We start from the raw sequence: 121896 nt of genomic DNA on the forward strand, positions 1-121896 counted from the left end.
AAAGTTGAAATCTACTAATCCAACCTAAATAGTAGAAATTATTCAATGTGTACAGGAGGCAATAGGAAATTACCTACTCTCCTAAAAATGGTTAAATATGTCAACTACACGTTAAACCCTTTTACAAGTACAAAAGCATAGTAGTATTATCTAGAACAGCTGTCCTTAGAAACATCCTGGGAGCCACAAATAGAAGCCATATATGTACTTTGATATTTTCTAGGGGCCATGTTAAAAAAGTAAAAACAGGTAAAATTAACTCATTTCAGTGGGTTTTAAGTATAAAACAAATTATTAATGAGATAGTGGTTTTTTGTACTGTACTTGGTCTTTGAAATCATACATGTATTTTACACTTATAATACATCTCAATTTGGACTAGCCATAATTCAAGTACAGGTTTAGCATTTCATGATAAAAGTACTTTGTATTTAAATAGCTAAATGTCCTTGGATTTGGTGGGCGGGGAGAGAAAAAGAGCAATCAGATGAGCCAGAATTATTCATTATGAACCAAATGCTCTGTAGTGAATATTGCCATGAGGAAGCTCCAGTAAATAGAATGATGTGTAGTACTATTGCTTGGTACATATCATTACCCTGAAACTCACTGCTGCTGCTGCTGCTGCTAAGTCACGTCCGTCGTGTCCAACTCTGTGCGACCCCATAGACGGCAGCCCATCAGGCTCCGCCATCCCTGGGATTCTCCAGGCAAGAACACTGGAGTGGGTCATACAATTTTCATACAGCTAATGCTTTTATTTCCTTGAAACCCTAGTTCATAAAATTAAATGCATAATTGTGTGGTACAGTGCAAATATAAGAGAGAATATAAGAGCTCAGGCATCATGGCTATGCTAGAGATTTTATATACAATGCTTAGGGTGCAACAAAATAGTCTTAAACATAGCAAACAAGGTTGATTTGGTGAGGAGAAAACAGAGAAAATGTGCTATCATTCCTTCTTATTTTGAAATATTAGACTTTAAAATTAGATTTTAAAATTTAAAGCAGTATTATAAAAATTATTTTTCAAAGCAGCAATATAATTGACATTTCAAAATCCAGTAAAAGGATTTTGACTTATCAAGTTAGATCTCATTTTAATCATGTTTTGGTTCAGATGTTTCTAATTCCTATTTGTGCTTAGTTACTTTTTACCCTAGTTTGAAGACAGATCAGTATTGTTTAGGTTATCAATAAGCACTTCAAAGTTAACAGGTTATCATTTGTTATTTACTTAATTTGTTCAGCTTAAGGGACTTAATTCTGTATTTTCCCTCCTGACTGTATTTAAATTTGTAATGTTTTGTTCATGTGTGTCCTTGTGTATCTTGGTCTATTGGCAGAAGAACTAAAGAGCTATGGTATACAAGACATATTTGTTTTCTGCACCAGAGGGGAACTGTCAAAATATAGAGTTCCAAACCTTTTGGATCTCTACCATCAGTATGGAATTATCACTCATCACCATCCAATTCCAGATGGAGGGACTCCTGACATCACCAGCTGCTGTGAAATTATGGAGGAGCTTGAAATTTGCCTTAAAAATAACCGAAAAACCTTAATACAGTATGTTCTCCTTTTCTCCATATAATACGTGAGAAATGTCCCAGTCAAAAATGATTTCTCAAATTATTGCATCCGTATGCACTTATTACCTACCTTATATTTCATTGCAAAGATTTAAAGGAGGTAACACATGAAAAGTCCTGCACAATGCCTGGCACAGAGCAAGCACTCAGATATTTGCCATGATGATTTTTGAAGAGTAAGGACAATGAATGAGTAGATTGGGAAATTTTTAGAATAGGGTAACAGGCTTTTTTTTTTCCTTTTCCCTTTTGCTAGACCTTTACTCATAATTTGGGGATACTATCCTTCCCAAAAAGGTCAGTGTGCCATTCTTGTTATATAACAACACCTTAACTATCAGTCAACCTTTCAGTTACTTTCTTCCAACAGCAAGAAAGTCAATTTTTTAAAACATTAGCAGCAAAGGAATCATCCCTAACCCATGAGCAATCCTAAAAACAGGATTTGAAAATTTTATTTGATGATATGAATTTGCTACCTGAAAGAAAGAGAAAAGAGACTTGCATTTTTTTGTCAGTGGTTGTACATAAGCTACTGGTATCAAAGTTTAAAACAAAATGAATTAAGGGAGAAAAAAGGGAGAGAAGAAACAAGCTTGGAGAAAGGAAGAGAGTGACAATCAGCAGTAGACAGCAGCACTGCAAAGACTCGAAGTGGTGTCATGGAAAGTAACGTAGTTATGCCGGAGGTAAGCCCCACAAAGCAGAGGGGAACCAGCCACAGAGAGAAAACTAGTCCTTCTTTGTGATTGCAATTTTTTTTTTGGTATCTTAGTCTGTGTAATCCTTTCTGGAGCAACATAGAACATTAAGTAGTATGATACCTCAAAAGCTCTTAAGGTCACTACTATGCGCTAGAAAGTATACAAACTATACCAAACAACATAGTCTCAGGGCACCTATTAAAAGAGCAAGCCCAGCCAGCTTCTCTCACCTTAGATCAAGAGTTCTGGGGCTTCATACCAATAGTTTATGTTTTTAAAAACAAATCAACCTAGTACAGAGGTCTTTGGGAACACACATCTGTTTATGACCAAACTAAACCCTGATGTAGCGAACTGTAAAGCAGGGGAGAAAGAACAAGAAGTCATTTTATATCCTACAGTTTCCAAACTTACTCTATAGAAAAACATCATCTCTCATCTAGTAGTAATTGTAGAAACAAAATTTTAAAATAAATAGTTATCTATATAAATTTGCTGATAAGTCTAAGTAAAATAGCATTAGATACATGGAGCTGGTGGAAAGATAATTTACAATTTTGGGACCCATTTTTCAAATTCTGAGATTTCTTTTTTTCCCAAATCTTTGAAAGCTTCTGCCGAAAGATTACTAGAAATCAAACTAGCTCAGTTTAGAGAAGCTTAACAAATTCTACTCTAGCAGGTTCCAGCAAACCAAATGCTCTGATGTTTGAACACAAACAGGATGGAAAGGTGAATGGGCAGTCTTGCTTATGTCGAATGCTTCGGGCTCCCATAAAATAAAGCATCTGATGACTGGAAATTTTCATCATCCTAGACTTTTCAAAGGTGTCCCTACAGAGACTAATGTTTGTTCAGACAAAGAGTTTCTATTCATTCTCCCATCCTTGAATGCCGACATCGCTAGACAGCTCTAGAGTTTATTCCTCAGAAACAGCATCTGGTAAATTTTTTTTTCCTGTTGTTTTCTATCTGTGCTGCCCTCACTGGCTTTCCTGGGACTTTTTTGTTCCTTTATAAAATCAGTGCCTATTGTATTATACCATTTCCTAGGGCTGTTATAACAGAGTACCACACACCGGGTAGCTTAAAAAACAGAAATTTATTCCCGCCCAGGTCTAAAGGCTTGAAGTCCAAAATCAAGGTGCCAGCAGGGCTATGCTCCCTCCGAGACCCTGGGTAGATTCCTTCCTCCCTTGTTCCTATCTTCTGGTGCTGGCCGGCCATCCTTGGCATACTTTGGCTTGTAACTGCATCACTCCACTCCCTGCCTCTGTCATCACATGATTCTCCCTCTCTGTCTGTGTTTTCATATGGAGTTTCCTCTTAGAAGGACACCACTCATACTGGATTGGGCTTCCTTGGTGACTCAGACAGTAAAGAATCCGCCTGCAATACAGGACACCCAGGTTCAATCGTTGGGTCAGGAAGATCCCCTGGAGAAGGGAACGGCAACCCACTCCAGTATTCTTGCCTGGAGAATTCTATAGACAGAGGAGCCTGCCAGGCTACAGACCATGGGGTCACAAAGAGTCAGACACGACTGAGCAACTAACAAAATTTTCAAATAAGGTCACATTCATCGTACCAGGGATTAGGTACATATCTTTTCAGGGACACAGTTCAACCCAATGTATGAAGCATCGTATATGAAATATTGTGAATACAAAGCACACACTCTGAGATGCAGTTCCCACCCTCAAAGAAACCACAGCTGACGAGGCTATCACACAAGTGTAATAACACTCAAACAGATGTATGCGCGGCAGTACACAGGATGGCAGTGGTTTCTGTGGGGGAACAGAGACACTTCAGAAGTTGAAATTTGAGCTAGATTTTGAAGGATAAGTAGGAATCAACCAAACAAAGGAGGAAAGATAAAGGCAGCAAGAGATGTAAGTGGTACGTTTTAATCTTACAGAAAGCCACTGAAATATTCTGTCTTTATACAGTAGAGCCTCATCTCTGAAACAGGCTATAGCCAGGACATTGTGGAAAGCAAGTTCATCAGTTACTCAGGGGTTAGTACCTGTTTGATCCCCTCACATCCTGTCACAAGACACGTATCTACAGCTCTGTCTACGCATACACCACTGTAACTGATGTACTTGATGAGTTGTCAGCACCTAAATGGCATTAGTACACTCTTTTAGAAAAGTCAGAAGTGTCTAATAAACTTTTTTAGGATCTTTGAAACTGATTCAAGCGAATGTTTTCATTGCTTTAAGAATTGATCCTCATTTTCCTAGAAAATCCAGTTATATAGAACTGCTCATTTCTTCACAATGCTACATAATAGCAGCTAATGCTCATTTATTTCTTACTCTGTGCCAAGCTCTGTTGTAAGCTTTACAAATGTTACCCCATTCAATCCTCACTATGACATAGATACTGTTGATGTCCCCATCTTATAGGTGAAAAGCCTGAGGCCCAGAGAGGTTAAATAACTTAGGCTGACACATCTAGTAAGTGACAAAGTCAGGATTCTCAACCCCAGGCAGTGGGGCTCCAGAGCCCAAGCTCTAAACCTACGGGATACACTACCTCTGTACTCTTATTACGTGACTGAAGAGTTATTTATATGGACCTGTCTCACAACGACTAAGGTTTTGTTTAGAGAAAAATAAAGAGGCAGTTGGTAAAACTAGTCTATTTTCTATCAATTTAGTAACATGTTACACTCCTCAGATGTTCAAAGTGAAGGTGGCTTATGACTCTTCGACACCATGGACTGTAGTCCATGCAATTCTCCAGGCCAGAACACTGGAGTGGATAGCCGTTCCCTTCTCCAGGTGATCTTCTCAACCCAGGGATCGAACCCAGGACTTCCACATTGCAGGCAGATTCTTTACCAGCTGAACTACCAGATGTTGAAAAAGGTCAATAAAAAGGTTTTGCTTTCCTTGGCCCTTTGAGGTATACGGAATACCTCCCAGCAAATAAATAAGCATACTTTGCTCTTGACTGGTTCATTCAAATATACTTATTAAACTCTGTGGGCACAAGGCACTGTGCTAGGCATTAGACTAGAAACAGAAGGCAAAAAGAGCAAGTCTCTGGTTATAATTGTTGGGATGGAATAAAAATGTACAAACTTCAAAACTGTATTTCCCTTTCAGCTGTTATGGAGGACTTGGGAGATCTTGTCTTGGTAAGAAATATATTTCCATTATTCAGTTTTTGTTTTTTACCTCATAGTAGGAAAACTCATTTTTCTGGGCCATATGCTCACTTTGTATGAAAATCAGACAAAACATAATATATGTCTACTAAGACCCAAAGGATTATTTAAGGCCCTACATTTAGTGTTCCTTAGAAATCTTGGGTGAGAGTGGAGTGGGAGGTGTTTTCAGCATTGTTTTAGAGGATTCTGGAAAACAATTTTTATGTCTTAGCACCTGCCTTCTTGTGTTTTATTTTCTAATGTCTTCCCCATGCAGGTATTATGATACAGTAACTTCTAAATATCCATGGGTAACATAAGCTTAAAAACCTGAGTTACATATGTTAACTTTAAACTTTTCAAAAATATGTTGGAAAAATAGCTAATGAAATAACACAGTGGGAGTAACAATTATTCCTTTTACCGTTGGACAGTATCAAAATTACAAACTTTTGTGTAAAGATACTATCAGGATGAAAAGACAACCCACAGAATGGGAAAAAATATTTGCAAACCATGTATCTGATAAGGGACTTACCTAGACTACATAAAGAACTCTTACAACTCAATAAAAAGACAGACAACCCAATTAAAAACCGGGCAAAGGATATGAGCAGACATTTCTCCAAACAAAATACACAAATCACTAATAAGCATATGGAAAAATGCTCAACATCTTAGTCATCAGAGAAATGCAAATCAAAATCACAATGAGATACCACCTAACACCCATTAGGATGGCTATTATCCAAAAAATGGAAAGCAAGAGTTGGCAAGGGTGTAGAGAAACTGGAAACTTACTCTGCTGCTTGGAATGAAAAATGATGCAGCTGCTTTGGAAAATAGCCATGCAGTCCTTCCTCCTGCTTACCCCATTGAGTTACCATATGACCCAGCAATTTCACTCCTAGGTATATATCCAAAAGAAATGAAAACATGTTCATACAAAACTTATGAACATTTATAGCCATATTATTTATAACAGCCAAAAAAATGGAAAAGCCTAAATGTCCACATCAACTGACAAATGGATAAACAAAATGTATAGCCATACAGTGGAATATTATTCAGCTATAAAAGGGAATGAAGTACATGCCACCATATGTAAATATCTTGAACACATAATGCTAAGTGAAAGAAGCCAGTCACAAAAGACAACATATGATTCCATTTATTTGATATGTCTAGAATAGGCAAATCCATAAAGACAGAAAGTAGATTAAATGTTGCTTAGGGGAGGGGTGACAGGATGATGAGTGATACGGGGATGATGACAAAAGGGTACAGGGTTTCTTCCTGAGATGATGAAAATATTCTAAAACTGTGGCGACGGCTTCACTAAAATCCACTAAATTGTACACTTTTGATGAATGAATTGTGGGATATGAATTTTAATCACTCAATAAAGCAGTTTTAATAAAAAAGAATGAAGCCAAGTTTTAATTCAACTGCAGTCGTTTAAAATAATTTAACTGTCGAAAACACACACTAAAAAGTCTTAGTCATCTAATTCATTTCAAATAATTACAGCAAACTCAGTCTTCTGCACAACAGAAGTCTAAACTAAATATGAATTGTTGTATCCCATTGTCAATTTATAATATACATAATATATGCTTCTTCTCTCATGTTCTGTTAGTAGCTGCTTGTCTCCTCCTATACCTGTCTGACACAGTATCACCGCAGCAAGCCATCGACAGTCTGAGGGACCTGAGAGGATCTGGAGCAATACAGACCATAAAGGTAAGAAGGGTGACTGTTCTCATGAGGCTGTGGTTAGGGGCGGACTCTCACAGTGCAACATGTCCTCATAGGGGCCATGAAAATCCAAAGCATCCTATTATCCATGTATCACCTGTTTATATTTTGACTTTTTAAATTTACATTTAAATAAGTTCAGCTTTTCCAAACAAAATAATGAAAAATTATGAACTTTCCAGTTTATTCTTCCAGGATCCATTCCTTTACAGCTTTTGCCCATTCAGTTCTGGGAATAAATTCTGTCACCTTGGAAAATGAGGCAATTTTTACTATAAAATTGGTAGTTTCTAGGTAGACTTCTGACCAAAAAGTAGCTCGTGAAGATCCTCTTATGGTATCATTAAACATTTAACAAACACAGATGAATGACTCTAATAGAAAAAAAAAATGTAAAGTCATTCTAGTTATCCTTTGCTGTGACTAACCAAAGTGACATCTTTCCATTTACTTTCTCTTTAAAACCAAAAACACTGAGTAGCAATGCCCCAAGGATATTACCGATTTGTAGATCTGTAATGCCAACAGAAAAATATACCCAACTGAATGCAGAGTTCCAGAAAATAGCAAGGAGATGTAAGAAAGCCTTCTTAAGTGACCAATGAAAAGAAATAGTGGAGAACAACACAATTGGAAGACTAGAGATCTCTTTAAGAAAAACTGGAGTTACCAAGGAAACATTTCATTCAACTGCTAAGCTAAGTCGCTCAGTCGTGTCCGACTCTGTGGGACCCCATAGACGGCAGCCCACCAGACTCCCCGTCCCTGGGATTCTCCAGGCAAGAACACTGGAGTGGGTTGCCATTTCCTTCTCCAATGCATGAAAGTGAAAAGTGAAAGTGAAGTCGCTCAGTCGTGTCTGACTCTTCTCGACCCCATGGACTGCAGCCTACCAGGCTCCTCCATCCATGGGATTTTCCAGGCAACAGTACTGGAGTGGATGGGCACAATAAAGGACAGAAATGGTATGGACCTAACAGAAGCAGAAGATATTAAGAAGAAGTGGCAAGGATACACAGAAGAACTATACAAAAAAGATTAATGACCCTGATAACCAAGATGGTGTTCTCTACCTAGAGCCAGACATCCTGGAGTGTGAAGTCTAGTAGATCTTAGGAAGCATTACTACAAACAAAACTAGTGGAGGTAATGGAGTCCCAGCTGAGCTTTAAAAGATGATGCTGTTAAACTGCTGCACTCATTATGCCAGCAAATTTGGAAAACTCAGCAGTGGCCACAGGACTGGAAAAGGTCAGTTTTCATTTCAATCCCAAAGGAAAGCAATGCCAAAGAATGTTCAAATTACCATACAATTGCACTCATCTCACATGCCAGCAAGATTTTGCTCAAAACCCTTCAAGCTAAGCTTCAGCAGTATGTGAACCAAAAACCTCCAGATGTACAAACTGGATTTAGAAAAGGCACAGGAACCAGAGATCAAATCTCCAACATAAACTGGATCATAGAAAAAGCAAGGGAATTCCAAAAAAACATCTACTTCTGCTTCACTGACTATGCTAAAGCCTTTGACTGTGGATCACAACAAGCTGTGGAAAATTCTTAAAGAGATGGGAATACCAGGCCACTTTACCTTCCTCCTGAGAAACCTTTATGCTGAAAAGAAGCAAGTTAGAACTGGACATGGAACAATAGACTGGTTCCAAATTGGGAAAGGAGTACATCAAGGCTGTATATTGTCACCCTGCTTATTTAACTTATATGCAGAGTACATCATGCAAAATGCTGAGCTAGATGAATCACAAGCTGGAATCAAGATTGCCAGGAGAAATATCAGCAACCTCAGATATGCAGATTATACCACTTTAATGGCAGAAAGTGAAGAGAAACTAAAGAGCCTCTTGATGAAGGCGTAAGAGTCTATCACTTGGCAAATAGATGGGGAAAATGTGGAAACAGTGTCAGATTTCATTTTCTTGGGCTCTAAAATCAATGCAGACGGTGACTGCAGTCACGAAATTAAAAGATGCTTGCTCTTTGGAAGAATAGCTATGTCAAACCTAGACACAGCTTTTTAAAACTTTGGAAAACTCAGCAGTGGCAGTTTTAAAAAGCAGAGACATCACTTTGTCGACAAAGGTCCGTATAGTCAGAGCTATGGTTTTTCCAATAGTCAGGAATGGATGTGAGAGTTGGACCATAAAGAAGGCTGAGCGCCAAAGAATTAACACTTTCAAACTGTGGTGCTGAAGACTCTTGAGAGTCCCTTGGACCAGTCAATCCTAAAGGAAATCAATCCTGAATATTCATTGGAAGGGGTGATACTGAAGCCAAAGCTCCAATACTTCAGCCACCTGATGTGAAGAGCTGGCTCACTGGAAAAGACTCTGATGCTGGGAAAAACTGAGAGCAAGAGAAGGAGGTCACAGAGGATGAGATGGTTGGATGGCATCACTGATACAATGGACATGAGTTTGAGGAAACTCAAGGAGATAGTTATGGACAGAGAAGCCTGGCATGCAGCAGTTAATGGGGTTGCAAAAAGTTAGACGCAACTTAGCGACAGGACAACAACAATGCTAACTTGCCTTCCTTTCCCAGTTACCTGGTCTCAGCTTTAGGACTAAGTCAGAGGAGCAGGTTCTGAAAACAGAAGCTCCCCCTTGTTACCTGTTAAAATCAAATGATGCTTCAAATTTAAGATGTTCCCAAGTGTCTCTTTGACAAGAACAAGTTACATGGACAAATGTATGTATATGTGTGTATATATGCGTGTTTTGCATCTTTAATCTTAAGCCCACATTAATATAGGCTGTCAATTTATCACCTCAGCATTCTGGGGCAAACATGGTTTTTCCATCTCTATGCTGGTATAAGTTAAGTTAGCAGTATGCAAGCCCAACTTCTCAATAGTAATACAAAATGAGATTTGGGGCAGGGTAAGAATATCCTCTGGGCAGCTGTTAAAACTCCAAATGAATTAATTAAAGAATCTATTTTGCTTATCTGTTAAGATCAGTAATTTTACTTCAGTATTTTCTATTATGGAAATTGTTCCAAAATGATTTTATCATCACAAAAAGCAGACAACTAAGGATTTTGTAAATCAAGAAATAGATTTTTCTTGAATATACTGTTACTTGCTGCAGACAGTGCCCTTCCCTGTGGACTTACTCCCCAGGAGAAAATGCATTAGAAACAGAATACCAGACCTGGTTTCGATCCCTGGGTTGGGAAGATCTCCTGGAGAAGGGAACAGCTACCCACTCCAGTATTCTGGCTTAAAGAATTCCATGGGGTCGCAAAGAGTCAGACACAACTGAGCAACTTTCACTTTCATGTGTTATTTTTAAACTTATTTGCTCCTGCCAATAAAGGGAGAAATGATTTTACAGACATAAAATGCTCATCTGTATTTCATAATACCTGCTAATTTTTAGAGATTTTTAAAGCAAGTTTTTCACACTATATATAGCTTTTGTTGTTGTTTAGTCACTAAGTCGTGCCCAACTCTTTGCGACCCCATGGACTGTAGCCCTCCAGGCTGCTCTGGCCATGGGATTTCCCAGGCAAGAATACTGGAGTGGGTTGCCATGCCCTCCTCCAGGGGATCTTCCTGACCTAGAGATCAACTTAGGGGTCTTCTGCATTGTAGGTAGATTCTTTACCACTGAGCCACGACGGAAGCCCTGTATGTAGCTTCACTGAAAGATAAAACTTCCCCAAGATGTAAATACCTCCTTACCGAAAAGGATGTAGAATCGTTTTTACCAAGTATTATTTTGATTCCTGATTCCAACTAGTTTCATGACTACTCTGGCAATTAGCTTTCTACAATGTATTTCAGTGTATCTTTACTTTTTTCAGCAATATAATTATCTTCATGAGTTCCGGGACAAGCTAGCTGCACACCTTTCATCAAGAGATTCACTATCAAGATCTGTATCTAGATAAAAGAATTTCAAATAGCATATATATATGACCATGTCTGAAATTTGAGTTCTCTAATAGCATTTGTATTGAAACTACTAGTGTTATCAAATTGAATGTAATGAATAGTAAATGTACATGTGCAGATATTCCTAAAGCTTTTACTGACAAATTTCATTGTGTCTCTTTCATATCTTATAGGAGATAGAAAAACTGTTAACACAATTTTCCTTTAAAAATACACCAGCTATTCTGCTGTATTTTACCTAGAGGTAATGTTGAAAAATAGCATATGGGAAAATATATTTTAATTTTTTTACCACATTCTTACCTCATATTACTGGTAACTGCTGGGTGGCATATGACATAGTAACACATATGAAAATTGCTACAAGCACCCAGGCTAAAATTATTTAAATAACTCTTACCCTCTATTCCTCTGAAAATTTCTCCCATTGTTTTCTCTACTTGATAGAGAATTTGTCACCTCCTCCCACCCAATGCCAGATCATCCCCAACAAGTGTTTATCCAGCATTTGCTGGAATTTTCCAAGATGAGGAATTCATTACTTCAGACAGCTGCTATTTTTCACAGCATTGTTTTTTTAACCCTAAGAACTACAATGGAATGAATTTAATACCTCTTTCACGTTTATTTTATAAAGCACTTACCTAAAGTTTAAGTCTCCAGTTTTCTCACTCCTTCACTTCACTCTCTGTTACCTGTGTCTTTGTCTTTAAATTTCACGCTGAGGTACCAAAAGCAAGCATTTGCAGACAAGGATCATACCGTGAGTCAAAGTTACCTGTTTTAAGAGACGTCAGCAGTCTCAGTGCTACAGAATCCCACAGCTCTCTTGGCTACTGGTAGTCACGAAGGTGACCAACGGAGGAGGAACTTCCACACAAGCAAAGCAGATTTCACCACATCAACCCTTAATTTGTAAATAGTCGTATAATTAACCAAAAGTCTTACTGTCTCTCACCCTTCTTGCCCTGATGAGCTATTTTAATTTCATTAGAGAATACTTTAAAACATTTACTAGCACTGTTTGGGAACTTCAGACCAGAGACTCAGAATGTATCATAATATAAAAATCAATGTTTTAATACTTTAGAACTTAAGGTTTTCTCTCTAAGACTCAAGGAAGACGGGAGAATCACATATCCTTAAGGATTTCTGACCGAAGATAATCAATGCCAAAAATTACAACAAGGAAGTTATTTTAAGTACAGGCTGCAGTAATAGATTGACCTTTCTCATGATTTTGTTGTTATAACCAAGTACAATTTAAAATCACTCCATTAAGCTTTAAACAATCACTGAAATTGACATTACCAAATCTTATTATCAGCTTTCTCCCAATAAATAGCTTACTCATGAATATCTAAGAATAGCAGAAAAAATATTAGCATGGACTAATCAAATCCTTTAATCAACTGAATTTTCAAAGTACATGCATCTCAATTTCCACTGCCAAGTGCCAGTTAAGCCTTCCACAATAAAATGGTTAACTATTTTACTAAGTATAAGGAAAAACATCAATTATTCCATAACAATCATGGGATGTCACTACTCAAATATAATTATCCAATAAAGTTTAATAACATGTAATTCCAACATTCTTGGAAAAGAATTTTCTCTGGTTAATCTGCAGGACAGCCATCAAAACAATGAGGGAAGGGAGGCAGAGAGACCTGCTGGAATCCTAGTCATACACAAGCCAGTTAGTTGCTGAAATAGAATCAACACACAAAACTCAACCGTTATCCACAAACTACACAAGGAAACATTTGAGACAGTTTTTATTAAATATACAAAAGCAAAATAAAGCAAGCAAGCTTAAAGAAGGCAGGACAACATAAGGACATTGTCTTTGGATGGTGTACAGCACCATTAAGGTTAACTTAGATTTTAACAAATCATGAACACAGATAGCTAACTACATTCTGTGTTTCCCTTAGTAGTTTTAAGATCTACCTAGTCATCAATTTATTATTTAAGAAATTGTTCTTCTCCATAATACAAGAACACTGTAAACAAAGAAATGTAAATGTTTAGGGAAAGCACTGTACGATGTTAATTTATTCATTCTTTTCTATGTCAAGATGTTCTCTACATCTTCCACAATATACATTAATAAAACTAATGTATGGTAAAACCTTCACTCCAATCCCACAGATCACCTTAATGGTTAATTCTATTTTCCAAAACCAAGCAGAAAAAGCAGCAGAGTCGTTTACTCTTTTTAAGACATTTAGGTTTAAAACCATTAATTTTAATCAAAGCAAAATTGTTGCAAGAAAGCTACTCAACATATCCCCAAAGAGAACCCCATTTTCTCTCTTGGCATCGCCCTGCAGTATTAGTTCAGAACTATCTGCCAAGCTGCAATACTAGTGCCAGAGACTAATTAGCTACTGGTCTGACCACAGATCAAAGCCTGGTTTGAGCAAAAGAGCTTAAATTATGAGATTAACATTATTAATAGTTTCCTAGAACAATGACTACGAGGTTTCATGAACAATGCTAGACAAGGTATCAGCATTTCTATCTGTCCCCTTTGAGAAGTGTCGTTTCAAATATTTTGGCTGTCAAAACTTCTGATTTACAATTATACAAGTGATTATTGACAAATGCACATTTGTGAGTGGTGAAAGTGAAAGTTAGTTGCACAGTCGTGTCCAACTCTTTGTGATCCCATGGACTGTAGCCCACCAGGCTCCTCTGTCCTTGGAATTCTCCAGGCAAGAGTACTGGAGTGGGTTGCCATTTCCTTCTCCAGGGGATCTTCCTGACCACGGGATCAAACCCGGGTCCCCTGCATTGCAGGCAGATTCTTTACCAACTGAGCTTTAAGTAAGTAAATTAGATATGTACTTTTAAATATAGATCATTTTAATGGACTTGATATTATCACACTGCTATGTGAGATAGCCACACCCAAAATGAAAGCTGGCCCTCCTGCAGAGTATAAGAAAAAATCCACAAGTCATTCTTTGTACTATGGCAGTAATATTCCATGAACGCTGTCTATAAATATATATTGGAGGAAAAGAGAAGTGTTGTAGCAAGGAAAATAATTTGCTAGTTTCAAACTATATCTACATCTCTATTTCCTTTCTATGCAATTATCTTACATATTTTCAAAATATGTTATCTGCAGAGAGCTCTATGAACGCTATTAGCATAAGTGGTCCTCGAGCCAAAAATACTGAAGAGGCTTTAAAAGACACATACTGCAAACTGCCATGCATTCTGTTGTTCTGTGTGAGACTATTACCTGGGTATCTGAACTTGACTATAGGTCTGACTATTCATGGTATGAGGCTTCTCAAATGCTTTAGTACTATCTGATACAGGTCAAAAGTGGATTATCTGGTCATTTCCTGTCACTACCCTCTTCCCGTGAAAAGTAATTCAAACTTCAAACAAATTAGTAGTTTATGTGCAGCTTGTTACCCAACTCTCCTCTACCCTGGGATGGGGAGTGGGGAGTATCAGTTAAATATTGTGAAAATTATCAAATAATATTAATAAAATTCAGATTCAGGCATTTGAGAATCTACCCCTATACCTCCTTAGCACTAATAGGACATATTGCCATGATACAGTATTATTACTCAATAGAATAACTGCTAAATAGACTACATTTGTTACATAATATTTTTAATGCAGGGGAATCTGTAGTACCAACACCAAGTTGCTGATATAGATAATAACTACAGTAAGTTACAGGAATGATTTCAGAGAGTTGGAAAGCTCTTAAAACACAACAGCAAAAGTAATTGCAACAAGGGAAAAAAGAATTCCTAAATAAACAGCTGTGGCTGCAGAGGGTACAGTCTTGACTAAAGCTGGAAAGGATTATGAACCCAGACTAACTATGTTTCAGCTGGACATGCACGAATAATAGAAATATGGCTAGGACCACCCAAACCAGATTAACAGGGGAACAAATTAAATTTACAGCAAAGAAAAGAACCACTGGCATACTGTCAATGCAAATAGTTTCTGCTTTTTCTTGGTAAGTGACTTAATTTCTTAAAACACTGGTGACGGTAAAGAGCAGATATTATAAGAGCATCCAGGTACCCGATATTCCAATTATCTACACGCCTAGGACCTAACAACCTACCACTGACTGTCAATCATCCTTGAGGTATCAGCTAAGGACTACATATCTAACTTTTGAAACATGTGAAAGTGGCTTCCACAAATTGCAACCAATAAACCTGGCATTAATCCTGGAGAATACTGTGAAATAATTATTAGGATATTTGTTAAAATTCATAAAGGAACGTGGAGTTTGCTAAGAGATAGGAAGGGCTCATGAAAATACTTTGACGGGAATACAAAAGTAACTACCCCAGAAAACTTATCTGAAGTACAGAAGACTTGGCCAAGTCTCTCATGATAAAAAGTTCTCGTGAACAAGAAAGAAAAATGAGTGCATGCTAGTACAATTGGGTGGATTAGATGCTGAATGGTTGCTTATACTCAGATCACGAGTCTACAGTGCCTAACTAGGGCTCAATAAACAATTTACTGCATGAACTAATGAACAATCAGATCCCTTGAGGTGTGCTCCAGACTACAAGTCTTTAAGCATCTCTCATTCTGAAATGGTTTGACTCTCCTCACTCTCTGGTTCTATATCCTCTTCTTCAATGTATTTACCCCTATTACCCAATCTCAAAATAGTAACCTTCTCCTAAAGGTGGGGAAGCATTTCTTTACTAGTAGAGCATAAAACAGCATCTAATTCAAGGGCTACTTAGAATAAGACTTGCACAAACACATCCATAAATATCCTTGGTCATTACATAAAATTTCTACATATGATTTTCTTCCTTGATCCTTTAAGAAACTTTGAACCACTTACACTATTTTCAATTGCCTTAACTGACTCCTCTCAAATAAACCACAAGAATGCTTATGAAAACATGCAAGCCATAAATCACCTGCCTTTCAAGCAGCAGCAAAAAAAAAAACCAAACACAAATGTATAACTCACTTCACCTTAAAAACCTGCTGTTTCAAAAAGGAAAAAAATACTTTAAACCTTTTAAGTTTCACAATAATTTTTAATTAGTAAGAAAAACGATGATGCTATGCCATCAGTGTTTACGAATCTTGTCAAATGACAACAGACAGTAATATACTTAACCATTTAAAAATTGTCCTTTTTAGATCCAAGCATGGTATTAAAAAACAAGAAAGTAATACTCTACTATCTTCTTAAAAAACTGACAGTGATATGTCTTTATTTGGAATAAGCAAGTTTAAGAAATAGCTATTTATAATCTTTAAAACAATGCACTGAAAATAAGTCTTAACTTCAGAGTTTTATTGTATTGCACTAAAGGAACAGCAGGATGGTTATACAATGTTCTCTCTCATTCGGTTTTGAAAATCTAAAGTACTTGCAAATTCTTAAGAATACCTTTACCACCAGATTAGAACATTTAGTAACAAATTTCTTAATAAGTAAAGTCTCACAAATTAAAACACATTTAAAATAGCTTTAAATGCATTCTTCACAAGTCAGCATATATTTTATCATGTTCACTTATGCTTAAGAATTAAAGCAAGTATATTACTCTGGTGGAAATATGGGGAAATCTCTCATTCATGCAATATACAGGGATAGTATTTCAAGTCCAAGGGGGAAAAAATCCCACTCTTATTTTTTTAATGCATCCATATATAATCACCTACATGATAGATAAGGAAACCTATCAAGTTTCCCGCAGGTCAGATACATATTTTCAGTTCATCAGAAGCACCTGATATCTACAGCTAATTTATAATTAAATGGCATTTCAATAAAACCAAAATGAGCCCTACAAGTTCCTATAAACGAAAGCTTCCAATGGACTAAGGACAGTCAATAATTAATGCAATCATTCAAGGGATTATGGCTGTTCCTTAAGGAGTGCAAGTTCAAACCTGTCAACACCAGAGGTATCATTTTATATTAATTTATACGTAATTCCATTTAAATTCTTTATCCGAGTATAACATATGAAAACAGTCTTTCCACAAGCAAAAAATGTGGAAACATTTAAAAAATAAGGAGTCATTTTTAAAGTAACTGATCAGATTCCATAGGCTACTCTTGGAAACAGGATCTTGCTGGATAGAATCCCTTCATTGGTGGCTTTGTGCATGCACTTAACTGGACCAATTCTTCTAAGCGTTGTTCTAAGAACTCACCAAAACATAGATCATGCTGAAAAGAAGAAAAAGGCTACTGTTAATTCAAACATTTCTAACTATAAAAACTAACAGCACCAAAAAGTTGACTCTGCTTTATATAGTAAACTAGTTTGTGATATCACAACATCACAGAAAATGGTAAGACCAATGACAAGTTCACGATATGATTTTAATCTGCATTTGTGGACTTTTGCCTAAGGTACGACTGGCTCAGTACATGGGCTGAGCTGTCCCCTATTTCCTTTCCAATTTTAGCAAGTAGAACAGCACAGCTGAAAACTTAATGGGCGATCAGAGCTTAGAGAAGCAATCCAAAACAGCACACTGCTCCAGAGCTGTATCTAAGAATAGGAGTGAGCATCTCCAAGGGCTCACTTCATGCCAGGCCTTCTGCTAGGTGCTAGGAGGTAGGGTATGTACCATTATTATCCCCATTTTACAGACAGGAATAATCAAGGAACTTTCCCATTAGAGAAAGGCTCTAGGCAACAGCAGCAAGTTTAAAAAAGAAAAGGAGACCAACAAGCAAAATAAAAAGCAATAACCATTTGATCCTACATGCAGGGCGAGGTGAGAGAGCATGGTTCAAGAGCATGTGTGTCTAAATGGAAATACAAAGCAAGGAAGTGAGCAAGCTTGATAGACAATTTAAAACAAATGAATGGGACTTCCCTGGTGGCACAGTGGATAGGAATCCGCCTGCCAGTGCAGAGGACAAGGCTTTGATGCCTAGTCCGGAAAGATTCCACATGCCACACAGCAGCTAAGCCCATATGCCACAACTACTGAACCCATGCTCTAGAGCCCATGAGCCACAACTACTGAAGCCTGCATGCCGCAACAAAGAGTAGGCCCTGCTTGCCAGAACTAGAGAAAGCCCTCACAAAGCAACTAAAACCTAGCACAGCCAAAAAACATAAAATTTTAAAAATAAATAAAACGAACAACATAGTGCCACCATCTCCTGGTGAACATTTTCCCACAACTCTATCATTTATTCATTCATTTGCCTTCTTTCAGCAAGTATGTTTTAAGCGTCTACTAAATATCAGCACTGTTTCAGACACTTATTATAGAAGCTAAAATATGAAAATTAACAGAAATTAAAAGGACACATGGAATTTCACTTTTCAGAACTTTTTCACTCTGTTTCATGTATGAACATCTGCAGACATTAATTTTTCACAAATATCACCTCTGAAGGCATAAAAATGCATTTTCCGTAAATTTAAGTCTAGCACTTCACCCTCTTCCATAACAGAAAATAATATGAACAAGAACTATGACTACATGCCTACCATTTAATACTAAGCAAGTTTTCAAGTAACAAAAAGGAGAGGGAAGAGAATCTTAATTACTGCAATAATTTCATCTAATACAATTTTCTTCATATTTTGAAAATCCAGTGGAAATTTCTCTCCAAGTTGAATATGTCAATAAAAAATGGGAGAGATGTATTTATATAAAGAAAAGTTATAACTGTATTCTAGCCCTAGTTTAATTCTAGTTTTAATAAGCAGCTATTTTCCTCCACCTACAGTACACCTAGAATGGTGGCTCTCAACCAAGGCGATTTTGCCCCACAGGGAGCATCTGGTAGCGTCTAGAGACATTTCTGGTTATTATCACTGGGGCAGGGGGATGCTACTGGCATCTAGTGGGTAAAGGCCAGGAATGCTGCTGAACATTCTACAATGCACAGGACAGCTTCTCACAACAAATTTTATCTTGCCCAGAATATGAACAGTGCCAAGGTCAAGAAACCCTGATCGAGAGGAATGATATATGAGTCCATCTCAGTATAAAAGGATGAAAATCAGTAACTGCACCACCCTGTATGATAGAACTTTTCTTTCCTTCATGCCATACAGAGCATGCAAATCAGAAAATAAAGTGTAGAACATATAGTTTAACGAGAATGATTAAAAAAAAAATTAAACATAATCTTGAGACAGACACTGAGGCAAGCAAAAACTTTTTTGCAAATGCACACAGCCACACGCTCTTGCTCTGCCATGGAAAACGAGGACTGTCCTTCACTGACTGTCTGAGACTCTGGAAGCAGCATCCCCACCCCAGGTTTCTGCCTCTGACTGCACATCAGCTGGCTGCCTTGACAAGTACCAGTTTATTTAATGTGTGTGAATTTGTCAGTGTGCACTGTGCCATTACCAGTACCACCATTCAGGACATGAGTTATTCTTCAAGTGGGTTTTAAGGTGTTCAGACCTAATGCCTGCAAATGTTTCAGGCAGCAAAGTAAAATGGTATTTTCATTTTTTAAACTTACCCATATAGGTAGTAAAAAAATGCTAGAAGATAAAAAGCTAATTTGCACCATCCTTCTTTCTGACAATATGCTAGAATATCTGCATTCATGATGGTTGTAGGATCATAGAGTCCTGGTCCACTCATCACTGGTCTACTCATATACCTGTAATAAGCACAATTGATTAGCCACTCAGAATGGAAGCTAACCTTCAAGATGGACAGCAGCATTTTTCTCAAATAATATTGGTTACAATGAGAGGTGGCCCACATAGAGAAGCATACTTTTAGTTCTATGTGGACTTCTTTCCTTTTATCATCTTGATTTTAAAACTAGAGCCCCTAAAGGGGAAAACAGAGCAGTTAAAGAAGGCATATCTGGTCTCCTCTACACTTTCAGAAATCCAAGAGAATTACAAATAACTGTAAAAAGGAAATACGATTTTTTTCCTTTTAACTTTCTATTTTAACATAAAGAAGCCTTCATCAAGATGTTCCAAATGTTCACATTAACCATGCAGCTTTGTCCTTCTCTTTTCTATTCTCTAAATACATGTACACTTTTTCCTGAGCCATATCACAGCCCATTGCAGATGCGAAACCACTTTACTTCTAAGTACTTCTTCCCAAAGTACTTCCTAAAGTCAAGGGCAATGAGACTTTGCCTATCTGAAACAAAACATGTAGAAGTTATGAAATATGAATCTTTTATAAATAACCAAATTTAGAGTCATAAAGTAAAAAAGGAGAAATAAATAAAGACAAACACTGTACAATCTGATTTACATGAAGTTCAGAAATGGAAAAAACTAATCTAAGTGACAAAAGACCACTGGTTCTCCTGAGGAAGTTAGAGGGTAACTGGGATGGGACACGAGGGACTCTTCTGGGGGCCGGAAATAATGTATATCTTGATCTGGGTGGTGGTTTCACTAGTGTACACAGACATAAAAATCCACTGAGCTATACACTTCAGATTGTCCACACATTACTGTATGTAAGATATAGCTCAACTTTTAAAAAACCGTTTGACAAATAGTAACATAAGCTCCATAAGAGGTATTAAAGCAGTTACTTGTTCATCCATGTGGTTTAAAAAACAAATGCCAACTTCTTTCATTTAGGGGGCTTCCCTGGTAGCTCAGTCGGTAAAGAAACTGCCTGCAGTACAGGAGACCCGGGTTTAATCCCTGGCTCAGCAAGATCCCCTGAAGAAGGAAATAGCAACCCACTCCAGTATTCTTGCCTGGAGAATCCCATGTACAGAGGAGCCTGGTGGGCTACAGTCCATGGGGTTGCAAGAGTCAGACACAACTTATCGACTAAACCACCACCACTTTCATTTAGGTGACTAGTAAGTTAAGATAATCGTATCAACCATAGTATAATTAAAATTTAATTAGGAAAAGTATTAGAAGTGTATCTCAATATTACCTCCAAATATGATATGCCAAGAGGGGCATATTGAGACCCAGTGTAAGCCACTCTGCTGCACAGAGAAACATGACACAGAAGAAAGCATGGATGAGGTACTCTGGGAGGACAAGCTGGAAGAAAAAACACAAGCCGGTTATCCGTTATCAAAACACCTTGGCATTAAGTCAACTGCTAATTTGGAAAGCAGGTGGCAACTAAGTTTCCACAGTGAAAAGTCACTTGTTCTCTTAGAATCAGAAATGAAAAGTGCTACCGAGTTTTATTTTCATATTTAACTTCTGACCGAAAGCAGAATTATATGCAAAATGACCAGAGGTTATAGCTTGCACTAGAACAATAATATGTGACTCAAAATTTAAAACCCAAATTCTTAGAACAACAGGTTAAATTACACAAAGTTACCACCCAGACTGTTCAAACAAAGCTATTTGCTAATCACTTAGAATAACTTAGAATATTTTTTCTTTCCACTATTTAAAAATGATAAAAATATAAAAATGAAGTATCTGATGACATGCAACATGATATAAAAAAATTCACAAGAACAAAGCTCCCTTTAGAAGGTTACACATTAGTGTTTTTAAGCCTTTAATAGAAACCAGGGTGCTACAAATACAATATTTAGCAAAACACACATTACCACAACAGTAATTTTTCAATGGAAAGCCAACAGCCAATAATCTCAGCACAGTCGGAGTGGAAGAACACTAAAATGCACAGATGCAAACGATGTGCTTTCTGCAATGCAGGAGGGAAAAGACTGGGATCTAAACCATGAAACCAGAATTCTCCCTGTTCCTGAGCTCCCATTCCTACACAGCCTTTCTGTTTCTTTCAGCCTTTCTCCAGTGAAGTGCTACAAACACAGCAGACCAGTAGCAGCTCAGAACTCAAAAACAAAATACATCTTTTGATAGCAAGCAGTATTAAGTGAAGAAAAATTAGTCCAAGGAAAATGCTTTTTATAAATGACCAAGAGTTCATGCTTTAAATTATCTTTCTCATCCTAAAGATTTCAGTCTAACGACTCTGTTAAATATAAATACTAAAACTTTCATTGAAAGTTTCAGCCAAAGAGTTTCCTACAGTAAGTCACAGCTGCAAAGCCAGTTTCTCAAATGTGCCTGGACTGTACCATCAGATCTTTTCTGAGGGAAAACTACAGCTGTAGAAATAATATAATTATATTACTTATTCAAGCCCATCTTCTACTACTCCCAAATTACCCTTCCCATTCAAAGCTGTAAAGCAAAATTTTTAATTAATACTATTTTAAATAAAATTCCAGTAAAACCTATTAATCTGTACCACTAACCAGATATTTTCCACAAATTTAAGCAATATAATAAGATTAAACTCTGCACATATATATAAACATATAAATAATATGAACTGTTAAATCAGCATTTAGTTAAGATCAAAGTTAAACATCTGTAAGAAAACAAGAAAACGTCTACAGGGAAATCTTTGAAACACAAATAGTACAACCAGGACAAACCAAGAAAAATATACATTTTATTAGGAGTTCCACTAGAGCTGCTGTTTATAATACTAGTTTAAATTACAAGATTTTTCTTTACAGTATAATAAGCCTATTTCAGTTCTCTAAAAACCAACCGATCTAACAATACAAATCATCATTCAAATTTTCATTCTGCACTTCCAGACTAATGTATGGGGAGAAAATGACTTTAAAAGCATGCTCCCTACTGCTTTTAAACAGTCTTCTTTAATAAGACTGATAATAAAGGTCATATGTAATTCTACCAGTTCTAGTATGAAAAAAATGCCACACTCCCTCCATTCTCCTCAAAGCAGTCCAGAAACTTGTACTATACATCTCTCATAAAGACCAGCACTCTTCATTCCTTAATAATGAAATTTCCCCATAAGTGGCAGAAAATTATTCCATTTAGGAACCAACATTTACACAAAAACTAGTATTCATAAAAAACACCTCATGCAAATATGGCTGAAATGACAGTACTTAAACATGCAAATCATAATGTTCTCTAGATAAGGTTCACATTCTAAAAAAATAATTGTATTTGTCTTCCCCCATACTTTGGCAGAATTGTCAAAACAAATTTTCAATAGGGAAAACTGTCAGATGCACTGCTATTGAGCCAATTATCGGCACCCTATCCAAAACACAACTTAGGCTGATGTAGAAACTTCCCTCTGACCCACTGCAGCATTTGGAGGTCCCAAGCACAAAGTGAGAATTTCTTTCCATTAAAAAAAAGCTAGAAATCACAAACTATATGTTAAAATGAAATGAGTCCATCTTAGGTTTATACTAAATTAGGAAACCAGAAGAATTTGAACCTAAAAACCAGGCTGTCTGAGTTCCAATTCTGACTCTATGTTAGCAGTGTGACCCTGAGCAAAGTGCTGAACCTCATTAAGCCCCAGTTCACTCTCCTTTAGAGTATGATATACCCACCTCTTAGGATCGTCATGAAAACTGAATGAAAAAACTCAGGTAAAGATGTTTAGCACAGAGCCTGGCACCCAGGACAGCCCTCATCTGATTTCAGCTATTATTATCCTCATCATCATTTGGTTATTTGAAGTAATGAAAAGCCAATGAAATAGGAAACTACTAATCAACAACCATCAAAAGGAGAAATTTCAGTTCAACTTCTTGGTAACAATTAAAGAGTAAGTTAAGATGTTTTACAATGAACATTACTACTTTCCAATGAGAAAGCAGATTTATCTTCTTTTTTGTTTAGTAAGAGTAGAGAAACAGTTAATACTTTTAACTGTACCTACATCAAGTCTTACTGTATCAGTTCTTTAAAGACAAACTAGGAATGTAGTTTGCCTATTTATCTAGGAAACAATGATAAAGAAGCAAATTAACTTTACAGACCCTTTCCAAATAAAATCCCTCTGGCATGCCAGCATTTCAGTTTTACACAGCTCAAGTCTATATATGTTTTTATCTTCATTAAGTAATTTTTAAAGATGAATTAACAGTCTATTTCTTGAAGACATACTGCTTTCTTACAAACAACCTTTCGGTTTCTGACCAGTTCAACAAAATCAAACCTACAGTCTAAAGGAGAATCTTCCTGAATGAGCAAACTAAATGAAGTAACAATCAACACAGGGCCCCAGGCACAATGGGGCCACATTATAACTAAATCCAGAAGAGCTCAGAACTTAGTATAAGACAGTTCTGTTTTAGAAACTTAGACTGGATATACTAGAGATAACTATGTATACATTTGCATATAAATTGTTAATTACAAATTCTGATAGCGTGAGTCTGAGGGTAAGCATTACTCCAAGATCTCAGAGCCTAAGAACAGAGCTACCCACCTAAAAGGTTCTGAATAAACAGCAGCTGAAAGAGTAAATAAATTCCAGAACCAACGATGAAAGTAGATATGGTATTAAAGGCTCCACCTACAGACTATCTCAGAGTAAGTCACAAAAGAAGAATAATCTCACCTATTAAAGTCATTTCAGGTTAACCAACTTTCAAACACTGCACCTAATAATCTAATATCGAAGTGCCTATGGTTATAACATTTTTTAAAATGCATGAGCATTTAACAGCTTTCCCTACTTGACTGGGCCAGCAAGCAAACATTTGCATAAAATATGAAATTTCATGAAATCAGAAACCTCAACAGGCATATGAACAAGCACACTGAACAGAACAGTTTACAAATACAAATGCCTCGCCCTCCCCATGAAATGAATGCAGCATTAAAACATTACACTAAAAAGCAGTACACACCTTTAATGCAATTTTGACTCTTTTAATCTTTTTGACCTTTTCAACTGTCTTTGGCCGACAATGTAAAAAGCAGATTGGAAGAATGTTAGTATGACAGCTGACAAGATCACCAGCAGATTAATAATAGTCAGAATAGTCAAGCAGGACAGGAAAAAGATTATTTTTTAAAATTCTGCCTACTTAAAAAAAGTACAAATTTATCATGCTACTGAGAATACTGGCCACTTTAAAATTATATCAAGTTAAAAGCAAAAACAGTTTAAAAATCTAGAGAAATATCCTATATTATAACTTACAGGATTCAGGGTATTACACTGGTCTATAGGATTCTTGTAATCAGTTTTCAGCTCATCGAATGCTATAATCTAAAATAAAAATAACATAGTTAGGATCTCTCACATTAAAAAAGTGGCAACAAACCCGCCCCATCAAGCAATAATTGAATAAAGGTAATGAGGAAGTGCACTAACTTTACCTGTACCAGTTTTCAGTAAACAAAGGATGTGCTCATTAACAAATAACTAGAATCACATTTAAAGAACTGAAAACATGTCTATCATTATCACTAAAATGATAAATATCTTCAATTTTCAATTTTTTCAATGCTTCCACTCAAGTTATTTTCTCTGCTTGAAATGGTCTTTCCCTCAGCCATAATTATTTAGGGAAACTCCTCTTTATCATCCTAAAAAACACTCTTCCTATGTCAACCCCTCTCAGTAGATTTCCCTGACTTCCTTGGGCAGAAATAACTGCATGTCTGTCTATAATCTCCACAGAGCGCAGAGCTTTATAACGCTACCAGGCTGGCATTTCTCATACTAGAGGAGAGGATTTAAGTTCAGGTTTATGCCCTCCCCCAGACTCTGTGCCCCTCAGGCTGAAGTGTTTTTAATCATCTGTGCATGTCCACCTCTGTCACAGTGTTCAGTGGGACACCAGAAATGGACTCGCATGCTTCAATTTGTTCCCATTTGTGTCCAAACACACATATTTCAAGGTCCTGCTTTGATCTGCAAATTTCAAGAAATGGCCTCAGAATAGAGGAACACTAAGATTATCAAACTTCACAGCCAGGATCACCACATACAGTAGTGAAGCTTCTGCACAGGACCAAAGGCCAGGTGGGGGCACAATGCCATCGCAGGCTCCTGCTGCCAAACACCTTGGCATGGGCTTTGCACCCAGGGGTTGTTCAGGAGGGAGGACTTTTGCAGTCCTTCTGCCTCAAGGGGCATCTTATTCTAATTCACCTTAAGGCACCACACAGGAAAGAGCAGACCTGTTTAAGGCCACTACAAAAGTGATCAATCTGACCTTGTTTCATGTCCTCAGTATATTCCTACCACGTGCAGATCCTTTCATGTAGTCACCAAACGAAAGACTAAAGAAAGGTAAAGCCCAGGTTAAGGCCAGCTTCTCATGGTGTGATAAGTGAAACAGTTATATATGTGGTAAGGGGGGGAAAGAGCTCACTCAAAATACATGGCAAGAGTAAATCAACTAAAATCAACTTTAATATAAATAAATAAATGAACAAATACATTTCTTGAAATCATACCATTAAAAAAAAAAAAAAAACATGGCAAGAATCACAAATTATTCTGTCTAAGAAATAGACTTACAGACTCAAGAGAATGATCTTATGGTTGCCAGGGGGGGAAGGATGGAGGGGAAAAGATAGGGAGTCTGGGATGGACAGGTACACACTGCTATATTTAAAATGGATAACCAACAAAGACCTACTGTATAGCTCAGGGGACACTGCTCAATGTTATGTGTCAGCCTGGATGGGGGAGAGTTTGAGGGAGAATGGATACATGTATATGTATGGCTGAGTCCCTTTGCTGTCCACCTGAAATGACCATAACATTGTTAACTTGCTATACTCCAATACAAAATAAAAAGTTTAATTAAAAAAATTTGTCAATGAGGGCTAAAAATGTTTCTGTTCAAACTCTGAAAAGAAATGTGGCATTAACATTTAGGGTCAATGAACACAGAATTTCAAAGCCAAAAGGCACAAAAAATCAAATTGGGGTGACACACCACTTTGTGGTGTTCAGTGTCAAAAGAAGAAGCCAAAGGCCCCAAATTTATGGGGAAGCTATTTTAATTGCTGCCACTAACCACCCAGGGGACAAAGAATTTAATCTGCCCTTCCTCTGGTGGGCTAGGACTAGTATCTTTATATGTGAGACAGTGCTACTCAATAGTACCAAAAATCACTTAAGTCATATATTTCTACCTTTTAATATGCTGGTTTAAATCCTTAAACTTTAATCCTTAAATCCTGTTAAAACCCTTAGCTTCACAAAAAGATGAGTTTAATTTCTGGAATTTTATAAAATTCACCAATCTGGCCTAATAAAAATTCTAATGCAAGCAGAAATGGAAGGAAATTAATTAAACATTAAAATGTAAGCTCCATGAAAGCAAAGGTTTTTGCTGGGTTCACTGCTCTGTTCCAGGGCCTAAAATAGTGCCTGGCACATACTTAAGTGTTCAATCAATATTTACTGAATAAAAAGGGGAAAAGGAAAAAAAAAATAGCCCTATGCTTAACATAAAGAACAGAACTCACCAAAAGGCATTTTCCTTTGGGCTTCCAATGCAAGAGACCCTAGTTCAATTCTTGGGTCGGGAAGATCCGCTGGAGAAGGGATAGGCAACCCACTCCAGTATTCCTGGGCTTCCCTCGTGGCTCAGCTGGTAAAGAATCTCCTGCAATGCAGGAGACCTGGGTTTGATCCCTGGGTTGGGAAGATCCCTGGAGAAGGGAAAGGCTACCCACTCCAGTATTCTGGCCTAGAGAATTCCATGGACTGTATAGTCCATGGGGTCGCAAAGACACGACTGAGTGACTTTCACTTTCAATGACCCATAACACACATACATGTTAAAAATACAAGTGTACAATTAAAGATATTAATTTATGATGTTTTATAGATATTATTAGTCAGTTATCTGACATCAGATGTGATATACTCCCAGTGAAATGGCAACCCATTCCAGAATTCTTGCCTGGAAAATTCCATAGACAGAGGAGCTTGGTGGGCTACAGTCCGTGGAGCTGAAAAGACTCGGACCTGACTTAGCAACTAAACCACCACCACAATAAGCTTTAAGACAAGGACCACGATCACAAATACAATTACTTCCCTTTAAGAAGATCCAATTTAATAGCAAAATACAAAACTTGTGCATAAACTTTTTTCCCACTGGACATTTTCTTCAGGTGATTTCAAAGGATCTTTTAATGAGTTTGTTGCTGAATGGGTTTCTGTTTGAGTGCTATAAGCTAGAGTTGTCAACACTCTTCTGAAGAGACTCTTAAACTAGTGGTTTTCAAATCTTTTGTGACTGTGGGTCTGAACAAGGATTTCACAAAATTTTCCACAAAAGTTCAAAAACAAAAATAAATAATTTGATGCACATCTTTGGGGAATGACTTCTGCATTTTTAGCTTTCAAACAAGCCTGTGCTCCCCAACTCTGTTCTCCAAAAAGTATCAAGCACATGAATTAGGACTACTACACTGACAGATGTAACCATCAGCATTAAAAAATCTTCCATAGAACAGTTAACATACAGGAGATTTTTTTAATTTACACTTGAAATTTCCAGATGAGTCTTCTCACAGATACTTAAACTATCTAAGAAAACAAACTGAAGGTTACATAGTTAACAGAAAAATTAAAACTATGTCTTTATTTAGAATTTTCAATTTGTTCCCAAAGGATGCATATTCCTCTGAACTACTAAGAAATCCCTAAGGACATAAGCTCTCCACTAATCTGAGTACAAACAAATTTTTAATTCTATAACAAGACTTAAAACTATCTGTGTGAGATGCGGTGCTAAGTCACTTCAGTCGTGTCAGACTCTTTGCGACCCTATGGATCAAAGCTCACCAGGCTCCTCTGTCCTTGGGTTTCTCCAGGCAAGAATACTGCAATGGGTTGCTGTGCCCTCCTCCAGGGGATCTTCCCAATCCAGGGATCAAGCCTGTGTCTCTTATGTCTCCTCCGCGGGTTCTTTACCACTAGCACCACCTGGGAAAGCCACACCCCCCCAAAAAAATACCGATTTCACTCAGACACATATTCATTTAAATTGCCCATTTTTTAAAAGTGCAGTTCCAGGTTTTCTTTAAGCCAAGCACAATTTAGTTCAAAATGTAAGCATCCACAGCTCTAAGAATCTTCATCAGCTCGTCAGAAAACAAGTGCCCATGAAGCAGGAAGTGATTAAATCCTCATCTACAGACGGCAGGGAACCACACATTTCAGTTTCATCAGAGGCTTACAAAGGCAGAGCTAGTTTGCATCCCGAATTATCTTTATTTATTAAGGAAGAGTCAAAGAAGAGTCCAAAATGCTCTTCAAGTTATGGGTTCCTACTGAAAAGCATTTAGAGGGAACAGTTACTTAATAGCCTACATAAGAATTCCCCACTACACAAGCAGTTGGGTTTCAAATACTTATAAATATAATCTTTAGCAAAAGGGAATGGATTTAGATTTTTTTTTTTTTTTTTGCACACAACACCGCTGCCACTTAAATCACTCTGCTCCTCCATGTTCCATAACAAATCCTTGCTATGGTGAAACCTGACTTAAGATTTACATAAGAGTGAACTTGCCCCATCATCCAAATTAAGACCAATATTCCAGAGGTATGGAGGGCAGAGCAAACATAAGATAAATTTTAAATGAACGCTGATTTCCAAAAGGCTGTTTCTAATCTTAAAGAAACAGGAATCCTTAAAAAATCTCTTGAAGAGCGCTTCCCTGGTGGTCCAAGTGTTAATAATTTGCCTTGCAATGCAGGAGACACCAGCTGGATCCCTGGTCCAGAGAGACCCCACATGTGGCAGGGCAACTAAGCCTGCATGCCGCAACTACTGAAACCTGTAAGCCCTAGAGCCCAGGCCCCAAAACAAGAGAAGACACTGCAATGGGAAGCCTACGACCACAACAAAGACCCAGGGCAGCCAAAAATCAAATTTTTTAAAAAAAAATCTCTTGCAGAACTATTTCAGAGAAACAAGAATCCTTAAAAATCTCTTGTAGAACTATTTCACAGAGAACTTAACTTGTTCCTTACAGGAACCAGTAAGGATGTGCTTTTGTACTGCAACATGATATGAGTAAAAGAAGGGGGAAAAATCGTCGTACAGAAGCCTAAGTTTTCTGAGCATTTTCAAAATCAAATTGAAACTATCTCTACTACGTCAAGCTACTCCGAATACAAAGGTGGCTAAGAAGACTTGTCTCTGGAGAAACTCTGTCGGTCAAAGTATGATTTGGGGGAAAAGTTCGGATTTAAGATCAACAAAGTAATCAATTCAACCTGCATCAAAGTTCACTGGGCAACAAGAATCCAGGGAGGAAAAAGTGATTTTACTTGAAGTGCTGAAAAGCAGAGTTGGAAATTTATCTAAAGTAGGTTACAACTATCTCATTTGGGCCACAGTCCTGTGAATACCCGAAAACAAAGGCACTCTGTATTAAATATTAGCAATAATTAGGCAAACTTCATTACGGCTAAGCACGTAGCACGCCTCTCTGCGCCCTTAACATCCTGCGGAGTGATGCGAGACCTCGGGGATGCGCAGCCGGTCAGCTAAGCGCTATCCCGCAGGGCCCGTCAGCACCGCGGCCGCCCCACCCGGGGCGGGAAGAGAGGCGGCGCGCGGGGCCTGCGCCGGGACACCGCAGGCGCAGCCAGCCAACCGCCCGACGCCTCGACTCCTCCTGGACCTGCAGCTCCCGACCCGCGGACGGAGGGGCCCCTAGACCCCTGGCCGCGCGGCCTGCACCGCCCCGGCCTGGCCCCATCCCTGGCGTGCCGACCTCCGAAGACCGTGGCCGCCCAGACCACGGGCCCGGGGCAAGAAGAGGCTGCGCCGCCACCTCGCCCTCCTTCCCCCGGACCCGGCTACTCACGTGCCAAATAGCGAAGAAGATGAGCGCGGCGGTGAGCAGCAGCGCCAGCATATAGCAGAAGGCCGCAAACGTGAACGCCATGGCCGGGAAGAAGAGGGCAGCGCCGGTGCCAGCGGAGAAAGGCCGCGCAGGGCCCTCTGGGTAAAACCATTCACTTCCCGCGGCCACAGCCCACACAGCCGCTTGCCGCCGCCTCCGCCGCCGCGGCGCCTGCCCTCCCAACGCGCCTGCGCACCGGTTCTCCCAAAGCGCCCTCCGGTGGCCAGAGTTCGCCGTGCATTTATATTGTTTGCATAGCGGATTGATTTATTTTGTTTACTTCGCTTGTTTATTCTTTGAACAAAAATGTTCATTGAAAGAGTGCCCAGGATCTTCCAAATACTGTGCTTCTCCTTTGAGATACAAAGATGAGTAAAATAATACTTGCACCGAAAGAAGTTAGTATAATGCCGGAAATTAATATGTAAATAAATCATTACAGTATTATAACCCTGTAGCACGTTGTGAGAGGTCAGAGCACGGCATCCAGCCCGCCCTGGAGCGTTCAGGAAAGGATTCCTGGAGTAGGTGTTTCCTAAGCTAAGGCTAACATGATGGGTAGAAGTTGTCCAGGCATATTTGTCTGGACTATAGAATCAGCCTTCCAAGGAGAGGGTTCAGCATAAGCAAAGGCAGACATGAATATAAGAAAAAAAGCTCAATGTCTTAGGTGAAACCACCTTAGCAGTTCTAAATTAGTGGTTAAGACAGCGTTGAGAGTTTGAAAGGGGTCCCCTAGGGTTTAGATCATATCATACAAGGATATGCCAGTTAAAGAGCTCAGACTTCATATCTCATAAGCCCATGTTTTTCAGTCAGCTCCCCACACACAATTTGACTTTTTCACTGCAACACAACAGAACATCACACACGTTGAATTATAGAGAGATGGACATCTGGATATAGAGACAAAGAAATACAGATAACAACAAAAATTTCACCAAACAAGACTACATATCCACGAGTACCTGTCCTGTTATTCTTTTTTGCTGTTTTGTTTTTAATATTGGTTGAGACCCACAAAATTGCCTCACCCGTCTGCTAAATGATTGCTGCTGATGGAGTGGAAATCACTGAAAGCTTTTAAACAAGAAAGGGACATGTTTAGCTTTGCGTTAAAAGATCGCTCTCACCAGCAATATGTATAGAGAATGGTTTAGAAGCAGTCTATCCAGTGCTGTCCCCAGAACTTTCTACAATGGTGGACGTTTTCTTTATCAGTGCTGTTCAATACAGTGGCTATTGAGCAGTTGCAATGTAGCTAGTATAACTGAAGAAGTGAACTTTACATTTTACTTATTTTAATTAATTAAAATTTAAAGAACCACATGTGGCTAGTGGCTGCCGTCTTGGATAGCTGTCAGGATTATGTGGCACCTTGGTGCAAATTACAAAGGTACTCTCTCCAGATAAACAGAGCTTCATACCTGGGCACAAGAATGCAGGTTATATATACTTCAGCCCCACTAACTTCCTTGGCCAGTCGCCTCTAGCAGTATACAAATTGCCCAGCTGACATGATGGCCCTAATTAGCGAAGCGAGAGATTGGAAGCAAGAAGCCCATAAGAATGATCCAGGCAAAAGTTGCTGTGGCTCTGACTAAAGCTGTGGAAACTGGGAGAGAAAGGAGTGAGTAGATTTAATAATATTTAGGAGAAATGCTCAGTAGGACTTGATCGACTGGATACAGTGGTGAGAGAGAGGAAGGTGTCAAAAAAGGTGTATATAGTACTACAGGCCATGGAAGCATGGCAAAATGCAGCACTATGCAATGTTTGTGCCAGGAGAACTCATGATCTAATGAGAGCAGACAGTTTCCTGTTGTCAGGGGAAACAAGAGTTGGTTAGGAAAGTTGTCCACACCAAACCATGAGATCCAGACACCTTCTTATAAATGAGTCCAATCTACATTTTGGAAAATGATGTTTCATCACCATTTACCTTGAGGATCTACCTTTTGGCAACAAGCTCCCCTGTCCCCTTAGTGAAAAATCAATAAATGGAAACCTGAATTAAACAGGGTCTGGAGACCAGAAGGGGGAGCTCTCATGCCCTGTGATGATAGCAGAGCCCAACAGGAAGAAAACAGCTTCCTCTTCTTGCCTGGTAAGGACTCAGCCAACAAAAAGCCCTGGGCTCTATGCTTGCCACAGTCCTCCCAACTTCCTTTTCCCCCTTTATAAAAGTGTTCTTCCCTTGCCAGCTGGAGGACTTGCACATGCATACAGATCCCGAATTGCAATTCCCTACTAATCCGGAATAAATCCATCTTTGCTAAAGAAATATCTGGTGGTCTATTTCAGATCATGACGTGAAATGTATCTTTCCCTTGCCTGGTAACTATGTCGAACACCTTATCACACAAAGTGCAACAGCCTTCCAAGGACCCACTCTCAGTTCTAGAAGGGATGAATCACCCGAGAAGGTAGAAGTCAGATAGAATGCTGACTGATTCACTCAGAGGCTGGGGCAGTGTGAGGCTCCCTTTACATTTTAGCAGAGCACACAGGTAAACTTTAGGCCTGTGTTGGCTAATACAGGAGCCATTAGTCATATGTGGCTGTTTAAATTGATTAAAATTGAATAAAACTAAAAACTCAGTTCCTCAGCTCCACTAGCCGTATTTCAAGTGATCAGTAGCCTGCTGTAGCTTCTGGATACACTATTGGACAACGTAGATACAGACTATTTCCATCATCACGTAAAGTCCTATTGGAGAGTATTGCCTCAGACAATAGTACAAAACTGTAATTGCTCAGAAAATATTGAGTTGGCCAAAAAGTTTGTTTGGTTTTCCATAAGAAGTTGTGGCAAAACCTGAATAAACTTTTTGACCAACCCAATACACCCATTTTAATGAGGGCAAATGGTTAATTAGATCATCCAACCATAGACAAGGCAGCTTGTGAGGAAAAGATTGGGTTTATTTGACATTTTGGAGGACGATTATCAGCAGTAAGTGCAAACAAATCTCAGTATTTTTTTAGAAGTTGCGTTAACCCTTTTTAGCCTATGGGAACAATTTTGTAGGACATGGTCAGTTAAGTTCTTGCTTCTACTTACATACATACATGGGACTAGATGATACTGCAGATTAATCTTCTGCTTGCTCACTCACTCTCTCTTCCTCCTCTCTCTTTCCCTGACTCACCTTTGTTCAAGTCATCTTCCTATGAGTTTGTGTGCACTCCACCCACTGCCTAGGCCCTCAGCCCAGACAGCTAGGTGCAAGTCAGCCACCAGAGAGCTAGAAAATAAAGCCCACAATCACAAAGCATGCAGTGTAAGAAAGTGAAAGTGAAAGTCGCTCAGTCATGTCCAACTCTTTGCGACCCCATGGACTATATAATCCATGGAATTCTCCAGGCCAGAATACTGGGGTGGGTAGCCTTTCCCTTCTCCAGGGGATCTTCCTAACCCAGGGATCGAAATGGATCTCAAAAGTTCAGACACAATCTGAGAGGACTTGCCAGCCCCTTAGACTAAATAAAGAAAGCCAGTGCTGAGGAAGAGGGAAGAGGAGGTGCTGAGCAGTCAGGAGAACCTGAGCTCCAGGAAGCTGCAAGTGTCCATGGGAACCAGCACTACCTTGCCAAGCTCTGAAGAGCACTTGGCAGCTGAGCTCAGTTTCCCTTTCCGCTGGTGTCTGTAGAGAACTCTGCCATTCGACAGCAGGTCGTCTTCACACATCCACCACCAAGTGGGAGCGATTCCACTCCGCTCAGCACCACACTCAGTCCTACCAAGGAGACATTCCTCTTGCCTTAGCCCAGTAGGCTCGCAGACCACGCACCCTCTCCGTAAAAAGGGGGTGGGTAGACTCCGCCCAGACATGGCAGTAACATAAAGAGAAAGCCCAAACTTATGGTAAGTTTGTCCTCAACCAACTCGAGGTCTCCCACAGGTGGGGAACAAGCCATCCAGATGACATATACCATAAGGAACCCACGATGCTGCGGGAGGACCTGGGCCCTTACATTGAGTAAGGAGCATAGAAAATTGTGGGCCTGTAGTTCCAAGCCTTCCAGAAGAGGTTTGCATATTTGGGGGAAAGCACTTCACCCGGTGATTGTGGGTGGAACCTGGATCCGGACATGTGACTGAGACATAAGCCTTGGAAAGAATAGCTCCAGAGCTGGGCAGAACAGGAGGTGGAGCAGAAAGTATTGGTTGTCCCTCAAGCCACTCCCATTTCCTTCTTGTTGGCAGAGCTCAGAGTTTGTTCAAGGATTCTTCCTTGCTTCAGGGAGGATCCCTTCCCCCAGCCCCAGTTTTGGGGAAATGCAGCTGCTGCCCCTCCAGAATGATGTCTGACTCCCAACTGCTATGTATGAGGCAGAGCTGATGACTGTTCTATTCTTTTCTGTTTACCACATACATTTCTAAATCATTGGATTAAGGCTACATACAAATAGACTGCTGGTGGCTCAGCGGTAAAGAATCTGCCTGCAATGTAGGGGGGTGTCGGTTCAATCCCTGGGTTGGCAAATTCCCCTGGAGGAGGAAATGGCAACCCACTCCAGTATTCTTGCCTGGTAAATCCTATGGACAGAGGAGCCTGGTGGGCTACATTCCATGGGGTCGCAGAATTGGACACAACTGAGTGACTAAACCACCACACACAAACAGACTGCATTAGGCTGTCCAGCAAGATGTGGTTTCTCATCCACCTTGCCCTTTGCCCTAGGAGTGCCTATTATACAACCACTATGAGAAGAATCAATGTGCAAAAATGACTCAATCTCATGTATGCAAAATATGTCTATTGTTATTCTTTATTATGTGTGCCTTTTTAAATAAAACCACATGAAGGTAAAATATTAAAACAGTGAAAAACACATATTTTAAGAGTATAAGGGGTTTTAATACATGCACACATGCTTGTAATGACCACTCCCAAACAAGATAGAGAACGTGCCCATCACACCTCAAAGTTCCCACATGGCCCATCCCCACCCCTGTCCTACTTTCTAGCACTGTAGATTACCTTCATCTGTCCTTGAATTTCATTAAATCGAGTCGTATTATATATATTCTTTGCATCTGGATGCTTGGACTCAGCATAATATTGGGGGGTTTTCTTTGAGATTCTTCCACAGGAGCTCATTCATTTTTATTTCATTTTTTTATTTTTATTTTTTTTAGCTCATTCATTTTTAAAATCAACTTTATTAAAGTTTGCTTTGCATAAAATAAAATATCCCCATTTTAAGTGCACAGTCAATGAGTTTAGGCAAAATTACGCACTCAAGTAACCACCTATAATCAGTGTGTTCAACATTTACAATATACCCAAAATTTTCCACTGTGCCTCTTCCCAATGCCTAGCCCAAGGCTACTGCTGATCTGTCATTACAGATTAGATTTGTCTTTTCTAGAGTACTTTACCATTAAAATTATATGGTATGTATTCTTATGTCTGGATTCTTTCAGCATGTTTCTGAGATTCATCAATGTTATTGCTGTACTACTAGTTCATTCCTTTTTGTTGCCCTGTAATATTCCATTAAAAGAATATATCACAAGGACATTATTTCCAGTCTGGGGTTATTATGGATAAATATGCTATATACATTCTTGTACAAGTCTTTCTTTGCAGACATATATTTTCATTTCTCTTAGGTAAATACTTAGGAGTGAAATTGCTGAGTCATAGAGAAGGTGCTGTGTTCTTTATTGTTTTTAAACCACTTAATTCCAACTCCAATTCTGCTTCCACTAAATTAGTGGAAGGTTCTGTACCAGGTGTTATTGGGGATCTTCCTTCCCATTGTCACACCAGTGTCCTGGAAATGTATGTGGCCACAGCAGCAAAACTGGCAGGTATTAGAATTCTATTTGCCAATATGAGAAACTCTTGTCCCTCCGGCACCCTGGGGTCCCCTTTTCTATTATATCACCACCTCCCCAGGGCCCACAGAGCAGGGCACAGGTCTCCACTCTGACATTCTATTGAATATTTTCTCTCTAGTGTCTCTCCATTTATGGCCTTGGTGACTCATATGGTAAAGAACCTGCCTGTAATGAGGGAGACCTGGGTTCGATCCCTAGTCAGGAAGATCCCATAGAGAAGGGAATGGCAACCCACTCCAGTATTCTTGCCTGGAGAATTCCATTGACAGAAGAGCCTGGCGGGCTGCAGTCCATGGGGTCGCAAAGAGACACAACTGCGCGACTAACCCTTTCACCTCTGTTGCTGACTGTCCTTATATATCTCACATTCAAACTCCTAAGAGACAGGGTCAGCTTGGGGATATTGCCCTAGTTGGGCAGAGCAGTGCCTAGATGCTAAGTACCCACAACTGTGCAAAACCACAGACCTCTGATTGCTTTCCAGTTTAGGAGACTGGCTAACTATTCTCTCTTCTTTTTCTTCTCAACCCCCAAAATCTTCACACCCTCTCCATCAGGAACACCTGGCAGTTTCTTCAGTGCAATTAGAGCTTCCACAAAGGGCGAGGAAGTTATTAACTCAATGGCTTTTTCTTTCTGCCCAGTCTGCAAATATTCCCTAGGCATGGAAGCCTAAATAGCCTAGCCACCTTCACAGTATAGGGGGGAGAAGGAAATACAAGAGAAAAACACCATAATTATTTCAAGAAATTATTTAGCCACCTTTTAGTACCAGGGAGCACTTGATCTTCTGTATGACGGCTTTGCACATGTGATTTCCTGAGGCTGTAATCAGAACACCCTCTGTATTTCGTTTTCCCTATGGGACACATTGCTCTCATATTTCCTTTACTAGATGTTCTACCAATTGGATCTGTGAATGGTTTTTCAGGCCCATTGGAGTTGCAAGGAACAGGGTCATGCCCAGGATGCGTGGGTTTAGGGAAGTTAATCATAGTTAGTTTATCATAATTTGCATTTCATGCAAAGATGGGCTCAATAAAGGACAAAAATGGTAGGGACCTAACAGAAGCAGGAGATATTAAGAAGAGGTGGCAAGACTACACAGAAGAACTATACAAAAAAGATCTTCACGACCCAGATAATCATGATGTTGTGATCACTCACCTGGAGCCAGACATCCTGGAATGTGAAGTCAAGTGGGCCTTAGGAAGCATCACTATGAACAAAGCTGGTGGAGGTGATGAAATTCCAGTTTAGCTATTTCAAATCCTAAAAGATGATGCTGTGAAAGTGCTGCACTCAATATGCCAGCAAATTTGGAAAACTCAGCAGTGGTCACAAGACTGGAAAAGGTCAGTTTTCATTCCAATCCCAAAGAAAGGCAATGCCAAAGAATACTCAACCTACCGCACAATTGCACTCATCTCACACGCTAGTAAAGGAATGCTCAAAATACTCCAAGCCAGGCTTCAGCAATACGTGAACCGTGAACTTCCAGATGTTCAAGCTGGTTTTAGAAAAGGCACAGGAGCCAGAGATCAAATTGCCAACATCTGCTGGATCATCAAACAAGCAAGAGAGTTCCAGAAAAACATCTATTTCTGCTTTATTGGCTGAGCCAAAGCCTTTGACTGTGGGGATCACAATAAACTGTGGAAAATTCTGAAAGAGATGGGAATACCAGACCACCTGACTTGCCTCTTGAGAAACCTGTATGCAGGTCAGGAAGCAACAGTTAGAACTGGACATGGAACAACAGACTGGTTCCAAATAGGAAAAGGAGTACGTCAAGGCTATATATTGTCACCCTGTTTATTTAACTTATATGCAGAATACATCATGAGAAACGCTGGGCTGGAGGAAGCACAAGCTGGAATCAAGGTTGCTGAGAGAAATATCAATAACCTCAGATATGCGGATGACACCACCCTTATGGCAGAAAGAGAAGAACTAAAGGGCCTCCTGATGAAAGTGAAAGAGGACAGTGAAAAAATTGGCTTAAAGCTCAACATTCAGAAAACTAAGATCATGGCATCTGGTCCCATCACTTCATGGGAAATAGATGGGGAAACAGTGGAAACAGTGGCTGACTTTATTTTTCTGGGCTCCAAAATCACTGCAGATGGTGATTGCAGCCATGAAAGTAAAAGACGCTTACTCCGTGGAAGGAAAGTTATGACCAACCTAGACAGAATATTAAAAAGCAGAGACATCACTTTGTCAACAAAGGTACATCTAGTCAAGGCTATGGTTTTTCCAGTGGTCATGTATGGATGTGAGAGTTGGACTATAAAGAAAGCTGAGTGCCGAAGGATTGATGCTTTTGAGCTGTGGTGTTGGAGAAGACTCTTGAGAGTCCCTTGGACTGCAAGGAGATCCAACCAGTCCATCCTAAAGGAGATCAGTCCTGGGTATTCATTGGAAGGACTGATGTTGAAGCTGAAACTCCAATACTTTGGCCACCTGATGAGAAGAGCTGACTCATTTGAAAAGACCCTGATGCTGGGAAAGATTGAGGGTGGGAGGAGAAGGGGACAGAGGATGAGATGGTTGGATGGCATCACCAACTCAATGGACATGGGTTTGGGTGGACTCTGGGAGTTGGTGATGGACAGAGAGGCCTGGCGTGCTACGGTTCACGGGGTCGCAAAGAGTCAGACATGACTGAGTGACTGAACTGATCATAGTTAGACTAGCAAGTATAGGAACCTGGAACTGCTGCCTGGGTGCTGTTCCACCCAACCAACACCCAATCTCCAAGTATACCACACACATACCCTGTGTCCCTGGGAGTGTGACTGTGAGATATACAAGGGCACCAGGCAACAGAGGGCCAGGCCACAAGTGAAGAGTTGCTAAAGAGAAAGCAGTCAACAGAAACCAGGAGTAAGTGGAATCCAAGGGTAAGTTGAAACCATAAATAACACAAGTATGAGTAGAGCAAAACCATATCTAAGCAGAAGTAAAGTAGCCACTTTCCCCACTGGAGCCTGCTTCTCTTCCTAAACAGGAATGGCAACTTATTCAAACTCAATAACAGTCAAAAGTTCAGCATGTTCACTGCTTGGCTGCTTGGGTATATATTGTCCATGTCATCCTAAGCCAGCCTCTAAAAGACCCTGAAACATCATAGAACCTAATGTGGGGAGTCTGGTAACTCCACGGGCTCAGAAAAAAAAAAAAGAGGAAAAATAAAGAGAGCAAATCTGCAGATATAACACAGCAAGTCGTGGTACATGGAGGTACTTTTCAGCTAGTGTGTAGCACCTTCTCAGGGCTTCTACATGTGGTAATTAGGCTGGCTAATGAGTGCATTGTTGTTGTTGTTCAGTTGCCAAGTTGTGTCTGACTCTTTAGCATCCTCATGGACCATAGACCGCCAGGCTCCTGTGTGGATGGGATTTTCCAGGCAAGAATACTGGAGTGGGTTGCCATTTCCTCCTCCAGGGGATCCCCCTGACCCAAGGATCAAACCCTGGGTTTCCTGGATTGGCAGGCAGATTCTTTACCACCGAGCCACCAGGGAAGCCCAACAAGTGCATGGGTACCCGCTTTATCTGTTAACCTCTGGATTCTACACTCTTGTGGTTAATCTTTAAACTGTACCCTCTCATGATCTTTATACACTTTTGTTAATAGAAATCTTTTGTAATTTTTTAAAGTAACAAGTTTACAACTTTAAAAGAATTCATTTTCCTCCAGTTCTGTTGAACCAACTCCATTTGTTTCTCAAAGAGAACCCCAAGCTGAAAGTGAAAGTGCAAATCGTTTGGTCACGTCAGACTCTTTGCGAACCCATGAATAGTCCATGGAATTCTCCAGGCCAGAATACTGGAGTGGGTAGCCTTTCCCTTCTCCAGGGGATCTTCCCAACCCAGAGATTGAACCCAGCCCCAGGCTAGTAAAACAATAATGAGATTCCACCTCTCACCTCCAGGGTTATAAGGACTCTCACCTTTGGAAGTTGGGCTGCAACCTGGTCAGGCCAGGGCAGGTGCTGACCTAGACAGTCACCACGTTGCAATGCACTGGACTGTTTGCAGTGGTGTGGGCAGGGCTGAAGGAGACAAACAAGAGGATGTGCAGTACACTGTGGCCAGAAATAGCCAGGAGCCACTACCACTCCCAGGCTGAAAGATTGTAATGGGAACTGAATCTGAATTTATAATGAGAGTGGCTATGAGGCAAGAAGGGCCAATATGATCCAAGAGTAAGGGGATGTGTAGTTGGTTTTGAGAACACCAAAGTGGTGAGATTGAGAAAAGACAAACAAAATCAATGGCTAGGCAGTTCAACTGCGGTAACAGTGGAATAGACAGAGAGATGTTTTATTACCCTCATGGCAGATGATCAACAAACTTCTGCATTTGATGTGAAAACCAGAAAATTCAGTCTTGCGGGTCAAGCTAGGTGCTTCCAGTTCCTGGGCCATATTCCAGTCCAATGATACTCACTTGTTCAGCCATCCCTGGGTCAGGCGCTTCTGATAGCAAGCAGTTGGGAGAGATCTCACAATTAATCCCATGACTAGAGATGGATTAAAACAAATACCCAGAAACTTCAACAAGGAATGTGTGCCACCAATATGGAAAACAAAAAAGAAAAAAAAACCAAAACGATACCACTTCAGTAAGAAAAGTGGAAGACCTAACTAAAAGATTTTCCTTGATTGAAGTTTAAAGAGATGTCATTTTCTCTCGAATGAATTTATGTTACCACAGTTGTAATGAAATGAGATTTGGAACATTTTAAAATTCACCTTAAAGAATACATGAAAATATCAAACTAATATTTGAAAACAAAAGAAGATGAAAAGAAATTAGCCTTATGAGATTTGAAAACATTTGACAAAGCTGTAATAATTAGAAGTATGATTGAGGCACAAAAATCAACAAACATATCAATATCTTAGAACTCCAGAAAAATACCCAGTTCCACATTATAGTTGAATACTTTTTAAAGGAGGCATCCTAACTTATTGGAAAAAAAACATTTTTAGTGATATTAAAATCATTGTTGAGGTACATTAATAATTTAAAATCTCTCTTGATACCATATGATTAGATAAATTCAAGGCTAACCATTTAAAATAATGAGAGAACAAATAGGCTGTTAAATCTCTGGGCATTGGTGTATCTTTTAAACTAAAACCAGTCAGTTGTATCTCATCCACACACACAAATAACTGCACCCAATCAACAAAGTCAATTATAAAATAAATAAAAATTTCAAAATACAAAAACACCAAAATAAGGAAACTGAAACACTCCCAGTTAAAAAAAAAAGACAAAAGATAAATAAGTACATTGAAAACTCTCTAAAATCATTAATAAACCCCAAACTGATAAATGGAAAAATGGTAGTATCACACTGTTTACAGCTGCAGTTGATTAACAAACATGAGAAAATAGTCAGCTTTCTCTAGTAATCAAAGAAAAAGCCAATTTAAAAATAAAGATAGCCATTTTATTAAATCAAATTAGGTAGTACTTTAAATAAAGGAAAACATTCTGTATTGGCAAGGCTCCCTTGTCCATAGCCATTGGGATCCCAGCTCAGGATAATAACCCTCTTGAAAATCACCCAAAGCATGGAAAAGCCTTTTGCACAAAAAATATCCCTGGCAATGGTATTGGAAACCACCAAAATATCCTAACGATAAAAGAATTGTTAACTAAACCATGACATATGCACTCAGAAAAATATTATAAATTTATCTAATTATGTTTATAAATGGTACCTTTTTTAATGGAAAATGTATATATTACATTACTCATAAAACTGGATACATACTATACACAATTATCTTTCTAAAACACATGGGAAATGATTGAAAGGAAACTAATATATATTAAAATGCTTTTTTCCAGCTTTATTGAGATGTTATTGATTTATACATAAGTTTAAGATATACAACATGAATATTTGATGCAAATATATTGCAATATTAACACAGTAAGGTTAGTTAACACCTTCATCACCTCCACATAACTACCATTTTCTCTTAACAGTACATCAATACATTCAAGTACATAACACAGTACTATTAACTACAGCCACCATGCTGTACATTAAATCTTAATTATCTTATAGCTGGAAGTTTATATCCTCTGATCAAAATCTGCCCATTTCCCACCACCACCCCACCCCCAGCCCCTGGCAACTTCCATTCTACTCTCTGTGAATTCAGCTGTTTCAGATTCTACACACAAGTGAAATCATACACTCTTTGTCTTTCTCTGTCTGATTTCACTAAGCATAATGCCCTCAAGGTCCATTACTATTGTTGCAAAAGATCAAATTTTCTTCTTTTTTTATGGATGACTAATATTCTGCTGTGTGTGTGCTTTATTTTTTTATCCGTTCATTCATCAGTGGATACTTAGGTGGTTTCCATGCCTTGGCTATTATAAATAATGCTGCAATCAACATGGGGGTGCACATATCTCTTTAGGAAAGTGATTTCTTTACCTTTGCATAACTGAAGTGGAATTGCTAAATCACACGGTAATTCTATTTTTATTTTTTTGAAGAATATCCACAGTTTCCTATAGTAGCTATATCAGTATACATTTCCACCAACAATACGCAAGTGTTCCCTTTTCTCCACATCCTTGCTAATGGTTGTTACCTCTGTCTTTTTGATGATAGCTATTCTAACAGGCACCTTCCCAGGTGGCACAGTGGTAGAGAATCTGCCTGCCAATGCAGGAGACCCTGATTCAATCCCTGGGTCAGCAAGATCCCCTGGAGAAGGAAATAGCAACCCGCTTCAGTATTCTTACCTGGAAAATCCCATGGACAGAGGAGCCTGGTAGGCTAGGTTGGACATGACTGAGCACACACATATTCTAACTGGCACAAGGTGATATCTCATTGTGATTTTTATTTACACTTCCCAGATGACTAGTAATATTGAGCATCTTTTCTTGTACCTGTTGGCCCTTTGTGTGTCATCTTTGGCGAAAAGTCTTTCAAGTCCTTTGCCCATTTTTTAATAGAATTGTTTGAGGTTTTTTTGCTATTGGGTTGTGTTATGCATTGAGTTCCTTATGCATTGGTTGTTGTTCAGTTGCTCAGTTGTGCCCAACTGTTTGCGACCCCATGGACTGCAGCACACCAGGCTTCCCTGTCCTTCATTATCTCCTGGAGCCTGCTCAAACTCACGTCCATGGACTCAGTGATGCCATCCAACCATCTCATCCTCTGTTGTTCCCTTCTCCTGCCTTCAATTTTCCCCAGCATCAGGGTCTTTTCTAATCAGGTCTTCACATCAGGTGGCCAAAGTATTGGAGCTTCAGCTTCAGCATCAGCCCTTCCAATGAATATTCGGGATTGATTTCTTTTAGGATTGACTGGTTTGATCTCCTTGCAGTCCAAGGGACTCTCAAGAGTCTTCTCCAACACCACAGTTCAGTTCAAAAGCATCAGTTCTTTGGCGTTCAGCCTTCCTTATGCATACTAGCTATTAATCCCTTGTCAGATAGTTGGTTTGAAAATATTTTTTCTCATTCTGTAGGCTGCCATTCCCTTTTGCTAATTGTTTCTTTTGCTGTGCAGAAGCTTTTAGCCTGGTGTTGTCCCTTTTGTTTACTTTTGATTTTGTTGCTTGCACTTTTTGGTGTCATATCCAAAAACTGTTGCCAAGACCAAAGTCAAGGAGCTTTTTTCTCTGTGTTTTCTTCTAGTTTTATAGTTTCAGGTCTTACATTTAAGTCTTTAACTCATATCAAGTTAATTTTTGTAAGTGCTGTTAGATAGGGGTCCAATGTCATTCCTTTACACGTGAATATCCAGTTTTTCCAACATTATTTATTGAAGAGACTATCCTTTCCTTGTTAATTAATATTTTTGTCAAATATTAGAGTTCAACAGGCAACAGACTCTTAACAGCACATTGAAGGTAGAAGGTGGAGGAGCAATGACTTTAAAATTCTGAGGGAAAGTGATTTCTACCCTACAATTTAATACCCAGAAAAGAGATGGCACTCTAAATTCAAATGATTTGCGGAAGATTTGAAGAAGGACCATTAATTACTAAAGAGTGGGAAGCGATGCTGCAGTCCTAAAAGCTTTGCTGTCCCCATCACCAAGCCCAAGGATGGAGAGGAGGTGGTGGTTATCAGGATTCAGAAAAAAGCATATCATGAGGCAAGAACTACCATGGAGTGTAGGAATGATTTTCTTTCTCTCTTAACTTCTTATTTTATTTTTTGGCCACACAACATATGGAATCTTAGTTCCCTGATCAGGGACAAACCTGTGCACCCTGCCTTGGAAGCATGGAGTCATAACCACTGGACAGCCAGGGAAGTCCTAGAAATGATTTTCAATGGAGGTCCATACCCTGGAGAGGAAACCCTAATGGAGTGACTGAGGGAATAAATATCCTTCCTTCACTCTCTATCCTCCTTAAAGACTGCTGAACTCAAGAATAAGCCAGAAGGCAAGGGAACCAGTTGATATAGTTCCTAAAGATCAGCCTCCTGAGGGCAGAGACCAGGGTGGGGAAAGGAAGAAAGTGGTTCAGGAGAATCAAACAAAAAACATCTAGCACATCAGCCAAACCACAAATCAACTGTGAGTATGGAGGAAAAACACTTTCAGAAATATGAAAGCTCTCCTCCCACATGCCATGAGCCTCAGCGTAATGAGTTAATAAGATAAGGAATATGTGGGTTCTAACCAAGGGGCTTCAACTAACGAACAAGAGCAGGAAACTTCAGGACAACAGCTGGCCTCATGCCTCTAGAGCATCCATTGTGTGTGCAGATTTAGAGAGAGAATGGGAGGCGGGGAAGTAGGGCTCCAAGGAGAAAAGGAGAACTCACAGATTTTCTTACCTGCTGAAGCATTTGGAAGCATTGCTCTAGGCATTTTATTAATCTGTTGGCGTATTTGGGGGAGGGAATAGCAATGGATACATTAAAAAAAAAAACAAGAAAAATGGGGGAAATGATCATTATTAATCCAGTAAAAGCAAAAGTTGTAGAAAAAGTAATCACGAAGAAACTCCCAAAAGTCATATTAAAATCCAAAGGATGACCCCTAGGAAAGAATCATCATTTGAATACTTACCCCACTCTTGGAACCACAGCTAGCTGGTGTTAAACAAAGAAGCAATGACATCCAGAAGCAACCTACCCACCAGCAGCACGAGATGCTCAAAGAAAGAAACCCAACCAGGAAAATAGAGTCAGCTTGATCTGGGCAGGCACATAAGCTAACATCTTGCCTATCTCCTCCCTCCCCCATCTGCACACAAGGGGGATAATTGAAAGCAGCAGTGCAAGGGGACTGAGGCCAGGTGCTTCCCCTACCCCCTGCCAACCCCGTCACAAGTTTAGCCTGTGCTGGTGCAGAGGTTTAAATTAAATCTGAGATGGAATTTTTAAAAGGAACCGACCTACATCTTAGTATCAGAACAAGCACTTTTAACAACTAAGGGACTGACATATTATGGAAACGTTATTATCATTAAGGAAGCTTTCTAACGAGGGCGGGGAGGAAGAGAGGCTTGACAGGGAACAGAGATAGCAGTTTTTTAAAAACAACCAAAAATTTGTTATACCATTCTATCTGAGAAGCCTTCATCAGACCAGTTACATAAATTAGAAAAATATCAGATGGTGGTTAAGTGCTGTATGGAGAAATGGGAACAGATGGAATGTGAGTGTGAATGTGTTACCACCTTAGGAAGGATGATAGGAAAGCCTCTGTGAGTGGCACCATTTAAATTCAGTTCAGAAAAAAAGGGTTCAGCTACAGGAATGTTGCAGGGGATGTGGTGAGGAGTAGACACGGGGAGTAGGCAATATTCCCAAGAAGCTACAGCAAGTGAGAAAGGCTGAGCTTGCTATTATAGGAGAACAAAAATAAGGCAGCTTGGCTCAGATGTAGCAGGCTAGAACAGGAGAGAATGAGATCAGAGAGGTATGCAGAGCTAGATCTGAGAGCTGACCCTGAGGTCAGAAGAAGCAAATTCTAACCCCCTCCCCGCTTCACCGACGGCAGCAAGGCAAAGACACATGTTTGTTATAGGCTAGATATGGGTCCTGAGGAAAGGAACTGAACCAGGGACCCTGCTCAAGATGCCAGACTGGAAAAACAAAGTGAGGGTAACATGTTGACTCCTAGAAGCCAAGAGCTGGGAGGGACAGTTGTAAAGTCACCAGCTCTAGGAGGATGACCTGAGTCAAGAATCTTGCAGCAAAGCCCCCACTGGGGGAATTGGTAAGGAACCGACAAAATCATTTCAAGAGGGAAAAGAGTTAGTGTTTGACACTGACCACCCCAGAGGGCACCAACTCTGGATTACATCTCTACCAGAATAATAAGTCATTTTCTGCTCCCTAATGTTGCCCCTTTCTTCTAATCCCAAGGGCACAGAGAGACTAGTGAATGGAGGAGAAAAGCAAGGCAGTAATGAGGGACAGGCCACACCCCGAGCCCCATGGCTGCAGGTTTCCCAGCCTAAAGGAGGTAGAGTGGAGGAAAAGGAGAGGGAAGACAGGGAGCTTTAAAGAAAGTAAGATGTTGAAGTTTTGACATTAGATTGGAATTTTTATTACCTGAAAAACTGGGTATAATTCTATAATTCTTTTTTTTAAATACTTATTTTACTGCTCTGTGTCTTAGTTGCGGCATGTGGGATTTTTAGTTGCAGCATGTGGGATCTATTCCCTTGACCAGGGATTGAACCCAAGCCTTCTGCATACGTTGGGAACGTGGAATTTTAGCCTCTGGACCACCAGGGAAGTCCCAGTTCCATAATCCTTAAGAGTGACCCAAAACACTATGGAGTCAGAGAATTCCTCCAGAGACAAAGGAAGAGATATACAAAAATGTCATTGGGTTTCTCCAAGTGGTAGACCTTTTCTACCTTTTGCTTATTTGTACTTTCTTCAGTTCAGTTCAGTCGCTCAGTCATGTCTAACTCTTTGTGACCTCATGGACTGCAGCACGCCAGGCCTCCCTGTCCATCACCAACTCCCAGAACTTGCTCAAACTCATGTCCATTAAGTTGGTGATGCCATCCAACCATTTCATCCTCCGTCATCCCCTTCTCCTCCTGCCTTCAATCTTTCCCACCATCAGTGTCTTTTCCAATCAATCACTTCTTCTCATCAGGTGGCCCAAGTACTGGACTTTAAGCTTCAGCATCAGTCCTTCCAATGAATATTCAGGACCAATTTCCTTTAGGATTGACTGGTTGGATCTCCTTGCAGTCCCAGGGATTTCCAAGTCTTCTCCAACACCACAATTCAAAAGCATCGATTCTTCAGCACTCAGCTTTAGTCCAACTCTCACATCCACACATGACTACTGGAAAAATCATAGCTTTGACTAGACAGACCTTCATTGGCAAAGTAATCTCTCTGCCTTTTTTAAATATGCTGTCTAGGTTGGTCACAGCTTTTCTTCCAAGGAGCATGCGTCTTTTAATTTCATGGCTGCAGTCACCATCTGCAGTGATTTTGGAGCCCCCAAAATAAAGTAACTGTTTTTTTTATTGTTACTGTTTCCACTGTTTCCCCATCTATTTGCCATGAAGTGATGGGACCGGATGCCATGATCTTAATTTTCTGAATGTTGAGTTTTAAGTTTTTTTCACTCTCCTTTCACTTCCAGCAAGAGGCTCTTTATTTCTTCTTCTCTTTCTGCCATAAGGGTGGTGTCATCTGCGTATTTATACTTTCTATTTTTTCTCTAATGATACTAGTTGTTCAAGTTTCTTTTGTGTGTTTAAGAGGATGCTATATGTTTGGTTCAATGAACAGCAGATGTCATGGTTTACATGGCATTTCAGATGCTTTTTGAAGATTACTGATTTTGGCAGGCAGCAGCAAGGTGGGTGTTTCTGTCCGTGGGGGATGAGGCCAGGGCATGTTTGTACACAAGTTGGGCTAGAGATAGCGTAACTATAGGGAGAGGGACAAATGAAAACAAAGGTTGTGCTGGAGGTAGGTACTTTATGCAGGTGAACAGACATACCTGTATTAAAAGGAATGGAGGCTTTCTAGTAAGGATAGACATGTAGAGGAACCCAGAAAAAGGTGACCAAACAACCAGGCCTCAGAAAGATGGGGAGCTCTGAAGAGGGGCCCTGGATCAAAGGGGGCTCCAGGAATCTAGAAGTCAGGAGGTAGCCCTTCAGTTCAGGGGTCCATCTTTAACATAATTCAGCTGCTGGCTGTACACCTGCTTCATTCTATATTTCCCAGCTGGCATCTTCTTTCCCTCTGCTCTGTAGGTTGCACTTGGCTTCTTCTCCATCTAATAGCATTCTTTAAAGCTCAGTTCCCACTGCTAACAACCTCATTTAAGAGAATGAGAACATGGTCCTGTTATCAGGAATTCAACTATTCAATATAAAGTACCTCTTTATATTTTAACAAGTAAAAGTAACAAGACCAACAGTGGAAAAGCAATTGGCCCAGCTCAGTGTTTGGTACCAGTTAGGCAACATCTTGGCAACCCACTCTAGTATTCTTGCCTGTGACATCTCATGGACAGAGGAGACTGGGGGGTTACAGTCCATTGGGTCACAAAGAGTCAGATACAACTGAGCACACACACACACACAGGCAACAACAGCCACTGAGGCTGGTGGCTCTTGGGACAAATCTTGTGTGTATTGAGGATCGGGAAGGAGCTAAGGACAGGAAAGCACCACCATGTGGGACAAATCATGGCTGCCTACAGACTTTCCCCTTCAGCAAGCATCAGTGGCTGAGGCGTTTCTGCCTGACAAAGGTCTGTGGCATACTGGGATGTGCTGTTCATAGCTATGAAAAGAAGAGAAGCGAAAGGCAAAGGAGAAAAGGAAAGATATAACCATTTGAATGCAGAGTTCCAAAGAATAGCAAAGAGAGATAAGAAAGCCTTCCACAGTGATCAATACAAAATAGAGGAAAACAATAGAATGGGAAAGACTAGAGATCTCTTCAAGAAAATTAGAGATACCAAGGGAACATTTCATGCAAAGATGGGCTCAATAAAGGACAAAAATGGTATGGACCTAACAGAAGCAGAAGATATTAAGAAGAGGTGGCAAGGATACACAGAACTATACAAAAAAGATCTTCATGACCTAGATAATCATGATGGTGTGATCACTCATGTAGAGCCAGACATCCTGGAATGCAAAGTCAAGTGGGCCTTAGAAAGCATCACTACGAACAAAGCTAGTGGAGGTGACGGAATTCCAGTTGAGCTGTTTCAAATCCTAAAAGATGATTCTGCGAAAGTGCTGCACTCAATATGCCAGCAAATTTGGAAAACTCAGCAGTGGCCACAGGACTGGAAGTCAGTTTTCATTATAATCCCAAAGTAAGGCAATGCCAAAGAATGCTCAACCTACCGCACAATTGCACTCATCTCACAGGCTAGTAAAGTAATGCTCAAAATTCTCCAAGTCAGGCTTCAACAGTACCTGAACTGTGAACTTCCAGATGTTCAAGCTGGTTTTAGAAAAGGCAGAGGAACCAGAGATCAAATTGCCAACATACACTAGATCATCGAAAAAGCAAGAGTTCCAAAAAACATCTATTTCTGCTTTATTGACTATGCCAAAGCCTTTGACTGTGTGGATCACAACAAACTGTGGAAAATTCTGAAAGAGATGGGAATACCAGACCACCTGACATGCCTCCTGAGAATCTGTATGCAGATCAAGAAGCAACAATTAGAACCGGACATGTAACAACAGACTGGTTCCAAATCGGGAAAGGAGTATGTCAAGGCTGTATATTGTCACCCTGCTTATTTAACTTATATGCAGAGTACATCATGAGAAATGCTGAGCTGAAAGAAGCACAAGCTGGAATCAAGATTGCTGGGAGAAATATCAATAAACTCAGATATGCAGGTGACACCACACTTATGGCAGAAAGCAAAGAACTAAAGAGCCTCTTGAAGAAAGTGAAAGAGGAGAGTGAAAAAGTTGGCTTAAAACTCAACATTCAGAAAACTAAGACCATGGCATCTGGTCCCATCACTTTATGGCAATAGATGGGGAAACAGTAGAAACAGTGACAGACTATTGGACTCCAAAATCACTGCAGATGGTGACTGAAGCCATGACATTAATAGACGCTTGCTCCTTGGAAGAAAAGCTATGACCAACCTAGACAGCATATTAAAAAGTAGAGACATTACTTTACCAACAAATGTCCGTCTAGTCAAAGCTATGGTTTTTCCAGTAGTCATGTGTGGATGTGAGAGTTGGACTATAAAGAAAGCTGAGCGCCAAAGAATTGCTTTTGAACTGTGGTGTTGGAAAAGACTCTTGAGAGTTCCTTGGACTGCAGGGAGATCCAAGCAGTCCATCCTAAAGGAAATCAGTCCTGAATATTCATTGGAAGGACTGATGCTGAAGTTGAAGCTCCAAAACTTTGTCCACCTTATGCAAAGAACTGACTCATTTGAAAAGACGTGATGCTAGGAAAGACTGAAGGCACGAGGAGAAGGGGACAACAGAGGATGAGATGGTTGGATGGCATCACCAACTCAATGGACATGAGTTTGAGTAAACTCCGGGAGTTGGCGATAGACAGGGAGACCTGGCGTGCTGCAGCCTACGGGGTCAGAGTCAGACACGACTGAGCGAGTGAACTGAACTCAACTGTCCATTACCCACTGCAGGAATGGGTCAAAATACTGTAGGACTTAATTCCATAATAACAGAATCTATAGTCAATCCTATAGGTAATAGTGACTAAAAGCCACACACACACATAGCCTGCTTTTCTGGGCACTACAAGGTGACTTTGGGATGCAACCAAGACATTCTTTTTCTTTCCTGTAATTGGAAAAAAAAAGGTTACCTCAGCAGCGAACTTTCAGGATAAGAGAACTGTGAAAACTCCCTGAAGCTCCATGGTAAGATCTTTAACTGGCTTTTCCACATAGTTAAAAATGTACTGCACAAGGAGAGACTATCCACTCAAGGTGTGCCCTCATGCAAATGAGAGTGGGCTCTCACTGTGAGGGTAAGCGATTAGAAATGCTTTTTGCTGTTGAAAACGGAAAAGGATAAAAAGACAAGGAAGGTGAAAAAATTTAGGAACTGGCTGGTTGAGCAGCTGAATGGCTAATAAGGAAGATACTTCCTCATTCTGGCCAATCGTCCTTGTGAGATTCTTGAGTATGCTGCTGCTGCTGCTAAGTCACTTCAGTCGTGTCTGACTCTGTGCGACCCCATAGATGGCAGCCCACCAGGCTCCCCTGTCCCTGGGACTCTCCAGGCAAGAACACTGGAGTGGTTTGCCATTTCCTTCTCCAATGCATGAAAGTGAAAAGTGAAAGTGAAGTCGCTGAGTCGTGTCGACTCTTTGCAACCCCACGGACTGCAGCCTACTAGGCTCCTCTGTCCATGGGATTTTCCAGGCAAGAGTACTGGAGTGGGGTGCCACTGCCTTCTCCATTCTTGAGTATAGGAAGGCATAAACAACTCCTTTCACAACTGTAAACAAATTGTGACTCTACTATAAAACACAGTCGTCACAAGAGGTATATGGTCAAGTCTAAACACCGTGTAAGTACTGTTGATTTGTATTCATTCAATAGATACCCATGATACACGAACTATGGACATCAGTCTATAATATAGGCAGGATGGGTCTTTAATGGATGTTTAATAAATAGTAATACACTATATTCAATAAAATTTCTATTTAATTTGATTTCTTACAAAATATACAGCCCCTCTAACTTACAGTTTTTCCTTTGAAAGCAAGGGGTCATCATTTGAAACAATGCCCTCTGCCCCAACTAACCATTTTAGTATCAGACCAAGTTTTACAAATGTTTATAATCTCATTATATTTTCCCTCCCCTCATCCTACTTTTGCCTAGGTATTTGCTTATTCTGCCTCTCAGTTTTTCCAGATAAAGTAAACAACTGAATTTGTGTGGTTCACACAGATGCCACAATTGAGCTATTAGGTAACAGCAACGCTAAAAGAGAAAGAGGAGAGTAAAAAAATGAAAAGCTAGAAGTCCTTTCATGTTAACATTTTATTTAAACCAGTACAAGCACCATGCTTAACAGAAGACTGTCCAAAATAAACATGCAATATGAACTCGCACAGACTGAAACCACAGTTTCAGAAGTTGTGCCAGTTGTTGATTTTGTTAAACGATGACAGGAAAACTGTTAAAATTCACACGACTAAACCATTAATGTTTCAAGCCTCCTGAATGAGATTACATTGGACCATCTAAATCAGTGGGCACTACCCTGGCATGTTAGTGATCTCAAACAATATTCAAGTAATTACACATGTATGAACTATACTCCAAAAAGAAAATACAGTTTCTATCACAAACTTAATGTAGTTGTTTTAAAATATCATAGGAAGATGATCACTGATTTGAAATGTCCAACAGCCTAAGAGGAAACAAATTTCTCAAGAATATTCAACTTGGGACCACTGGTGTTAAGTGGCCCAAGAGATGTACATTCTTCCAGAAATACAAAATAAGATTTGTCCAGAAATGTTTGAGACACTTCTTCACATAAGTTGTAAAGGCTCAAATTCTGTAGATTCCAGTATTATCAGTCTATTGAACAAACAGGGAAAGCAACCGTATTAAGAATATTTGAATTGATAGATTACAAGTCACTCTCTATTTCCACCAAATACCAGCATTTAAACTCTTATGAAAATATCTTTTCATCACTAGTCCACATTATGTATTAATGACACTGCTCATGTTTTAAAGTAGTCCAAACATATTTTTAAGTACACCTTCCTTACTACGTATATGGATGGGGAACAAGGACAGCCAAATTTAATATGGCAATACACTCCTTTAACTGGAAAAAATTTTAAGTGTCAGACCAGGATACAGTTTATGGCTACATTTGACTCCTTAAAATCGGAGACAAAAAGGGAGAGAAAAGTGCTGACAGACATTTTGTTACAAAGATCATTTAGTAATGACAATACAAAATTTAGCAACACCCTCTCAAACAAGAGTATGTTTAACCACACTAAGCATTTAGTAAACTTTTTAGAAATAGACAATTTGAACATTTATTTTAGAAGTCAATTAAACAAAAACAGTCAAACAACTTTTTCCCTAATATAATTGCTTCAATACCAGAACAAAGTGAATATTATTCAAAACTCTTTTGACATTTTGGAATTTCAGCATAGTAACCTGAGAACAGTTTTCTTCATATGTCATTTATGTGCCACAAAACCATACTAAAAAACATGCTGTGATTACTAGTTGGTTCTACTCTGACAACATCAGATGCTATGCAGAACTTATGCAAGTCCAACAATTTCAAAACTAATTCTGACTTAGAAGATCATGAAGGAGGTTCCCAGGAAAAAAAGCTGCTGCCAAAAAGGAAAGATTAAGACTTAAGGCTGAATAGGAATGGCTATACCAGAAGCGGAATGTGAAAACTGGAATTATGAAATCTGAAGTTACTAATTGAAAGAAGGCAGAAAAAGAGATTATATAGGAAATATACTTTAAAAAAAAAAAAGAACAATCCAAAAATTTGGTTAGATGAAAGGAAAATTTATATAAAAGTCAGAGAATACTCTAGGGTAAAGGATCTATAACTCTCCCTATAGGACCAAGGAAGTAAAAAAATGTTCTACTGATCCCCTAACCTCATCTATTGTCTTGCAAAAATACATACTGATATCAATACGGAGTCAGACAAGCTCAAAAAAGCATAGTTTATCACAGTTCCCCTGTTCTCTAACAGGGGAACCAAGAGTTCTGTGTACGGAGGACAATATTATCTGACATTGTAGAGGACTTTCCAACTAAATTAAAAAAACACTTAAAACATGCAAGACAAAAGAAGGAACCTCACTACAAAAACACATTCTTGCAGCCCTAGATTCTCTTATTGCTGTGAACCAGATGAAACAAAATCTCATTTCCTTCATTCAAAAACATTAGAAAAAGTCTCCATTCACTTGGATTACATTTGCATTTATGCAGAATTATAAGCATTTTTCTTCAGTATCAAAATAGCTGTTTAAAGAACTCTTAAACTTCCTGGGTGAAGCTCTCTCTCTCTCTGGAAATTGGAATTAAGAACGCTTCCCATTCAGTAACCAAAGCAAATACCCCTCTAGCACTTCCTCATCTCCAACTAACTTCCTATTGCTTCCTGTTTTTTAGATTAGTGAAGCCAAGCAGTGTTGGGAATAGAAGATTCCATATTATGAAAATTCCAACTATCTTTACCTCTTTATTAAAGTTGGTACAGAAACCTCAAAAAAATGCAAAGCACATACAAATGGGAGATACACCAAAATTAAAAAAAAAAACAAAATGCCTTTGCTAGCTTTGAAATGATTAAGATATTCTTAATATAAGAATTAACTCAACAAATTTGGGTGGTCTTTAGATTCTCAAGACCTTTTGTCAAATTAAAAAGAATCTTAGTTACTTTTATGTTTTTAAAGTACACTATATATCAGAATCCTTGCTTTAAAAATGCCAAGGATACCACCATTTAACAAGACAGGTGTCCAGTTTAGAATACCTTCTGACATTAAGGATATAAGATGAGATTTCTATCGATGCATTAATCCTATTAACTATGGCCAAGGTTAAAGATAAGCAATTTTTTCCTATGGCACAAAACTAATCACAAATCTCAAACTATAACTTTCAACTGCCATATATTCACCAATGTAAGTAGACAGTTGGAATTTTTAAAATATCAAGTTGATTTTACTACAAATTTCAGATACACATATTAGAAAATTGTTTTACTTGGACCCTTTACAAAAGTATTAATTTCACCAAATCTGGAATACTGGCAGTGTAAAGTCTTCAACTAACTTTAAAGCTAACAAATCAAAAGGCACAGTATTAACACATGTAAAATAACTAGTATTCACAGAACATTAAGAGGTCCTTTATAAATAAAATGTTACTAACCTAGATTTAAGATTATCTAGAAATGACATAACTAAAAATGAAGCCCTTGATTAGTTACAATCCATCAATTTCTAAGACTAAAATGCTATTTTCCATGAAGAGGAAACCTAATAGTCATAACTTTATTATAAAATCTAACTTCCAGACCTTAAAAATGAGCAACTGATGAAAAGTTTCTGGACTTGATTAAAAAGATATAGAAAACTAAAGAAGGCATGGAATTGATGGAGAAACTATTCGTAGTGCAGATTATACTACAGTAAATTATTATTCATGGCTCAAAATTCAGTCACTTAAGTCTTTTATCCCAAATTGATTTCAAAGATTTGACAAGTGATAATATGCTATTTTCATATATAAACTGCTAATATCCAGTATTTGTCAAAAGGAGGCAACTGTTGTCTATCACAATCTAATAACCACTTTCCAATGGTGTCTGTAAATAGTAACAAATTCTGAACTGTAAGTTATAGAAATTAGTCACAAGAGTGCAAAAAGTCCCTGGAGAGAAGTAGTCCACCTAACAATTACAAATATAAGGAAACACTTTACAAAGTTTCATTACTATGAAGATGATTTCCTCTTTGTTCAAACTTTGAACAAGTGAGAATTTTTCTTTACTGCAGGTAACAAACTGTAAATAACAGTGCATTTTTAGGCATAAATAAGTATTTATGTCTGGTTCCAGTATGGTCAGGTTAATACATAAATACTTTAGAAACACAGAAGTTCACATTAGTGGAAAAATCCAAGTTTCTCACGTAACCATTCTTCAGTTAGGTCTTCGGTATTTCTTATTTCAAATACCTTAAGAAAAAAATCAAATATGTTGCATATTTGAGTATTAAATATCAAATTCTCCTTCCTTTCAGTCAACATGGCTTAATCTGTGTAAATCAGATATACCTTTACTTTTTCTTAAATGCTAGGGACTCAGTTACCAAAGTTTAGCAGTCAAGATGGCATAAAATCAAAACTCTCTAAAAAGCACAAATCTATAAATGTTCTAAAAGAGTAGTTTTGTAAATATTACCCACTAAAAGAGAGACCCAAGGGTACACAACTAAAATCAATCCAGTTAGGAACTCGAAGAATGTGTGCTGATCCTCTACAGAAGGAGGAAACACCAGGCACTTTATAAGGATGTATTAGTAATCCATAGACAAAAATCTCCAGCCAGAATCTGAACACACACAGGCCCACAAAGTGTAATGGGCATAAAAAGACAACATAATACAGCAGGGAGGATGGGATTTCAGGCTAGATGTCACAAATGAACCCTAGATCTTACATGTACTGATGTGCAACAGTTAAGAACAGTAAGTCATTCATCACAGTTAAGAACAGTCGTTTCACCATCAACTTACAAAGCTGTGGGGAGGATTCAATCAGATTATATGTAAGATTAACTTGTAAATTGTCATGCCTTAATTGGTGGCTCAGATGGTAAAGTGTCTGCCTGCAATGTGGAAGACCCCTGGAGAAGGAAATGACAACCCACTCCAGTACTCTTGCCTGGGAAATTCCATAGAGGAAGGAGCCTGGTAGGCCACAGTCCATGGGGTCACAAAGAGTCGGACACAACTAAGCGTCTTCACTTTAATTCCAACACTTAAGGGCATGCCTGGGATTAGAACAGACATGAGGCTGTTAGCAGAGCTCCTTTCTAACTACCCAGAGTCACTTTAGAGTACTCCTATGGTACAAATGAGGGAAAGTAATGTCTGTAAGTTGGTGGTATTGGTGACAATCATGTGGGTTAAAGGGAAAAAGCAGAAGGCACTTAAAAACACTCCCTGGGTTAATGATTAAGCACCCAAGGGGAAACACTGAGGCTGTCCTTAAAGTAAAACCTGAAAGAAAGTATTATTAAAATTCTAGTGATATAAAATTCTATTTCAAGACCTTAAATGTATGTACTTTTTCAACTCAAACTAAAACATGGAAGTTAAAAGTTTGAGAGTAAGTACCATTCTTACCTTTAATTTCCAAAAATGCCATAAAATAGGAACATGTTAAATCTTAAAGCAGGTGTTTTATATGAAACAGAAAGTTCTAATTTAATAAAGCTAATAAGCATTCTTAAAAATTTCATTTTAGATTTGGAAACAACACAGCTAACTGCAGAGTATGGAATCCCTGCACAGAATTTGGTTCGTTTAGTCTATGGTAAAGGCCTCAAAGAAGCTTCAAATGCTGAATTTATCTACTAGAGACTACATTATGCAAAATTAAAAATTCTCAAAAGATTTACCAGTTTTCTCAAGTGGCCTACATTTTGAATGTGAGTTCTTGTAATCAATGTGTAATTTTCATTCAAAAAACACATGCTCAGTCATGTCTGACTCTGTGACCCTCTGGAATCTAGTCCGCCAGGCTCTTGTCCATGCAATTTTCCAGGCAAGAATACTGGAGTGGGTTGCCTTCTCCTCCTCCAGGGGATCCTTCTGACCTAGGGATCGAACCCATGTCTCCTGTGACTCTTGCATTGGTGGGTGGATTCTTTACCACTGAGCCACCTGGGAAGCCCTCAAAAATCGCACTTTTGGTTAAATACTTATATCATTCTATTTCTAACTAGTAAAAAAACTCTAGTTTACTACTCTGTTCTAAATAACTTTCACCTACATAAAGAAATACTGAACTCTTCAGATTACTTAGGTATTGCTCCATTTACAAAGAGAAAATACCATCTCAACAAGTTAGTCAAATATAAATACCACCTTGGTAAGTTCAGCTGTTTGAACTAGCTTATTCTTACTCCCAGCATACATCATCTGTTGTTCAGGCTTACATCCTGGAAGAGAGAGATCAGAGTAGAAACGAGACTTAAATTTTTAAACAGTGATGAGTTTTCATTATTTACTTGATAAAAAAGACACATTTAGGATTTCTTTTGCTATCAAGTTTACAAAAGTCCTGTCTAAATATATAAGGGCTTGAGAGTGTTATACTGCATACCATCTGCACAAAGAGAAACAGCCTAATTACTAATGAACAAGGCTTTAGGTCAGCAAAAATAAATGAGGCTAGATCTATACAGATCTTGACTTTCAGAGCCTTGTGAATACTTCAAAATTTTTCAGCACTACCTTAATTTTGATGTTAAATATCAAGATCAGTTTTACAGATACTTAATATATGTAAGTTTGGGTCAGTGGGGTGAAGAGATTGGCTCTGAAAAAAATTTACAGTCTGTTTATATATTAAAAGACACTTCAGTATATTTTAAGTGCTACATATATGATACAAATAATAAAGATCAAGGAGGAGTTCAGTGAGCAGAATGTTTATTGTGGGCTGAATGGTGGTGGCAGAGGGAGTTCTGGTGATAATGGATACTTTAAACACCAATAAACCATATTAATATCCAACGTAAGCTACTCTGAGACTATCCTCAAGATTATGGACATATCACTGACAACTACTATTTTAAGGATAAACACAAACTATACATCATAATCATACACAAAGTTTACATACTTATAAATAAAATAAAATTAAAATACAGAAGAAAATGTACTTCTGCTGTTTTAAAATGTCATTTCAAATTCATTAAAAATACATATACAATTTGACCTAACAACTACACTTCTAGGAATTTATCCTAAAAAAAGCAAGTTTTTATAGTAACTTCTTTTTAGGGATGCATTCCCATTTGCATGTGTGTGCACGCACAGTACAATTAATTCAACATTTTCCATCCTTAAAACAAGCATACAACTCATCTAGGATAAAAGGTTTAATTTGATCAGAACCAGATATGCACTATTTAAAGAAATTCACTTACCGACAGGACTGGAGAAAATAAAGCACAGAGGGTATGAAACTCTTCCATCATCATGTTGATACTTATAACTATATACAATGAAGGTTTTTCTCAAGTTAAAGAAACTAAAATTATCACTCTATTTTAGACAAGTACTTATCAACGATGTTCTGAAGGACAACACACACCTACCGAGCTAGTGAGTGGCAAATTTCTATTTTATTCATTTAGGTCACACTTTCATTACTCATTATCTTCCCACAAAATTATAAATGGGCCCCAAAGACAAATCATAAAATCACACACTCTCACAAATAAATTTATTAAAAGTATAGACTTAATGTGGATTTTTTCCTTCTCAATTTTTATTATATGCAACAATAAAAGGAATTTAAATAAACAATATCCATCAACTTTTTGGGCCTTTTCCAGTATGTACATACATTTTAATTTGGTCGTGACCACGGTGTAGGGCTTCCCAGTGGTAACAAACCCACCTACCAATGCAAGAGACATGAGATACAGGTTCAATCCCTGGGTTGGCAAGATCCCCTGGAGGAGGGCATGGCAACCCACTCCAGTATTCTTGCCTGGAGAATCCCATGGACAAAGGAGCCTGGTGGGGCATGGTCTATGGGGTTGCAAAGAGTCAGACATGACAGAAGCAACTTAGCATGCATGGTGTAGAAGAAAATTTTGTAAAAAATGTCTACCTTAAAAGTTGAACAAATGAACTTCATAAATAAAACTGTGACCAGTAAAAATTAACATCGTTTTAAAGCACAAAGAAAAGGATATCGAGGTTGTCGCTCAGGTAGTTCATCTTTAAGTTCGTCTGGTGAAATGCCCTAGCACCATAAAGAAAACAACTTTTAACCATTTTCTTATCCATAGATTCTTAAGAGATATACCGAGGACCCATTCTACTAATAGGTATAAATTCATAACTTTATACCACATCACAACATTTTATCTTACTAAATTGTACATAAGCTGAGGTTATTAAAACCTTAATACAATGAAAGCCTACCCCAACCCACTCAGCTTAGCTCTGTTAATTAACAAAACATGGGGCTGAGAGGCAGAGTAGTCTGTGCTCATGTTTCAACTGTCAGGAAATACTGAGTGAGATAAGCCAACCCCTAAGAGCAACAATATCTGATTCAGGGGGAAAAAGTTAATTTCTTTTTACTCTAAATTGGTTACTTAACTTGACAATCTAAATACTTAGGCTACAGGGTTTTAGTTTGTAATTACTGGCCAACCAACTTAGAAGCAAGTTTTTACCAAACATATAGCCCTAACTTCTACTGCTTATTACCTGGATTTCATTAATGCTTAATTGAAGGTGATTATATTAGCAAGACAATCCACTACATAATAATTAACATGTGCTTTTCATGAATAATGAACATGTACAATGGTTTAGAACTCACTTTAGAAGTACATGTAACTAATGTAACATCTTTTCAGTGGTAATAATTACTTAACTATGCAGCAAAGCTGTATTTAGCTGTTCAAACAAACCTCAAGCTCTTCATCCAGCACCACCAGGCGTTTATCCTTATCAATTTTCACTGCAATAAAAATATAGTATGAGTAAACTGTGATTCTAACATGACCTTGATGTACCCAACCCGCAGATTCCTAGCTCTTTTATTGGTATCCAAAATTAAAACATGAAGAAACACAAGCATACAACTCATTTGCAGTTTTAGTTTATGGTCTGTTATCTAGCTTTGCTTTTCAAGCAGTCAGCATTTAAAAGCTCTTACCCATAATTCCCAGCACCTAATTTGCTTATTTAGAACTTTATGTCAACTCCTTACATTTACTGTGTATATGAAGAATTTTGCAACTCAAACGCAACCTCTTGGACGATAAGAAAAGGTCTGAAAAGGTCACTGTGACTAAGACTGGTTTATTGAACATGGTTTAGAACTATAAGTGAAAAGTGGACAAGGGTCAGGACAGAACAATCACCAGGTTCCCAGCTTCTCAAGAGTCAGGATTTCATGGTGCAGAATGACTATTCCGAGAAAATGAATTACCAAAGAGCAGTGATATCTCTATTCAAATACATGTAACATAATCTGAAGCCAAACTGAAATATGTTTAGATAACCTATGCCTCTATTCTTTTCCGTTACCCTGAAAGTTACCCATTTTTGATTCTGCACTAATTTCACAGTAAATCCTGTGAGACAAGATATGATCTCAAATAGCTTTATTCTTTGTGGTAAAATGGCACTGACACACTTTGTCACTTCTAAGAACAGTATGCCTGCGTTGTAGTATTTGTTTGTAAAAGAACCATAATTCAACAAGCTGTCACCGCCTCACTAATTCACATCTTCCAGATGTATCTGTTAGTATATACAGTTTTACATTCTCACCCCCTCATTCTTCCTTTCTTTCTAAATCATTACCCACATATTAAATATTACCTAAGAATACAAAAGAAATCTACGTAACATCACATACAGTTCACACTGGAAGAGGCAATATGCAAACCACTCTTTACATTATCAAAAGTCAATGACACTTAAAAAGTATTCTCCGTGAAACTAGAATTCAAATCTAGAAATGAAGTAAGACCTCAAATCACTTTGAACACAATGCTGAACTTTATCACTTTAGGTGTGGGCAAAGGTCTCTGCTTGAGGATGAATGACCAGGCTGTTTTTGTCCCCAGATAAGTTAAAGGATGGAATTGGATGGGGCAGTATAAGTGCCCAAGAAGACGATCATCTTCTCCAGAGCTGTGTAGGCAGTGAGTGGGAGGTGAAACACTCTGCCTCTGTTCTCTGACAGTAACTCTTACTGACTTTTTAAAGTGACCTAACAGGTTTGGGGGGTGAGGGGCTGGGTGGGGGGGACAGGGTTGGGAATTAAAACAGAAGGAGACAAATTACTTTCTAAAGGTTCAGGTTATTGGATGCAGCTATAGGATAAAAGGATAAAACCAAACTAAGACCATGGAATGGAGACAATCATGTTTAGCTTACTTATAATAGCAGCATTGTTCGTTTCTTTGCGAAAACGAAACTTTCTCAGCTTTTCCACTAAATCTTCAGCAACATCACAAACCACCAAAGACTCACTCTACAAAAGAAAAAAAATCATGTTATCAAATGCCATGACTCCAATATATATTTACACCTTAAAGCTATAAAACCTAACACCTTTAAGAAGGGATATGAAAGTGAAAGTGAAGTCGCTCAGTCGTGTCCGACTCTTTGCAACCCCACGGACTGTAGTCTACCAGGCTCCTCCATCCATGGGATTTTCCAGGCAAGGATACTGGAGTGGGTTGCCATTTCCTTCTCCAGGAAATCTTCCCAACCCAGGGATTGAACCTGGATCTCCCACATTGTAGGCAGGCGCCTTACCATCTGAGCCACCAGGGAAGTCCTAAGAAGCCATATGGACATCTACAAATGTCATAATTACGTAAAACATAATTATGTATTAACATGAAACACATGAACGCTTAAAGAACTTTTAAATCTACCAAGCCTTGCATTGGCATTATTAAATTATTCACATTTGTTCATCTTATACGTAGGGTATACTTTAACTTTCTCTTTGGCTACTAAATATCTCAAAGAACTAGATATATACTAATGTGCAATTTCATCAGAACTGGAGAGGAAGGGAAGAATATAGCAAGTCAAGGATCATGGCTGTTAGGAAGTATAATATTTTTCACTATGCAGGAAGAACAGGAAAATCATCTTATTGCACTTAAAGAGTTAATAAGGCTTTAGTTCATTTTTGAGTCCAGCACAACTATGAAAAACTAAAAATAGGCAAAAGAATGGAAAATAAACCATAAGAGTAAAGACCAACTACTATTTTATGTCTTAAATGACTATGGGAATCAAAAAAAAGAAGCTATTAAGCAATATGAAAGCAAAAGCAGATGAAACAAATATAAAAACTCAAAGAACCTTTTATAAATTATGAAAAAATATTAAGAGACTCTTCTCCAAAAATCTGACAAGGACATTATCAAAAGCACTCTTCAGTTGGCGTCAGGGTCAGGTGGTACAAATGAATTATTGACTGCAAGCAGGAAGATGGAAATCTTTTTCTTTGATGTATAAAAGTTCAAATACATAGAAAATTAGAGAAATTCTGTGAAATCGTATGCACTTAACACTCAGCTTCAACCATTATCAACACATAGCTCATCTTATCTCATTCAAAACCCTCAATACTGCTCCCATGGACCATCACACAGCAAAGGTCAATAATCATTTTAACTACAAATATTTTAATACATATTAATAAAATGATAATATGTGCCATTGAAAACACAGACAATAATAATCAGTTCAGTTCAGTTCAGTCACTCTGTCGTGTCCAACTCTTTGTGACCCCATGGACTGCAGCATGCCAGGTCTCAATGTCCATCACCAACTCCCGGAGTTTACTTAAACTCATGTCCATTGAGTTGGTGATGCCATCCAACCACCTCATCCTCTGTCGTCTCCTTCTCCTCCCGCCTTCAATCTTTCCCTGCATCAGGGTCTTTTCAAATGAGTCAGTTCTTCGCATCAGGTGGCCAAAGTATTGGAGTTTCAGCTGTGAGAGTGCTGCACTCAATATAGCAGCAAATTTGGAAAACTCAGCAGTGGCCACAGGACTGGAAAAGGTCAGTTTTCATCTCAATCCCAAAGAAAGGCAATGCCAAAGAATGCTCAAACTACCGCACAATTGTACTCGTCTCACATGCCAGCAAAGTAATGCTCAAAATTCTCCAAGCCAGGCGTCAACAGTACATGAACTGTGAAGTTACAGATGTTCAAGCTGGATTTAGAAAAGGCAGAGGAACCAGAGATCAGATTGCCAACATCCGCTGGATCATCAAAAAATCAACAGAGTTCCAGAAAAACATCTACTTCCTCTTTATTGACTATGCCAAAGCCTTTGACTGTGTGGATCACAACAAACTGTGGGAAATTCTTAAAGAGACAATAATATGTCACCTAAAAATAATAATTCTAGTCTCAATTATTCACATAGAGTTCAAAGTTCCAATTTCCCTCATTGTTTTTCTCTTTTTTTTTCTTTTTTAACAGTGAGTTTGCTTGAGTCAGGTTCCAAACAAGGTCCACATTCTTTGGTTTCTTCATATGTGGGGTTTCCCCCCCAATTCTTCAAAAAATTAAAAGAGTTTTGAGACCAATGCCAAATACAAGTGTCTCATTCCAGTCCAAAAGAATTAAGGATTCAAATTTTAAGTTAAAATTAAATAAAAGTCTGCTTTTTCACCCTATGTTGGATAAATAAGAGCATGTGTTACAACATTAAATGGCTATCAATTTTAAGTTGTCCTTTAAATTCATCACACTGGTAATATATGAGCTGTGATATACCACAGAATGTGTTATTTATAGTTAGAAAATACACCCCACCAATACATATTTTCCAATAAATTAGGCTCCTGCAGGAGTCATGTATGTCCATCCTTTTACTTCTCTTTAGAGAAAAAAATGCTAAGTCATACGAGGTTCCTATAGTATTCAAGCCTAGTCTATTTTTTCCTATCTTTCAAGAAAGACACACAAATTGGAAAACTAGAACTTCCAATCTCTTGTCAACCAAAACCAAAGGTAGAATCCATTAGTAGAAACTAATAAGTACTTTAGATTTTTGTAGGCAAAGAGCAATTTGTCATGACTCTTATCTTAAGGTTCTGATACCCAGAGCTGCTTGTGCAATTCTGACACCTTAGGAATAGCAAACCAAGTGAAAAATATGCTGTGGTTGAATCTATAAAGCTTTTTTCCCATTTTCACTCCTCCCAATACCATAAGGTCAAAAATTCCTTCCTACAAGAGAAAGAACTGCAACTCAGCCAACTCTAACAGTTTCCAGTTAATAGATGCATTTAAAAATAACACTCTGAAAGCAGCACTATACGGTAAATATTAACACACAAAGTGGGAAGCTTGAACTCAAGTAGTCATTTATTGGATAATCCACACAATGAACATTTAATGAATGTCAGGATGTGCTAAGTGTTAGAGACACAATGATATAAAACAAATAGATTAAAACTATGGGCCTGATCTGAAAGAGCTTATAAAGTCTATTAGAGAACAGGTCTGCATCAAAATCACCAGGCAAAAAAACACACACTTGTTTGTATAACAACTAGGAAAAGAGCTAGGACAGAGAGAAACTTGAAAGAGAGAAACTTGATGCTATGAGAACTTAATGATTACTCAAAACAGCATGGCTACAGGAAGCCTGCCTGAAAAAGGCATCTAAAGGACCAAAATTGCCTATACAAAGATGCTTTGATTAAAGTGAGCACAGCACATCTAAGATAACCAAAGGCTAGCATGATTCAAGCACAGAGAATGAGCTGTAACACGTACAAGAGGAGGTTGGCAAATGTTGGACTACATAGGGTGCAGTGGGTCATGTTAAGTATGTTGGTCTCTATATGAGCAAAGGGAAGCCACCAAGGTGTTTTAAGCAAGGAAAAGAATCAGATTTGCATGCAGGAAATAGGCAGAGAGGTTGAAGAGAGCAAGACTAGTTAACTGGCAAGGCTAATCCAGGTGAGAAGTGAAACACAGCTTAGACATGCTGATGAAAATAGAGAAGTAGGTGAATTTCTGCTAATACTTGTTAACATGTATTAAACACTATAAGAAAACACTATGCTATGTCCTTTACATAGATCCTCAAAACAATCCCATTAGATGGGTATTATATTATCCCCAACGTGCAAGAAACTAGGGGACTTAGAGAGGTTAAGTATCTTCCTCAGAGTTATGCAACTAGGGGAGACAGGATTCTAGCCAGACAGCCTGACTCTTATCTAGCCCACTCTCTGGAGCACCACAAAGGACCTGGTGACAGACTGAACACTAGGTGGGATGGATTAGTAAAAAAGATGACTCCTAAGCTTTTTGCTTGTGTAAAACACTTAAATGGTACTACCTTTCACTGAGTTAAGGAACAGTAGGTTTGAGGGGAAGAGATGAGTTCTATTTTGGATAAATCAAGGGGGCTTCGAGACACTCAAGTGGGTAAAAGCTTCCTAGGAGATGCTAACTAGTAGGATATACAAATCTGGGCTGGATCTCAGAAGCAAGGTCTGCAATACAAATTTCCAAGTCATCTACATACAGGTAGGTGGTAACTGAAACTATGAGTATAGGTAAAAAAGGAAGGGGAAAAAATGCAGAATGGAAAATGAAGCATTAGGATGGAGCCCAAGACTCCTACTTGTGATGTACAGGGAAGGAGGACTGCATGGGACACAGATAGACCCACAAAAGGAGAAGCACTCCAGTTCTGTATCCAAGACACCCAAGGAAAGAGAATGCTTCAAAGAGGAGAGCGTGTCAACACCCACAATGCAGCTGAAAGATCAGAAAAGATGAGAATTGAAGAGAGTCCCTTAGCTTTAGTGACCATGACAATATCTATTCGATGGAAGTGGGTTGAGTAATAAGTGGGAGTTCAGAGATGAGGACAGTGGGATTTTTGTGTTTCGCTTCTAATGAAAGAAAAGCATATTTTAAAACCCGATGGGAAAGATATAGGAGATCCTCGTTGGGCAATTGATTTAATTCTCCACTATTTTTCAGCGTGGAGTCAAACTAGAGCCCCCAGATCACGCAAGCCCAAGCTTCTGACAGTCACTGAAAGGTCAAGCGCCAAAGCACTGTGTCAAAAGATTTTCAAGCAAGGATAAGCAGAAATCCATAGAGCGAGGCCGGGACAAGGAGGAGACAGAGCCTAAGGCGAGGCCGAGAATGGAATCAGAATTCGAACCCTCCCCCCAAAGGCGGCCAGGCGTAAGGGCTCGGCACCCACCGACCCCTCAGGCCTGGCTCGGGCCCTGACAGAGAAGACAGCATTTGGGGGAGCCCTCTGTTGGGCCAGACCCCTGGATGGTCCGATTTTTCATCGTAGGGGCTGTGACTCTCCATCCAGAAGGAGTCGGTGAGCACGACCCATCCCTACTGGCCGCACCCTAGTCACCGAGTCCGCTGGGCGGGTCAACCGCGGGCCCGGCAGGATGCTGCTGCTCTTGGGCGAGGCGGCAGCAGCGGCGGGCAGAAGACAAGGCTCCGACTGTGGGTACCCGCCAGCAGCCCGGCCGCAAACGGCCGCCGACCCACCCCGGGCGATGCCCGCCGATACCGGCTCTGGCAAACAGTAAAGTCCGTCCGGCTGACCCGGCCCTTCGGCCAGCCCCCGCCCTCCCCAGTGGCAACTCACCATTTTCCTTCCGGCCGGTAGTACCCTTTCGCCGTCCCTCGGGCCCCTTTAAGAATGGCACTGCAGCCGCCTCCCTTCCTGTCCGGCGCCTGGCAGAACCGCCCCCACTGAACGACGTAGCAACGGCAGGCCGTCACGTGACGGGAGACGGCGGGCGGCGCGGCTCAAAATTAACCAGAACGCCAGCGCCTGCTTCCTCCCAACCCTTTGTAGAGGAGGATTTCCTGTAGGATCCGGAGTGAGCGGCGGTGCCAAAACGCACTCTTAAGATTCAGGCCAGTTTTTGCTTACTTTTAACATTCCTCAAGTTCTGAGTGCAGTTTCCTGGTGACATGATTAAGTCCACGATTTCAGTGATAAATATGAGTGTTATCCCCAGCCTACCTTACAAATTACACACCTAGGTACACCTGCCTTCCCTCCCACCCTCTTTGGAATCTTGTTTTCCTCCCGCCCCAACCACCTTCCGGTACTTGGTTAACACATTTGTTTCCTCAGTAGAGTTTATTTATTGAAGTATGATTGAATGATGATTGCTGTCTGGATGAGTGCTCTCGTGAGTCATTGCCTAATCGCTCACTAAGAATTAGTTTCTGTAGGAAGTACTGACTCAGTTCAGTTCAGTCGCTCAGTCGTGTCCGACTCTTTGCGACCGCATAGACTGCAGCACGCCAGGCTTCCCTGTCCTTCGACTCCCAGAGCTTGCTCAAACTTATGTCCAGACAGTTGGTGATGCCATCCAACCATCTGATCCTCTGTCATCCCCTTCTCCTGCCTTCAATCTTTCCAAGCATCAGAGTCTTTTCCATTGAGTGGCCCTTCGCATCAGGTGGCCAAAGTACTGGACTTTCAGCTTCAGCATCAGTCCTTCCAATAAATATTTAGGACTGATTTCCTTTAGGATGGACAGGTTTGATCTCCTTGCAGTCCAAGGGGCTCTTAAGAGTCTTCTCCAACACCATAGTTCAAAAGTATCAATTCTTTGGTGCTCAGCTTTCTTCGTAGTCCAACACTCACAGCCATACATGACCACTGGAAAAACCATAGCTTTGACTAGATGGACCTTTTTGGTAAAGTAATGTCTCTGCTTTTTAATATGCTGTCTAGGTTGGTCATAGCTTTTCTTCCAAGGAGCAAGCATCTTTTAATTTCATGGCTTCAGTCACCATCTGCAGTGATTTTGGAGCCCCCAAAAATAAAGTCTGTCACTGTTCCATTGTTTTCCCATCTATTCCCCATGAAGTGATGGGACAAGATGCCATGATCTTAGTTTTTTGAAAGTTGAATTTTAAGCCAGTTTTTTTCACTCTCCTCTTTCACTTTCATCAAGAGGCTCTTTAGTTCTTCTTCGCTTTCTGCCGTAAGGGTAGTGTCATCTGCATATCTGAGGTTATTGATATTTCTCTCCGCCATCTTGATTGACTGACTTATTGGAGCTAATTTATTTTTGAATGTGATGGGAAAGTAGTTTGGAAGAAGTAAGGCTTGAACTCAGAATTCATACAGGTACCTTCAATGAAAGAAGCTGCCTGAGGCAAATCTCATGGTATTTACAGCTTATTCCCCAACTGCTAGCATTTGGCCCTGTCCATAATAGATGCTCAATTCATATTTGTCGAATGAGAGAAGCAAAGAAAAAGAAAATTCCAGAACATGCCCCCACTGCCATCCTTCTTCATTAGTGTTAGACTGAATTATTAGAATTTTTAAAGTTTGTTTTTAATGTTAAGTTTAACGACTTGTCAGCATGTTAATAAATAACATTAAACCAGAGTTCAAAACATGTAAACTAATACAATACCTATGTTTTCTCATAAATTAGAAAACTAGAAGGATTTGTGGTTATTATTGTTGTTCAGTCGCTAAATCATAACCAACTCTGCGACCCCATGGACTGCAGCACGCCAGGCTCCTCTGTCCTTCACTATCCCCCAGAGTTTGCTCAAATTCATCTTCATTGAGTTAATGATGCTATCTCATCTCATCTTCTGCTGCCCCCTTCTCCTTTTGTCTTCAATCTTTCCCAGCATCAGAGTCTTTTCCATTGAGTCAGCTCTTCGCATCAGGTGGCCAAAGTATTGGAGCTTTAGCATCAGCCTTTCCAATGAATATTCAGGGTTTATTTCCTTTAAGATTGACTGGTTTGATTTCCTTGTAGTCCGAAGGGCTCTTGAGAGTCTTCTCCAGCACCACAATTCACAAGCATCAATTCTTCGGCGCTCAGTCTTCTTTATGGTCCAAATCTCACATTCCTACATGATTACTGGAAAAACCATAGCTTTGAATATACAGACTTTGTCAGCAAAATGATGTCTCTGGTTTTTGATATACTGTCTAGGTTTGTCACAGCTTTTCTTCCAAGGAGCAAGTGTCTTTTAATTTCATAGCTGTAGTCATTGTCCACAGTGATTCTGGAGCCCTAGAAAATAAAACCTATCACTGCTTCCACTTTTTCCCCTGCTATTTGCCATGGTTTCCCTGGTGGCTTAGACAGTAAAGACTGCCTGTAATGCAGGAGACCTGGGTTCAATCCCTGGGTTGGGAAGGAAGTCCTCTGGAGAAGGGAATGGCAACCCACCACAGTATTCTTGCCTGGAGAATTCCATGGACAGAAGAGCCTGGTAGGCTGTAGTCCACGGGGTCCCAAAGAGTCAGACACGACTGAGGGAATACCACTTTCATTTGCTATGAAGTGATGGGACCAGATGCCACGATCTTAGTTTTTTGAATGTTGACTTTCAAGCCAGCTTTTTCATTCTCCTCTTTCACCCTCATCAAGAGGCTCTTTAGTTCCTCTTCGCAAGGGTGGCATCATCTGCATATCTAAGGTTGTTGATATTTCTCCCAGCAATCTTGATTCCAGCTTGTGATTCATTCAGCCTCATATTTCACATGATGTACTCTGCATATAAGTTAAATAAGCAGGGTAACAATATACAGAAAGATTATCTCTAAGAAATTCCACAGTTCAACTACACTCTTAGTGATCTGCCCCCCTCCCTATACTTTTTACTATGACTAGGGAACTGGTAGGGCTTCCCAGGTGGTGCTAGTGGTGAAGAACCCGCCTGCCAATGCAGGAGGCATAACAGATGCGGGTTCAATTCCTGGGTCAGAAAGATCCCCTGCAGAAGGAAATGGCAACCCGCTCCAGTATTCTTGCCTGGAGAATCTCATGGACAGAGGAGCCTGGCAGCTGCAGTCTATAGGATCACACAGTGTCAGACACGACGTGATTTAGAACGCATATTAGACTCAAAGAGAGGTTGGACAGACTTGTATACTGACAAGAAAAGGACAATGATATATTTTGTGGGAGGTGTAAAATGAACATAGACTATGTACACAAATTTTACTTGAACTCAGTTTGTAAAATAGTCTTTCAACCAGAAAGAAAAAATACATTAGTTTAAATGAGGTTTGGGGAATCCCATTGTGGCTTGGGTAATTCTGGTGACGGTGTGTGTCAGGGAAGTTCAAAATGTTTTCCAGCACTTTTCTGCCTGGGTAGCCCCTATTAAAAACCCAAGGTCACCAAAATGTCTTTTATGTCTGGGACTCATTTGACATTAAGACATGATCAGGGTCAAAAGGAAAGGAGTATTCTAATTAAAAATCAAGAGAAGATCAGAATTAAAATAATCTTTTCTGACCTGAATTTTTCTAAGTTCATTCTCTGTATTGCAGCCATGCTAAATAAAGTGTTTGTATTTTTACATATTTTTATTCATTCAGGCAACAAATAGTTGTTGAGGACCCATAATGTATTGGCTCTGTCCTGGTGCCAAGATCCAAAACAGATTAAAATCCCTATTGTCCTAGATGGTGCTCAGTTACATCCTACTCTGTGCAACCCCAAGGATTGTAGACCACCAGGCTCCTCTCTCCGTGGGATGCTCCAGGCAAGGACACTGGAGCAGGTTGCCATTTCCTTCTCCAGGGGATCTTCTCGACCCAGGGATCAAACCTGCATCTCTTACGTCTTCTGCATTGACAGGCGGGTTCTTCACCACTAATGCACTTGAGAAGCCTAGAACTAACATTCTAATGGGGAGGAGGAGGTAACAGACAATAGCAAAGTAAATTAGTAAATATTGTTAAGTTAGAATGTGATCAGTGTTGGGGAAGAGAATTGAAAAAGGGAGGTAAGGAGTGCAGGTGATGAGATATATTTTCTTTTAAATGTCCTAATCCTCACTAGGAAGGTCATACCTGCACAAAGATTTAAAGCTGTAGGGATTAACCATGGTATCCGGAGAAACATCCCACACAGAGGGAACACCACTGCAAAGGCCCTGAGGCAAAAACATGCCTATTGTTATTGCATGCTCTATTCTGTACAGCCTTGTAAACAATCACAAGTGTGCCATCAGAGAGACTGAGTAGGACAGTGGCATGACCTGTTACACTGTTACACGTGTCCTTCTAAAAGGATCCTTCAGTTTTATTAGACTGTAGGGATTAAGTGACTTCCAGAGCCAACCACAGTGAAGTAAACAAGCTGCAGTCTCTCTCTCCCACTGATTACAACTAAAAACTCTGGCAGAATATGAAAAGCACTACCTGAGGACTCTGAAGAGTAAATAATAGCAAAACAGCTAGTGGATTGGGAAAGGAAGTGTTTTTTTGTGGTTTTTCTTGGCCACACACATCTTTGTTCCCCAACCAGGAATCAAATGCAAGCCCCTTGCAGTGAAAGCACAGTCTTAACAGATGGACCACCAGGGACATCCCAAGAAAGGAAGTGTTTTGATTGTCTCTTCTTCTTCCTGTTTGTGAGAGAGGAATTCTCGCCCTAGGATTATGGGGATGGCCAAGCACAGTTCAGTTCAGTTCAGCGCTCAGTCGTGTCCGACTCTTTGCGACCCCATGAATTGCAGCACGCCAGGCCTCCCTGTCCATCACCAACTCCCGGAGTTTACCCAAACCCATGTCCATCGAGTCAGTGATGCCATCCAACCATAACATCCAAAACTGGACAGGTGAAGTGGACAGCAGTTTTTTTAGTCACATACATTCACAGTCTGGGGGAGGGAACACCAAATACCATGTACTTGGGAATAGCTTGAACAACTAGAGGCAGACTTTGCAGTAGCAAGAAGGTGAGGTGCCCCCTGGTTTCTGCAGGAGAGTATGGCTGGCTTATTTGAATAATTTCATAATTGGCAGGAATCAGAAACCTAGTACTCAAGGATAAGCACTGTGCTTGGTCCCCATGATAAGGAGAGTTGTTTGGCCAGGGGACCTTAGCTGTGGGAACAGAGTGGGGATAGAAACTTGCAGTTAGGTTATTCCCGATTCTACCAGGTATCAAGGCAGCACATAATTATTATACCCTAATTTTAGGTCTTACACTGCAGGAAGTCAGAACTTGACAAATGACTGGGATGGTGCTGCTGAGTTTTCTAGTTTTTTCCCTCCTCTACTACCTGACTTGAGAGCAGTCTAAATCAGTGAAGTAGGGACTGCAAAACCTCCAAAAGGAACCCTTTCTTCTAGCCTGGGGATGGGGAAAAGGGGCCCCTGGGAACAGGAGAGTATGGGTGGAAACTCCTTTTTTCTCTCCTAGCTCTCCCCTGAGGACAAAAATAATCAAGTTGGCATTATCACAGCAGGGCAGGGCTAAAGCACCTAAAACCCTGAGAGAAAATCCATTTTGCTGCATAAAGGAATTTGGAAAGGGTCCCCGTCATACAAAAACTGATGGAGGTATCCTGGGTTTTCTTTTTTACTTTGGCTATGCTGAGTTTTCACTGTGGTATGCTGGCTTTCTCTAGTTGTGGGTCCGGCTTAGTCGCCCTGCAACAAGTGGGATTGTAGTTCCCAGACTAGGGATTGAACCCAAGTCCCCTGCATTGGAAAGCAGATTCTCCACCACTGGACCATCAGGGAACTCCTTTCCAATTATTTTTCCTCCCTTTTCTCTTGTTACTTCACCTAAAGGACAGGCTCAGTCACTCAGACCAGCACAGTAAATGTAGAGGGAAAATATTCTGGGAGCTCCCCATCTTTCAGTCCAGAAGAACAGAGAAAAGGGCCTCTGGGAGTCAGAGGATGTAGAGGAAATCCTGAATAGTAGAGACTGGGATTGACACTGGGCACATACCCAAGTTCCACATGTGCAGCACACACCCACAGAAGCACAGCAAAGACTTGGAGAGCCTAACTACAATGTAAATCACTGCCAAGATTGGGGTTAACCCTAGAGTGGCTCATGTGAGGAATGGACCTAAACAGCATAGCAAAGACTTTGAAAATTGAGCTGCCACTCTGTATCTTGATTGTGGTGATAGGAAAATCACCAGACATGATGAATTTTTCTGTATGTAAATTAAAAATTAAAATTTTAAACACTGGGGGAAAAAAAGAACTAACTGTGGGAAACAGAGGAGCAAGGCAACCATTGAGGAGACTGTTGTAGTAATCCAGGGAATACATGGCCTCGACCAAGGTGGAAACAGTGATTTGGTGAAAAATGCCTAAAACGGATAGAATTTTCTGTGTCCGTAGTTCTCAACTTCAGCAATATTGACATTTGGAGTTGGATAATTCCTTGCTGTGGGCAGGCTGTGCTGGGCATTGGAGAGTGCTTAGCAGCATCTCTGACCTCTATCCATTAGACACCAGTAGCCCCTCAATCAAAATATGTCCAAATGCATCCAGACATTGTTAGGTGGTGCCAGGGCACACCATTGCAGATGGTTGCTCTAGGTGGAGGCCTTAAGCTTTGGGCCACAGGCTAAGCACTGCATTAGTCATCAGCGTCAACTCAGTTGGAACAGGCTTCAGGAGGCCTCCTGACACTTAGTACATACAGATTGTAGAAGTCCAACATATAAGACCATGAGAGGTTTTTTTTTTTTTTACTAGAGGAACTTAGAAGTTCAGGGGGCTACAAAAGGTTAGGTTCTGCCGAAGGACTGTAAGATTTTTCACAGTTCTTGTCATCTATGAGATCATACCCAAATTGCACATTCATTCAATTGTGTTGTGCAGTGACTGTCTCAAAGCTTGAAACTCAAGAGTCATGATGCTTATCATATTCCTTGGTGTCTCCAAGACAGAGATAGATTTGACCTTCCAAAAAATAATATAGGTGATAGAAATAGCCATATAAAATGAATGAAGGGGTTGCTGTTCTAAGAAAAATTTGTGATGGAAGATATTTTTTAAAACATGGTAGTATTTTTGGCATTTCTAATGAGACCTTCTCCTTCGTCACCCAGAAGTATCCATCAGCCTTGGAGGATAAACAGAACTGTGATGTCAGAAATGCCAAAGAAAGTAAGCAGCTTTTAACTACCAAAATAAGATTTTTGAATCTGAAGAAACACAGTAGTCTTGAGAAAGCCAGACACTACCAAGAGAGAAAGGTTTTATAAAATTGTAAAGCTCCATGAACGTTTCAAAATCCAGACCTTGGCAAAAGTAAAAGTGGCATTTAGTACACACCATATGGCAGAGAAAACTGAGGCTATGACATAAGGAAAGTACCTGCTGAGTGGGAAGGAGAGAAAGTCGCCCTTGGGATCTGGAGCAGCCTGGGAAGAAAGGGCTCGGAGAAGTGCAGCGGGCAGCCCCAGCCTGCCTGTTCTGGCAGCCTGCCCCCAGGCTGATGTTTCAGAATGGAAGGCAAGGAGGGGTCATAGGAAAGCAGGAAGAGATGGGAGTGGGCAGACCACTTTCCCTCTAAGAAAGGAGGGGAGGCCTTGGATTTATCTTTGCCCCTCCTGCAGGGTACAAGTGGGAGAAGCTACGTATTCCTGGTTCCCTCAGGAAGTACCACTGGAGATGATGAACAGTCTGGGGAACCCCCTAAACTAATGCTTGAGGGCTTTACAACCAGAGGTAAGTGGCTAGAACCCTGAGTCTCAGAAGTGGTTGCCAACCCACGGCTACAAAAGGCCTGATGAAATCTGCATCATCTTACTGAGGTGCCACAGTGTGCAGAGTGAGGTCTCATTTTCCCACCCCTACCATGAGATCACATGAATACCCTTAACAGTTGGCACCATCTTAGGGAAAAGCCAGAAAAGGAGAGACTAAGAACTTTCCTGAAAGAGATCAGCTACCCAAAAGGTGCAGTTAAACTTAAAGAGACTAAGTTACCTTTTTAAAATGTATTTATTTATTTACTTTTCACTGCGCTGGATCTTTGCTGCTGCAAGCAGACTTTCTCTAGTTGCGGCTCTCGAGTTTCTCTAGTCAGGGCTTCCCTTCACTACAGTGCTCGGGCTTCTCATTGCAGTGGCTTCTCTTGTGGAGCACCAGCTCAGTAGTTGTGGGTTAGCTGCTCTGCGACATGTGGAATCTTCCCAGACCAGGGATTGAACCCCAGTCCCCTGCCTTGGCAGGCCGATTCTTATCCGAATACTCCAGCACCAAGGAAGCCCGAGGCTAAGATAACTTTAATTGGTAAGTTTAAGCTCCCATTGTCCTTTCTCTTTCACCCTTCTACTTTTCAGTGGGGTGGAAATTCTTGAGCAAAATTGTATCAGTTATAGATAATAAAGAAGAAGCATTCTTTCCTTTCACCCGAGAGTGATGCATTTTTTGGCCTAATATAGGTACTTTATGCTGCCAAGTTATCTTATGGAGAAGAATCCCCTCCCCTCATCCCTCCCTTCTGTAAATGGGTGTTGAGTGGCTACAAGACATATGTTAGGCGCTGGTGGCACACACATTAACTGGGTGTCATTCCTGCCCGCAGAGAGCTGGGAAACTCTAGGCCAGACGGACTCGTGAGCAGGTCTTCACTGGGGTCAGGGGGACCCCACAGAGATCCACATGGGGTGCTCTGGGAGAGGCATCTCCTCAAGGGTTGGGAAGTGTCCAGGAAGACTTCCCAGAGAAGGGAAGTTCAGAACTGAGTCTTAAGATAGCTAAAAGTTCTCTAGGAGAAGGGGAAGGAAAGAAGAATGGCTTCTCAGGCAAAGGGAAGAGCATATGTACAGAGTTGTGATGATTAATTTTATGTGTTGACTTCTCCACATATCGCTCAGATTAAACAGTACTTCTGGGTGTGTTTGTGAGGGTGTCTCTCAATGAGATGAGCACATTCAATCATTGCACTTGGCAAAGCAGATATCCTTCCCCAATATGGGTGGGTATCATCTAATCCCTTGAGGGCCTGAATAGAACAAAAGGCAGAGGATGGAGGAATTTGCCACCCCGTTTTTCTTTCTGCTTTCCAGCTTGAACTGGAATAGTGGTCTTCTGCCCTTGCACTGGGATTTATACCATTGACTCCCTGGGTTCTCAGGCTTCTAGACTTGGACTGGAATTACCTCACCAACTTCCCTGGCTCTCCAGCTTATAGATGGCTGAGCTGACTGTAGGACTGGACTTCTCAGCCTTCTTAATCCTGTGAGCCAATTCCTCATAATATAAGTCCCTCTCTCCCTCTCCCTCCTTCTCTGGAGAACCCTGACTAATACAACAGCTAATTCTAAGGTCTCCAAATAGTTTCTTCCACTGATTTTAAAATTTATCCCTCCCCCCGCAACATTATGTTGTTGTTCAGTCGCTCAGTTGTGTCTAACTGTCCAACTCTTTTCAACCCCATGAACGGCAGCATGTCAGGCTTCGCTGTCCTTCACTGTCTCTCAGAGTTTGCTCAAACTCATGTCCCTGAGTTGGTGATGCCATCCAACCATCTCATTCTCTGTCGCCCTCTTTTTCTGCCCTCTATCTTTCCCAGCATCATGGCCTTTTCCATTGAGTTGGCTCTTCCCATCAGGTGACCAAAGTATTAGAGCTTCAGCATCAGTCTTTCCAATAACTATTCAGGGTTGATTTCCTTTAGGATTGTCTGGTTTGATCTCCTTGCTGTCCAAGGGACTCACAAGAGTCTTCTCAAGCACCACAGTTAGAAAGCATCAATTCTTTGGGGCTAGTCTTCTTTACAGTCCAACTCTCAGATCTGTACATGACACTGGAAAAACCATGGCTTTGACTATATGGCCCTTTGTTGGCAAAGTGATGTCTCTGCTTTTTAATATGCTGTCTAGGCTTGTCATAGCTTTTCTTCCAAGGAGCAAGTGTCTTAATCTTGTGGATGCAAAAACTGTCCACAGAGATTTTGGAGCCCAAGAAAATAAAGTCTGTCACGGTTTCCATTGTTTCCCCATCTGTTTGCCATGAAGTGATGGGTCCAGATGCCATGATTTTAATTTTTTGAATGTTGAGTTTTAAGCCAGCTTTTTCAAAGTGCCCAAAGTAAATGAAGTTTAATTTTTGGGCCACTTGCTTGCATAGGCCCCTCCCAAGGCGTTATACTTAATTTTGTATTTGTAACTTTGTGTTCACCCTCCTAGAATTGGCTCCCCAAATGGTATATGCTTCAGGCCTCACAAACTTGCATCTCTAATGAGTTTTAGAACACCAGTGATTCAGTAAATCTAAGAGTTGTATTTGGAGGGGATGAGGGATGGGTAACAGGGATGAGTGATGAGAGATTGGAGATTTAGGATCTAACTTCAGTGAATGACAGCTACATCCACTCATCTGGTGGAAGAACCAGAATTTCAACTCCTGCTACTCTCATGCCCCATGTCCAATCCATCATTAGGTCCTGTGACAGAGTGCTGGTTCTCCCTCAAACTGTTTCCTCCTTCCATAAGGAATTGATCCTTCCAGTTTTAGATGGACACGTGGCCACCCTGAAAAAAGACTGTATTTTCCAGCCTCTTCCAGTTAGATTTTGGCCAACAGTATGTGCAGGATATCCTGAGGGTTTCCTTAAATTGAAATGGTGTCTCATTCTCCCTCTTCTTCCTCCCTCTTGCTAGAAGGTATATGGACATGGTAGCTGGAGCTACAGCAGGTATCTTGGTCCATGAGGTGACTTTAGGAATATGGGGGCTACACATAGTGGAGCCAAACAGAAGCCTGAGTCCCTTGCCCTGTGAAGCACTATACCAGTCGTGCATTACCTAGTTTTGGACTTTCACCTGAAAGAGAAATAAACTTCTATCTCAAGTAAGATACTGTTATTTATTTATTTAGTCACTCATAGTTGAAATCACTTCTGATAATCCACTTCGCTGCAAGTCCTCATCACTTTCCTAATCAGAGTTACCAACATTTCTTGTCTAGACTTTTGAAAGAATCTATTAATTGGTACCTCCATATTCAGCTATATCCATCCCAGCTTCCTTCCAGTGAATTTTCTACACAATAGCTAAACTGATTGATTCAAAAGGCATATAGAATATTACTCCCTGTATAAGTCTGCCTGGGCTGCCATAATAGAATACCACAGACTGACTAAAACAAAAGAAATCAATTTTCTCAAAGTTCTAGAGTCTAGAAGTCCAAGGTCAAGGTGCCAGCAGCCATTCTGGAGAGAATTCTCTCCCTTGGTTTTTAGAAAGTGGCTTTCTCTCTGTGTCCTTATCTGGCCTTTTCTCTGTACACATGCACATACAGCAATCTCTGGTGTCTAGTCATTTATCTTTTTATAATAAATACACCAGTCCTATTAGATTAGGGTTGCACCCTTATGACTTCACTTAACCTTCATTACTTTCTTAAAGGCCCTATCTCCAAATAGTCACATTGTGGGATTAAGCCTTCAATATAAAATTCTTTTTTTTTTTTTTTGAGGGGACACATTTCAGTCTGTAAAACTCTATTCCTCAATCATATCAAGGCTTCTCATTACTCTTAGTTTAGCCAAGTAGCTAAAATGGCAGAACTCCTGTATGATCTGAGCCCTACCTATCTCTCCATTTTCATCTCATAGCAAGTTCCTCTTCCCTCTCTATGCTTTAATCATAGTGGCCTTTCATTTTCTTAGGTATGCTATGCTTTTCCCATATCAGGGCCTTTGTACATGCTGTAGCCTCTGCCCTAAATATTCTGTCTCCCTTCCTGTCCCTTGGCCTGGTAAACCTCTCTCCATCAGCTCTCACATCAGTCATCTGTTCTTGAAGGAATCCTTCCCTGATCATCCTTTTATTTTCCCACTTCCGAGTTACATGCTCTCATAGCTCAATGTATTTATTTTTAATACCACTTATCATAATTTTCCAATCTTCCCAGGTGGTGCTGGTGGTAAAGACTCTGCCTGCCAATGCAGGAGACACAAAAGATGCAGGTTCCATCCTTGAGTTGGGAAGAAGTCCTGGAGAAGGAAATGGCAACCCACTCCAGTATTCTTGCCTGAGGAATCCTATGGACAGAGGAGCCTAGTGGCTACAGTCCATGGGATAGCAAAGAGTTGGACATGACTGAGCACTCTTATTTGGAGAAGGCAATGGCACCCCACTCCAGTACTCTTGCCTGGAAAATCCCATGGATGGAGGAGCCTGGTAGGCTACAGTCCATGGGGTTGCTAAGAGTCGGACATGACTGAGCGACTTCACTTTCACTTTTCCCTTTCATGCACTGGAGAAGGAAATGGCAACCCACTCCAGTATTCTTGCCTGGAGAATCCCAGGGATGGGAGAGCCTGGTGGGCTGCCGTCTATGGGGTCGCACAGAGTCGGACACAACTGAAGCGACTTAGCAGCAGCAGCAGCAGCAGAGCATTCTTATTATATCATAATTTTTGCCTTTATATGTTGTTCAAGATTCTTAAGTTAATGTTTGTCTTTTCCATTAGATGATACACTTCATGAGAAGAGAGATATGTCACTTTTTGCTTATTATGGTATCACTAAGATGATCAAGCTGGATTTAGAAAAGGCAGAGGAACCAGAGATCAAATTGCCAACATCCACTGGATCATTGAAAAAGCAAGAGAGTTCAGGAAAAACATCTGCTTCTGCTTTATTGACTATGCGAAAGCCTTTGACTTTGTGGACCACAACAAACTCTGGAAAATTCTTAAAGAGATGGGAATACCAGACCACCTGACTTGCCTCTTGAGAAATCTGTATACAGGTCGGGAAGCAACAGTTAAAACTGGACATGGAACAACAGACTGGTTCCAAATAGCGAAAGGAGTATGTCAAGGCTGTACATTGTCACCCTGCTTATTTAACTTATATGCAGAGTACATCATGAGAAACGCTGGGCTGCAGGAAGCAAAAGCTGGAATCAAGATTGCCAGGAGAATTATCAATAACCTCAGATATGCAGATGACACCACTCTTATGGCAGAAAGCGAAGAAGAACTAAAGAGCATCTTGATGAAAGTGAAAGAGGGGAGTGAAAAAGTTGGCTTAAAACTCAACTTTCAGAAAACTAATATCATGGCATCTGGTCTCATCACTTCATGGCAAATAGATGGGGAAATAGTGGAAACAGTGTCAGACTTTATTTTTGGGGGCTCCAAAATCACTGCAGATGGTGACTGCAGCCATGAAATTGAAAGACTCTTGCTCCTTGGAAGAAAAGTTATGACCAACCAAGACGGCATATTAAAAAGCAGAGACATTACTTTACTAGCAAAGGTCCGTCTAGTCAAAGCTATGGTTTTTCCAGTAGTCATTATGGATGTGAGCATTGGACTATAAAGAAAGCTGAGCGCCAAAGAATTGATGCTTTTGAACTGTAGTGTTGGAGAAGACTCTTGAGAATCCCTTGGACTGCAAGGAGATCCAAGCAGTCAATCCTAAAGGAAATCAGTCCTGAATATTCATTGGAAGGACTGATGTTGAAGTTGAAACTCCAAAATTTTGGCCACCTGATGAGAAGAACTGACTCATTTGAAATGACCCTGATGCTGGGAAAGATTGAAGGCAGGAGGAGAAGGGGACAACAGAGTAGAGATGGTTGGATGGCATGACCAACTCAATGGACATGAGTTTGAGTAAACTCCAGGAGTTGGTGATGGACAGGGAGGCCTGGTGTGCTGCAGTCCATGGGGTTGCAAACAGTCAGACACGACTGAGTGACTGAATTGAACTGAATGCTTTCTACAGTGTCTGACACATATCTGACCTTTAACTTTTTATGAATGAATAGTAAGAGGTAAGTGGGAGTTGGGTTATGGAGAGGGGAGTTTGCCAAATAAGGAACTTGGAACTTCATTCTCAAGGACGTATAGCTTGGCAACCAAGAATTTTCACCAGCGGAATGAAATAAGAGATGTGTTTAAAAATATATAGTGTGTTTTAAAAAATCATTTTTTTCTAGCACTGTGTAGAATGTACTAGAAAGAATTTATGTTGGAAATAAAGTTACAAGTTTCAACAGTTTTAGTAATTATCCAAGTGGGAAATAAACTTGAGTTAAATTTGTGTTAGTTCCTGTTGTTTTTTTTCTGGGTCTTCTTCTGTGTGAGTCAGGTTGGGTCTGTTTTCTCCACTGCTGGTTTGGGATTTGACTTTAATAGCCTGGCTAGTGAATTATCCTTGTTCATCTGTTTTCCATCTTTCAGTATGTTGCTGCTGTTATTTTATTTCCTGTTCTTCTTGTTTTTGTTGATTTATTTTAAAAATCCCTTTGATGTAATTTTAGTGGAGTTTTGTGAGAGAGCAGCCTTATAGGCATATGTTTAATATATCAGTTTAACTTGGAATTCTTTACATTTTTGTTTTCATTATGAAAATTCTTTACTGTTTATTTCAATAAAATTGCCTTTCACATTAGCCAAGATCTTGTTAAGTGACAATATGAAGTGGTGACAAAACTGAGGACGAAAGAGAGGGAGCATATATTGGTACATTTCTGGAGAATGGTGTTTCTTCAAAGGTTTAAGATACATACATTTTAGAACCAAAAGTTCCACCTCTAGAAATTTATCCCAAGGAAATGATTTAGCTTTAACAATGTCATTCCTGTGTTGTTTGTAATAATAAAAAGTCCAACAATTGAGGGTTGATTAAATAAACTATAAATTTCACAAATCATATATGCAGTCACTAAAAATTATGTTGTTAAACCAAGCTTCTCACACAACACTACTCCAGAGCACACACAACACATGGTCCTTCACCAAGGGATAGGTGAAGCCACAGGACAAATTTAGCTCATCTTCCTCCTGCAGTAATTTTATTGGTGATATGGGAGTGTGGAGGCATGACAAGTTATCTATCTCTAGGTCTTTTGTCCCTTTCTTCCATGATAGCAAAACTCTCATCTGTAGCAGTGAATACTGCTGCTCAGAACAAAAGACTGCCTGCCTTTCTCTGACCTATGGTAGGTAGGTGGCCTTACAAGCAAACGAATGAGATATCAGTGAATGAGTTGTGAGAAGCAACCGATATAACTTTAATTGGAATCTGTGTTTCTTCTGCAACCACTGACTCAACCAACCAGAGGCCATGTAATACTATATGTGTGTGCTCAGTCACTCAGCCCTGTCCTACTCTTTGCCACCCCATGGACTGTAGCCCGCCAGGCTTCTCTATCCATAGGATTTCCCAGGCAAGAATACTGGAGTGGGCTGCTACTTCCCTCTCCATGTAGTACTATAGTATTTACTATTGAAAAATATCCACCTGTAAGTGGACTTTGTGCAGTCCAAATGCACGCTATCCAAACCTGGGCTGTTCAAGGTATTTATGTATATATGTATCAGTCAGTCAGTTCAGTCCCTCAGTAGTGTCCGACTCTTTGTGACCCCATGGACTGCAGCACACCAGGCCTCCCTGTCCATTGCCAACTTCTGAGGTTTACTCAAACTCATGTCCATTGAATCGGTGATGCCATCCAACCATCTCTCATTCTCTGTCATCCCCTTCTCCTCCTGCCTTCGATCTTTCCCAGCATCAGGGTCTATTCAAATGAGTCAGTTCTTCTCATCAGGTGGCCAAAGTATTGGAGCTTCAACTTCAGCATCAGTCCTTCCAATGAATATTCAGAACTGATTTCCTTTAGGATTGACTGCTTGGATCTCCTTGCAGTCCAAGGGATTCTCAAGAGTCTTCTCAAAAATTACGGTTCAAAAGCACCAATTCTTTGGTGCTCAGCTTTCTTTATAGTCCAATGCTCACATCCATAATGACTACTGGAAAAACCATAGCTTTGACTAGACGGACCTTTGTTAGCAAAGTAATGTCTCTGCTTTTTAATATGCCGTCTTGGTTGGTCATAACTTTTCTTCCAAGGAGCAAGAGTCTTTCAATTTCATGGCTGCAGTCACCACCTGCAGTGATTTTGGAGCCCAAAAAAGTAAAGTCTGCCATAAAGTCTGTTTCCACTATTTCCCCATCTATTTGCCATGAAGTGATGGGGCCGGATGCCATGATCTTAGTTTTCTGAATGTTAAGTTTTAAGCCAACTTTTCACTCCCCTCTTTCACTTTCATCAAGATGCTCTTTAGTTCTTCTTCACCTTCTGCCATAAAGGTGGTCTCATCTACATATCTGAGGTTATTGATAATTCTCCTGGCAATCTAGATTCCAGCTTTTGCTTCCTGCAGCCCAGCGTTTCTCATGATGTACTCTGCATATAAGTTAAATAAGCAGGGTGACAATATACAGCCTTGACGTACTCCTTTCGCTATTTGGAACCAGTCTGTTGTTCCATGTCCAGTTCTAATTGTTGCTTCCTGACCTGTATACAGATTTCTCAAGAGGCAAGTCAGGTGGTCTGGTATTCCCATCTCTTTAAGAATTTTCCAGAGTTTGTTGTGGTCCACATAGTCAAAGGCTTTCATATAGTCAATAAAGCAGAAGCAGATGTTTTTCCTGAACTCTCTTGCTTTTTCAATGATCCAGCGGATGTTGGCAATTTGATCTCTGGTTCCTCTGCCTTTTCTAAAACCAGCTTGAACATCTGGAAGTTCATGGTTCATGTACTGTTCAAGCCTGGCTTGGAGAATTTTGAGCATTACTAGCATGTGAGATGAATGCAATTGTGTGGTAGTCTGAGCATTCTTTGGGATTGCCTTTCTTTGGAATTGGAATGAAAACTGACCTTTTCTAGTCCTGTGACCACTGCTGAGTTTTCCAAATTTGCTGGCATATCGAGTGCAGCACTTGCACAGCATCATCTTTCAGGATTTGAAATAGCTCAACTGGAATTCCATCACCTCCACTAGCTTTGTTCGTAGTGATGCTTCCTAAGGCCCACTTGACTTCACATTCCAGGATGTCTGGCTCTAGGTGAGTGATCATACCATCGTGATTATCTGGGTCATGAAGATCTTTTTTGTACAGTTCTTCTGTGTATTCTTGCCACCTCTTCTTAATATCTTCTGCTTCTGTTAGGTCCATACATTTCTGTCCTTTATTGAGCCCATCTTTGCATGAAATGTTCCTTTGTATCTCTAATTTTCTTGAAGACATCTCTAGTATATATGTGTGTGTATATCACATATGCACACATAATATATATTTAAAATTATTATTAAAGTGAAAATTAATACAAAAAAATCAAATATTTAATTCTTTTTTTTCAACTATCTAATTCTAATTTGAGGGTTCAAGGGGGAGGAAAAAAAGAAGAAGGGCATATGGGAAAACAGTTGATTTATTTTTCAGAATCTTGACACCCAATGCTAATTTGCCTCTAGCATTAAATCCAACTTTAAAAGGCTGACAAGGCGCCTATAAACTGCTTGTGAGCCTCCTTGGTGTTTGTACAGTGCCTATTTGTAAGTTTTGTGGACAGAAAACAAGAGTTGGTGTGGGGTTATTTTACTTTGTAGAACTTAAGATGCCAGCCCTCTTCCTGCCACATTTCTCAGATCTAATAGGCAGGATCTCAGGATTTAGGCTCTGTGACGTGGGTTTCGGGCTAAGCCTCGTCTCTTTGGCATCAGAACACCGTACCTGAGTCTTGGACGAAGTCGGCACCAATACCTATTCAGACTTTGACGCAGACAAGCGTGGACCGCTAGGACAAACTGCCAAATAATACACCCGTGGGATAGCAAACCCGGGAGCAGGGGGCGGGGCGAGCCTGGGCCCCGCCCCTGGGCGAAGCCAGTAACTTGACACTGGAGCGGGAGGGGCGGGGCGAGCCCTGCAGGCGACCTTGTGATTGGCATGCAGGCTCCCGCTCCCGGCGAGGCTACCCTTACCTCTAGCCTGCCGGAGCGCTAGGCTAGTGCGGATCTACAAAGTTTGTCCGCTCCGGGGCACCGTAGTGCCTTTTACGCTGGCGGAGAGGGCCCTGCTGGACTAGGCTGGGCTGGCCGGCAGGAGCCCGGCTCAGCTTAGGAGATCCTGATGGCTGCAGTGTTTCTTGTAACGCTTTATGAGTACTCACCGCTTTTCTACATCGCGGTGGTCTTTACCTGCTTCATCGTGACCACCGGCCTGGTGTTGGGATGGTAAGTGTCCCCAGGGCTAAGGGCAAGGGGCGTCGGGGCGTACAGCCAGGGAGAGGGGTAGAGGCGGGCAGCAGGGTGACTGCTGGACTGGGGCTGTCGGAGAGCCGGTGCTCAGGGCCCCCACTGGCTCAGGAGGAAAACAAGGTGGACACCGCACCCGCATCACTGCCCTACATCATCGACCGATCCCCGTCGCTGCGGGTATCTGGGGGTGGTGCAGGATTGAGGTATTTTACCCAGCTTTGTTTCTAGGTGATAAAGCAGCCAGTAAGGGCTTGGTCTTGATGTGAGGATAGAGAGGCTGTACAACCGGCTTCTGTCCATATTTGGGGCCTACTGTGTGCCCAGACTGAGCCCGTCATCTGCGGTACAGCGCTCAGACGTGGACGGTAAACCCAGCTGTTTGTTGCTCTTCTGACCTGAACTGAGCACCTGACCTGAGATCTTCCAGTGTAACTTATAACTGAACTCTGTTACCGTTTGAGAATGTAATGATTTCTACACACATTCCACACCTTTTGAACGGTGAGACTATAAAGACAATTTTAGAGCTGAAAGAGACCTCAGAGATAAGTTACACTAAGACATAAGTGCACTTCACCTATTGGAGACAGGCAGAGTAGACTGTTAGCTCATCCGTGAGCCATTCTAGCTCAGAGATTCTAAAATTTCTCTTTCGAAGAGATGCCTTTGTATCATGTTTAGAGTCCTCTTATAATACAGCTAGCTGAAACCATCTTAAAGGTCCATCCTTTAGGAGAGAGACATGAGCTGGATTTTGAAGAATGAGTATTTTGAAAAAGAAATGGAGCTAAACGTGTATAGTAGGGAACAGAAGGCATCTCAGAGATTACATGAGCAGAGGGTCAGAGGAGACATGCTAGTGAATGGAGGAAACTGTGTAATATGAGTTTTAAAATACCCTTTGAGCATGTATATGTGATTACTTTGGGCTTCCTAGGTGGCTCAGTGGTAAATAATCCACCTGCCAATGCAGGAAATGCAGGAGATATGGGAGATCTGGGAGGAAGATCCCCTGGGATGGGAGATCCCCTGGAGGAAGAAATGGCAACCCACACCAGTATTCTTGCCTGAAAACTCCCATGGACAGAGGAGCCTGGAGGGCTACAGTCTGTGAGGTTACAAAGAGTAGATACCACTGAGCAACCGAGCACACACATGTGATTACTTTAAAGAAAGAACACAAGCTCTTGTCAATTTCTGAAAATATGCCATCTTGAGGAACTAAGTAAAGTTTTTAACGTTTTCACACCGCTTTCCACACTGTCAGCAGTAGATTATAAAATTCCTTCTTGGTTGGTGCGGGAAGAATAGGACCAATTTTACACAATCTTATTCTTGACATATCAGAATTTCTTGCTGTTGTTCATTTCAAGAAAGTTTGTAATTGGAGTTAGGAAGATGTTGTCTAAGTGAGCTGCTGCAAGAAAGTTTGTAATTGAAGTTAGGAAGATGTCTAAGTGAGCTGCTGCTGCTGCTGCTGCTAAGTCGCGTCAGTCATGTCCGACTCTGTGCGACCCCATAGACAGCAGCCCACCAGGCTCCTCCGTCCATGGGATTTTCCAGGCAAGAGTACTGGAGTGGGTTGCCAGTGCCTTCTCCGGTCTAAGTGAGAAGAGATGTCTAAACACAAGATTTTTATTGGCTATACTGTTACTGTCTTCAAGAGTATAGTTTTCCTCCATTAAGGAAAATAAGTAACCAGTTGATAATTGCATAATATCCTTAAATTTTAATTTTCTATCAGCCTAATTATTTTAAAATTAATTTTCAGTTGGCCTGATTCAACTAATTAGAGGTCGTAGATATCTGTCTTTAGTAATGGGAGGAGGAAAACAAGTAAAGACCTATTGATAGTGATGGTGGCATCTGTGAGTGAAGGGTAGCTCAGAACCTCATGCTAGGGTGGTGAAGAGACAGACTTTGGAGTCAGACAGACAGGTTCAAATCCTGGGTCTGCCAAATTTGAGACTTGGTTTGAAAAGTTAATGATTATCTAAACACTCCATTTAAGTATGACTTTTACAAGGATGGAGGCCCAGGTAATTGTAGAACTTTGAGACGTCTGAATTAAGCATGACTGAGGCCACAAAACCATGTAAGTGCCAGTCACTTCCATCCTAATTTGGGCCTAACCAGTCATCTTAAGCCTAATCCAGCCATTCTCTCCATATGGGTTAGCTTTGCCCATGTAGATAACCTTATTATTATTATTTTTTAGACTAATGTTTACAGTGAAGGCCATCTAAAGCTCCTCAAAGTAATTTTCTAATAGTACCCCAGGCAGAAGGCAAATGCATTAATCCACTATGCTTTTTCACTGTGCTTATCATTTTCTTTAACCTCCCCCAATATAATTTCTATTGGTCATCTGTCTTCTCTGTCATGGTTCTTATCTCAGTACTGCTTTGCATTTCTGTCCCATTGCTTAGTTCCTTTCCCTGTCTTTTGCACTGTGTGGGAGTAGAGAAAGAACAGGAGCACCTGACTGTTGGAATCCCAGTACCAGTAGCAAAGAATAACACAACTGAAAGTATCGAATTTCTGTTTAACTACGTGATGGTTTCTGTGAGCTCTAATACTCAGATTTATCAAGCTCTAGCTATTTTGCCAGGCAGTGTGCAGAAAGGAGGCCAGAGTGCCATATACATCCTTAAATAGTTTCAGGTAATTCGTGACCTTGACTCTGCAGCTGCTCTCTGCTTCCTCTTGACTGCAGATTATTAAGCTATCATCCTTCTGTACTTTGCTTGGTGACTGTGGGGAAGAACCTCTAAAGACCTTTCTTCTTTGCTAGCTCACTGCTTCCATGAGGCTTTGCCAGTAGGGGAAGGGAGTAGAAGGCTAGAGGAGGACTGAAGGACTTGCTGCTTCCTGTTTGATTATTTTCCTCCTCTGTCTCACCACAGCCATGGTGCCTCCCTCTGGCCTTAACATTGGGTCACAGTTTATAGTTTTCTACTCTCTTAGAACTAGCCTCATTATACCCCTCCAAAGATTTCAGTACACCTTCCTCAGATCTGAGTCCCAGCTGCACGGAGGTCTTTCCTCCAAATCTCTAAGCAGTAGGAATCCTCTTTGCTCTGTTTTGTGTCCTAGGAGTGATAGTTGCTTCCTACTGTAACTACTTCTGTGATACTCAGCGTCTCCTTTTTGCCTTTTCAGTTCTTCAACATCTGGCTCACAAATTTTTATATTAAATTATCTGTTAAAATGCTGGTATGGCTTTGGTCTCTTGACTGGACTGATAAATATTAACATATTGATTAAGAATTTGTTACTCAGAATGGGATCCGGGGGGGAAATCCTTTAAGGATGGGATTTGGGTTTGGTTAACTCCAGGCTAGAACTAGAAACCTGACTTGTCTCAGTTGGGAGTTATGACCTTTATGGGGAGTTATGACCTTTGGCCTACTTTTCAAATCTAAGTCAATCCATAGACCTGAAGCCCCTGCTTGATGGTGAGGTCAGGTCCTCTTGAGGAAGGTCTCTGTCTCCTGAGTACTGCCCCAAGGGTACTGTGAATCTTCCATCAGGTCTTCTCAAAGTCTGTTGTCTCCCGGCTGCAGACACGCTCTCTGTACTCTGCTTTTGATTCTGGAGCTGAGACTTTGCAAAGCTATTTCTCTTATACTAGTTTGCTCCCTGTTAGGCTCTGCCAGTTCAGTTCAGTCACTCAGCTGTATCCGAGTCTTTGCGACCCCATGGACTGCAGCACGCTAGGCTTCCTTGTCCACCACCAACTCCCAGAGTTGCTCAAACTCATGTCCATTGAGTCGGTGATGCCATCCAACCATCTCATCCTAGAAAGAGTCTGGAAGGCTTGGTAAAGGAGGAAGGGACTTCCTGTTAACCATTTGCTTCCTTTTCCTGGTCTACATTCCTGCAGTACTGGCATCACCCTGGCCTGCGAAGCAGCAGTTTATTTTAGTTTTCAACTTTTCCTCACACCAAGAATCAGGCTTATTGCACTTCTTCAGAAATATCAGTACCAGCTGGCCAGCACTCTTACTACAGAGGTCTGGATCCAGCTCTGGGGGATTCCTTCTCCCAGCTTCTAGTTGTAGTAATCCCCACTCTTCCTTTTGTTTCCTTAGCCTTAGGAAGGATAACTGCTTCTTTCTGGGATACCTCAGTGTCCCCTTCTTGCCTTGTCTGTCCTCCAGTACCTGGTTAATAGTTCTTTATATTCAATTCTTTTCTAAAATGTTGATGTAGTTTTCTGTCTCCTGCCAACCCTGCCTGATACACTGACCTTGACTATTTCTCATCTCACTTGTTAAATGTAGCAGATTGTGTGTGTGTGATGTGGTTGGTGATGAGGTACATGCTCAGTCACTTCAATTATACTACCCCCATGAACTGTAGCCTGCCAGCTCCTCTGTCCAGGGGATTCTTCAGGCAAGAATACTAAAGTGGGTTGCCATGCCTTCCCCCAAGGGATCTTCCCAACTCAGGGATCGAACCTGTGTCTCCTACATTTGCAGGTGGATTCTTTACCCACTGAGCCATTGGAAAAGAATACAACATTATTTTGTATTTGCTTAGGGTACAAGATATGTGACACTTGTGCTGGGAAGAAATTTCTTGGAATAATTTAGAAGAAAAAACTTTTAGAAATGGCATTTCAGACCATAATAGGGCCTTAAGATAACTGCAGATGGTGATTGCAGCCATGAAATTAAAACATGTTTACTCCTTGGAAGGAAAGTTATGACCAACCTAGATAGCATATTTAAAAGCAGAGACATTACTTTGCCAACAAAGGTCTGTCTAGTCAAGGCTATGGTTTTTCCAGTAGTCATGTATGGATGTGAGAGTTGGACTGTGAAGAAAGCTGAGCGCCGAAGAATTGATGCTTTTGAACTGTGGTGTTGGAGAAGACTCTCGAGAGTCCCTTGGACTGCAAGGAGATCCAACCTGTCCATCCTAAAGGAGATCAGCCCTGGGTGTTCATTGGAAGGACTGATGTTGAAGCTGAAACTCCAATACTTTGGCCACCTGATGCGAAGAGTTGACTCATTGAAAAAGACCCTGATGCTGGGAAGGATTGGGGGCAGGAGGAGAAGGGGATGACAAGGGATGAGATAGCTGGATGGCATCACCAACTTGATGGACATGAATTTGGATAAACTCCAGGAGTTGCTGATGGACAGGGAGGCATGGCGTGCTGCGGTTCATGGGGTCACAAAGAGTCGGACACGACTGAGCGACTGAACTGAACTGAAGATAACTTATTCTAACCCTTCTTTTTACAGTTAAAGGCACAGAATTTTAGAGATTGAATCCCTTGACTCAAATTTGTTCAGAAAACAACCCTCCTCCTCTCCAAGGACTTCCCCATGAAAGTTTTTTATTGATATATCCTGACCCAGTGTCAGTATCCAGCTAGCCAAGTGAGGCCAACTGTGCTAGATGGCACAGAAGAGAAGTGCCCTCGCCCCCGGGTTAACAGTTGCCTGCATGTTTTCTAATTGGCTTTAGTCCTCAAGTCAGAAGGGGTGATAAATTTGTTTACTTTCGGAACTTGAAACTTTCACCTCAAAGTAACTTTTATTCATGAGGGACTCTGTCAGACTCCAACAAGAAAAGGAGGTCAGTTCTACTGATTCAGCAGCTGACAGGAAGCTTAGGAAGTGTGTACAGGGTAAGAGTGGATGGGCAATATGAAAAAGCATGAACCAAATTGAAAGTCCCCAGGTTACCACTGTGCTGAAAGTTTAAGCAGTATGAAAGTTCAGCAAACACTTTAGAAATGGGAAAAACCAAAATTATTGAAAATTCCAGGAGGATTAAGTATGAAATTGTAACAGTAAAAAGAATGGAAAATGCTCTCCCTCTCTCTCTTTAGAAAGTTCTCTTAATGGAAAAAAAAGGGAGGGGGGCTGGATTTATATAAAAGAGAAAGCAGTGAATGTTAAGAAACATTTATTTAGTTGGCATTCCATTATTAAGAGTTGTCAAAAACAAAAGAGTTGACAAAATGACTTTGACTGGAAAAAGATAAAAATGCAATTTGATTGAAAAGAAAATTTGTCAGTTTTATATTTTATTGTTTCTTCTAAAGTCATATCAGCCGTGATCTGATACCAGGCATCGATGTCTTTATTCAGATTTTTGACTAAAAATGTGGAAAAGACCAGATGTAGGGATGGTGGCCAGAGGCACATACATTACTGGGTCTAAATACTAGTATTTTACAGAATCAATTGTCAACACCAACTATGAATTGTTCTATAGCCAGTCTCCAGTGTTTAACCTTATTTAAATCATTTCTGCATGTTACCATTGAGTAATACATTAAAGATAGAAATATTGGCCCACATCAAATAAGTTTAAACTGTGGAAGTTGTGGAATTTTTGTGCAAAAAGAGCAAATTCATCATGGGTCATGTATATGAAAATGTTGAGGAGGATTCTAGGCTGAAAGCTTGACATGTGTCATCAGTGTGTCAGCTGACGTGATCTTAGACTACATTAAGCATGATATTTAGGACAAGAGATGTGGTTGGGCTATGATGTCACTCTGTCACACAGTGAATTCTACTCGCCTCACCCTCTGTTTTCCCCTCAAAGCATGAGGATATCAGGGGAACAGGGCTGGCAAAGTCACATAAGGACCCAGAGCCTTGACTAAGCCCTGGCCGCTCTAGCTATGCTTTACTGACTCTTCTAAGGGAGTGGGAATATGCAAATGTCTGAGATTGTAATTTAGAAGTGTAGCAGTGTTAAGACATAATTCATATAAAGCAGTAATGAAAAGTCAAAGAGCAAAAACATCAACCTTAAAGGAAAAGATTAATAGCTTTTGTGCTAAAATTAAGAACCCTGTTCATCTAAAGATACCATTATGTATGTGAAAAGGCAAGGTATAGAGAGGCTGAAGAAAGTAAAGGACTAATATTCATACCATATAAAGAATTTTATATAAACAAGACAAATAAAGACAAACCAATAGAAAAGAAGTAGGGAAAGAATTTGAAAGGGCTTTCCCAAAAGAGGATATCCAAGTAACAATAAACATAAAAAGTGCTCCATCTCATTAGTCTTCAGGAAAATGTAAATTAAAACCATAACTCAGTGTCACCATTCACCTACCAGGATGGCTAATAATGTTTTTGCAAGACTGTGGAGCAAGGGGACCTCATTGATTGCTGGTGGAGTGTAAATCTTTATCCACTAAAGTTGAAGCACAGACCTTTTGGCCAAGAAACTCCATTTCTAATAGAAATGCATTTACGTATATACACTGAAAACCTGTTATGAAAAGATTCATATAAGCATTATTCCTAATGGCCAAGATATGAAAACAACTTAAATGTCCATTAAGAGTAGAATGGGTAAGCAGATCAAGGCATATTTTTGCGATAGAATACTATATAGCCACAACAGTGCACTAAGTATACATGCAAAAATGAATCTTCAACGTAATGTGATAAAATAGGAAATAAAAGTATACACAGCATGCTCCCATCTATATAAAAGTTCAAAAACAGGTAAACTAAATTATAGTACTTGAAGTCAAGATAGAGAAGGAAGGGGTAGTACATGGGAGGTGACACAGGAGACTTTCTGAGGATATTGTTTGGTTCTTAACGTGAATAACAATTGTTTTGTTATTCAAAAAAGTACTTTGTGTACCTTTTTATAGGTATGTTATCCTTTGCAGTAAAAAGGTTATGTCAGATAAAAAGGCTGAATATTGAGCAACACTCATAACAACAATTTTAAAAGACGTTAAATCAAGGACTGAAAATGTAGACCCAAGATTAAGCATGAAGGAAAAAAATTAAAAATCTAGAGTAAGGAATTTCTTTTAATAATAGATGTACTTTGCCAACTGTTGTTGTGATGTTGTGCTAAGCAGCCTTGGGTAGGCATGCTTAAAGAGAAGCAGCATTTGCATGTCGAATTATTTGTTTCATTCTGAGATGTATAGGCACAGAGCAGATATGGTATAACCTCCTACAGTATTGATTTATGTAAAGATTTAGAGAAATATTTTTATATTAAAAGCAGATACATTATGAAATATAAAAAGCTTTTCACAGAGGAATATCATGTTCACAGTGGGCTGCTTCCAGATATTTCCCTAAAGCTTTGCCTTTTGTGGTTTCTGGTTCTTATACCTTTAAGGGTTCTTTAATTGAAATTTTTAGGCACAGGGTTATAAAATACCTGAAATACAGTACTTGAACCTACAGTAGAAATGAACACAATGATATCTAAATTCTCGCTTTTACTGCTGGTAATGTAGTTATAGTCAGGCAGTGTGGGTAAAGAAAGAAAATGGTGTGACAAGTTAGGGAGAATTAAATAATGAGGAAGTGGCCAGAATTACTGCAAAATTCAGACTTAGGTTGGAGAAAGTAGGGAAAACCACTACACCATTTAGGTATGACCTAAGTCAAATCCCTTATGATTATACAGTGGAAGTGACAAATAGATTCAAGGAATTAGATCTGATAGACAGAGTGCCTGAAGAACTATGGATGGAACAGGCGGTGGTGATCAAAACCATCCCCCAAGAAAAAGAAATACAAAAAGGCAAAATGGTTGTCTGAGGAGGGCTTACGAATAGCTGAGAAAAGCAGAGACGCTAAAGGCAAAGGAGAAAAGGAAAGATATACCCATTTGAATGCAGAGTTCTAAAGAGTAGCAAGGAGAGATAAGAAAGCGTTCCTCAGTGATCAGTGCAAAGAAATAGAGAAAAATAGAATGGGAAAGACTAGAGATCTCTTCAAGAAAATTAGAGATACCAAGAGAACATTTCATGCAAGATGGGCAAAATAAAGGGCAGAAACAGTATGGACCTAACAGAAGCAGAAGATATTAAGAAGAGGTGGCGAGAATATACAGAAGAACTATACAAAAGAGATCTTAATGACCCAGATAACCACAATGGTGTGATCACTAACCTAAAGCCAGACATCGTGGAGTGTGAAGTCAAGTGGGCCTTAGGAACTGGACATGGAACAATGGACTGGTTCCAAATTGGGAAAGAAGTATGTCAAGGCTGTATATTGTCCCCCTGCTTATTTAACTTATATGCAGAGTACATCATGCAAAATGCCAGGCTGAGTGAAGCACAAGCTGGAATCAAGATTGCTGGGAGAAATATCAATAACCTCAGATATGCAGATGACACCACCCTTATGGCAGAAAGCAAAGAGGAACTTGATGAAAGTAAAGAGGAGAGTGAAAAAGCTGGGTAAAAGACCAAGATCATGGCATCTGGTTTCATCACTTCATGGCAAATAGATGGGGAAACAGTGGAAACAGTGACAGACTTTATTTTCTTGGGCTCCAAAATCACTGCAGATGGTGACTGCAGCCATGAAATTAAAAGACACTTGTTCCTTGGAAGAAAAGCTATGACCAACCTAGACAGCATATTAAAAAGCAGAGACGTTACTTTGCTGACAAAGGTTCGTCTAGTTAAAGCTATGGTTTTTCCAGTAGTCATTTATGGATGTGAGAGTTGGACCATAAAGAAAACTGAGTGCCAAAGAATTCGTGCTTTTGAACTGTGGTGTTGGAGAAGACTCTTCAGAGTCCCTTGGACTGCAAGGAAATCCAACCAGTCCATCCTAAAGGAAATCAGTCCTGAATATTCATCGGGAGGCCTGATGGTGAAGATGAAGCTCCAATACTCTGGCCACCTGATGCAAAGAACTGACTCATTTTAAAAGACCCTTATGCTGGGAAAGATTGAAGGCAAGAGAAGAAGGGGATGACAGAGGATGAGAGATGGTTGGATGGCATCACCAACTCAATGGACATGAGTTTGAGCAAGCTCCGGCAGTTGGTGATGGACAAGGAAGCCTGGCATGCTGCAGTCCATGGGGTCACGACTGAGTGACTGAACTGAACTGATGTGTAGAGTGGTTTGTTTTTTTTTCCCCTTTGCCTTTTTTCACTCTATAGGATGTAGGTAAGAAAGGGAAGGTGTTTTGACTGTCACAGGAAGATTATATCTTGTGTCCTACCACTTCACATGCCTGACTTGACCTCTAACTGATTCTGAGGATCAAAGAGAAGTTACTGGATTTGTGTTTTCTCTCTGCCAACCCATAAGTCCACTCCATCATCAAGATTACTGTTGCAAGTACTTCCATAATGCCAAGCCCTGTTATAAACATTTACAGGTGGCAAAACAGTTACACAGAGTTGGCGTGATCACCTAAGGACACATGGCTGTTAAGTATCTTGTTGCTGACTTTAGGAGGAAAGTAGTTTTTAATTAAGTACGATGTTAGCTATACTTTTTTTTATTGCCACCTTTTATCAGGTTAAGTTCTTTTTCCACATTTCTAGTTTCCCAATGGTGTTTATTGGACTAGACATTGAATTTTAGCAAACACTTTTTCTGCATGTATTGAGTGTATTTTCTGTATTGAAAAGATAGTATGATTTTCCTTTTTTAGTTTGTTAATATAGTGTATTATATTACATTTCTAATGTAATGTTAAGCCAGCCTTGCACTCTTGAGATAAATCTTGCATTCTTGAATATTAACCTTCTTATATACTGTTGGATTTAATTTGCTAAAATTTTGTTAAGAATTTTTATATTTATGTTCCTGAGCGATATTTGTTTGCAGTTTTCTCGTGCTGTCTCTTCCCTTCCTCTGCAGACTTCAGTTACGTGTATATTAGATTGCTTGAACTTGTCCTTCAGTTCGCTGATGTTTTGGTTTTTTGTTCAGCCTTTTTTCCTTTGTGTTTCAAACTGGATACCTTCTGTTGCTATATCTTCAAATTTACTAATCTTTTGTCCTGTGATATCTGTGGTTGCTGTTTAGTCGCTAATCTGTGTCTGACTCTTTGTGACCCCAAGGACTGTAGCCTGCCAGGCTCCTCTGTCCATGGGATTTCCCAGGCAAGAATACTGGAGTGGGTTGCCATTTCCTTCTCTTGGTATCTTCCTGAACCAGGGATCGAACCCATGTCTTTTGCATTGGCAGGTGGATTCTTTACCACTGAGCCACTTGGGATGTCTGCTGCTAATCCCATCCAGTGTATTTTTCATTTTCAGAGATGGATTGGAGTCTTTTCTGTATCATCCTCATCTCTATACTGTAGCACAATCTTGACGTATTTTCTTAACACGTGGAGTATGGTTATAACAATTATTTTGATACCCTTGTCTACTCATCCTAGTATCTATCCCACCCCTGGGATCTATTAATACTAATGCCAGTATCTATACCATCCCTGGGATCTATTAATACTAATCCCGTTATCTATATCACCCCTGGAATCTATTCATTAGTTTCTCTGCTCATTCTGGGTCATATTTTCCTGCTTCTTTGCATGCTTGTGAAGTTTTATTAGATGCCTAACATTGTGAATTTTACCTTAGTGGGTGTTGGATATTTTGTATTCATATAAATATTCTTGAACTTTGTCTTGGGATTTAGTTAATTTACCTGGAATGCTTTGATCTGTTAGAGACTTGCTTTTTAGCTCTTTAAGGCAGGAATAGAACAGCCTTATCCAACGTTCTATAAAATTAAAATCATCTGGAGTGAAATTTTGTTCCATTTGTTAATTTTACTGGCTTTCTCTTAGCATTAGAGTTATGATTTTGAAAGTTTAGTTTGCAGCCTGGATTTTAGTGGAAGTCCCCTGTCCCCTTCCTTTGTCCTCATCCTTGCTGTTTAACCAGATTCCTAGATCCCCTCAGGAAGGACTAGGTCTTACAATGACAATTCTGTTCCATATTGATATTGCCCTAACCCAGTTCCTGGATTCAAGGTGTGAACCTGGCTCTGGCCTTTGTCTTGAATGGACAACCTGTAAGGCCCTCTATCTGTGAGAAGGCTTAGTTGCCACTGCCTGCTGCCAGACTCAGAACACATCAAACCATGGTATCAGTCTTACTCATTACTTTTTTTTTTCTTTTCAGTCATAAAGATCCATCTTTTAACTCCGCTATGACTCTTTTTTATTAAAACTTATTAACTAGCATTTTCAAACATACAGAAAACTTAAAAGAATACATAATGAACACACATATGCCCATCACTTAGGTTCTACAGTCAACATTTTATTATAATGTCTTTATGACATATGTATCTATCCATCCATTCCTCTATCTACCCATCAGTTCATGTTAATTTCTTGAAACTTCAAAGTAAGTTTGTATTCTTCATCTGTAACTATTAAAACATTGATATTGCTATCTAGAGTTGAATATTTGTTTTTGTTTGTAGTTCATTTTCTTTTGAGGTAATATTTACATACAGTGAAATGTACAAATCTTAAATGTTATCAAACATATGTATACAACTCAAACCTCAACCAAGATATATGACATTACCATCACCAGATAAAGTTTCCTCACGGCCTTTCCAGTCAGTTCATACTCCTACCCCCTTGTTCTGTTTTTTATTTCTACCATAAATTAGTTTTTCCTACTGTAGGGTTTCCTATTACAGAATCATAGAGCATGTACTTTTATATGTAAGGCTTCTTTAGCACAGTATGTTGTTTTTGAAAATTATCCACATGGTTGTTTCCTTTGCATTGTTGAGTGGTAATATTGCTTTGTTTAAACAGTGAGTAAACCACTATTTGTTTACTGATTTCAGTGGGCTCCTTTTGATTTTTCTTTTTCTTTTTCTTAATCTGTCACTGCTAAGTGTTTGGAGAGAAAACAGTGTATTAAAGTAATTGTGCTATCTTAAACTAAAGTCCCCTGGTTTAACTAATGTGTTTTCATTTTTAGTTGTTTTGTTTAAACTGAGTCAACTTATCTTCTTTTTACCATTATAAGGAATTGAATTTATGCATTCCATTTTCCCTGTAAGTTTGTTCTTATCACATTTTTTCATGAAATTTAAAAGTAGAGAATATGTTATATTAATGAAGGGCTATATTTAGTGTTTAAAATTCTTTTGTCCCTTATCAAATAGTCTACATATTAAATATATATTTACTTTTTATATCATTTAGAAATTCAGTAATTCTGTCATGTTTTTGCTATTGTATTAGGTACATTTTGGTTATAATCATGGAACTCCTTTGTAGTCAACAACAATCAACAATAGACATCTTTGTTTTCAAGAATATGTTGATTCAGCCAGGTGAACAATATATTCCAATTCTATGGGATATCTAATCTCTCTTAATTTTGGATTACTTCTTCAATATAATGTAAATTTTCTGATACTTATGTTAAAAGGAGTAACTAACAAAATATGAAATACTTTACATATCACAGAAAGTTTCAGTATTTGTTAAAGTTATGCTTTATTTTATTTTTACCTTTCTTCAGGTTTGGTTGGGATGTTCCAGTAATTCTGAGAAATTCAGAAGAGACCCAGTTCAACACAAGAGTTTTCAAAAAGCAAATGAGACAAGTCAAGAATCCTTTTGGCTTAGAGATCACCAATCCATCTTCAGCTTCAATTACAAGTTGGTGGCTATTTTCCAAAGATTTTTCTCTCTTTCTATGGCCCTTTCTTAGCCCTTTAATTTTCTTTCTCTATTGCTTTCTCTTCCTTAGACCTAACAAACATTTGTTGAGCACCTGTTCTGTTCTAGGAGCTATGCTGCATACCTGAGACACAACGACTAGTAATTCACAAAGCTTGCTCCTAAGGAGCTTATCAACTAGTAAATAAAGGCATTTATATGAGAAGAATGAAGTGTCACAGGAGTTAATAAGAGAAGTCTTATTAAGACGCTGTGCCATTTTCACTGGTCTTCAGTGTAGAGAGAAAAGCAAAGCAATGTAGTAGAAGTAGAGCTAATTAAGGTTGCCACCCTCCTGAAGAACAGCCATCTTTTCATCTGAAATTCTGGTATTTTGATATTAAATGGTAACAATACATGGTAGTTGTTTGTTTCTGTACTTGGGAAGATAAGTTGTCTACAAGATTATCTAGGAAACACTGGAGTAAAAGAAAGGGTTAAGTTTCGGGAGGTGTATGCAGGAAAAGCTTCATAAAGAGGAATGTTCTGTCTGTCTCTTATTTTTCTTTTCTTCCCCCCCCACCCTCTTTTTTTTCTTTTTTTTTTTAGAGTAGAGTCTTGAGATAAGTAGGTGTTTATTTTGGGAGGTTGGGAGAACTTCTAGGTAAAAGGAGAAGTATGAGCACAGCACTGAGATATAAGTAGAAAAATACATTAGAGAATCAGTAAGTAGCTTGTTGGGCTTCCCTGTGGCTCAGACTGTAAAGAATCTGCCTGCAGTGCGGGAGACCTGGGTTCAATCTCTGGGTTGGGAAGATCCCCTGGAGAAAAGAATAACAACCCACTCCAGTATTCTTGCCTGGAGAATTCCATGGACAGAGGAGCCTGGCCGGCGACAGTCCATGGGGTCACAAAGAGTCAGTAGTATATACAGATATTATGATATGACTCAATTCTTTTTTAAGAGTCATGCTGCTGCTGCTGCTGCTAAGTCGCTTCAGTTGTGTCCGACTCTGTGTGACCCCATAGACGGCAGCCCACAAGGCTCCCCCGTCCCTGGGATTCTCCAGGCAAGAACACTGGAGTGGGTTGCCATTTGCCTCTTCAGTGCGTGAAAGTGAAAAGTGAAAGTGAAATCGCTCAGTCGTGTCCGACTCCTAGCGACCCCGTGGACTGCAGCCTACCAGGCTCCTCCGTCCATGGGATTTTCCAGGCAAGAGTACTGGAGTGGGTTGCCATTGCCTTCTCCATTTAAGAGTCATAGTACTTCATTATAAAGTGTTCCATATTTTATTCATTTAATCTCTTTTGATATTTGTGTGGCTTTCAGCATTTTGATATAACCAGAGCTCTAAACATACATCTTTTCACATTTTTGCTAGTAATATATTAAGAAATTCTTTTCTAGGTTCCATTTTTTCCTTTTTCTACTTTCTTTTAATATGCCTTTTCTGTTTTTTCCTCTCCTATCTACTTCCAGGTTTTTTTTCTTGCTTCATGTAGTGTGGTTCTTAGGTGAAACTGAGGAAAGTATGTGTGATTTTAATATATGTATATAATTTGTATTAATGGAATGTTTTTCTTCAGCTACTTAATAGCTAGTTGAAAAACATAGCTAATTGAATTTTCTATTCTTGAATTAATACCTGATGTTTGGAATTATATAAAAATTTGAAATCAAATTCTGTTCCAATTACCTATGTGAAATTCCTGCCAATTATGATTTTTGCTTAATTATGATTAGAAATTGCTTGATATTGCTGCTACTGTACATATTCAGAATCTGAGCCTGTATGTACATACTACTAAACTGAGAAGAAAAGTGAAAAACTCAGTCAGTTTTTGATGTCCTCTAGAGCATCTGCTTGTGTCTGTGTAGCTCCTTCCCCAAGGATATCACCCTTTAAGAAATAGATAATGCATCAATAAAAATTCCTATTTGTCAACAACAGAAATGATTCCAATAAAAGGACATTGAATAGTTTACAGAATTGCCAGTAGGTTTGGAGAGCCAGAATCAGATACCAAGGCTCTTCAGCCAAGAACAATGACCAAAACCATGCCCTTTTGCTCTGGTAAGTACGCCATGGCCACTGAGCACTAGACGTTGCAGCTTGCACTGTCAGCAGTATGAGAAGTGAATGTTGCTGCCCTTGAACTTGATATTGCTACAACTGCCATGGGCAAGGGAAAAAAAATCATACAGGTGGCATACAGTCCTATATGTGTTAATAGGTAAAACTACATAAGATAATTGTATGTGCATAAAGCAATTACCTTCCAATAAAAAAAATTTAAATTTAGAAAAGATAATTGTATGTTCACTTGTAACTTACATATCTACCTAATCAGGTTTACTTACATTATAATATCTTTTATTATGCTGAAAACAAATAAGTGAAGGCAATAAGCAAATGAGTGAGGGCATCACTGTCAAACCCTCCATGTTTTGGAATCTCCACTCTTTCCTCAGGATATTTTGCATATTACATGGGACATTAACTGGATGACAAGAGTATATTAGTGTTGTCACTGAGTACGTTCCTATGAATATGACTCAGTTTCTTTTTAATGTTTTTTCTATTACTCTGATCATCTTGTGGCGCCCATGGGTTGTATACCTGCACGTTGGGAGACAGCTCTATGAGTTCTTGTAGTGAGGATTATATATGCTGTTAGAGCGGTAGGTTATCAATAGTGAACTGTATTTCAGTTTTTTAAATCTGTGTGGGCAGAGTCTTGAAGTCACCAAAAAAAATTACATTTATAACTTCCAAGGCTAAGTATGAAATAATGTAACAGAGTTTACTGAGATCGCTTCAAAACTGTGTAGACATTGACGTTTTTGTATCTTTTGTTTCAGAGACCATTTCCTTCATTTATAGACACATACCCTTTAATGAGTTCCTTTAACTGCTGTCAGCCTGGCCAGCATCCAAAAGGAAGCTTTTGTTACTCGCTGTGTATAATTGTAATAGAAATTACATTAGGTAATTTTCTTCTCTTTGTCTCATTTGTTTTCTGCAGCTGGCATAACTTTGACAACAGATTGCCTTGAAGATAGCCTCCTTACATGCTACTGGGGGTGCAGTGTTCAAAAATTATATGAAGCTCTGCAGAAGCACTTTTATTGCTTCCGAATAAGCACTCCGCGAGCATTAGAAGATGCTCTGTATAGTGAATATCTCTATCAAGAGCAGTATTTGTATCCTTTTATTTGATACATCCATTAGCACATGAAAATTTTAGACTTTAGACTTTCTATGAATAAAATCGTATTGCTAAGTTATTATTTACTCCTTTTGGTATATTGTTGTATTTTTTGGTTATAGTGGGAATTTACCTTTACATCTTCAAAAAGTATTAAAAAGGACAGCAAAGAAGAAATATATTGCCAGTTACCAAGAGATACTAAAATTGAAGACTTTGGTACAGTGCCGAGATCTCGCTATCCTTTGGTAGCACTGTTGACCCTAGCTGATAAGGATGACCGAGAAATTTATGACATTGTAAGTAATTTTAAAATTTTGGAAGCATTACTTTTAAGTGATTTGATTGATGGGTCTTAATTATTTGGTGAAATAGAAAAAGATTTATTTTAATCTGCGGCCTGGACACATTTTTCTTGGAAAATGAATGTATGGGAAGTACTCCTGTAAGAGTTTTTTATGTGTATTGCTTCTTCAGAGTGTGACTTGTGGTTTCCCATATGGGTTGCAGGAATATGATTATATTTAGAAAATAAAAGACAGAGTTGAATTATGTTAATTTCCTTGTTCTGTATTCTGTGGTGTTTGCCACATAGAAGAAGTCTGTTAGGGAGCATGTTTATTCCTGGAATTTTTAGCACCGAATAAATAACTATTGTAATGATCTGAAGTGCTCGATTTTAAGACAATATCCACTCTTTTCTTTACGTGCTTGCAGTCATCTTGTTTCCATCACAGCCCCTGTTGCACCTACATCTTATATGTCTTTGGTCTCTATATTTTCAGTAATTAGTGTAATCTTCTTTTCTCATTATGTGCTATTTCTTTAGTCCAGTGGTTTATCCCAATTAGGAAAATAAAAGCATGTTAGAGATCTAAAAGTTCCTGAGCCTGACATTCCTCTAAGTGCAGTAGAAGCTTGTGCATGAAATAAACGTTTGGTAAAATCCTATCATGATAAGAATGCCTTTATATCCAATTTGCTACTTTTCTGAAGTGCTTGAAATAGATATATTGATTAATAAAGATATGGTAACATTTTTATGACATTTTGTAACATACAAAGTACATTCGCCACCAGTAACTTATTTATTGCCTCCAACAACCTTGTATGTTAGGGCAAATATTCTTCTTATAAACACGGAAAGAATATGAAGAAAAATCCCAGCCATTCAGGAAATAAGAGATGGAACCAGGGCTTGATTTTGAGCCTTTGTAGTCCTATGCCAGCATCCTTTGTTTTTAACAGGATTATCTCCATGAAATAAGCATGCATTGAGCTTTGGAAGGTGCAGACCCGAACTGGGAGATCTAGACCCTGCTCAGTGCAGTTATGCCTCTGTAGTTTTTGTTTTGAGTGAGTGAGTGAGTGAAGCTGCTCAGTTGTGTCCGACTCTTTGCGACCCCGTGGACTGTAGCCTACCACGCTCCTCTGTCCATGGAATTCTCCAGGCAAGAGTACTGGAGTGGGTTGCCATTTCCTTCTCTGGAGGACCTTCCCGACCCAGGGATCGAACCTGGGTCCTCCCGCATTGTAGGCAGATGCTTTACCATCTGAGCCACCAGAAGGGGGATGTTAATTTGAAGTTCCACTGAGCTGAAGTCAGTTTGTTTTTTCCAAATAAGAGTCATACGGACCAGTTTATTTCCAGGACCTAACAGTACCTAGAACTCAATGGGTACTCAGTAAATTTGTTAAACGAAAAAAAAAAAAGTCATACCAATCAATGTTAGCGAGCCACTTAAAGCCCCACAGCTAAGCTCCTGGATAGTCTACAGGAGAGCTCTTGTCTCTGTTTCCCTTCGCGCTCCTGTGGCCCTCCTCTCTTTTCCACTGAAGGAAATAAGATGTGCCGAGTTGGGCGTTTCGTATTTCCAGCCTTTCTGTCCTTTACTCTGCCTGCCTGGGCAAGAGAGCCCTTCTCTCTCCACCATGTCCCCCCCATCTCTTCTAAGCTCCCCCATTTCTTTCACTCGAAACAGAAAGGGTCACACCTGTCACCTTCTTCTCAGCTTCCCCTGTGGTTCCTTTCCCCCTCACTGCTACTGCTCTTTGTCAACTTGAGTCCTCAGACTCTTCCTTATTTTCTAACTTTCCTCCTCCATCTAAACAGAGGAGTGTGTGTATGTGTGTGTGCACGCGTGCGCGTGTGTGTGGTAAAATACATATAACATAAAATTGACCATTTTAACCACTTCTCAGTGTAAAGTTCAGTGGCATTGTAAATGGGGAAAGATTTGCTCTTACACCCCTGATCCAACTGGAGTGAAGTCTCCTGGCCCAGTAGTGCTTGGGGGGAGGCTTATTCCCACAGGGCAGCCTGGGTACCTGGCTCTCACGGATCAGCCATCCTATTCTCTCTTTCTTTGTACCTCCCTGCCTGGGTCCTTCTCTGGGTCTTCTGTTCTTATCGGCAGGCTCCCTCCTTTCCTTCCTGTTAATCCTAGCTTCTCCATCTCTTACCTCTCAGATAGGGCCTAATATTGGAACTGAAGTCTATTAGTATATTTTGTATTCATGTTCTCTGTTCTTAATTTTAAAAGCAAACTGGGCATTTGGTTTTTCAATATTTTATCTGGAGTCAGAGATTCTAAATCTAAAAAAAAATATTTAAACATTTAAACTGTCTCATTCCTATTGTAACTCCTATTGTAAATTACATTCAGATCCTGTAGTTAGGAACTAGTTTGTTATTTTAGCTAGATAAGGAAAGTGAAGACTGTCATTGCAAGATTTTAACTTAAATTTTTTTTCACTTTTACTAAATTATGCTAGTTTCTTTTTTGTATCACTCAAATAATGTATGTTTGTGGAAGGAAATAGAAAATCTAGAAAGGCCAACAGGGAAAAAAGGAAAATCACCAGTATTCTGTCACACAAAGACAGTAACTGTATTTGTCCATATCTTTCTAGACCTTTCTATATGTAATTTCAAGACAGAAATGGGATCAAACTGTCCATTTTATTTTGGGGTCTGCTTTCATTTAATAATATGTTTTGTACATATTTTCCATATCAAATGTGTATCTACAACTCCATATATATTCATAACTAGCATGGTAGTAGCTTCAGAGGCTTTTGATGTTAAATGGCAGGATTGTTAATAACAGGTGATAGCATTACTGTCTTCTACCAAAATACAATCCTGTTGTTTTGATATAGTATAAAAAGTCTCTGGAGTCATTGCCAGATTAATACATCCTTATGAGGCTGTAAAGAATATTGTATGTTTACAGCCATTGTTTTTTAAACTTTCTATATACATATAACTTCAGAAACTTGCCAAAATAAAAATGTAAAAGAACACCCATATACTCTTTACCCAGATTTAATTGTTAACATTTGCCGCATTTTCATTACGTGCCCATGTGTATATGTGTATATGGGTTTCCGTGGTGGCTCAGGGGTAAAGCATCCACCTGCCAATGCAGGAAGTGCAGGTTTGAACCCTGGGTCAGGAAGATCTGCTGGAGAAGGAAATGGCAACCCACTCCAGTATTCTTGCCTAGGAAGTCCCATGATCAGAGGAGCCTGATGGGCTAGAGTCCATAAGGTTGCAGAATAGTCAGACATGACTTGGTGGCTAAAAACAACAACAAACAACAGGTATGTGTATGTATATATATATTTTAATGAATTGAGAATAAGTTGTGTACATGATGATTCTTTACATCCAAGTACTTCAGTGTGTATTTCCTAATAATAGGGGTCTTCTCTTAAGTAACTATGATGTAGTTATCTACTTTATAAATCTAACATTGATACAATATTTTATCCAATCTATTACCTGCATTCCAATTTGTCAGCCTGTCTAACAGTATTCTTTACAACATGTTTTTTCCCTCCAGTACATAATGTAGTTTAGAGTCAGGAATTATATTTGTCATGTATTTTTAACCTCCTTTAATCTGAAACATTTCCATAGCCTTTTTTTTTTGTCTTTTATGACATTAGCATTTTTGAGGAATACAGTCACATGTACACACTGTTTTTGTAAAACAGGACATTCCTCATTTTGTCTGATGTTTCATCATGATTAGATTGAAGTTAAGCATTTTCAGCCAGTGTACCAGGCAGGTGATAATGTTTGCTTTTCAGAGCATCACGTATAGGAGAATGGGAGGTTCTTTTCCCTCATTGGTGATGTTAATTTTGATCTCTCAGTCAAGGAATTTATCTAATTTCCCATTGTTTCCTTTTTTTTTTTCTCCCTCCCTTGCAAATAATAGGCAGTGTGTGAAAAGGTACTTTAAGACCATACAAATATCTTGTTCTTTATCAAAATCTCCCCTTGGATTTAATATCCATTAATGATTCTTTAATATCCATTAATGATTCTTATCAGAGTTCATCTTTACCATGATGGTTGCAAAATGATAATTTTCCAACTTCAGCCCTGCATTCAGCCCTCTGCCTTCTATTACAAGCAAGAGACCTCTGATTTACCTCTTTAATTATCTATTTGTTATCTCACGGCTTCATAAATTCCTTTTCCTCCCAGTGGTTTATAATTCATTACTGAATTTGATTACTTAAGTCCTCAAACTGCCCTTTCCTTATTTCCTGCCCCAAACTGAGGATTTATCGTCAAAAACAGTGTCCATAAATTCCTCGGATTAGTTCTCTCAAAAGTCAAAAAACTACGTAAAGAGGTATACTCAGATGATGCTTTCATCCCCAAGTTCATTGTTTTCTGGCTTATCCTTCCTATGTTTCTTATTCTAATGGTAAGAAAATACAGATATCCATCTATTCTCATTTTCTCTTCTTTCTTATACAAAAAGTAGGAAACACTATACACTATGCATGTTCTTACTTTTTTTACTTTATATCTCCTGGAAATCACTCCAGATCAGTTCTTAGAGATCTTCCTCATTTTTTTTTAAACAGCTGCCTAGCACTCTATTGTATTTAGGGTATACGTGTATTAATGCCATAGTTATTCAACCAATCTTCTGTGGTTGGACATTCAGGTGGTTTCCAGTATTCTGTAATAACAAATAATCTTGCATTGGATAACTTGTGTGTCTGTAGTTTAATATTGGTGAGGTTATGTGGTTGAAGGCTAAGTAAATACGGGTCATTTGCCAAATTCCCCTCCATTGGAGTTGTTCCTTTGAAATTGTCTTTTTATTTTTTAACACATTTCCTCCAGCAGTATATGAGAGTGATGGCTTCTCCATAGAGTGTACTGATAAGCTATTCAATTTTTGTTAATCTGATGAGCAAGAAATGATATCTCAATGAAGTTTCAATTTGCATTTATCATAAGTGAAATTGAACATCTTTTAATATGGCTAAGGAACATGTTTTATCTTTCTGTAAATTATCTGTTCGTGTCTTTGCCCTATTTCTGTATAGAATTTTTATTCACTTTTTCTTCAATTTTTTAAAAGTTCTTTATAAGTTAAGGATATTAACTTACGTCTGTGATACACATTGTGAATATGTATTTCAGCTTGTCATAATGTCCTTTGACTTTACTTTCAGTGTTTTTTGTCATGCAAATTTTACATTTTTATGTAGTTAGATTTGTCGTATTTCTCTGCCTCTAGGTTGGAGTCATAGGAAGTCTTTTTCTACACTGAAACTAAAAAGAAATACATGTTTTTTCCTGGTACTTGTATAGTTTTATTTTTTACAATTATGAGTCTAATTTTGTTTTCCCAAACAGCTATCCAATTGCCCCAGTACTTTTTATTATTACGAAGACTCTCTTTGTTTAGTTATTTGAAATGTAACCTTTATATTTGCATACATGGTTAAGTCTGTTTGTGGACTGTTTATTCTGTTCCATCCAGCTATCTATTCATGTGCCAGTACCACACTGTTTTAATTTTAGAGGCTTTGTAGTGTGCTTTAAAATTTTAGAGGCTTTGTGTATGTTTTAACATCTGACTGAACTTAGTCCCTCTCATAGCTTTCTTTTCAGTATTTTCCTAGCTCTTATGTTTTATATTAATTGTAGAGTCAATTCATGTAGCTATATGAAAAACTAATTGCTATTTTTGTTGGGATGACATTAAATTTGTGAATTTGAGGATAAGTAAAATAACTCTAGCAAAATATATATAACTGGGTTTTTTTTTACTGACTGTGATTTAAGGAAATTATTATAAGTTTTCTAATTTATCAACCTCTTATTTTTATTTGAGAAATATTTTTCACATATCTGTGAAATAATATAAGGAAATCACACATTGACTGGTGTTCAATTTCTGTTTTAGATTTCCATGGTGTCAGTAATTCATATTCCTGATAAGACTTATAAACTCTCCTGTAGGATATTATATCAATATTTACTCCTAGCTCAAGGTCAATTTCATGATCTTAAGGTAAGTTGTACTCTCTAGTCTTATTTTTGTCTTTTCTGTTTGCAGAGTTTCAGATACTGACTATTTATAAAGAGATAATAATATTTTCAGTTACTTATCATAGAAGTTAACTTTTATTTGCTATTGGATTTGCTACTTCATATGTTTTTAGCAGGTCTTATAACCCCTGTATTTGAAGCATAATTGTCATTTGTAATTATCTTTACATTTGTTTCTTTGATTTTCAGCAACTTTTCATGTCTGCAAATAATAATTCCACTCCCTCCAGCAATTCTTCTCCAGAAGAAAAAAACACAGACCGAAGTTTGCTAGAAAAGGCAGGACTATCTGAAAATGAAGTGGAGCCTCCAGAAGAGAATAGCAAGGACTGTGTGGTTTGCCAGAATGGAACTGTGAACTGGGTGCTCTTGCCATGTAGACACACGTGCTTGTGTGATGGCTGTGTTAAGTATTTTCAGCAGTGCCCAATGTGTAGGCAATTTGTTCAGGAATCTTTTGCACTTTGCAGTCAAAAAGAGCAAGATAAAGACAAACTGAAAAGTCTCTGAGGATGTTGTAATAACTGAAAAGTACACTTCCCACTGAAGATGCAAACTTTGTATTCTTGGAATTAATCATAACATGGTTTCTACAGTGTCAACTGTCAGTGAAAATTCTATTTTAACTTCATATTTGTACAATACATGGATGGCGAAAATTAATTATTCCTTGCTGTTCAGTATGGCAAATACTGAAATTCCACTCTGTGTCAATGCATAAAAACCCATTCAACCTCTTGTGAAGAACATAAACATTTGGCCTTTTATCAGCTAGAGGATTTCATGTAATATCAATTAGAAAAATTCTGAAAAGCAATCCACCTAAAATTTGAGGAAGTAAAAGTCTTAAGATTTCATAATGTTTTTTCTTTGATGTAATCTGGAATGCAATTTAGTAAAATCTGAATTCTTCTTAAAATAATTGTATGTTTCTTAGTTTACAAAAGAGTTGGAAAGGGCTTATAACTTTAAATCCTTTCCTGAAATATCAGTTTTTATATCCATCTGTTTTGGTTTCTCATTTTCCTTATAATCATAGTCACATAAACATATCTTAATTTTTAAATATAGCTTCTTAAATTATAAATGCAAGAAATAATTCTTGACTGTTCTCAGTGTATCATAGATTTAAATGATACTTATTTATAGGACACAGATATATAAAACATGGATAATAAAATTTCTTGGATAATTAAATTTATTGTCAAATATGATTAGATTAGCAGGATGTGACCTACTAGGGAAGATCTGTGAGACTCTCAATACCTTACCTTAGATTTCCTCCTGCATAAAGAATCCATCCAAAACTGGAGAGGTTTCAGAGCCAGAAAAATCACTGAAAGAAACAAACCATTTTTTTCTAGTGTGTGTGTGTGTTTTTTTAATGCCAAATTAACCGCATGTCCTTCTGAATAGTAAATCGCTTTGTTTATCCCATGTTATGAACTCTTAGGAGTTGAGGAAACTGGTAGCCAAAAAAAGCCCCATTCCCCACTTTTCCCAAGGTGATTAAGAAGAGTAAAGTAAATCAGAGCTTCCTGTTTCTTCAATGGAAATTACCTTTAATTCACTAAGAACTTATATCTTGGCAAATAAACTGTGACATGCAGGGAGATTTCCAAGCCTTACTTTGTCCTGTTTGTATTAAAAATTATGCCTTATCTTTCTATCATTGTGTTTATATAATATTATTTTATTCCCATCAAATATAGCACTCTCAAAAAGACATTACTTTTTCTTCATTTTATAAACCAAATCAAATTTCATCTATATTCAATAACTAGGTAACACATATCTTCTAGGGGCCAGATACCTTTTGGGAGTCTGGGCTACAAAGAATCAGACAACGCTCCTGACCTCAAAATATCTGTCTCTAACAGAAGCATTGATGGCTTATTAGAAGCACATCCGTGACTTAGATGTTCCTAAAGCCCTGTTCTAGCCCTGGAACCCAGTGGTCAAAAGCTACAGTCCCTGTTGCAATTGGCTAGCTGTATAGCAGTTCATCTGGGAACTTCACTTTGTATATCAATTGCGGGGGACTACTCAGAGGTCATTATCCATCCTGCTTCCCTTTATAGGTCTGTTTGTACCTAAACTGTCCTAGACACATGGTTACTTTCTCATCTTAGATTCCACCTGCAATCTTATGCTATTTTTCGTAACTTTTTTATTGTAGTAAAATAGATATAACATAAAAGTTACCATTTTAACCATTCTTAAGTATACAGTTCAGTGGCATTAAGTACTTTCACATTGTTGTGTGACCGCCACCAGGTTCCATCTTCAGACATTTTCCATTATCCTAGACTGAAGCTCTATACCCATCAAACAGTAACTCCTCATTCATTACCTGTCCCTTCAGCTCCTAGGCAACCACCATTCTGTTTTCTGTGTCTGTGAATGTGTCCAGCTTATTTCACTAAGTATAATGTTTTCAAGGTGCATCATGTATCAGAATTTCTTTTTTAAGGCTGAAAAATATTCTGGTATATGTATATACCATAGTTTGTTTATCCATTCACCCATCATTTTTCATAGCTCTTAAAAGATGATTTGCCCTTTGTTTCCCTTTGCTGCAACTAAAATAATTGTTTTTCCTAACCTCAGTAGTAATAAATAGGCTAAATTTGGTAAATAATCAATTAAAAACAAGTACACTGACTCTTAGAGGCTTATGCCATAATTTACCAATGGCAATGAATAAGAGACATCTTGTGAGAGCATCTATAAAAGCATTTTATTTGACTGGATCACTAGATGAAATGTGGTTTAGGGCTTGCCTGGTGGCTCAGATGGTAAAGAATCTGCCTTCCAATGCAGGAGACCTGGGTTCAATCCCTGAATTGGGAAAATCCCCTAGAGTAGAAAGTGGCAACCCACTCTTTCCTGAAGAATCCCATGGACAGAGAAGCCTGGTAGGCTACAGTCTATGGGGGTGCAAAGAATTGGACATGACTGAGCAGCTAACACTTAAGTGCACTAAGTGGTTTATATAGAGTAGTTGATACTTTCCAAAAATCTGAACCAGGGATCCATTAAGCAGATCTAATAGGTGACTAGCCACCTCCTTTTTCAGTGACCCATTTTCCCCAGCTTGGCACCTGTGAGAGTTCTTAATGTCTAAACAACGTCTAAACCACCTCTAGGGGAGGAACTTAACAACTGTTACATAACGGCTCAACACAAATCACTGAATTATTTCCCATTGGAACTGTTGTATTTTTTAAGCCTTCCCACTAATTGTGGAATGAAGAGTTTTGTCTTGGCTTGTGGAAATTTGAAGCATCAATATAGATAATCTGGGGTTTAGGAAGAGTAGGTTGAGGTGATTCATTGCAGCCTCCTCTATTGAATCCTGCCTCAGATGGGCCCTGTTCCACTGAATAATTCCTGAACTCCATTACCTAGATTTTGAACTCTGAATTTCCCTCTATTTCTGTATTTCCCTATATTCTTCCTGAATCTCCTTTCTTGTCATCACAACCTCTAATTTCTGGGTTCCCAAGTCTATTCTAATTATTCACTAACTTGCTCCTGGGTTGCCTGCTTAACTGTTTCAAATATGTTATATTATCATCTTAGCTTGCTTTCTTAACCTCTCCACTCTACCTGCCCCAGGAATTCACATACTTGGCTTACCTCAATTATGCTTCTTGACCGCTGTTACCACAGAGGTTCAAGTGGTCTAACTAGTTAACGGAGTCCACTAAGAAACTCCTTTGCTTAGTCGCTCCCAGGTGTTCACTGCTGCTCAACAGTCCTTTTATTGTTTTCCTAATGGACCCTCTACTGAACTCCCAACAGCTATTTCACTTCCAGTCTTCTCAAGTTCTGTACCCCACCACTGCTATATCACTTTCAGAAAAGAACCTTCAAAAGATGGGTTAAAATGACAGACACTAAAGTCATTATATCTTGAGTTTTTATCCCAGGTCTTCCACTTCTCCCTTGGACAAGTTTTCCAACAACCACTACAAGTGACTCAGCCTCAGTCACTCTGATCAGTTTCCTCATCTATAAAAATAGTGATAATAGAACCTACCTATAGGCTGTTGAGAGCTTTATACATGTGAGTTGAGAGTTAATATATGTGTGAAGAGTTAATATATGTGTGAAGTGCTTGGACCTGGGCATAGCATATAGTATTCTCTCTATGTATGACAGGTATTACTGTTACTCCCTTGTTTAGATATTCAAAGCCAGTAGACACTCTTTTCTCTGTTCCCCCAAAGAGGAAGTATATTATATCTCCTTTTGGGGCCAACAATGCTTGTATTCTTGATATTTCTTTTGCTCCCGGAACTCTAATTCTTCAGTAACTGAATGATTACTGAGTGCCAAAGACATTACACATTGTGTGAGTATGAGAATACAACAGTGAAAAAAATACACAAAACCCCTCACCTTCGTGGACCTTACATTCTAGTAAAGAGAAGGACAAATTAGTAAACGATACTGTATATCAAGTGGAGGTTAAGTGCTATGGAGAAAATCAAAGCTGAGATGGTGAGTCGGTAATGAGGAGGATGGAAGTGAGGATTCTACTTCAAATGCAATGGTCAGGGAAGGCCTCACTAGGAATTTATTAATAGAGAACTGTAGAAGACCAGGAAGTGAGCTGTGTATATCTAGACAAAGACAACCTGAACCGCTGCAAGGTGGAGAGGTGCACTTTACTGAGATGGAAACAATTGGGAAAAGGTGGTTTTGGAGGAAAAGAGCTATTGTGTTTTTGTTCCATTTTGGATGCCAGTCAGAAATCCAAGTAGGGATCTCAAATAAACAGGTGAATATAGTTCTCTGAGGTTCAGAGGAGAGGTCTGACTGGTAAATTTCATCTTACCTTGATGCCATGTCATCAGCATGGCATTTAAAGCCGTGAGTCCATGTGAGATCACTGATGGAGTGAGCGTGGGAATAGAAGTGGCCCATGGACTGAGGGGATACTCCACCATTCGGGCAGACTGGGGGTGGCAGGGGACCAGGACAATGAGAATTAAACAGTGAGGTAGAAGGAAAATCAGAAGAGTGGGCTTTACGAACCATCCCAAAATGGAGTTGTATAAAGCAACCACCATTTTATTATGCTCACAGGTGGTGCGGTCAGGTATTGGGACAGGATATGGCAGGGATGGGAATGTCTAGAAGCTTAGTTGGGAAGACCAAAATGACTAAAGTGACTCAAGGCCAGAGGACTAAAATCATCTGGAGGCTCCTCACTTACGTATGTGGTTCTCAGGCTATGATGACTCGAAAGCTGGGATGAGCTGGGACAACTTGTAGCCCCTTCAGGTGGCTTGGACGTTGTCACAGCCGGGTGGTCTTAAGATAAATTCCTTAAATGAGGGCAAATCAGGATTCCAAGAGTGAGTGTTCCTACTAAACAAGGCAAAAGCTACATGGCCTTTTTTGGTTTTGCCTTTTTTCTTTTTAGCAGCTTAACAGAGATACAGTTTAAATACCATATAATTCCCCCATTCAAGAATTTAATGTACTCACAGAATTTTCCAACCACCACTACAATTAATTTCAGAACATTTTAATTACGCACAAAAGAAACCCTGTGTACATTTAGCCATCACCCCAAATCCCTGCCATCTTCCCCCAACCCTATGCAACCACCAATTTACCTTCTTTATAGTAAAAAGTGTAGATTTACCTGTGCATGTGTGCTCAGTTGCTCAGTCGTGTCTGACTCTCTGTGACCCCATGGGTGGGTAGCCCACCAGACTCCTATGTCTATGGTATTCTCCAATAATACTGGAGTGAGTTGCCGTTTCCTCCTCCAGGGGATCGTCCCCACATCTGTTACATCTACTGCGTTGTCAGGTGGATTCTTTACCTCTGCACCAGCCTGTTCTGGACATTAAATAGAATGCAATTACATGTAGAATCACAGATGAAATCACACACAACCTGTGGCCTTTTGTAACTGGCCGCAAAACAATACTTAGCATAATGTTGTAAGGTTCATCCATGTTATAGAATAAATCAGCATTTTATTTTTTTTATTGCCAAATGATATCCCATTGTATAGCTATAACACATTGTATTTATCCAGTCATCAGTTGATGGACATTTAGATTTTTTTCACTTTTCGGCTATTATGAAAAATGCTGCTGTGAACATTGGCTACAAGTTTTTATGTGAACATATGTTTTAATTTCTCTTCGGTATATGCCTACAAGTGGAAGTGCTGGTTCATATCACAACTTCATGTTCACCAATTTGAGGAACTTCCCAACTGTTTCCAGAGCAGCTGTACCCTTTTACATTCTCACAAGCAATGAATAGGGTTCCAATTTTCTCACATCCTTGTCAACGCTTGTTATTACATTTTTATTATTGCCATCCTAGTGGGTGTGAAGTGGCATTGAAATTTTTAATTGGGTAAAAAAAATACATAACATAAAATTTACCATCCTAACCCTTTAAAAATGTATAGTTTAGTAGTGTTAATACATCACATTGTTGCGCAACAGATCTCCAGAACTTCCATTTAGCAAAACTGAAACTCCGCACCCTTTGAATGACAACTCCCTATTTCCCCCTCATGCCAGTCCCTGGCAACCACCATTCTACAGTAAAACTCTGGTTTTAATTTGCACTTGCCTAATGGCTAATGTTGAGCATCTTTTCATGTGCTTATTAGCCATTTGTGTATTTATTCAGACTTATGACCCATTTTAAAATTGAATTGACTTTTTGTTATTGACTTGTAAGGGTTTATATTCTACATACAAGTCCTTTATCAGATATATGATTTACAAATATTTGCCCCCATTCTATGGGGGGGATCTCTTTTCATTTTCTTTGTGGTGCTCTTTGAAGCATGAAAGTTCTTAATATTTATGAGGTCCAACTTAGCTGTTTTTTCTTTTGCTGCTGTTTTGTTGTCACATCTAAGAAAGCTTTGCCTAACTCAAGGTCACAAAGGTTTAATCCTATTTTTTTGTTAAAGTTTTATCATCTAGGTCAATAATCACTTTTGAGTTAAATTTTGCATATGATATGATTCAACTTCATTCATTTGCACATGGAAATCCTCAACGAAATATTAGCAAACCAAATTCAACAATAATGAAGAGAATCATACATTGTGATCAAGTGGAATATTTTCCAGGGGGGTGAAGAGTGCTTCAACATATGCAAATTTATCAGTGTGATATACCACATTAACCAAAGGATAAAATTCAGATGATAAAATCTTAAGAGTACTGAAGAATCACTGCAGCAATTTTAAACAGAGCAATATGGTCAGATACGCATTTAATAAATGTCAGTATCAGAAGTGCTTTGAATGTAGCGATCTACAGAGTGGAATGTGGGGAAAAGATTGGATTCATGTTTATTTTTATCTGCATAAGAAATTAAATTTTACTAATCTTGGGTTAGCTGCAGAACATGTCAATTACTTATGAATAAATATATAAACTTGTAGGATAGTTTAGAGTTTGAAATGGGAGAAGACTACAACGAGAAAATCAGGATTGAGATACTATTACAGTAATCTAGTTGAGAAACAGCAAGATCCTAAGGACTTGATCAATTTGGATCATGGAGATGAGAGGTCTAATTCAGCTCGGTTCAGTTTCTCAGTCGTGTCCAACTCTTTGCAGTCCCATGGACTGCAGCACACCAGGCTTCCCTGTCCATCACCAACTCCCAGAGCTTGCTCAAACTCGTGTCCATTGAGTTGGTGATGCCATCCAACCATCTCATCCTCTGTCATCCCCTTCTCCTCCTGCCTTCAATCCTTCCCAGCATCAGGGTCTTTTCCAATGAGTCAGTTCTTCACATCAGGTGGCCAAAGTATTGGAGCTTCAGCTTCAGCATCAGTCCTTCCAATGAATACTCAGGATTGACTTCCTTTAGGATTGACTGGTTTGATCTTCTTGAAGTCCAAGGGGTCTAGGATAGCTGTTAGTTGTGGGCTGGGTGAAGTTGATAACAGTTGGTAAAAGTGGTAAGACTCTGTCTTATCCATGTTTGTATACTCAGAACACCATCTATTCATCTAATGAATACTTGGGTCTTATTTGGATTAGCTGCTATGCTTGGTGCTAGAGCTAGAGGATGAACAACATATGTGAGGTCTTTGCCCTCTTGGAATTCACTTGGGTGAGTGGAGGAGACTAACAATAAATAGCAAATTTAACAAATAAGATGATACTGCTCATGCTGCATACTCCAAAGAAAAAAAGCAAATTACCAGGTAACTAGGTAGGATGGTGTTGGTGGAGGTCTCTTTGAAGAGCCTACAACTGAGCTGAGCCCTAAGGGTTGAGGAAATCAGCCTTGTCAGAAGCCTGGGCACAGGATATTGGATGGAAGAAGCAAAAAGCACAATGTGAAAAACAGCTTGGGTTGTAGAGGAAAAGTCCTATGGGCCTGGAAGTGGATAAAGGAGGAGGAGGTATGTGGATGCAATTGGAGAGAGGGCAGGCCTTGTCATGAGCAGGAGTTGGGATGGTCTTCCTGCAGCCGGAAGACGTTGGAGAGTCAAAGCAGGGAGGTAACCATGTTGCACTTTTAAAAGCCTGAGGGGGAATGCATTTGGGGAGGGTGGATGGGCAGAACCAGGAGTTCAGTTCAGTTCAGTCACTCAGTCTTGTCCGGTTCTTTGCGACCCCATGAACTGCAGCACGCCAGGCCTCCCTGTCCGTCACCAACTCCCAGAGTCTACCCAAACCCATGTCCACCGAGTCAGTGATGCCATCCAGCCATCTCATCCTCTGTCGTCCCCTTCTCCTCCTGCCCCCAATCCTTCCCAGCATCAGGGTCTTTCCAATGAGTCAACTCTTCACATGAGGTGGCCAAAGTATTGCAGTTTCAGCTTCAACATCAGTCCTTCCAATGAACACCCAGGACTGATCTCCTTTAGGATGGACAGGTTGGATCTCCTTGCAGTCCAAGGGACTCTCAAGAGTCTTCTCCAACATCACAGTTCAAAAGCATCAATTCTTCAGCGCTCAGCTTTCTTCACACTCCAACTCTCACATCCATACATGACTACTGGAAAAACCATAGCCTTGACTAGACATACCCTTGTTGGCAAAGTAATGTCTCTGCTTTTAAATATGCTATCTAGGTTGGTCATAACCTTCCTTCTAAGGAGTAAGCATCTTTTAATTTCATGGCTGCAATCACCATCAGCAGTGATTTTGGAGCCCAAAACAGTAGGGTCTGACACTGTCTCCACTGTTTCCCCATCTATTTCCCATGAAGTGATGGGACCGGATGCCATGATCTTAGTTTTCTGAACGTTGAGCTTTAAGCCAACTTTTTCACTCTCCTCTTTCACTTTCATCAAGAGGCTCTTTAGTTCTTCTTCACTTTCTGCCATAAGGGTGGTGTCATCTGCATATCTGAGGTTATTGATGTTTCTCCCGGCAATCTTGATTCCAGCTTGTGTTTCTTCCAGCCCAGCGTTTCTCATGATGTACTCTGCATATAAGTTAAATAAGCAGGGTGACAATATACAGCCTTGACGTACTCCTTTTCCCATTTGGAACCAGTCTGTTGTTCCATGTCCAGTTCTAACTGTTGCTTCCTGACCTGCATACAGGTTTCTCAAGAGACAGGTCAGATGGTCTGGTATTCCCATCTCTTTCAGAATTTTCCACAGTTTGTTGTGATCCACACAGTCAAAGGCTTTGGCATAGTCAATAAAGCAGAAATAGATGTTTTTCTGGAACTCTCTTGCTTTTTTGATGATCCAGCAGATATTGGCAATTTGATCTCTGGTTCCTCTGCCTTTTCTAAAACCAGCTTGAACATCTGGAAGTTCACGGTTCATGTACTGCTGAAGCCTGGCTTGGAGAATTTTGAGCATTACTTGACTAGAGTGTGAGATGAGTGCAATTGTGCGGTAGTTCGGTTTTAGGCATTTGAAGTTTGAGCTGTGATGGTAAGTCTACGTTGTCTGTTTCACTCATTTAGTTGAACTTGCAGGCATTTAGTTTTGTCTCACTTTACCGTATAGGTCGTATGGAAGTTCTGCAAATCCACACCAGGCACTGGACTGTCAGTCAGGTTTGAGGAGGAGGAATAGCTGTTATATACTTTTGATGCTCTGAGCACTTTGTATTTGTGCCAGCAATTGTTTTTGCCTCTCACCTGCAAACCCACCCTTCTATATTTGGCTTTGTGATGCTGGTGTATGTCTGTATGCTCAGTCGATGATAAGTCGTATCTGACTCTTGTGACCCCATGGACTGTGGCCTGCCAGGCTCCTCTATCCATGGGATTTCCTAGGCAAGAATACTGGAGTGGGTCACCACCCCCTTCTCCAGGGGATCCTCCTGACCCAGGGATTGAACCCACCTCTCCAGCTTGGCAGGCGGATTCTTTACTACTGCGCTACCTGGGAAGCCCGATGCTGGGGTGGGACTCTGCAAACCATGTTTCTGCTTTGTCAGCAGGCTCCCATGAGGCTTTGTAAACTAGAACAATAGAGAGAAACTGGAAGACAGGAGGAAGAAGGGATTTGCTCCTTCCTGTTTGTTTCCTGTGGGCCTCATGCTGGCTTCCTGTTCCTATGAACATCACTCAAGCCTCGCTTCTTTACCTTGACAATGCTGGTTGATTCCAGGAGTGGCAGTTGAAACCAAATTGCAGTCCTCTCAACATTTGCCAAACCTGCCTCCTCAACCCCTTGAGGACACCGTCCCCATCCTAGCAGTGCCCCCTCCTCAGAGACCTGAGTTCTAGCTCTGAGGAGCCCCTCCTCCAAACTTCTAAGTTTTTATAATTCCAACTTCTTCACTTTGTTTACCCAGCCCTGTGGGTCATAGCTGCTTCCTGCAATTGCTACCTGTGAGATACCTTCATGTTCTTTTGACTTTTCAGCAACTAACTCTTTATATTCATGGTCTCTGATAAAAATAACTAGTGGTTTCTGTCTCCTGGTTACTCTAATTGATACAATTAGATATTACCTCCTAGATACCTGGCTCAATTTACACAGTAGACTGAAAACTGAGACCAACTTAGGTTGAATAGCCCATATCACACATCCACTAAGTGGCAGAGTTAGGATTTGAATCCAGTTCTGCTTTGTTTTATTTTGCCTGAAGCTTGTGCTCATAATCACTAATCACCTTCCTACATTGGCTGAAAAGCACATGGCTTTTCAATATTGAACTGTGGGTACAATTTTAAATTCTTTCTTCATTTTTATTGTTTTCCTTGTTCTTTTTTAATTTTTGTTTTTTAAATTTATTTATTTTTTAATTGTAGGATAATTGCTTTACAGAATTTTGTTGTTTTCTGTGAAATATCAACATGAATCAGCCATACGTGTACATATGTCCCCTCCCTCTTGACCTGCCTCCTATCTCCCTCCTCATCCTACCCCTGTAGGTTGATACAGAGCCCTTGTTTGAGTTCCCTGAGACATACAGCAAATTCCCATTGGCTATCTATTTTACATGTGGTAATGTAGATTTCCATGTTACTCTCTCCATATATCTCACTCTCTCTTCCCCTCTCCCCATGTCCATAAGTCTGTTCTCTATGTCTGTTTCTCCATTGCTACCTTACAAATAAATTCATCAACCCGTTATCAGACGCAGCATTTCCCAAACCATATTCCAGGCAACACTATACTACAAGACCTATAAAGAATGCGTTCTGGGCTCCAGTAGCTTTGCTGCTGCTGCTGCTGCTAAGTTGCTTCAGTCATGTCCGACTCTGTGCGACCCCATAGACGGCAGCCCACCAAGCTCTCCCATCCCTGGGGTTCTCCAGGCAAGAACACTGGAGTAGGTTGCCATTTCCTTCTCCAATGCGTGAAAGTGAAAAGTGAAAGTGAAGTCACTCATTCATGTCTGATTCATCGTGACCCCATGGACTGCAGCCTACCAGGCTCCTCCGTCCATGGGATTTTCCAGGCAAGAGTATTGGAGTGGGTTGCCATAGGACCTGCCATATACTGTACTCTCCAGAAGAGCACAATGAATGTTAGCATAACAAAGGCTCTGAGAAATTTTGCAATAAAATTTAAATGTGTAGCCAGGCAATTTCTCATAAATTTTCTAACTAGGGACATTCCAAGGATGTGGAAAATGTGGGATTAATCAATATTTAATGTATCCTATGCAACAGTGGTCTCTGGTTAAGAGAAAGTTGGTGCCAGCAGTCTTGGAATGTTCTCATCACAGAGAGGTTGCTTTAAAGAATATTGGAGAAGGGGAGTCTGATCTTTGTTTAGATTATAGAAATATGACTTTAGATATGTACATTATAAAATTTCAGCTATTTAGGGATTGTTAGGGAGTTTGGGATTGACATGTACACACTGCTCTGTTTAAAATGGATAACCAACAACGACCTACTGCATAGCATAGAGAACACTGCTTGATGTTATGTAGCAGACTGGATGGGAGGGGAGTTTGGGTGAGAATGGATACATGTGTATGTATGGCTGAGTCCCTTTGCTGTCTACCTGAAACTATCACAACATTGTTAATCAGTTATGTGCGTGCTAAGTTGCTTCAGTTGTGTCTGACTCTTTGCGACCCTATAGACTGTAGCCCACCAGGCTCCTCTGTCCATGGGCACTTCTACAGGCAAGAAAACTGGAGTGGGTTACCATGCCCTCCTCCAGGGGATCTTCCCAATCCAGGGATCAAACCCGAGTCTCTTATGTCTCCTGCATTGGCAGGTGGGTTCTTTACTACTAGCGCCCCTGGGAAGCCTGTTAATCAGCTATGTTGTTATTTAGTCACCCAGTTGTGTCTGACTCTTTGCGACCCCATGGACTGACTGCAGCACGGAGGCCTCTCGGTCCCTCACCATCTCCCGAAGTTTGCCCAAATTCATATCCATTGCATCGGTGATGCTATTCAGCCATCTCATCATCTGATGCCCCCTTCTCCTTCTGCCCTCAATCTTTCCCAGCATCCAGTGAGTCAGCTATTCGAATCAGATGACTGAAATACTGGAGTTTCGGCTTCAGCATAAGTCCTTCCAATGAGTATTCAGGGTTGATTTCCCTTAAGATTGACTGGTTTGATCTCCTTGCTGTCCAAGGGACTCTCAGGAGTCTTTTCCAGCACCACAGTTCAAAAGCATCAATTCTTCAGCTCTCTGCCTTCTTTACGGTCCAGC

The 121896-nt window shown here is 39.7% G+C and overlaps 4 protein-coding genes and 1 long non-coding RNA gene across 12 annotated transcripts in view; 3 read left to right on the forward strand and 2 right to left on the reverse strand.

The window, feature by feature from the left end:
* Window positions 1-11279, forward strand: part of CDKN3 (cyclin dependent kinase inhibitor 3) — a 16774-nt gene extending 5495 nt beyond the window's left edge. For 3 of the 7 annotated variants that reach the window (XM_081509411.1, XM_081509407.1, XM_081509414.1), the window contains 4 exons: window positions 1349-1571; window positions 5418-5449; window positions 7101-7204; window positions 11045-11279. In XM_081509411.1, the coding sequence (XP_081365537.1) occupies window positions 1349-1571; window positions 5418-5449; window positions 7101-7204; window positions 11045-11131 (446 nt within the window). In that variant the 3' untranslated portion in view covers window positions 11132-11279. Of the gene's footprint in view, window positions 1-1348; window positions 1572-5417; window positions 5450-7100; window positions 7205-7700 lie in introns of all 7 variants that reach the window. The other 4 variants (XM_081509412.1, XM_081509410.1, XM_081509413.1 and 1 more) reach the window with 3 other exon arrangements.
* A 4895-nt stretch (window positions 11280-16174) lies between these two features.
* On the reverse strand, window positions 16175-30875 carry CNIH1 (cornichon family member 1). Of its 2 annotated transcripts, XM_081509416.1 has the most exons (5): window positions 30740-30875; window positions 25086-25154; window positions 21033-21145; window positions 19621-19764; window positions 16175-17343 (listed from the first exon to the last, which is right to left on the reverse strand). In XM_081509416.1, the coding sequence occupies exons 1-5, from the start codon at window positions 30818-30820 to the stop codon at window positions 17316-17318; spliced, it is 435 nt and encodes a 144-aa protein (XP_081365542.1). In that variant the 5' UTR covers window positions 30821-30875; the 3' UTR covers window positions 16175-17315. The 2 variants fall into 2 exon arrangements, with proteins under 2 accessions (XP_081365542.1, XP_081365543.1); XM_081509417.1 differs by lacking the exon at window positions 19621-19764.
* A 21765-nt stretch (window positions 30876-52640) lies between these two features.
* GMFB (glia maturation factor beta) lies at window positions 52641-67692 on the reverse strand. Its single transcript, XM_081509420.1, has 7 exons — window positions 67584-67692; window positions 62339-62435; window positions 60859-60908; window positions 60130-60179; window positions 59353-59435; window positions 58286-58359; window positions 52641-56369 (listed from the first exon to the last, which is right to left on the reverse strand). The coding sequence occupies exons 1-7, from the start codon at window positions 67584-67586 to the stop codon at window positions 56298-56300; spliced, it is 429 nt and encodes a 142-aa protein (XP_081365546.1). The 5' UTR covers window positions 67587-67692; the 3' UTR covers window positions 52641-56297.
* A 6313-nt stretch (window positions 67693-74005) lies between these two features.
* On the forward strand, window positions 74006-81774 carry LOC145513353 (uncharacterized). The gene is made up of 4 exons (XR_014059326.1): window positions 74006-74867; window positions 75320-75431; window positions 75832-75998; window positions 80191-81774. It is a non-coding gene; the product is annotated as an uncharacterized LOC145513353 (long non-coding RNA).
* Window positions 81775-85572: 3798 nt separating this feature from the next.
* On the forward strand, window positions 85573-110395 carry CGRRF1 (cell growth regulator with ring finger domain 1). Its single transcript, XM_081509419.1, has 6 exons — window positions 85573-85755; window positions 99058-99197; window positions 102225-102402; window positions 102559-102706; window positions 108635-108742; window positions 108970-110395. Exons 1-6 carry the CDS (start codon window positions 85652-85654, stop codon window positions 109288-109290), a joined length of 999 nt encoding a protein of 332 aa, XP_081365545.1. The 5' UTR covers window positions 85573-85651; the 3' UTR covers window positions 109291-110395.
* The last annotated feature ends 11501 nt before the right edge of the window (window positions 110396-121896 follow it).

Source organism: Giraffa tippelskirchi, chromosome 7 (assembly GCF_054371585.1).
Source record: "Giraffa tippelskirchi isolate mGirTip1 chromosome 7, T2T-mGirTip1v1.2.pri, whole genome shotgun sequence".
Classification (NCBI taxonomy): Eukaryota; Metazoa; Chordata; class Mammalia; order Artiodactyla; family Giraffidae; genus Giraffa; species Giraffa tippelskirchi.

What these genes read in the sequence shown, in the direction of transcription:
- GMFB (XM_081509420.1), bottom strand. An exon ending in TGCTGGATGAAGAGCTTGAG is followed by an intron (nt 60,180 to 60,858) that starts GTTTGTTTGAAC and finishes TTATGGTGCTAG; the next exon opens with GGCATTTCACCAGACGAACT. An exon ending in AAACAGCTGAACTTACCAAG is followed by an intron (nt 56,370 to 58,285) that starts GTGGTATTTATA and finishes TTTTTTCTTAAG; the next exon opens with GTATTTGAAATAAGAAATAC.
- CNIH1 (XM_081509416.1), bottom strand. Translation starts at nt 30,820, where the DNA reads ATGGCGTTCACGTTTGCGGCCTTCTGCTATATGCTGGCGCTGCTGCTC. An exon ending in AGTGTAATACCCTGAATCCT is followed by an intron (nt 21,146 to 25,085) that starts GTAAGTTATAAT and finishes TTTTTCTTCCAG; the next exon opens with CTTGTCCTCCCAGAGTACCT. An exon ending in TTTTTTTACTACCTATATGG is followed by an intron (nt 17,344 to 19,620) that starts GTAAGTTTAAAA and finishes TCTTCTTTTCAG; the next exon opens with CATGATCTATGTTTTGGTGA.
- CGRRF1 (XM_081509419.1), top strand. Translation starts at nt 85,652, where the DNA reads ATGGCTGCAGTGTTTCTTGTAACGCTTTATGAGTACTCACCGCTTTTC. An exon ending in CTCTATCAAGAGCAGTATTT is followed by an intron (nt 102,403 to 102,558) that starts GTATCCTTTTAT and finishes ATCTTCAAAAAG; the next exon opens with TATTAAAAAGGACAGCAAAG. An exon ending in ACCGAGAAATTTATGACATT is followed by an intron (nt 102,707 to 108,634) that starts GTAAGTAATTTT and finishes TTTCTGTTTTAG; the next exon opens with ATTTCCATGGTGTCAGTAAT.